Source organism: Danio rerio, chromosome 7, assembly GCF_052040795.2.
Source record: "Danio rerio strain M-AB ecotype USA chromosome 7, GRCz13ab, whole genome shotgun sequence".
NCBI lineage: Eukaryota > Metazoa > Chordata > Actinopteri > Cypriniformes > Danionidae > Danio > Danio rerio.
The window spans coordinates 42,139,311-42,283,489 of NC_141027.1; the positions used below are offsets into that span (position 1 = coordinate 42,139,311).

The 144,179-nt window shown below is 33.8% G+C and overlaps 4 protein-coding genes across 24 annotated transcripts in view; 1 reads left to right on the top strand and 3 right to left on the bottom strand.

The window, feature by feature from the left end:
• mylk3 (myosin light chain kinase 3) overlaps window positions 1–30,671 on the bottom strand; it is a 37,387-nt gene extending 6,716 nt beyond the window's left edge. For 2 of the 4 annotated variants that reach the window (XR_015494827.1, XM_087259638.1), the window contains exons 1-10: window positions 22,890–23,674; window positions 20,712–20,805; window positions 20,225–20,558; window positions 18,645–19,267; window positions 17,002–17,107; window positions 12,859–12,952; window positions 7,990–8,099; window positions 7,164–7,305; window positions 4,599–4,669; window positions 1,022–1,150 (exon numbers count right to left, since the gene is read on the bottom strand). Coding sequence is in view for 2 of the 4 variants with exons in the window: in XM_087259638.1 (XP_087115764.1) it covers window positions 1,022–1,150; window positions 4,599–4,669; window positions 7,164–7,305; window positions 7,990–8,099; window positions 12,859–12,952; window positions 17,002–17,107; window positions 18,645–19,267; window positions 20,225–20,558; window positions 20,712–20,805; window positions 22,890–23,444 (2,258 nt within the window). In the remaining 2 variants the exon portion in view is untranslated. 4 annotated transcript variants of the gene reach the window in all.
• A 14,582-nt stretch (window positions 30,672–45,253) lies between these two features.
• hdip1 (HDAC and MIER1 interacting protein 1) lies at window positions 45,254–53,553 on the bottom strand. Its single transcript, NM_001002512.2, is given in 4 exon segments — window positions 45,254–45,973; window positions 48,272–48,451; window positions 52,452–52,545; window positions 53,336–53,553. Coding segments are annotated over 4 exon segments (459 nt in total). The 5' UTR covers window positions 53,402–53,553; the 3' UTR covers window positions 45,254–45,854.
• A 5,720-nt stretch (window positions 53,554–59,273) lies between these two features.
• On the top strand, window positions 59,274–75,664 carry gpt2 (glutamic pyruvate transaminase (alanine aminotransferase) 2). Of its 18 annotated transcripts, XR_015495008.1 has the most exons (14): window positions 59,274–59,807; window positions 62,037–62,126; window positions 64,722–64,830; window positions 65,032–65,165; window positions 65,242–65,485; window positions 66,410–66,489; window positions 67,339–67,475; window positions 69,777–69,951; window positions 70,120–70,275; window positions 71,285–71,397; window positions 72,746–74,347; window positions 74,386–74,778; window positions 75,032–75,079; window positions 75,209–75,664. XR_015495008.1 is itself a non-coding variant. In NM_001098757.2 (11 exon segments), coding segments are annotated over 11 exon segments (1,455 nt in total). In that variant the 5' UTR covers window positions 59,680–59,690; the 3' UTR covers window positions 72,846–73,132.
• Window positions 75,665–77,260: 1,596 nt separating this feature from the next.
• Window positions 77,261–87,660, bottom strand: dnaja2a (DnaJ heat shock protein family (Hsp40) member A2a). Its single transcript, NM_213493.1, is given in 9 exon segments — window positions 77,261–78,260; window positions 79,856–79,983; window positions 80,065–80,209; window positions 81,954–82,150; window positions 82,640–82,773; window positions 83,443–83,523; window positions 83,715–83,941; window positions 86,408–86,467; window positions 87,302–87,660. Coding segments are annotated over 9 exon segments (1,239 nt in total). The 5' UTR covers window positions 87,380–87,660; the 3' UTR covers window positions 77,261–78,071.
• Window positions 87,661–144,179: the final 56,519 nt, after the last annotated feature.

Sequence of the window (144,179 nt, forward strand, 5' to 3'; positions counted from 1 at the left end):
ATAAAATATTTCAGATTCATTTAACACGTTTTTGTATGTGTTTTACAATAAGTTTGATTGATATTTTCTCATAAATCAACAATGCTGTGTGTGTGTCAGCCATTATTTAATACAAGCAGTCATTATTTAAAAAAAAAAACAATGGTCAACCATTTGGTAGAGCAGGCAGTTTTAGACAAATCCTACACTGCATTCTTTTTTTAAGTCATATTGTTACTCAACTTTTTTTGTTTGTCCATATTTTACCCAAATTGACCCAAGTTTTTTTTTTATAGTAAAGTGTTTTCAAAATGAGGACAACAACAGGTGCAGTGATATAACTGGACAATAACACAATTATGTGCTTGCGTGTACTTTAAATAAAAAGCTATAAATAAACTAATTCACTGCGTGCTTGAGTCCTGACTGGTGTTCGGTTCTCCGGGAAGTGTGAAGTGGGTGAAACTTATATTCTCTGGATGGGCAAGCCCTCGTAAATCTCCAGCAACAGCTGTCAGGTAATTAGCACAGATTCAATCATTGAGGCCTTTTCGCTATTGGCTAGAGCAGACGGTCATGTATAGCCAGCGGACAGCAGAGTGTTGAAGGCACAGGATCAGAGATGGGACATTCTGTTTGCTTGTGTGTATGTGTGCTGTTTTTTTTTTTTTTTTTTTTTTTTTTTTTTTTGGAGCAGCAGGCCAGGGTCGGTAAAATGCTTTCTGAGCTGTAAGGCACTGGTGCCCTTTTATCAGGGCTCTGTTGAATGCTCTTAGATGAGCCCTATAAAGCTTTCATGGGTGTCGCATTTGCATTTGGCTTTTGATCTCTTTGATATTTTACTCAGGAGTCTGTGCCACTAAGCAGTTCAGTGTAGAAATAAAGAAAACCTTTCCTACTATTAATAATTAATACATAAACACATTTCAGAATGTTTGATTTAGGCTCTTTAATGTTAATCTTTTAAATTCTGTTAAAGGTAGTCAGAATAACCGTTTACAAGAACCTGCATGAATAGGTCTGTGTGTAGTTGTGTACTCACAGCATGTAAGTGATGACACCAACACTCCACATGTCTGTAGGAAATGACACAAAGTCATAGTTGACAACTTCTGGTGCCAGAAACTCTGGGGTACCAAAGTTGACCTTCAGCTTTTCCCTGGGCCTGTACCTGGTGGGAGTGATAAACACAATTTGCAGATTTGTTTTTGCATTTTGTATCATAAATAGTGGAAATCAACACGATTAGCCCAAATGTTGTTATTATTAGACATTTAATTTCAGCTTTGTTATTTAATAGGTAGCTAAATTATTATTTTTTCAACACATAATTAAATAAGAGTTTTAGTAACTAATTTCTAATACAATGGTCCCTTGCTATAATGCGGTTCATCTTTTGCAGCCTTGCAGTTTTGCTCAGCTCTAAGCACAGCTAGATTTTCAGCCATTGATGAACTTCCGGGGAAAGTTTTATGCAACTATTTTCAGTTTCATAAGATTCCTTTTACAGCATCAATGTTGTCATGTAATTGAAATATAATCAGTTAAATAGACTTAAGCATTTATTTGGTTTTTAAAGCGTAAAATGAGACGAAAACCGGTTTAAACTTATGGAGCGTCATTAGCAACAGGCTAGCGCAAAAACTATTGAAAAAACTGAGGTAAAATTAATTTCCGTATTTTAAAGACATGGCATGGAAAATTTTATGCAGTGCTTTTTGTCTAAGATATCATGTCACATCTCAGGCAGGCAGTGATAATCACTGTTTTTAAAGGAATCAGATCTTCAACACAGCGATTTTTTTTTTTTTTTTTTATGTATTTATTTATTTTTTTTTTTTTGTATGGAATTACAATTCACCCGAAGCCCTGGGGCTGTCTGACTGAAGTTAAAAGTCTGTGTGCAAATACTGCAAGTGTTCTGCACATTGTGTTCTGTGTCCTGACTGACTGTAGACCATTGTCAATTAATCTCCTCTGTCCCGTGTCTCTTGTACAGTAGAGAATGCATTCAGCTTGCCAAATTTGCATAAATCTTTAATCTCTCGCACTGTGGCTCTAAAGTGCCGTACTATGTTTGATAGTTTACTCCTTAACAAACCCCACAATGTTGACAAAACATTCTGCACTGTCAAAGGCACCTACAGTAGAGGAAGATGCTAACCATTGCACAAAAGGTTGGACTTCTGGACAAAGAAAGCTAGAAGTTGCGTGGCTGTAGGGTGCAATTACGGAATAAACTAATCTTCGGTTTGTTATATAAGAAGGAGCAAATGTTTGGCCCTGGACTTAAAATACTACTTACTATAATACTGAACTTATTTTCTACAAAGGTTTGGTCTTTGAGAGTGTTTAAACAAGAGAGAAAAGTGTTAAGATATTAATGCCTGTCTGAGAAAAGTGTATGACCTATTGTGTAGTGTAGTGAGGCGTTTAATAACTTTAAAACATCTATAATAATTGTAATAAATAAAGCCTACAACTTTTTGGATTTCGCCTATTGCGGGTTATTTTTAGAATGTAACTCCTGCGATTTAACAAGGGACCACTGTAACTCATTTGTCTTTTGCTTTTATAGGAGAAAAGAGTTTACAAGTTATTTTGCAAGGTACTAGTCAGTTTAAAGTACAATTTAAAGACTTAACTAGGTTATTATATTGAGTATAAGCAAGTTAGGATTGTGTTATATTAAGTACGTCAGTTAGGTATTAGGTAAGTTATAGCACAACAATGGTTAATTCTGTAGCCGATCAAAAATTTCTTAAGGGGCTAATAATATTGACCTTAAAATGAAAAACAAATAAATAAATAAATAATGTTTTTATTCCAGCCAAGAAAAATATACTCCAAATAAAAAAATGATTATCGGAAGTACTGTGAAAATGTCCTTGCTACATTAAACATCACTTGAAAAATATTAATAAAAATAATTTCACAGAAGCGCCAAAATGTACTATTAAATTTATTTAACGTTTTTACATAATTTAAACTTTACACATGAAAAATAAATCAATAAAACTGACTCATATTTACTAACTGATCATTCTAGATTCATTTAACAAACTTTGATAACCTGGACAACCTATTGAAATGAGCAGAGCTTTATAGATTACATAAAAAGACACCCAAATCCACATTTTACCCTATACAATGGAAAATCCATCTGGCTTTCTATCCGAGCAATCCGCCTTTAATGATGCCAACCGAGGCACACATTAGCTCAGCGCAACATTGTTCATGAAAGAACAGATCTGTGCCATCTACCTCCACTCACTCATGCAGATTTGTGTTCCTTTCATAAATCTGACGTGTGTTTTTGAGTGGCATCCCATGGTGACTAAACAAAAAGGCTGAAAATCACTTTCCAGAGCCTTCACATTCACTGTGACTCAGCGGTAGAACTCCACCAAAATGAATCCCTCTCCACTTTCAGACAACACACAAGACTCCTCTGAACAACTGACTCATGCAATACTTGAAAAAGCTCTACTTCTTTCCTCCTTTCTTTCTGTTGTTCCACTGAGAGTCCTCTGCACTTTTCTTTAGTGCATCGCTGTGCAACACTGCCACTTCTCCTGTGTCTCGGTAGCATGCTTTGCTTTTGTTATAGCATTTCCTCATTCTTATTTGGATAAAAGTTTCTTCTAAATGGAAAAAAATGTACCCAGTACGGAGGTAATGCAAAATAAAACATATGCTGAAGTCCCAGTATAAGCTTATGCAAGTTACGGGTTGGTTACATTTTGACTTTAAAGTTTAAACTAAATGAAAATGTAAACAAAGAGAGCAGATGAACGCTGAAGGAATGTGACTGTAGTTGTGCACGGTGTCTGGAGAAATCAGAAGAGGCGATCTCAGCTAAGAGCGTAAGGAGTATGATCTTAAAAATAAAGCTTACAAACCAGAGTGATGCCATAGAAGAACCATTTTTGGAAGAACCATTCAGTTTCTTATTGTGGAGAACATTTTATTAATGTAAAAAACTTTTTTTACGGTAAAGAGTTTTATGGATGTAAATATGAAACTGTAGATGCTGCTGAAATAAAAAGGTGCCCCATTTGCACATACAGTTTAAGTCAGAATTAATACCCCCCCCCAATTATTAGACTCCCTGCTAATTTTTTCCCCAATTTCAGTTTAACAGAGAGAATATTTTTTCAACACATTTCTAATCATAATAGTTTTAATAACTCATTTCTAATAACTGATTTATTTTATCTTTGCCATGATGACAGTAAATAATATTGGACTAGATATTTTTCAAGACACTTCTATACATGACATTTAAAGGCTTACCTAGGCTAATTAGGGTAACTAGGCAGGTTAGGGTAACTAGGCAAGTTATTGTGTAATGATGGTTTGTTCTGTAGACTATTGGAAAAAATTTATTTTAAAGGAGCTAATCATTTTGTCCTAAAATTGTATTTAAAAAAAAAAATCAAAACAGAAGAAAAAATATTATCAGACATACTGTGAAGATTTCCTGAATCTGTTAAACATCTTTTAAGAAATATTTAAAAAAGAAAAAAAAATTCAAAGGGGGGCTAATAATTCTGACATCAACTTTATATGAAAAGTTATGTTAGTATTCATAAGCCTATATTTAAAGGTCTGCTTACTTTCTGGCGAGTCCAAAGTCAATGATCTTGATTTGATTGCCTGTGCTGTTCACACATAAGATATTTTCCGGCTATATTCAGAAAAAAAAAAATCACATTAGGAAGAAATAAACAATAAAAAAGTGACACAATACCACAAAACCAGTCTTGTGTTGTATATTTGCGGGAATAGAAAACAAAATACAGTATATAGTGTAAATATTATTTTTCTTTTTTTATACTAGAAATCATCAGTATTTTAAAGGTGCTGTAGGTGATTGTCTTCAGAAACATTTTGTGTTGTGCTGGTTGAAGGTCTCTTCACATTCCAATAGTAATGATCAAATGTGTTTATATGTATTTTTTAGATTCTGGGAAAGGCATAAGACTAAAAAATGTTCATCCAATTAAAATGTGAATAATAGGCCAAAAATTCCTCTAATTCTGATAAGTAGCCCAAACTGTTTGTCAGCAAAGATTTGAACAACTGTGCACCTCTGTTCATGCGATTTCAGACGGAGTGGCTTTAGACGACATGGGAGAGATTGTATTTGAAAGATATTATGCTAACCGGTTAGCATTTAGGCAGATCACTTATAAAGATTATGATGTACCATGAAGATATTTTGGAAATGTCTTTGTTTAAATTGATCTAAACTTAATTTACATCTTTACTGTTTTTTACAGTGTAGATTGTTTCAGAGCAGCTTAAGATAGATTAAGAAAATTCCAGCAATTCAGGCAGACAGAAAGACCAGTGTAGAATGCTGCTGTAGTTCCATTACATTAAAACGGCTTCAGTTCAGTTTAGTATAAATGTCACTGTTGAAGTTCTGTTCAGTTTATTTCAGAGCAGTGTAATGCAAAAGTCACTCCTGAAGGCACTGATCCATTGAACACTTTTTCGTCTCTGGATAAATGTCTTGTGCTTGATTAGACAATTACTGGTTTTGTGGTCCATGAGTAAAAATTTGTAAAAGCATTAGTATTTCAAACTGAATATAGGATTCAAATATAAAGGACTATACCTCCAAACTCACAATTTGCCTTTTCTGTAGCCAATCAAAGAATTGGCTAATAATAATGACCTTAAAATGGAAAGATTAAAAATGCTTTTATTCCAGTCGAGCTGAAAAAAAAAAAAACTTTCTCCAAATGAATAAAAAGGAAATAATTTGAACGTTTAATTTCCTTGCTCTGTTAAACCTCACTTGGGAATTAAAAATAAAGAATAATAATTTCACAGGAGCGCTAATAAATTTCAGGTAGGCAGAAAGAGTAGTGTAGTGTTGATGTAGTTTTATTAAATTAAAGCGGGTTCAATTTCATATAAATGTCACTGTTGAAGTTCCGTTCAGTTTATTTCAGATCCGTGTAAAGCAAAAGTCACTGCTGAAGGCACTGATCCACTGAACAATAGACTATTTCATCTCTGTGCAAACGTCTTGTGCTTGATTAGCAATTTTCATTGCTGAGCACTTGATTTGGACTTTAAAGTTGATTTCTCAGTATTTGATTTATTTTTTGAGCCCTCCGATACCTGATTTAGTTCCTAAATAGTTGTATTTCAGCCATATCTTGAATTTTAAAAAAGCTGCTTATGACTGGTTTTGTGGTCCATATGTAAAAGCATTAGCATTTCAATCTATAGGATTTAAATATAAAGGACAATGCCAACAAACGCAGATTTACTTTTTCTGTAGCCAATCAAAAAAATCTTAAAGGGGCTAATAGCATTGACCTTAAAATGGAAAAAGAAAAATTAATAAATGCTTTTATTCCAGTCAAGCTAAAAAATACTTTCTCCAAATGAAAAACTAGGAAATACTAAGAATATTTTCTTGCTCACTTGAAAAAAAAGAATAATTATTTTACAGGAGCGCAGACAGGCAGAAAGAGTCATGTAATGTTGGTGTAGTTCTAGTTCTAGGAAAATAAAGTAGGTTCTGTTCAGTTTATTTTAGATCAGTGTAAAAAGGTCACTGCTGAAGGCACTGATCAACTGAACACTGGACTATTTCTACTCTGGGCAAACGTCTTGTGCTTGATTAACAATTTTCATTGCTGAGCACTTGATTTGGACTTTAAAGTGGATTTTTTAGTGTTTCATTTATTTTTTAGAACCCTCCGATTTCTGATTTATTTCCTAAATAGTTGTATCTCAGCCAAAAAAAATTAACCATACCCTAATGAAAAGACCATGTTTAAATACTGAATTAAAAAAGACACTCATGACTGGTTTTGTGGTCCATGTGTAAAAGCATTAGTATTTCAAACTAAATACAGGATTCAATGTTATAAAGACAAAACCACCAAACTCACAATTTACATTTACATACATAATTGATGTGGATTGGTGCTGTTGCATATGGTAAACATTCCAGATTGCTGCATAACATGTTAACAGCAACACAAGGCACGAGTCCTTTAGTGCTATGCTAATTAAAATGTACGACATTCAGACGGCTGATGTTGACATACATGGCTGATTCATTGGTAGATTTTTCCATAGAGCTACTTGACACTATGCACTGCTAATCCCGTCAGTATCACGTTAAAGCATTCAGTTCGTTCTGTGAGGTTTACCTTAAGATCTAAATGGAGAATGTACTGCTGGTGAAGGTACTGAACCCCTTCGCAAATCTGCCTGGTAAACACGATGGCATCCAGCTCCGTCAGCTGGTAACTCTCATCAATGATTCGTTCAAACAATTCGCCGCCCTCCACGCTGCAATAACAAACCATGGACAGATATTTTGGAATGAAGCATCATGTTATCTCCTCTCTATTAGTTCACTGTGAACATGTGTATTGACGTATTCACTTGAGGATGCCAACTTAAGTAAAACAGAATTTTAAGACTCATAATAGAACCTATTCTTTTGAGAAGCTATTGTTATCTATGGTTGTGTCTTGCATTACAAATAATAACATTTGCTCAAAGATTTCTTCATACAATTAAATGCATTTGTCTGCGAATTCAAAGCCATCAAACAAATGTGAATGTAATCTGTGGACAAGGCAGGAAGATGACGCACCATCATGGCTGTGTAAAGTGGCATGTGTGGGAGCGCAGTGTTCTTGCGACAGAATGTGAAGATCAGTCCAGGAGAGAGAATTTGATTTGCAAATAAGGCCTAATGAATACGATCAGCAGCCACTAATCAGGCAGAAGAATTAATGTAGAACAATAAGTCACACTTTTTTTTTTTTTTTTTTTTTTTTTTACAATAACACATTGTATTGAGAAGTGTTTTAGAGTTGAAGTAAAATGTCTGGGAATGTAGTAGTGTAATTAATACACAGTGTAATCACAATGCACAATAGCTACTGATTATAGAGTGTTTTAGAGATATTTAAATGCATCTTTCTAGTATTTGGAAATAGTCACTTCAACGTGGTCTGTACTTACTATTCCATAATGAGTGTGAGGTTTGTTCGAGACTCAAAAGCATCATATAATTGAATCAAGTTCACGTGATTTAGCTGGTTCATGACTCCAATCTCATTCTTCACTTCATCCTGGAATGAAAGCACAAAATTGTAAATTAATACATGAAAAGGATAAAATTAGCAAATTAATACCAAATGTAACTAATACATAACGTCAAAATCAACAAAAAGAATGTTGGAAAAAAGCAACCATTGGCACCCATAGAAGAAACAAAAAAAAAATACTATCAAAGTCAACATCAGTTTCTTTTCCCCCAACATCAGTATATCTTCCTTTCTGTTCAATAGAAGAAAGACTTTCAAACAAGTGGAGGATGAGTAATGATGACAGAACAATAGGTGAACTATCTCTTTTAGGGTAAAAGGGTCATGCACTAAGGTTAGGGTTGTTCATTTTGTTAATATTATTATTGAATGACAACTGTTTCTCATTAAACAATAATTAATAGGGAAAATAGACTGTTTAATGACCATTAAAAAAAATAATACAACCATGCTGTTTTATCAAAATTATATATGTAAAGACTAAAGTAAATATGACTACATGAAAGGATTTACTGAAATAAGTGTCTTCTTAATGACCAAAAATAACCAGCAATATAATTTGATGATTATAATTTTTTAAATGTAGGTGACGCTGTTAACATTTTGAGTTGTGTGGTCAGTGTGAGATCACAATAATGCACAAACTTTGGTGTCAAAATTTCAAAGCTTTGCAGAGATATGCAGGATGGAGTTTGGCAAAATCTAACTCGGGGGTTCACAAACTTTTCTGGCCACGACCCCCAAGATAACAATGCCAGTGACTCATGACCCCTAATATCCTCTGAGGTGGTTATAAATTATATAAACCTTGCACACAACAGTGCACACACACCAATAGACCCAAGTCTATTCATCGTTCAAACAGGAGTGCCGTAAAGGTGCCAAAGTATAACTGGTTTCTATAAAATCAATCTGCTACATCTGATGCTATTGCTGTGTATTTAATTTAATGTAATCGTTGTAGGAGTTGCAAAAAAAGGAAACAGAAAGGCGGATGGCTTTTTACTTGTTTTTTATGTAACTATTACCTACATTTTATTTTCTTCTGTACATTATGGATAAAAATATCGTAATTCTAAAAGTTTAATAAAGTGAATTAGATTTTTGGAAATCACCAAAGCGACCCTCCCTCATTGTCTTGCGACCCTCTGGGTAGTCCCGACCCCCATTTTGGGAACCGCTAATCTAAAAATACGAAACACAAAAAACTTTTGTGATGAGCATTGTAATTTTTCATCTAAGAAATTTAAGAGGGGTCTGGCTGCAGACCTGGTGCAGAGCAATCTGAGCTGCATCCAATGCTTTTTAATGGGCTCACCTAACCCCAACCCTAAACCTGCCCCTCATGGTGACGTCACTTGCTCCATTTTAGTGCATTGTGTCTGAGATTGCATCGCTGAGTTATGCAATCTCAGCTTGCATCATAAAAGCTGCATCCAGATATTCTTGAGAAATTTTAATCAAACAATTTTTCATATTTCCTTACAAGTAGATGACACTGCTGTAACCACAAGTCATGTTTGACATAACTTTCAGTCATGTGACCTGTAGGGAGAACTGCTGGGAAAAAATAATGGGTTGTAATTGCAGCTACACTGTTATCTCCGTAGAATTGGAGAAGTGTCTGGCTGCAGACCGGTTGCACAATGCTTTGCATACAACTAACCTCACCCCTTACAGTGACATCAACAGCTTTATTGAGTGCATGTGTCTGAGATTGCAAGTCTGCAGCCAGATACTATTGTAGAAAAGCAGCATAAACTGGTCATATTTCCATCTGATTCAAGCTATGAATAATTGGATAACAAATTAACAGAATAAAACAAAGATATGATCACAAACTGTAATTTGTGGGCAATTGTGAATTATATTCTGCTGCCGTTTTTAAGCCATTTAAAAGCCCCATTGTCTGTTTTTTGGCCTAAAAAACTTTATTGCTCAGCTCATGATTGGGCAGTCAGCGGGAGATAGTAATTATTTGCTCACCAGAGGGGCGTTCCCACAACACGTGTGAAAACTATCAACATAACCTTGCAAATATATTGCCTCATGTCTATTTGCCAAGCTCTTAGTCTCTTTGTGTGTAAATGGAGAATAGCTTGACTAATCGACTCAAATACGGTCATTTTTGTTAGCATTGCGTTGAAATCACCTGGCTAGGTTTTAGAGAAAATCATTAGTCAATTTTTAATGACAGTGTTGTCCGAAGATTCTGAAAGTTATGCTATGGACACAGTGCTATCCCATGAGCCCATGGGAGTGAAGCCATAACTGACACATGTAAGGTATATGTTATTGACAATCTAGTGGGTGTAGATATTGATAAACTTCTGGTGAAAGCTTTATGTGACTATTTTCAATTTCATAAGGTTCCTTTGACAGCATCGATGTTGACATGTAATTAAAATATAATCAGTGAAATAAACCTAAGCATTCACTTAAGCAGGGGTGTCCAAACTCTGTTCTGGAGGGCCAGTGTCCTGTATATTTTAGTTCCAACCCCAATTAAACACATCTGAACCAGCTAATCAAGCTATTTCTTGGTATACAAAAAACATTCAGACAGGTGTGTGAAAGGAAGTTGGAGCTAAACTATGCAGGACACCGGTCCTCCAGGACCGAGTTTGGACACCCCTGGTTTAAAGCATAAAAAGACGAAAGACCATTTAAACGCTGGCGCCGTCATTAGCAGCAGAAACTACATTGCAAATACTGGAGTAAAATTAATTTCCATATTTTAAAGACATGGCTTGGAATATATATATATATATATATATATATATATATATATATATATATATATATATATATATATATATTAAAGGGTGTTTTTAATGTATAACTTCTATAAACTTGTAATGTATATGATTTGGTTATAACACCTCTCCAATCCAGTTCTATGAATCTGAGTCCTCCATAATACACACACTTATTAATGATTCCTACTTGTCTTCCTCGTGATGAAGAGTAGGCAAAATCTGATATGTAGTGGGGAAAAAAGAAGAACGTGTTTATCAGACGCTAGATTTGAACTGGGTTCATGATTGATTGCATCAAAACATGTTGCCATGCGGTTGCGAGCTACACCATTCACGCTGCTGTCATTTGCACTCTTTACTTATGTTGTCACTGTCAATCAAATGGTTGATGGGCGTGAATCACTCAGCTAGCTTATTCCAACGAGGTGTGCTATTTGCACTTAATCTAAACAGACACTCCAAAATCTGCATTTTCCCCCCATGCAGGGGCACCAAGTGTGCACAGGTCCCTGGGCCTGTGCCCATTGGTTAATCTGGCCCTGCCAGATACACAACATTACTGTGTGACTAAGGTGATACTTTCCAGGTTTCTTCCCACTACAGCCTCAATTTTGCTTTTTAAATGGCAGCCAGATGAAATCTGTCTATACAAAACGCAACTGAATCATTACTAGCCAAAGATTAAAAAAAATTAGCTTTTAACCCTTTACGTTTTAATCAATGGCCTACTGAGACTCAAGAGCACTAACAAATTAAACAGGCGCCCACGCACCGTCTGTGCCTGGCCCTTAATGAATGATCAGTTACAATGCGTTTCTTTTTCACACAGCTGTTTAAAACCTATATTTTAAGCTTTTGCATTAGTGTTGTTAGACTCTCCATGGCAGTAGTGTTAAAAAGTAGGTCATTAGTAAGAGAGAAGCTGTTTCAGAATTTAAATTGTGCTTTTAAATTGCTGCAAGGGGATTTACAATCATTGCACAGGGTATAACAAAAACAAGGATTTAAACAGTTTTCGAAATGGGGGCATGACAGCCTTTGCAACCATATAATTGCCTGCCCTCATTACTCTGGCTCTTCCTGACCACTCTTCTGCAGGCTGACCCAGGAAGAGCATTCAATTACCCCATGAAGCTCTCTCTCTCTCTCTCTCTCTCTCTCTCTCTCTCTCTCTCTCTCTCTCTCTCTCTCTCTCTCTCTCTCTCCCCCTATAAGAGATATATATATATATATATATATATATATATATATATATATATATATATATATATATATATATATATATATATATATATATATATATATATATATATATATATATCTTTCTCTCTCTGGTGTACTTTGGGGCAGAGATGGTGTTCATGCTGTCACCAGGAAATGCAAATGTTCAAGGAATGCCTCCATAGAGAGAACGAGCACTGGATGTGATTGCGAGTCGACTCCTTTTGCTCCATTGACATTTGTGTCAAACGGAAGGAATTAAAATGAGAGAGTGAAAACGATCTGCATTTGCTCATTCCTGTCTGATAGCTCTCTAATGGTGGCAACAGACAGATCAGAGGGCAGAGAATGGCACTGCACTGAGGGCAAGTGCTTCTGACAGAAGAGCTGTCATTAGATGTAATTAGCAGCACTTACTAAAGCACGGAGGATGTTTGGGAACTGATGAGAGGACATTCAATTCAGTGCAAAGATATTTAGATTTTGCATTATATAAAAACAGCTCAACATTTGGAGCGCTGTATAAATATTTCATGCCTTTATGTTCGAATGTTTTGTTCCATATATACTTGAGGGATTATGGGAAGTGTTAAGTGGAAGAGCACGTGTGAACGTGTGCGTATTTTTCATATGCTCAAATGCGCAGAACTGTCAGTGGTTGTCAAGGAAATGTTCTCAAAAAGCAACCTAACAGGAACAGAGTGATGGACAGATTGGAGTGGGAGAGGAGAGAAAGATATAGGGCAAGGGAGGGGGGAAAACATTTGTGAAGCACTAATGTGTTGTGTATGCTTTGTACTCACCCTTTCTTTCATTCCGCGGACTTTTATTATCTTAGCGGCCAGCGTAAGACCTGACGATAGCTCTGCGCACTTGTGTACCTGTCCAAATCGGCCTCTGCAACAACACACATGCCAAGAGAGATTTCATTTCATGGATTATGGAAATCACTCCAACCTTTGTGGAAGCTATCTGTCACTGTTTGTTATTTCTCCTCTTGCTGAGTTGCTGTGTGTTTACTGTGTCTCCATGAGGTGAACTGTGTGTGTGTGACAAGATGTCTGCTGCTGGCTCAAAATAATTCCCATGCAAACAGACCTGCTCGACACCTGCCCGAAATAAACTCGGCCAGTGATGAGTCAAACACAAGCCAGTGGTTATTTGTGGTGTTGTATGTGGAGCAGTGGTGGAGAGGAGGTGCAAATGAGCAGCGTGTGTACCAGTCATTCAGTGTGTGCTATATGTTCCTCATGGGTAGTGCCTTCGTGCTTATCTGCCTGTCCTGGGAAGAAAGGTACACTAAAACCCCCTTCAACTACTTGTGTGCTGCTCTAATGTTAACTAGGAAAATACAATGTTCCAAAAGAAATTTATTAGACAGCATCATATTTAGGGGCGACGCAGTGGCGCAGTAGGTATTGCTGTCGCCTCACAGCCAGAAGTTTGCTGGTTCGAACCCTGGCTCAGTTGGCATTTCTGTGTGGAGTTTGCATGTTCTCCCTGTGTTTGTGTGGATTTCCTACGGGTGCTTCGGTTTCCCCCACAGTCCAAAGATTTGCGATACAGGTGAATTGGGTAAGCTAAATTATCCATAGTGTATCTATGAGTGCGTATGGGCTCCCCAGTGATGGGATGCGGCTGGAAGGGCATCCGCTGCGTAAAAACATATGCTGGATAAGTTGGCGGTTCATTCTGCTGTGGCGACCCCAGATTAATAAAGGGACTAAGCTGAAAAGAAAATAAACGAATCACATTTACCTTGCTTTCCAACTAACTCATAATTACTTGATTAAAAGTATGATATAAATAGTTTTTTTTTCTATTGATTTCTTGTTTTGAAGGGGTGGTTCACTATGATAGCTACATTACACATCAACTAAAGTATAAAATATGATGTGTGAACATAACATCTTCAAATCTGATATGCTTAAAGTTGAATGCAAAGGGAAAGATGGGCTTTTACAGAGTTAAAGATCGTACACAACGTGACGCTTTTCGCTTGCAATATCGTCAGCGTTTTACAAGACGCTTTTCCGCATTCAAACCCAAGCAAATTTCACTGGTGTCAAGCAGAAGATTATGCAAAATCACTCCTTGATGTTAGATGGCGCTACATAACTTTAAGTTTCTTTGTAACACAGAAGAAGAAGGCAAGTTAACACGCTTGTTGTTATGGATAGTTCAAGTAGCAACTCCAGCTCTAGTGATGAAGAAATGATTAATGTATACCAGGCCAATAAGCAGCTCCTCTTTCATATCGCCTCTGGGCATCTTTTTCAATGTGCGCTCGCATTGACAGTTTTGCGCTTGTGCGCCTTCAAGTGCTATTTACTGTAACTTCAGCAGCTCTGTGCACGTGAACAAAAATGCTGATCTGATTGGAGGAGATCTGATTGGCTCGTTTTTTAAAACAAAACAAGCATGAGGCATTTTTTCTAAAAAAATTTTTGCGTCTGCCGATTTGCGCGTTAATGTGCACGATTACATTGACGCCCTTTATTTAGTCATGAGGCGTTGAACTTCGACGGAAAACGCGAACAAAAAACGTTGCAGTGTGCACGGGCCTTTAAGCTGTGGTCGAACTGGCTTGCTCATGCAACACGATTCACAGTTTGCTGCGTTGCAAAGTTCAAGCTTGGTAAACTCTGACCTTTGAAATAACGTAACTGTGACCAAATGAGGATCAAAACATGACCTCTATGGACAGAAATGTAACACATGGACCAATCGCTCGCTTTTTTAAATGTCTAATATTTTGTTTAATCCCACCCCTTTTCGCAGCACCATACTACAGAATGTTGTATACTTAACTCAAGTGTGACCGCAGCATTAGCCTAACAAAGCCTACAGTCTAACCCTTAAGTTTACATTGTTGCCAGATATAGCTGACTTTTTCCAGCCCAAAAGCTCTCCAAAACCCACCAAAGCATTATTAATCTAGGGCCGCCACAGCTGAATGAACCACCAACTTAAACAACATTAATTTTAATGCAGCAGATGCCTTTCCAGCTGCAAGCCATCACTGGGGAAATATTAGAGTAATATTTTATTTAATTTTAATTGGTTTAAGTCTAAATTAATCTAGATACTTTAACTGTTTAAGTTTTTAACCATAAGCTACAGCAACCAACACCAGCAGTCACAGAACCACAACATAACTGCATCACATTGAAACACTGCCCCTTCTCACCCCCACACACTCTGTGTAATTACACTACCTATTACAGTATGTTTTACTTTAGAAATGGGGTGTAAATTTGTCCTAAATGGCATTTTAAAATATTTTGCACATAATTAGGTGCTGCTTGTCAATCAGACAACACTTATATGTTTGTTCTTGCTGTCAATTGTAGAAAAAAATTACGATAAAAGTGTTATGATAAATCACTGTGGGTTTAACTGCAGGTGCTGCATGATGAGTGTGCACGCGAAGGGGAGTCAGACCTTCAATTGCGGGTGGCCTCATGCAAACCGTGTAAGGCCACCTGCAATTGGAGGTGATGGAAAGCCTATGTGCTATGCACTGGTCACTACTGACTGAATGGAGTAGGAGCACACAGTGATGTTTTGTTAAATATTTATGTTAAATTGCATATAGACCATTTCAATGTAGTCATGTCATTGGCGCATAAACATAAACTGCTTGTTATTAAACTATTTCATAACTGTAACAAGAGGCAACTCAATCATAACTTAATGTTAAAACAGCTATCATAACATTGTTTATCAATATTTGGTCCTTTTTAGATTCTCAGAAAAATGTAAAAGGCTGGGACCATTGTGTTTGTTTACATCCCTCAAAATGGTCTATAAAAGTTGTGTTTCAAAACCGCCCAAACTTTGTCAACTCGGCAGTACCATCTTTTAGCCACACAATGAAACTTAAAACCTCCCAATCTGGCAACACTGCACACGTTATAGTCGAGAAAGCTAAAATTACTTCCAAACCGTGCTATTTCCACAGAGCTTCTTTTGTTTCTGTATTTGGTCTTTTAAGGACACGAAACAAAGAGAGAAGTGCTTATAGCTTAATTTTAATTATGTTCCAGACAATTATTAAAAAATAAATAGCTAGCATTTGACAAAGGACAGCTTAAAGAATCTCTTTCAGTTCAGTGCTGGATTTGGCTAAAAACTCCTAAGAGAAGGAGCAGCTCCAACCATATAGATGAAGCTGTGGATTGTAAGCCACAACCTGTAAGTATTTTTATTTATTAAAATTGATCTATTACATAGTTCATAGCGTTAATGATATGTTGTAGCAAGGATGTAAACAAGAATGTAAATGATTGTAATTTCATATTTATCTGTCAAACCCCTGTAAACAGCCACAATCTTCTGCAGTGTCTCTCTATGTGGCTGCTTTTAGTGCATTCTACATCTCAAACAACAAACACACGATATGATTTATATTACTTAGGGATGCTTATAAACCATATATATATATATATATATATATATATATATATATATATATATATATATATATATATATATATATATATATATATGAAAGACACTTGTTTAGATTTTATTTTAACTAACAGTTGCACTGACTGACAGTCTTTACACAACAGATATCTGAAAAAAATAACATGATTTTTTACAAATGAAGCATTCATGCTATTATTTCCCTTTTATGGAACTTGATAAAATTGATGATACATCTATATATCAATGTTTTTTTGTATGGACACACACACAATCTGTAATATTAAACTGTCATTGTATCTCCAGTCTTTAGATTCATCAACTGCATACTGGTTGGTTATATTAAGCCAGCGGCATTAAATGGCTTTAAAGTGATTCACCAATTATATGAAAAACCTTCTGCAATCATTTATGCCATGGCCTTTTTTTCAGTGGACTGCAAGAAATTGTGTATATGATGACAGAATTTTCATTTTTTTTTTGGTGAATTAACTGCTTATAACACATGGACTTACCCGCCTAGAACCTCGACAGGGTTGACAGCATAATATGAGTTAATGGGAACCTGCTTGGCACTGACAATGCGATGGTCGAATGGGGCTGGCAGAGGTGGGCTGTCATCTAGAAAACGAAAATCAATATGCTTAGAGAATTGCCGACCTATCAACCAAATATAAGATGTAGCATGGTGACAAGCTGAATTTATTAACACTGACATCTCGGACCCAATTTGCACAATGGATAGTTCACCCAGAAATTTAAATTAATTCACCATTTACCATCCTAGTGTGATTTTAAACCTTTATGAGTTACATTTTTTAAACAGCAAAGAATATATTTCGAAGAAATCATGAAATCATTGACACCATAGTAGGGAATACAAATATTACGCAAATCAATGCTAACAGGTTTCCAGCTTTCTTCAAAATATCTTCTTCTGTGTTCAACAGAAGAAAGAAAAACAAATAGTTTTAAACATCAGAAGGGAGAGAAAAAGGTCACATAATGGAGGTTTTTGGGTGAAGTATCCCTTTAATGATTGTGATGAACAATAAGCTGTTTAGCTGTAAGTACAACTGGTGAGGTTATGTTTAAATTCATTAATTATAATAAATCCATCTCTGTGTTGTACGCCTAACTTTCTAGAGTCATTGTTAATTCAGCCTGCATTGCTCTTCATTTCCTAGTGTTAAATAATTTGGCTCAGATCGCATGTACTGCTCATATGACAGGTTGTCGCCTGTTCCAATTTACTGAGCTAAATTAAAGGGTTTGTAACTGAGAATTGGGTTTTTACACCTAAGCCAGTTATTATAACCTATTATTATCATCACAGGCTCCTTTTGAATGTATCAGAATGTGCAACTTGAGCATACAATAAAAGCAGTGTCTGACTCCACATGGGTAGTGCCTGCATGCAAAAAACAACCCATTAGTCAATCAAAATGTACACTGCTGTGAAATTTGACACCTAAAAATAATGATTAATGCAATTGTTAGTTTATTGAGTCAAATCATGCATGCACAGTTATAAAGCTAAAGTGAGTTTTTGTGTTGTTGTAAAATCCCTCAATAAAAAAATAATGGGAAAAGTCCTCTAAATAAAATACTAGTCCCAGATATGTATTCATTTTTGTATAATGTATTTTTTTGTAAATTATTTATCTTGTTTTTCACAGTTCCTATCCTATTAGTACAATGTAAAACTCAAAAGAGTTCAGATAACTCCTCAGATAATTTCCTCATTTGAGGAAACCGATTGCAACAAGCCATTTTATTTAAAACACAAATTCTAATGAGAACTGTGAACTTAATCCATTTGAGTAAACAAAACAATTTGAGCACAGTAAAACTCAATAAATGAAGAGAACTCAAACAAACTGAGTACTGTAAAACAAGTTAAGGAAACTCAAACCATTTGAGATAATCGATTGCAACAAACCATTTAAGTAAAAAACTATCTATATGAGTACTGTGAACTTACTTTGTTTAAGTTGAAGTAATGTGGTATTTTATTAAATCATTACCTTCAACACTGACTTCAAAACTCTTTCCAAATGAGTAGAATTAACTTTCAGTCAATTTTGAATGAACTACACTCATTTCATTTGATAAAGTTGGGTTTTACAGTGTAGTGAGAAATGATCTGGTAACTCACCAATGATCAGCAGTGTCGACTCAACTTTTCTTAGAGGTGCTGCTTTACTTTTCTCATCCTCATCAAGGCTTGTGTTTTGTGGACTAACAGCACAGATCATTATTTTATCAGACTCTAAAGTGACATCTGCATTTTTATTTTCAGTTTTCTCAACATATGTTTCAGTTGGACACTTGCTCTCATCATGTTTTGGCACTGTTGTTTCCATCCCCATTGTCTCTTCGTGTTGTGTTTTAATTCCTGCATGTCTAATAACAGGCTTTTCTATGCAGAGCTCATCTTTTCGAGGAACCTCCTCCATCTTTTTATGAGCTTCATCAATCTTCTTCTCAGCTTTTTCAGGAACATCCACCTTCTCTTCTAGTTGTCTTTGTCCAGGAGCTGACAGATTTAATGAGTCTTCATCTACAACCGGTAAATCCTTTGCCTGTTTTTGAAGAACCTCCATCTTCTTATCTAGGTGTTGTCCAGGAACTGATTTTTCTAACGAATCCTCATCAACAAACAGTGAAACCTCTGCCTGTTGTTGAGGATCCTCAATCTTCTCCAATTGTTGTCCCGGAATTATTGATTTGAGAAAAACCTTATTAGCAACATGTGAATCATCTGCCCGTTCAAGAGCTCTATGAATAATCAGAAAGAACAACCTTTGTTTAGAATTTCAAAGCCAACTATGTACGCGAGTTCTTGATATTTGTAATCAATTGAAAACATGTAATAGGAATCGGGAAACAGAGCACAGTGTGGCTTTATACTGGCTGCACATGAGCGGCTGCTGTAAACAACAGCAAACTCAATAACATCACAAGGCCCTTAATTGTAATGCTTTGAATAAAGCGAAATGGCCTAAAACTCATAATGCCTGGCAACATGCATTCAGTGCCTAGTTATAATACAGCGTAGTGTAATCTCAAGACCTTGGCCATTAGTCTAATGAATTATGTTTTCCTGCAGGCACTACACTGCCCATTATTACAGGCAGAGAGTCTTTTGTGCCCCTATACAAAACACGCCTCTGGCACATTACAAAAACAGAGCTCTTGCTTTATCAGCAGACTACCTTTTAAAACTCTTGTGATACACGAGAAATGCACGGCCTGGTCTTCAGTGTATTGCTGTTCTCGATGGCTGCGATATTTATATTCAGGACTGTATTTATGAGAACTTTTCACTGAAAATGACCAAATGTTACATTTTCAATAAGTGTTATTTTATATGGAAACTTCTATGATGATTACTCCAGCCACTTTAGCAAAGTTAATTACAGTCCTTTGTAAATTTGAAGACATTAATCTTCTGTATGGTGGAGAAAAAAAGTCCATTAGAGTATTAGTGCTCCTCACTGGCATCAACTTCTATATGATTATCTCTAAAGGTGTTCAATTACAATGTTCAATCTACCGTTACATAACCTGTGTCTATTTCAGCCCATAGTAATTTCTGACATTTTCTGCTACAGCCTAAGAAAAACCAACATCGACAGCATCTTTCTTAAAATTAAAGACCAGAGGAAAATTGGACACATTTTGCAGCATTTTGCTTTGAATCATAATCGGCAGCGATTTTCAACAATTTCTCACCTCTCTTGCTGAAGCGCTATATCTTTTTCCACCTTAGTCATTGTCTCAATGACACATTTAGCATCAGCCGGAGCTGCGACCAAGCTGTTCGTCTCTTGCTTAGGGACATTATGCACGTCGATCTGCTCAAGATGGACTGCAGGAGCAAATGTCTGGACATGTGTGGGCTCGCTGCTTTTCACAGAGATCTCTTTGGCCTTTTGTAAGGCTTTTGAGCTTTCCCCTGCACTAACAGGTTTCAGAGGTTCACTTGCCCCTGTATGGGCTTCAGGAGAATGTTGGCTGCTGGGGTCATTAGGAAGAGTGACCTCGGGCTGCTGGAGCTCAAGCTCAGCTGTGGAAAAGCACAGGCTAATATACATTTGGCAAATCTCTGCATTGAAATTCATGAAGAAAATGGCTCTGACATTTCATTTTTCACAAGCTGTCTCATTAATAATGCACATTTACATTTACATAATCTGCTGAAGATATATTTTATTCATACCTGAAATAACTTCTTTAACCTGCTGTGAAGTCTGTGTGCTCTGGTGGCAGAAACCGACGTTTGGTTGAATGTTGTTGACATCTGGCTTGTTTTTCTGTGGAACCAAATGGAGATATAAATATCTACTTTGTGCAGTGCTGAATAAATAAAATGAAACTTTAATTCACACAGCTGTCATCCCAAAAACAAATCCTAAAAAAGGGGTACATTTGTAATAAGACTGTGGTAGAATACTTTAAAACTGAATATTCAGTCATTGTTTAATCTCCCTCCAGTGTTACAAACCTGTTTTGGGTGACCTATCCCTTTAATGATACAAAGTGCAAATAACAGCGCCTTTTAGGCCTTGCATTTTATGTTTTTACCAATTTAATTCAAGCTTTCTGGTAAAATACTTCTGTGAATAATTATATCATAGCAATGACCAAGAAGTGGGTGCGTGTGAATTATAACAATTCATGACGCTTGTGCTGATTATATAAGCGCTATTATTCAACCTGTTTACAGAAATGGAACATGTGCGTCTTCATGCTCGAAAGGGGATTTGCGACAAAAACATTTCATTTTGTAGATTTTGTCATTTTAGTGCAGGAAAAGCTTGGTATAATTACAATGTTTGACAACAGATCTGCTTATTATACACAGCATGGAAGGCTACATTTTCTAGTCTAAGCCAACTATTGCTAAGCTTTACTCTGAAACCAAATGCGCTTGCAATTCGTAATTATGAAAGACATCAATTAACAAAAGCATCCGTCTGTGAGCCACCACTCCAGTGAAAAAGCAAGACAAAATGTGCTGTTCTGAATGAAGCTCTTCTGAGAGCGATATAAGAGAAAAACAAATGAAACACTCATCTACACTCTTTTCTTGATACATGTGAGTAGAAGATGTATTTGTACTAATTCTAAAACTGGGTTAACATATACACAGTCACCATCAGCTCAGGCGCACATCCAGTCTAGGAATTTGAAACACGAGGCCCGTCATAGGCTTCATCATAGATAAAATAGCAACCTTGGTAAAAGGTTAAATTGACCGTAAACTCAACATGCTCACTAACAAGAATAGATCAGCCAACAAATTAACCAGAGTAGAAAACAAACAGAGCAAATAAAAATTAAATAATCAGGTGATCAGATTTCTTAAATGAAAAAACAAATGACAGCAGTTTGAATGTCATGCTACAAGGATAGGTCATCTTTGAAATTCTAAGCAACTAAATAAAATCATAGCAATAAAGTAAAGAAAAAAGTTAGCTAAAATGTAGATGTGTTTAGAATGAAAAGGAGTTTTAAACATTAAAGCAATAAAAGTGTCATGGATTTCCTTTGGTTCTCTGTACTTATTAATGTGTTGTTTATTTGTTTTCTAAAAAATAAAATTAGGACTTTTCCCCTATGATTTACCCGCACTTAAAAAAATGTCTAAGTGCAATAATATTTTATATAACAAGAATCTTGTCAGGCATATTTACAACAAGAATATTTTTATGACACATGAAAATGCTCTTAATTAAAGATTACAGATCAGCCCCAAAACTCTGCTTAAATGTTGTTTTCAAATTTTAAACTCCTTTGCCAGCATGAAGTTTAGGTAAGACTTTATTTTGATGGTCCAGTTGAGAATTACTAGAATGTCTGCTTAATATCTGTTGATACTGCTGCTAAACAGACATTCAACTGACTATAAGAAACTTTGCAAGTACATGTCAACTTACACTAACCCTAACCCCAACCTAACAGTCTACTATTAATCTAATGTGAATTAGTTGGCATGTAGATGCAATGGCATTAAAATTCAAAAAACCGACCGTCAAAATAAAAGTGTGACCAGTTTTGAATCTTACTTGTTCACATTTTCATGGATAGCTGAGGCTAGAAAATAAACAGCTCAGATTTCACCCTATTTTGCAGTATCTGACCGGTTGTACTTAATAGCATACAACCTCTTAGTGATTTTCTGTGAAACTGTGATTTGCTCGTCAGTGTTTGGACTTTCAGCAGAGAAAATTAAACTACATTGAACTGAACTAAACTGAATTTAAACTCTGAACACTGCACTGACACAGTTTCAATTTACTATGATCTTCTATGTGAAGGTGCTTTGACACAATCTACATTGTAAAAGACCTATACAAATAAAGATGAATTGAACTGAATCTCTAATCCTACTGACCTTTTCCTCCACTGTGTCCAGAAGGCCTTGTCTCCTCCATGGCACCACACCATTGAGGATAAACTCTACTATCTTTGAGTTTCGAAATGCATCTCCCACATACCCTAATACTTTCTCCAGAGTGGACAAAGAACTTTCCATGCATTCAATCTTCGTCCTCTGTTGCTGGCTCTCATGCTTTAGATTATGAAGCAGATCCACTGTTTCCCCACAAAGCGATTTGACCTCGGTCAGCAAAGGGAGCTTGCTCTCCCGCTGGCCATTTTTGACAGTGTTTGATTCTTGAGTGCTAGGCTTGTGCTGCATAAATGTCCTTTCCAGAGCTTCCATGCCTTGACACAAGGAACCTAGCTTGTGAAGCACCTCCGTCTGGGTGCGTTCGATCTGCTCCACCTTCCCCTCCAATGCGATCAACTTGACCTCCACATTGCTCAGGCTTCCTATAAGAGTTTGACTTGGCTTTTTTATCGTCCCAGATGGAGTCCCAGAGTTTTCCAACCTGCCGCCCTCGTACATCTTGGCAATGCATGTTGCCAGAGTTGCCTGTTTACTCATGGCTGCCCTGGTCAACCTTAGGGCAATGACAAAATGTGGGGAAAAAAAGGTGGAAGCCCCACTGATCCCTCTGTCAGCCTGTTTTAATTCCTTCGTAGTCTCGGTATTGTGAGCTTCTCACAAAGCTGACCGCTCAAACAAACCCTGTTGTTGGTATGTGCCAGAGACATGACACCACTTAAATAAACACCTCCATTGGGTATCTTATCTCTCCACTTCTATTTTCCCTCTCTCTCTCTTCTGTGTACAAGCCTTTTATATGACATAGCGAGCCTCTGTGATTGCCAAAGTTCCAGTGGTCTCTTGACGTCACCAAAATATTCAAATTCTCTTCAGCAGATGCTGCTGACAGGTGGACATGCAAGGAATGGCCGTTGTAAATGGCCAGTCATTAGGTAGAGAAAAGAAAAATGGAGTCTCACTTGTTAATGTTCACATCACATTTTCTTGTTTAATTCATGGCTGCACTAGTATATGCGTTTTTTTTTTTTTTTTTTTTTTTTTTTTTGAGGTTAAACAACTGGATCCAGCTTGTGTTGATTATATATCAGCGATAACACCCTTCTCATTGGAACGTGACATGACATTGGCTGACATTTTCAGTAAAAATAAACCTCTGTGGACACTGGTATGGGGATGAATGATATGCTACAACTGCCTCTCTTTCACCTCAGGCTAAGCCCAGCCATAGTTAATACTGAGTCTTTCCAACACCTAAATCATTACAGCAATTAGAAAATCTAATTAAATCTTATCTTTAAAAAACACAAAAATAAATAACAAATGTCTTTAGGTAAAATCAGTCAGTGCACTGATTAACATCCATAGAGATTGTACAAACTTCAAAAGCATGTTTAAAGTGGAAAAAAACAAAGGTTCCTCACACTATAAAATGTATGGGTCTGTAACCATTGGCTTTGCTGTTTCACTGAATGTTTTTTAAATAAAATGTCTTAAAATGTAAACAACGTATAAAAAACATCCTATAATTTAAATAAGTTGTCATTTAATAAGAATATGTCAATAACTCAATTTTGACAAATGTCAGACAGAACCTTTTAATCCTAAGTTGACGATTTATTAACCTTCGCTAATGTTATTCAATCAAAATGTTCACGTTCATTTTTGTTAACATGCAGTGCATTAACTAATGTTACCACATACGACATTTGGACTTAAACTTCCTTAGTAAACGTTGATTGTTGTAAAAATGTTGTTTAATTCATGTTAACTAATGTACTGTAGTTAAGGAATCCACATTGTACTAATACAGACACCAATACAGACGTATAATAACGTTTCATGAACAGCATATATGTATTAAACGTTTATATATGTATTATGATTTAACCAAAATTAATTAAACTGAATGTAGCGTCCTCTTCTAATTATTTTTAGCTAAAAAAACCCACAGATGCTCACCATGCTAATCGATGTTGCAAAACTGAGATTACTTATACAAATATTTGAATGTTTTGTCATAATCAGTATTACTGCAAAGCAGTGAGTTCAAGACATTACAAACTGAACTGATCTTCAAAACACACAAACAAACTTTTTAGGGGGTTTGCTAGAATGTGATTGAAGTTGCTTGGGAAAAAGTCCAGCAAATATACCTCTAATAATACAAGCTTCTAGACAGATCTAGAAGTGAATCTTGAACTCTGTAATACCAATGCTCCATGGGTAAGCCAGGGACTTTTGTCTGAATACTTCTATAAGAGTATGGCTTTCTCCTGCATTCAAATGACAAAACAAAGCGCTCACAATATACTATAACCACATCAAGCAACAGAGATAGAGACCAGGTTCAGGATGACCACAGGAACGTGGCTCCATGCTGACTATTTGGTGCTGGTGGCGAGGAGGAGGTCCGATATTACAAGCTGGCACAACATGAGCAACTCAATTTCCAGTCCACAACAGGACTCAGGCCAGTAAGATAGCTAACATCACTGGAAAAGAATATCTGCCTGGCAGAGATAAGCATAACTTTATGACTGCTTAACGTATTACAACCTTTTTGATCTTTGATATTCATTGAAAATGTCACACAAACACATTGAGAGTACACGGTGTGCATTAAAAGAAAAAAGCCAGTCTGTTGATAAACTGCTGTGCTTCATGACAAGTCTGATAGAGATGAATTGGCTTTGTTAACCCATACAGTAGTTTTGTCTGGCTTGAATATATTTAACTACATTAAATAACTATAAGGATCATGTAAATATATTGTTGAATTTTTAACTTACATACACCAAAATGTAAATTTAAGGTAAAAAAAAACATTACGATAGAATGTTAAAAGAATGTTAAAGTAGTTATTATATCCACTGAGAAAAAACTGCATTGTATGTCACCTCAGCATTGTCTTGACATGGTCAAGACAATCTGCTGCAGTTCAAACCGAGCATCAGAACGGGGATGAAAGGGGATTTAAATGACTTTAAGCTTGGCATGGTTGTTCTGACAGATGGGTTGGTCTGAGAAGATCATCTCTGAACACAATATCAGTCCAACCTTGAGGTGGATGGGCTACAGCAGCAGAAGACCACAGCGAGTGCCACTCCAGTCAGCTAAGATCAGGAAACAATTCGCACAGGCTCACCAAAACTGGACAACAGAAGATTGGGAAAATGTTGCCTGGTCTAATGAGTCTTGATTTGGATGGTAGGGTCAGAATTTGGCATTAACAACATGAAAGCATTGATCCTTTATGCCTTGTATCAACGGTACAGGCTGCTGGTAGTGTAATGGTGTGGAGGATATTTTCTTGGCATACTTGGCCCATTAGTACTAATTGAGTATCGTGTCAATGCCACAGCCTGCCTGAATATTGCTGCTGACCATGACCATTCCTTTATGACCACAGTGTACACATCTTCTGATGGCTACTTCCAGCAGGATAACGCACTATGTAATAAAATGGGAATCATCTCAGACTGGTTTCTTGAACATGACTATGTGTTTACTGTACTCAAATGGCCTTCACAGTCACCAGATCTCAATCCTGTAGAGTGCCTGTGGAACATGATAGTCGCATCATATGTTTGCAGCGATGAAGGATTAAGGCAGTTCTGAAGGCAAAAGAGGGTCCAACATGTGTATGTATTTATGTATGTATGTATATATGTATATATGTATGTATATATGTATGTATGTATGTATGTATGTATGTATATATATATATATATATATATATATATATATATATATATATATATATATATATATATATATATATATATATATATATATATATATATATATATATATGTATATATATATATGTATATATATATATATATATGTACAAAAATATATTTTAAATATATTTAAACTGTTTATTCTGTTTGTGAAAGGATGTACTGCACTGTATGCTGCCTTTTTTGTACATTTAAAATATTTTTACTGTTTGCTAATGAATGTATGCTGTGGCATTTAGCCTTGCCCTCTGTCAAGGGAATGTTTTCTCTGTAGTCTCGTTTTACAATTCCTTCTATGCCCTCACATAAATGTTTGACATGGCAGAGACCCTTAGCTTTAAAGGGATGAAAGAGCAGAACGATCTGTTTGGCACTTGTCTTTTTGATAAGAGCACTAATGGTGACAGTGTGTAAATTTGAGGTAAATACTAATTAGCTTAAAACCATTCAATAGAAAAATCACTTTGAAGGTTTGTAATGAATTAAAAGTTAATCAGAAACTCTTTCACAGGCTGAGCTAAATGTGCTTACTCTAAATATAAATAGTTTTTTATTTCTTCACTCTCCCACACAGGCTAATTGCCTTTTTGTGATTCATCTTTGTTCTGAGAAAAGAGATGAGATTGTATTGTAAAACGTACAGCATCTTTAAAATGTTACAATGGGCAATTTTTCAAAAGGCCAAAAGAACAGCACTGTCTTAACAATTTGCAAAACAATGTGGAGATGATTTGCCAAAAGAAAAGAAAATGTAAAAAGGTCAAAGAGGATGCTGCTATAACAGCTCAAGAAAAAAGCTTAGAAGTGATGGAAATAAGCAGAAAAGGTAATTAAAATAATCATATTTTCTCAGAATGAGTGGTAATGGCAACCTGAAACATGTTGTTAGTTCTACTTCCTCAGAAGTTTAATATGTGGTAACACTTTACTTAAAGGTGGTGTTCATAAGACTGTTATGACACCTTTATAATCATGGTTTGACATATGAGATTTCATGCATGCTTATGACAACTGACATTAAGTGGCATTAGTTAAGGTATGCCATTTTAAATGCTGAGGGACATTGTGAAGTCTTTATGACAACTTGACATTAGACATAACTTGTCACAAGACTGTAATGATTTAAAAGTGTCAGTAATCTGTTATATAGTTTTATTACAGTGTCATTATTGATTAATGACATTTATTTACATTTTAATGACAAAGCACGTGTACCAATGGAGTATAGGAAAGATCTTAATGATGCTGTTATACAATTCATGACAGTTGTAATGACCTCATGAGACTCATGTTTATAACATTTATGTTATGTTGTCTTAATAATGTCAAGTTGTCATGGTTGTTAACTTACAAATGCACTGAACCCAATACATGCACACTCATGGACGGGACTTTAAGCAATACACATATAATTATATGCATCTTGTATATGTCTCTCGTTCCGCCTCACGACTTTGACGTTTTTGCTCCACTATTTATTTACCATTTTACATTTGCATATTACATGCTTTTCTACTCTCTTATATTCTGTTCTATTTTATTCTATGCTATTGTATTCTATTTTATTCTATGTTATTCTATGCTATTGTGTTCTATTCAATGCTATTTTATTCTGTTCTTTTCAATTCTATGCTATACTATTATATTCTGTGCTATTGTATATTCTATTCTAGCCTACTCTATTCCATTCTATTCTATTCTGTTATATGCTATTCTATTCTGTTCTTTTCTGTTCTATGCTATTCTGTTCTATTCTATTCTGTTCTGTTTATTCTATGCTATTCTACATTCTATTCTATTCTATTTTATGCTATTCTGTTATTCCAATCTGTTCTTTTCTGTGCTAGTCTATTCCTCTCTATTCTATTCTATTCTATTCTAGTCTGTGTTATTCTATATTCCGTTCTAATCTATTTTTTTCGATTCCATGCTATTCTATTCTGTTCTTTTCTATTCTGTGCTATTCTGTGATATTTTCTATTCTATTCTATTCTATTCTATTCTATTCTGTTGTTCTGTTCTGTTCTTTTCTTTTATATTCTGTGCTATTCTATTATGTTTTATTCTATGCCATTGTTCTGTTCTTCTCAATTCTATGCTATTCTATTCTGTGCTATTCTATCTTTTATTCTGTTCTATTCTATTCTTTTCTAAATGCTATTCTATTCTGTTCTATTCTATTGTATTCTGTTCTATGCTATATTACTCTGTTCTTTTCTATTATATGCTTTCTATTCTGTGTTATTTTCTATTCTATTCAATTCTATGCTATGCTATGCTATTCTATTGTGACAAGAACATCTCAAACAATGTTATCTTTGCATTTTAAATAACATAACTGAGCTAATGACCATGGCATATTGTCATGCCATGATTTTAAAGGTTTTATGACAGTGTTATGAACGTATTATATATATTTACCTAAATAAGGTAAATAACAAATGGTTAGTGGTTAATTACAATGCACAGGTAACCTTCTTGTTTTGTTTTTTTCAATCATCTCTATTCAGCATTATATTCCTTTATACAACTTTTTAAATTGATTATTATTCTGACATTGTTTGAGAATTTCACACCACATACAGACATACACAAATTGTTGAATGTTGTCCTTGTTTTCAACCTCCTAAGATGTTGTTCTTCTCTTAGATTATATCCCTCTTGACTTTTTTCAAAAATCTTTTTATGCATTTCAGAAGGAATTTATTCCTTGCTTTAACCATAAATTGTGCTGTTTTAAATTTAAAGAAATCATTGAGTTAAAGTACCTTCAATTAAAAAAAATAAAATAGTTGTATGCTCCAATTACCCCACATCTTCAATCAGTCCAATTACTTTTTTCTGTATTAAGAATCGTAAATTAGATTTGTATGTATTCCCCAAAATTTCAACACAATAACTTATATGGCAACATAAATGTGTTATATAATATATGCATTGATTTATTGTCCAGGATAAATCTTGCTTTATACACTATTGCTACAGTTTTTACTCATTTTGATATCACATTATTTATTTGCGGTTTCCAACTTCATTTTATGATCCAATACAACACAAAAAAAAAACTTAATTGCATGTACTCTTTCTATTACGTCATTATCAATCTTTAAAACTATATTAAGAATACTTTTTAATTTCCCAAATAACATAACCTTTGTAGTTTTGGAAAATTATCTCCAGAACCATACTTGTATCATCCGCAAGTGAAATAAACTTAAACAACTCTGATACCTTACACATATCATAACAACACAATATTGGACCTAAAACGATATTATATGATATATGACATGATATGATATGATATGATTTGATATGATTTTAATATTTATGGCTGCTAATAATTGTGGCGTGCTTTCTAAAATCTATAAGGGAACAAATGATCATAACAAATATTAAGATATTTTAAATCATTAGAAATATCATGCTGGTAATTCATTAAAGCCTGTTGGTATGAAGCATAGCAGCAAAATATGAAGATTTTTAAACTGACGATTATTTAGTATTTGGGGCTGCACTGTAATCCTTTAGTAGAGTGTTTGAACGTTATAAAATAATCTTCATTTGAAGTCATTTTATATGCTATATTCTGTAAATAATGATAAAAACGCACAATATACACTATGATTTCCACCGGAAAATTGTATTTATCATGCTTTTATTTAACAATGTATTTCTGTATATTCTATTTCTTCTTTTGCATGAAAAAGGCATCCTACCGTGAATTTGCGAATGTAGTCCGACACACTGAACCCTCCTGTGCTGAGAAGCGTTGATCTGTACAGCGAGGTCCCCATCATGCCCTGCTGTCCTAGGTTAATGGGACTCAGTGTGCTCTATTCCCAAAGTGGGCCATCAAAAGCAAATAATACTCCACAGAGCTGCGCTCTTAGGGATCTCTAACATTCTGTAGTGGACATATCCCCCCTCAAACACTACCTATCTTATCACTTTCAGCCCATTTACAGGGTTTGCGCCCCCCCATCCTCTCGGCAGAGGCCCAGAAAGCACTTCCTGCACACAGATAACAGCTGCCTGAGATTAGTGCGAGTATGCTGGAAATGTGAGTGTCCTGTTTTATTAATAGGTCTCAGATTGGTGTTTTTGTTTGGGACGGTCCCTGCGGGATGTCTTCTTCCCTACATGTGGATGGGGATATGACGAGGATGCTGGGGATCACAGCAGATTTCAGTTTCCATGATGCCAGTTGGAAAAGCATCCACTTGTTCCTACGTCCCATGTTCCGCTGTTATTATGGGAGTAACTTGCATTAAACTGTAAACAACTGTAAACTGGGCACAACAAGGTACGAAAAGGTTATTATTCTCACAGTTCATCCATCACATATTAAAAAGTACCTTATAAGAATTAACAAATTACTTGCAGCAACCTATGTATAATGTCAAAAACTTAATTATTTTAAACAATTGGTTGAATATTATTGTACACTGTATAATACAAATATAAAATAGTGTTGAGGAACAAAACGCTGTGAATTCAAAAGAGCTTTGGCCACATTTAAGCTTGTGTTATTAATGTGAGGTTAGAATACCAAGTGTACTACTTTCTTTTTGTTCATGAGGGATAAAAATAAATCACAAAGCCAAACGAAAGTCTTACTCAGTTTCACTATATGGGTTATTATCCCAACCCTATTATTCAAAGTCATTTGTTTCAGTTCTTTTGAATGGATGTTCTTCAAACTGCAAGTGCAACCCAATTTGAAAAGCTGCAGTCATGTGTGGGAAAAGGTGGATATGAAGAGAGATTGTGTTCTTAGACTTGTAAGTGATGTGATCCCATGCACTGACCCAGTTGGAGACAACTGCATCAGTCGTGCTCAGATGTGTAGGCATCCAGTATAGCTTCAAGCTTAAGTCCTTTCTGATGAGGAATTTTAAAAAGTTGGATCAAGGGGAAAGACTTCACACATCTGGGTTTGGAAAAGCCTGGAGTCATGCATACAGACGGGTAAAGCATAGACCATGCAGTCTGTTTTGTTGGCTTTGGTTTTAGAGGCAGAAATGTAAAAGCCCTGGAGACTGATGGAAGAAAATCCCTTTCTGATTGGTGGCATTGGTAAATAGTTCTCTTCATGGCTGGCGACTTTTGAGTCTAACACCAGTCAGATTGAACGTGTCAATGCATGTCAATGATGTTAATGTGTAACACAATTACAATGGTTGACATGATGCTAATAGAAGCAGGATGTAATAAAGGCTGCGTCTAAAAGCTCAGGCTGCTGACTTGTTGCCTCGCTTCCCAATCAGGCATAATTCTGTAGGCAGTGTTTGGCCACCTTGTAAAACTGATTTCAGACAGACTGAGTCAGTCTGAGTCTGCATTTCTGAGTATGTCTCATACAGGTGAGTGGGCTTAACTGCTGCAGGCTTAAATAACTTTTGCACAAAATTAAACCTTAAATCACTTTTTTGCACAATATTCACCTTTAATGCCTCTCTTGCACAATATCCTGCACAACATTGTTCAGTCTCACATAAAAAAAACTTGTATACCCGTCTATTATAGTCGTTATGCATAGGTTTTTAAAGGGGTGGTCCAAAGTGTAATTTTGAAGCTTGGTTGTGTTTTAAGATGCAAAGCAATGTGTGCTCATGCTTCATTTGTAAAAAAAAAAATAAAAAAAAATAAAATCATGATATTAGCGCATATATATATATATATATATATATATATATATATATATATATATATATATATATATATATATATATATATATATACTTTGATTATATACAGCTAATCAGCTGACATGGAAATGACCTGTCATATTTCTAGTTCCTCTAGATTTGCAAATTGGCTCCACGTCATATTGCGCAGTGTAAACAGTTCAGTCAAAGCAGTTGTTAGCAGCGTTAGCTCCATGAATCAGACAGAAAAATGAAGAGGACAAAGCTGAAACTCACGCCTGCTGGCTAAAATAAAATCTGACAAGTTTCTTTCACATATATTCAGAAAAAGCATGTGTGAGTAATATGAAACTTTCACATCCTTGGCAAGTACACTATTTGTGTTGTAGAACGCATGGAAAGCGTCCATATAGAGAAACACTGCAGCGCTGGTTATGATTGTGGATGTTCACAGCAGTTTGACAGATAAATATGAATTTGTAGCTAAATTGTTAGTGGTGCCAAACAGCGTTTTTTGTTGTTTACATCCTTGTTTACGTCCTCGCAACAACACACCATTGATGCTAAACAATCCACAGCTTTATCTGTTGGAGGAGTTTTAGCCGAATCCAGCACTGAACTGGGAGAGATTCTGGAAGCTGTCCTATGTCAAATGCTAGAGCTATATCTTTTTTATAGTTCTCTGGAACATATCTAAAATTAAACTGTAAGCACTTTTCTCTTTATGCCGTGTCCTTTGAAAGCTCAAATACAGAAACAGAAGAAGCTCTCTGGAAATAGAGCGTTTGGACGGCATTTTAGCTTTCTCTGCTATAACATTACAGCACCTCTGGCCACGGCCCTTTGCTGCGTGGTGAATGCGCGTAAACTGAAGCACTTGCCTGGATGTATTTTTTGTAGTCCCCAAAGTTCCTTCGCTAGGCTTTGCTAAGCTAACTCTGTAAAAGCCAGTGTCTACCTTTGCATTAAACTTTGAGCATCTTACATTCAGAGATGTTGTTTATGGTTACACTGCTACATTACACATCAACTAAAGTTTAAAATACATTATCATAGTGGAGCACCCCTTTAAAATAGCTCTTATGTCCAGTGTTGTGTGTATTTATGATTATTTTATGCAGCAACGTTGTCCTGCGAGACAATGACAATAAAGCTCGACTTGACTTCTGAGAGGATTTAATCTAGCACATAAAAATAGAAAGAGTTTTGGTGATAACTAAGAGGATATTTGCTTGCTTCAATATTATCTTCCTACTAGAAATGCCATAAAATTGGAAAACGTTGGGCCAAAACATGCATTGGCTCCCAAGTTGTGCTTTGAGACCCAAACTATCAAAAGTGAAATTAACAGGATTTTGGGATACTGAAATTCAATCAGAAAAGGGTACCTGCCGAGACATGAAGTAAAGTATCATTTAGATTTGGTTGTGCCTTGATGCCTTCCCACCCTTCAAAGGTATAATTTTAGAGCTTTTGGACGCCGCTGAAGTGTATCAGTGAGGTGGTTTAATTCACTGTATCGTCACTGTTGTAAGGACCTGTTAAATTGTGTAGGTGGTTCTCCAGATGGCACTCAAAACATTTTAATGTTAAAACAATAATGGGATTCTGTGACAGGGCTGTTGTTCCTGTTAGTAATGGGGCAGGTGGCATCAAGTATGGCGTCTAGCATGACTCACACGCACTTTTGTCATCGCCATGCTCTATTATATGACATGGACTTTAATGACTCAATATGAGGCACACCACTACTGCCTGTTCTGACCTTCACTGACATAACTTCTGAAATCACAACAAGTCTGTGAAGTAGTAGGATGAAGTTGTTGAAAATGTAAAAAGTTAGTCAATTGTCACTAGTGAATAATTGTAAAATGGAGTGAAAATTATTTGTTCAAAAACAAAAAAATGGTGATCAACAAAACAGCATAAGCAATTCCAAATGAATCCAGAAACTTTTTCACATCCTCAGTACTGAGGTACATGATGCCATAAAAGATGTGTCTCTGTGTGTATATATATATATATATATATATATATATATATATATATATATATATATATATATATATATATATTGTAATCCTGATGTAGATATAATAGGTCTTAACCTGCAGCACAGTTGATTAAAACAACAAATGTTATCTCTGACAAACAATAAAGGACATTTCCAGTCCCACATATGGACCACTGCCTGAATGTCTGATGAAGAAAAGTAAAAAAAAAGAGAAAACACTTCAGGGGTTTCAAAGGAGTTTCATCATCTGATTGAAAGAATTCTATAGGACTTTCATGAGAAGTGTGTGTTGTGTTCATTAACAGTCCGTCTGGAAAAAAGCTGTCATGATGGCAAACCTCCTCATGGAAGATAAAAGCTGCATGTTTTCACTTGAAATGGAACTTATAATGATCAGGTAAATACATGGTTTTTTTTTTTAAGTATGGCTCTTAAAAGCATCAATTCTTTATCCGTGGGGGAAAAGTATTATACATTGATCTTTTAGAGTGGTGTGGAAATAATATCAAAACCCAGTAAAATTAATTTTGTCAAGTTGTTTACCACAGACTTTACTCATTAACTGAAAACACCATACCTAAAACCCAACAAGTAAATCACAAGAGTATCCATGACTGATTACTCTTTTTTAGTTTAGAGATCACTTGTGCATCACTATATTGACGTCAATATTGCATTTTTTCAAACCCCTAAAAACAAATCGAAGTGAAACAACAGGGTTTTTTCTGAACAAATCACAACAGTGCTGATATACAGCCATATTACATATCACAAAATATTGATATGAAGAGTTTAGTTGCAAAAACCTCTCAAAAACCCTTTTGTGTGAGGAAGTTAGGAAACTACTTTCCTCCACCATGGTTGACCACATTTATTGCTTACCAAAAGCTATTGCTAATTCAAAAACATCTCTTTTAGAACATGTATTTTAATATTTCAATGCATCATGTATTGTAATTAAGATGATGATTGCTCTCAGATCAGGATTTTATGACATAAAACAAAATAAATAAATCAACAGACAGTTTACTATGTGGGGAACTCGCACAAACTAGCCACAGAAAGGCCAAAGCAAAGTACTAATTTAGTTTAAGTTCATACAGTTGAAGTCAGAATTATTAGCCCCCTTTTCATTTTTTCTCTTTTTAAAACATTTTCCAAAGGATGTTTAACAGAGCAAAGAAATTTTAACATTATGTCTGATAATATAGTTTCTTCTGGAGAAAGTCTTGTTTGTTTTATTTCGACTAGAATAAAATCAGTTTTTATTTTTTAAAAACCATTATAAGGTCAGAATGATTGGCCCCTTTAAGCTATTTTTTTCTGAGAAACGTCTAAAAAATGTACAAATGTTGCAGTAGAAAGGACTATTATAATAATCTTAAAAAGCCAAGCTAAAAATGTATGTTGTAAGAAGTGATTAAAAATAGATAATGATAAAGCCATTCTAATCTCAAGGGGCAAGGTGTTCCATAACCAAGGACCCGCCACAGAGAAAGCTCTGTCCCCTCTAACGTTTCAGTCTAGACTGAGGAACTAAATGAAGATTTTAATCACTTGACCTAAGAGATTTCATGGGAGTGTAAAAATGCAACCGCTCTGAGAGATAGGATGGGGCTAGATTATGAAGGGATTTATATACCAGTAAAAGCACTTTAAAATCAATTCTGAATTGGACAGGCAGCCAATGAAGGCCTTTAGAAGAAGGGTTCTAATGTGCTCATATTTTCTGCTATTACAAATAAATCTAGCAGCAGCATTTTTGACCAACTGAAGGTGAGAAATTTGAGATTTTGCCACAGTGAAGTGCATTGCAGTACGCTGCAAAAAATGTAAAAAAAAAAAAAAAAAATCTGACAAATGGGTTAAGCAAAATAATCTTATCACAAATCGAAAAACGAGATTGTTTTGCTTACTCCGTTGGCAGATTATTTTGCTTGATTTAAGGAAAATCTCACTTCATTTTGGCATATTATTTCTTAAAACAAGACAATATGTTTTGCTTGTCTAGAAAATGCTTCTTGATTTAAGAATGTGTAGATATTTGGACTAGAAACAAGACAAAAAAAATCTAAGTAAAAAAAGCATTTTTTGCAGTGTAGTCTAATCGTGACGTAATAAAAGCGTGGACAGCATCTCTAGCAGTGGTGGATTATTAGGCATAGGCAATATGAGCGAACACCCAGGGCGGCATCTTGCTGGGGACGGCACAGAGAGACAAAAAAAGCTTCAGTGCCACAGTAAAAGCTTCGAGATAAGATTTACTTCATGCAAGTGTATAGAGTGATTATCCAAGAATAAAGATGTTAGGGGCCATTCACATTTGCCGTCTTTTGCACACGAAGGTTTGTTATTTATTTTATCCATATACTGGATAAGTTCCGCTGTGGCAACCACTGATGAATAAAGGGACTAAGTGGAAGGAAAATGAATGTTGAGTTGTTGAGAAAATCAGTCTAAACAACTGCCAAGTTTCTAAACACCCTGGCTTTAACATTAATCTATAAAGCTGTAAAACTTAACAGTGCAGTCAATGCTGCTCTGGAATAAGTAACAGACGATTGAGGCCAGTTAAAATTGCTTTTTATACAGCCAAAACTTTTTTTAAATTTATGTTTTATTACACAGTATATTTAAACACCATACAGGCATACATCAGACTCCAGAATCAGTGTCCGTCAGAAGGTTGCTCTCAGCAGGGAATGAGTGGCTGAACGCCCACTGCCCACACCACACTGTACAGTAGGTGTCATCTCTAAAATCATCTGAAAAAATATATAATAGGTTTTATCTTTATAAATAAACAGCATAATATAAATCTAACAAATACATTCTTACTAGAGGGGTCAGAAAAACAAAACAAAATGTAGTACAACAGCAGCAGTGTATCTCAAACTAGTGAGCTCAGAGTCAGACCTTCGCTTGGCAGTCAGAGTGTGGAAAGATACACAGAGGCTGGAACAGTGCTGCTGTTTTTACTTGGAATATTTCACAGATTTCAGCCAATTAGATTTGCGGTCCAGAAATAACTGCTGTATGAATAACATTTATAACTATATTAAGGTTATTTATAACATAACTAAGGTCCTACATTTCACTGATGGTTTCTTATGGAATGTTGTAAACTATTTTTATTTAGCACCAAAAAGGGTTCTGTTACCAGAGAACTTTATGCTTTAAAGCACCTTGACTGCAGCTCTGCACAAGACGTTTGGCCAGAGGAGAAATGGTCGTGTCCAACTGAGCCTGGTTTCTTACAAGGTTTTTTAATGCTTCACTTTCGCCAATTGGTTTTTGCCAAAGTTTTTTCCTCTCCACTGTCGCCACTGGCTTGCATGGTTTGGGACGAGTACAGCTGCGCATCGATGGATTTGCTTCTCAGTGTATGGACTCTCAGTATTGAATTTTAAACCACACTGAACTGAGCTAATCTAAACTGAACTGAACTTAAACTCTGAAAACTGAACTACACTGTTTCAATGTACTATAATATTCAACGTGAAGCTGCTTTGACACAATCTACATTGAAAAAAAGCTTTGGAAATAAAGGTGAATTGAATTGAATTTAAAGTCATGATGGTTTTCAAATAGTTAAAAATTGTAAAACAAAAATAATAATAATAATAATAATAATAATATTGATAATAATAATAATAATAACAAATAGAAATACTGATAATAATAATAATAAATACTACTACTACTAATGATGATGATAATACTAGTATTATAAATAATAATAATAATGATAATAATAATAATAGGGCGAGTATTTTTCAGTTCATTTCAATTCAGCTTTATTTGTATAGCGCTTTTACAATGTAAATTGTGTCAAAGCAGCTTCACATAAAAGATCATAATAAATTAAAACAGAGTAGTTAAGTTTTCAGAGTGTAAGTTCAGTTCAGTTTAGCTCACTTCAGTGTGGTTTAATAATCACTACTGAGAGTCCAAACACTGAAGAGCAAATCCATCGATGCGCAGCTCTACAGATCCCGAACCATGCAAGCTAGTGGCGACAGTGGCGAGGTAAAAAACCTCACCAATTGTCGAAAGTGAAGAAAAAAACCTTGAGAGAAACCAGGCTCAGATGGGCACGACCATTTCTCCACTGGCCAAATGTCTTGTGCAGAGCTACAGTCAAGGTGCCAGAGGCAGGAAGCTGGACCTCAGTGAAGACTCGTCAGTCCCTGGAGCGTCACAGGAATCAGTCTCATGCTCTCCACTCCTCCATGACTATCACAGCAGCTGCTCAGGATACGGCCTGGTCCAGGAAAACCATCTCGTCGCTGGTCTTAGATCGAATCAGTGGCGCTGCGTGGTCTGAGGGTCTCGGGATGAGTATCCCCAGGTGGAAATAGAGAATAAAGAGAATAATTAGCATAGCTGCTGTTCATAGTGTATATAAACAAGATGCAGAAACCTGCATTCATGTATCATACCGCTAAGTGATGCGCTGAGTGTATGTTTCACTAAAAACATAGGTCTTTAATCTAGTTTTGAACTGTGAGAGTGTCTAAGCCTCGGACATTATCAGGAAGGCTATTCCAGAGTTTGGGAGCCACAAATGAGATGGCTCGACCTCATTTACTCGACTTTGCTATTCTAGGTACTACGAGAAGCCCTGAGTTTGAGATCTTAAAGAGTGAGTTGAATTGTAGCGAGAAAGAAGGTTGGTTAGATAAACAGGAGCTCAATTATTTAAAGCTTTATAGGTAAGAACCAATATTTTAAATTCAATAAGAAAATAAGCAGGCAGCCAGTGTAAGGAGGATAAAATTGGGGTGATGTGATCATATTTTCTAGACCTGGTAAGAATTCTGGCAGCTGCATCATCCAGTCTTAAACATCTTTAATACACTCAGTTAGCCTAGACAGTTCAGACATCTCATCAGTAGGTAGTGCTATCGCCTCACAGCAAGAAGGTCGCTGGTCGAGCCTCGGCTGGGTCAGTTGGCATTTCTGTGTAGAGTTTGCATCTTCTCCCTGCGTTCGCGTGGGTTTCCTCCAGGTGCTCCGGTTTCCTCCACAGTCCAATATTGATGAAAATAATAATAATAATAATAAATGATAAAAATTATAATGATAACTATAATAATAACAATAATAATAATAACAATAATAATAATACTAATAATAATAATAAATACTATTGTATTTCTGCAGATAGTGCTATCGTACATTTTTGGTTACATTGTTACTATCACTGTTGTCTGACATCCACCGTCTTGTGATTTTACTTCACCGTACAGGATAAACGTTAATAAATATTCAGCATGAAAACCTTGATAGAAGACATTTCTGCGTGTCTGGATGCACTAATTTCTTCCCCAGTCCCAAGAGCTGCAGGAATGAGTTTCTACACTGAAAAAATATTTAAAGAAAATTCCTTGAATTTACTTTATTTTGAAGTGGTTGTAAACAATTTATTTGGGTTGAGTTTAAATAAATAAATAAAGTTGATCGTTAATATAACCCATTTAAAATATTTGCAACAATTTTGCAGAAACGTTTTTTTTTCAGTGTACAGACACTGCATGAAAACTTTAGTTGTATGTAAAAAGTGGAGGATTATGGTTTGGCTGCCATCTAGTGGTTCAAAAAAGACTACTCTCTTTGTAGGCTAACTAAAAAGAGAAACAAACAAGCCACCTAAAATGCTCGGAAAAAGGCATTGAGCTAAAATAATTTAAAAGCAGGGCTTTGTTTTGTAACATGCTCCCAGGCACGAAAGCAGAGAGTGTTAATGACTTCAAGGTTCCATGAAAAACCAAAATGATTTTCTTGAACAAAACATCAGCACAAAGTGCTTTCAGAAAGTGTCTCGTATCAGTAACGTGATGAATTATGTGTGCATTAGCAAACAGCAGTTCATTCATTAATATCTTTTGTAGGCTTTAGTTTAGGCCCCTGCATGTTGTTTGTCATGATGCTAGCGCTCATCAAAAAGCATTGGCTCCACACATTAAACAAGAATATTATTAGCAGGTTTGAAAGGGGTTTTATAAGAGGAAATTCTTAGTCTTCAGAAGTGAGTCTCATGTACAAATTGTTTGTTACTTTCTGGTTCTCCTTTCATCATGCCTTGTGTGTTATGATCTAAGGCTTGAACCCTGCTCGATTACAGCAGTCACTGAAAAAATGGTGCAGAAACCATCTTCAATCAGAAATGGCATGAATTTCACAAATTAAAACTCACACATGTTATTAAATATTAAGTTTTAACATTAACATTTGCATGGACACAAATCAGCCCCTTAGCCAAGGGTGGGAGGGAGGGTCTTCAGGTGTCAGGTGATTCAAAAGAATTAATTTTATCTAAATCTATAAATTTTTAAATGTACTATTTTACAAGAGAGACTACAAAAATAGACTCTATTAATACAACTATCAATAGACTACAGTTTCTAATGTAAAACTTTAACAGATTAATTTTTACTAATGATTTATGATGGATTTGTATTTTACATTTTTTTTTTGTTTTTATATTTCTTTTTTTCTAAATAATTAGAAAATGGTTTTGGTATATTAAAAGTTGTGGTTATGACCACCCAATTAGGCATGGGAGAATAACCATTTTCAAGGAATATTGCGGTTTGAATAAGGGTCAAGGTTTGGAAATGTCAAGGTTTGAGAATAGCTAAAATTCTCTGCTGTATCGTTCCTTGGGTATGTGTAAGATTTTATATTTTTTTATTACTATGTTTTGTTTGTTTTTAGGAGAACAGTATTTCCAGGAGAAAAGATCTCCAGAGATTGTAAAGTTTTTATTTGTAAAGAAATCTTTATTTTAAAAACTAATGAAGACAATGATTGATTTGAATTCTTTAGCCAGACATGTTTACTGTTACAAAATATTATAAATGCTTCTCAAAATAAAATATATTGTGTTCAAGGAGGACAAAAGGTTTTGTTTTTTTACCCAGACATTTAAAAGCATATATTACAGCAATCACAATACTGTGAAACCGTGATATTTTTATCCAAGGACATTGCCAGAAGCTTATACACCCACAAGCTAATCCAGAAAGATATAGTGCTTAAAATGTCAATAACATCTAAACCTCAAATGAAAAGAAAAGTAGGTAGTGCTGTCGCCTCACAGCAAGAAGGTCACTGGGTCAAACCTCGGCTCAGTTGGCGTTTCTGTGTGGAGTTTGCATGTTCTCCCTGTGTTCGCGTGGGTTTCCTCCGGATGCTCCGGTTTCCCCCACAGTCCAAAGACGGTACAGGTGAATTGGGTAGGCTAAATGTTCCATAGTGTATGAGTGTGTGTGTAGGTGGTTGATTCCCAGAGATGGGTTGCGGCTGAAAGGGCATCCGCTGCGTAAAAACATGCTGGATAAGGTGGCGGTTCATTCTGCTGTGGAATTAATAAAGGATTAATAAAAGGCGAAGCAGATAAGAAAATGAATGAATGAATGAATGAATGAATTTAAAGAAAATGAAGAGAATACCTTCAAAAAAGTCAACTTTTTGAGAAAAAAAGAACCACTCCTTTCACCTACGGGCCTGCAAATACTCATCGAATACTCATACTTTTAGACTAGATGCTATTATTCAACTTCTCCATGTCTTGTAATCCAAGATACACTCTCAGAAATAAAAATACGGAGCTGTCACGTACCCAAATGTACCTAAAAAGTACCTTTGAGGTACCATTATGGACCTTTCAGGTTCAAATATGTGCCTTTTGAAAAGGTAGTGCCCCAGTGACAGCTCCAGTACCTTTATTTCTGAGAGTGTATAAAGGCAGGGATCTACTTTAATCCTACTCACCAGGCAAAGTGCCAGAGACTGTTTCACACTGAGAATGTTCACTGGCAGTGCCAAACAAGCCCACAGTCTCGTCACTTTCACAACAGACACACACGCCACCTGCTTTTGACATTTAAACTTCAGACCACAAACACCAACTCTTCAGTGACTCATCAGCTCAATGAAATCCACGAAAGCAGATATGATTGCTCTTTTAGCCTCCTAAAATACAGACAAGAAAACATTTCCACAAGCATTGTTGGTTTATAGGTGATGGTTCAAGAACAAAAGCTGTAACACTGATCTGTACTAAAGGTGGCGACCAAATGCAAATGCAGCTACTCAGAAAGTGGGAAAGCCCTGCTGCAACTCAACAACTCTTGTGTCATGTATATTAGCAAAACTGCAGCATTTATCTCTTGATCTGTATCACTTCATTGACCACATGGTTTGACTCTGCAGTTTAAATGTTTATTATGCCTCCATGGGTGGAAAGAGTCCTGTAAAAATCAGACGTATATGTAACAGTGCCATTACTTGTTTAAAAACGCAGCTTAAGTAGAGTAAAATGTCTTGTAAATATGGCTCAAAGTATAAGAAAAAAGTAGCCCATTGAATAGTACTCAGTGAGTATTATGCAGTGAAAGGCTTTTGTGTGTACATGCAATTTGTGTAGGGATGTGTAAATGTAACATTCTGTAATGCATTGATATAGTCTAAACAGACTCTAAGTCACTGCATGTAAAGATTTAAGACGTCTTCCTGGACACTTTTAATGATTCCAGATGGTTTGCTGAATTTATAAATCATCCATGTGTTGCGGTAGTTCACTATGATGCGCTTTATTTTCCATGTGTGATTTGATTGGACAGGAATCACAGGACTCATTTTTGGACTACTTGAGCAATCACCATAGACAATAAAAAATAAAGTAGTGGAGAAAAATACAGATACAGCGCTAAAAATGTACTCAGTAGGGAAAGTAAAAGTAGACATTTTTAAAACTACGTAGTAAATTACAATTCCTGAGAAAAACTACTCAATTACAGTCATTTGAGTATTTGAACTTTGTTACTTTACACCAATGTGGGCTTAACAGTCACACCTTCACAAATGGTTCTTTAAAATTCTTATAAATTAAACTGCTTTTCATCATCTTTCAGGAATTTTTGCTTAAAGATTTATGAGGAAAAACAAAAACAGCTGTATGGCACCACTGTTCAAACTTTTGTGTTTGTGTATATTGGTTGGTCAATTTTTATTGTACAGGTCATCATTTTAAATATAGGATACATTATTTTGGCCAACATTTTTTTTGACTCCAAAAAACACGGCCCTGCTTTTGTGGTGTCCTTATAAGGATAATTTGTCCAAAAATAAAACTTCTCACATTATTTACTCAGCCTTCACTTTTCACAAACCTAAGTTTCTTTCTTCTGTTGAACAAAAGAGGATATTTTGAAAACTGCTGGAAACTGGTAACCATTGAGTTCCATAGTATTTGTAATTCTATAGATGTCAATGTTTAATAGTTTCCAATATAATTCAAAATATCTTTTTTTTTTGTTTTCAAGAGGAAAAAAAAGAACCAATAAGGTTTCACTAATTGAGTGTATTTTTTTCTTTCGGGGTGAAGTATCCCTTTAACAGATTTGATTTTTATGGCGAAAGTTACCATGGCAGCACACACATTCGTGGCCTTGTTTTTCTTGTTGAACAGGGAAAGGTAAATCTAACCGTTAATCACAGTCTGAGACTCAACATTCATAATGTGAACATAAATAGCTTATAAAATACTGTGTGATTAACAGCGTTGTTTACAAAAAAGTTAATTTACTTTCCATCTGGCCATCTAAGATAGGACATTTTTTCTGAAGAACATCTCTGTGAAATATAAATATTATGTTCATCTGTGAAAATGTACAAGGACGCATGGCCATTATTACTTTTCTTTTATTCTTGATATATTGCTAACCTCAGACTTGCTTTTTGGCTCACCAAAAACCACACTTTTAACTAAAACTCTTCTTCAACATTTTACTTGACTAAAAATTTTAAATTAACACCCATAACAGGTACAGTGGGCTGCAGGGTGGCGCAGTGGGTAGCACGGGTCAGTTGCCATTTCAGTGCAAAGTTTGTAGGTTCTCCCCGTGTTCGAGTGGGTTTCCTCTATGCTCCGGTTTACTCCACAAGTACAAAGACATGCAGTACAGGTGAACTGGGTAGGCTAAATTTTCTGTAGTGAATAAGTGTGTATGGGTGTATCCCGGTGATGGGTTGCAGCTGGAAGGGCAACCACTACGTAAAACATGTACTGGACAAGTTTTTGGCTCTTTCCGCTGTGGCAACCCCAGATTAATAAAGGGACTAAGCTAAAAAGAAAATGAATGAATCTGTTACAGCCTAAGGCTGAATAATTTACCAGTGCTTTTTAATTTATGCCTAATTAACCCTTTGATTCAGACACATCTGTACAAGTTTTCATTTACAAAGGCTGCCTTCACCTCTTGCAACCTTTCAACACAAGAAAAGACTATTCACAAAGAAATATGTTTACTATGAAATATTGCTTGAACCGAGCTTAAGCAGCAAAAAATATTTGTAACTTTACTGCACATTATTGTCTGAAGCCAGGTAGAATATACAGACTACACTGCACTGTTAAGAAGGCTTGTTTTACATTGTAAATTATTCATTAATATGGCCTTTGAGAGACAGAAAGGTTTGTGGGGGTGAATCAGTGACGAATGTAAATGGGAATATAGAGCTAGTGATCCATCATCTCTGTGGAAACAGCACAGTGGATTTTCCGAGGTGAGCGTGTTGCTTGGCGATGAAGCTTTGGGGGAAGAAAACACTTTCTGCAGCAGATGCTCACTAGAAAAGCGAACACATTTTGAACTGATAGCGGAAATAGATAAACACAGGCATTTTAAGATGATCTGGACACTTTGTTAATAATAATGTTGTGTAAATAACAAGCTCACACTAAAAGTACAATTTTCACACATTTTACTTGTTCTTATTCCTGTTGAAATACTGAATGTGAAACACTGAAACAAAATGAGATTTGATGAGAGCTGTAGAACAGCTGAAATATGAGCTCTCTACGAGAGTTGCCAAAGGCGTTTTCCTTGCTCCAAATCCATCCTAAAAGAGAGGCACGTGACAAACGAGTTCAAATGCAATTAGTTTTTAATATATTTATTTACAGGGTAAATATTACACATTTATGTTGTTACCATTTGTCAAACAATAACAAAAGGGGAAAATATACACTTAAATTAAAGTGGTCGAGGCATAATAAATAACCATTATTCCTGCGTTTTCTTGGGTTCAGCATACACTTGGTTACTTGTGAAATAATATGGCTCACCGACAACTAAATAAACAAACGTTGGAATAGATCAGCTGAATAATGTCACCAGTCCTAATTTGCTCTTTTAGTGAACCTCCAATGAACAGCTTGAAATTTTAAGAAATGACCGGAAGGAACATTTAATACATTCTATAAAACTGTCATTAAAACTGAGAGAATCCTACACCACTAATGATTACTACAGTTCTCTCTCATGTCAAGTCTTTTTCCCCTCATACTCAGACCAGGTGTCTGAAATCCCACCAATCCGAAGCAGCGGCGCCACTGAGCTTCGGCCTCACAGGCAGTGGGGTTTAAGCTTTTCGGGTCAGAGTTTCCCCACTGGCTTTTACACAGACATATGGGACACCCACGGAAATAAGAGTCCTGAGATTCAGCAGCAAATGTTTCCAACGTCTGCTACAGGATGAGTCTCTGGCCCAGAATTTTGCGGTTAATCTCAGCCAAGGCCACCGAAAACACAAAAGCCTTCTCATCTGAAAGGTTGGCATAAATGTCAACCTCCCTTTCCTGTTTTTCTGTGAAAGAAACCAAAAAAAAAATGCTTAAAAAAAACAAAGATGGCCAGACTGTTATCAACATAGAACTGAACCAATTTTGTACACCAAGCATAAATCAACCACCAAAAGCTCAGAGCGTCATAATAATGTAATTTATTTCAAAGTCTTTATTGAATAAATAAATAAATGAAAGGTGCAGTTGATCAGCAGTGGAAGAGCTAATAATGCACAGACTCTTCCAACCCAGCAATGATTTATTCAGCAGAGAGTAAAGAAAGAAGCGTGTGTGTAAATCATTAATCCACAATATGAAAGCCGTACTCTTGGAAACAGTACAATGAACTGCATGCCTGCTCGATGACTGCTGAATATTTCCATTGTCCACATGGACATAGAGATCTGGCTTTATCTAAAGCAAACTGGGGTCGCTTGACAGTCACAGAGGGTTCCAGTTAGTATGAGAAACTGTTTGGTTTACAGCTAGGTGTGGCTGGGAGTGAAGAGAGATTCAGTGGGATCAGTGGAGACATGCCAAAAAAAGAGGCTTTTATTCTCAATGCAAATGCAAATAAACAGGAATCTCAAGGGGGAGCGTGAAATCAGAGAGGGGCACGATGGGAGTAAAGGTCAGATTGAGTAGTGGGATGTCAGGTAGATCTTGGTTACTCCAGGCCAAACAGGAGAACGTTCAAATCCATCAAAATATCTCACTTTCTAAATGTAGCCGAGTATTTCAACTATTTCTCTGAAATATTTCTTAACTTTTTAAATATTAAAATTGCTCTGATTATAGTTTTTGTTTGTTTTGCATTTTAACTAAGTGAGGTGAAGAAAGAGCAAGCAGAAAACCTCTTGACTGACTCAAATTATAACAAAATGGTGACAGTAACCGAACATAAGATTTCACACTGATGCAAATGCAGGACAGAAAACTGCAATCAAAGTATTTTCAAGAACACCTCACAGCACATCAATGAAAACTATTTCATTAACTGGACATAGGACAACACCCTGACAAAAACACTTTTGTCAGCCTTTTTAGAATGTGTTTATATTTACACACATTGAAGGGATAGTTCTACAAAACAGAATATTTTGTCGTAACTTGTCTCAAACCCTTTGGGTTTATTTATTCTGATGAACGCGAAGGAAGTGGTTGTAAAAACCTGTAGCCCTATATTTGTTTTTTCTACTATGGATGTCAAGAGTTACAGATTTCCAGCTTTCTATAAGTTATTTTCTTTTATGTTCAACAGAAGAAAGAAACTCAAAGATTCATTACCACTCGATAAGGAGTAAATGTTTATTTTTGGCTTTAGTTTATTTATTTAATGCCACATCAGCAACGTATGGCTATTTCATGGCAAAACGTATATACATACAAATATGACATAATAAAAACAAATTTGTATTACAATAAAAAGTTACTTTGTCAAAAATATAAAATATAGATAGTTAAAATTCACACAAAAATATATTTAAAGTTAAATATGATTTTTCAGTTCAATTTTTGATAAATAATTTAAAATTCTTCCTGGTGGTGCCTTTTTTAAAATATCCATCAAAGTACTCTCCTTATAAACACTTTGTCTAATGGCATTCAAACTTCCACATTCCAGCAAAATATGTTTGATGGTAAGAGCAGCTTGGCAGTGATTACATTTATTTATTTTTTATTTATCAGGATCCTCATTAGCCACTACCAAGGTAGTGGCTATTCTTCCTGGGGTCCATCAAACATAACACAAAATTACATTAATACACAACAACAAAGACTAATAAAAACATTAAAATACAAAATTCATACATAACATCCAAATCAACAATCCACTTAATATTGTTCCATTAAATTTTTTTTTTTTTTTTTTTTTTTAAGGTGATGCTTCGTTATTCAGTAAATACAAATGAGTCAACCTAGAATGTCCAATTTGACATCTAGTGTAGACAGTCTGATCATGCCTGGTCTCAAAATTATAATTTGCAAAGTGTCTTTTATTTATTTTCGGGTTTATTTCATGTAATTTATTATTTATGCAGTTGTCCCATTCCCTTTGCCATGTTTCGTTTATATTCAAATTAATTGTTTTACGTCCTCAGGAGGAATTAAACATTATGTCACTTTAAGGAGATTGACTCTCCCTTTAAAAAACGTAAAGAGATTTTCAAGATGTTGTTGGTTTAGATGACATTGTTTAGCACCACTGTAATAGAATAAACTGAAAAACGACCGGCATACAATATAAAAGAAACCACCCAGGAATTAGAACTGCTCATGTTTATAGGTACCATAATGACAGACAGATGTGAGTCAATTACCTTTTTCTTCTTCTTGTTTCTTTAACCCAACAGTTTTGGGTCTCCCTCGCCCTCTGCGGATTGGATCTGAATGACTGTTAGTTCGGGATCTTCTCCTATTTTCCATATCACTGGTGGATGTTAAGTTGATCTTCTCTTTTCGAATCCTTTCCGTCCGTCTTCTCTTGTCTTCTAATTTGTCTGAAATGTAATTAAAGGTTAGGTTATAAATAGAAATATTATTTTTAATATATAATATAATATAATAAATTATAATAAATATAAATATTATTTTTAATATTTCTGCAGAGAAAAAATTCTGCAGATTTATGTGGAATGACTTTGAAATAAAAACAAAAATAAAAAGTAATACCTTTTTAACTTATATTTAATGTTTACAATGCAAATCCAATTAGATCCAATTATTTGGTAAACAAAGCAAGTCTCTCATATAATATATCTACTGAAAGACAGAAAATACTACTTTACAAACTGTATTGTAGATAAATCAAATAATCATTTTCATATTAGTCAATAATATTACAAAAATTAATTTAAAAACTGAATAATTATAAATTTACACTTATTTACACAATTAAAATAATTAGACTCAATGGGCAAAAAGTCAGCGGATTTCTACATATACAGATTTCGTGTGGGCCTAGTTATAAGTAACTGGGGTCAGAGCAATCACATTCTACACACACAAAGTAGATTGTTTTAACAAACAGCAGCTCGCTTGTTTTTTTAAGCCCATCCCCCAACATTAATTGGCAGACTTTAAAGTCAAAAGTGAGTGTCAATCCACATGTGAATCATCAAATGCTGTAAAAAAACAAAACCATACGCAGTGCTGTAATCAGAGAATTAAGAGCTCGTTACTAAAGGAAGTAGGCCTGCGCCTCTCTGAGCGAGTTTATTTATAGGGCTCTACGGTCTCCAGTAAAAGTCATTAGTAACACACTCTAGCAAGCATGTGAAGAGAGGAGAGCTGAGCTGAGCGACGATTTCAAAATGACTGCACCAGAATAATAATAATAATACACTGAAAGCTTTTCAAGGATCAAAATGCATACATGGGGAATTTAGCATTTAATATGTGTTAATATCAAAGACAAATTTCCAGTGGCAGATTAAATGACATCTTAATTAAATAAACATATAAACTTGTATTTTTATATACAAGATCTTGTGAACTTTTTAAATGTTATATTCATGAAATGTTAAATTATGGATGAAAAAAATCTACTACTAATGTAACAGTTAATATATTTTTTTGTAAAAATAACATTTATTTTAACCTCTAATTTTTCAAATATATAAAATGATTAGCAATCAGAAAATGTATAACGTGATATTAAATGATTAAAACCTCTTGCTGACGTGGCAATTGGGTTTAAAACTCTACTAGTTAAGAGGTAAAACATTGATTTAAATAGCAATTTATAATTGGGGTATTTTGCACTGTGATCCTTCAAATGGAGCATTCTAATATGTGTTATTCACTTATTCCTGTTGTTAATATGCCTGACAACATTTTTATATGTATACCTTTGTTATGCTTAATGCCAATTCTCTTGTATATCATGGTCAAGTATGAAAATCAAAAATATAAATATTTTTTTTTGCTCACAACAAAAAAATCCAAACAGGGTGCATCGATGGAAAAACCCTAATCAAATGACATTTACTTGTTTTGTTTTTGAGCTTGAAGATCATTTTGACCTACATAATATATACATGTGGTATCGCAATTGATATTCATGAAAGCCGCATATTAAAATCAGACAATAATTATGCTACACTATAATAATACATTTTTACATGTCAAAAATAAAAACATGTCACTTGTATTTATTTATATCAAGCACTTGAATAATTTAACTTTCTTGGTGTAACTCAATTCTGTAAATTGCTGACGACAACCCATTCTGTCATCAACAGACATTTTATTTACACAGTCAAGTGTTTCTATGGAAGCCATTTAATTTGAAACAGAGATAAGATCTTTTTTTCTGCTCCCTCCCTTTACAGGCCTGCTGTATGACTGCACATTAACTCAGGAATCCAGGCCCCGTCAATAACCTGCACTAACAAGAAGAGCTCTGTTCTGCAGCTAATGAACACTGCGCAACTCCTTCACAATTATGACAAAATCACCAGTAAATCCAGGTGGCCTTACGTCTGAATTTCAGATAACATTAAAATATAAGAATTAAAGGGGAAAAAAAGTACATTTATTTTCAATATGTCACAATAATAGTTTCAAACAAATATGATTTTTTAGCAATTTAACCTATTATGCATTTTAAATAAATTTTACTCATTATTAATTGCTATTTTATTTCGAAACAATTAAATTAAGCAAACAGATTTTCATTAATGCTGTGAATTCAATCATTCAGTGTTTTTACTTTCTTCTTTCGGTCCCCACATTTTGTAACAAATGTATGAAACTATGAAAGGATTATGAAATCAATGACATCAAATGAGCATATTTTTAACCATTATGCATGTGGTAAAATTTTCTTTTATGTTCAATTTTCACTACAAAATTATCAAGTTTGGTTTGTTTCAAATAATTGCTATTGGATCAAATCTATAAGCATAAATAATTATTAAATGTCTACTCTTTATCACAGGCTTTTATTTCATACCGCTCGTAAATTACAGTTCCCTTACAAAAGAGAAAACAAAGCAAGGACAGGCAGGGCAGTCTAAAAAAAAGTCTGTCCCATTTCAGATTGAGCACATTATTCTTAGCAGAGTGAAGGATAAGCCTTGTATAAATATACCGCTGCTAAAACAGAAACCTGATGTTACAAATGAAAACAAAATTCTCTCAGAAAAACAACTATCAGCGTTAATTTAACATAGGAAGATTCTTACACCATCTGAACATTAACAAATTAATTTGTTAGATGACATGCAGAAAGCTCTCAATTATTTATAGATAAAAACTATTAGTGTGCAAATCAACGTAAACATCACACTGCTTAAACTCTCAAAGAACATTTGTGCAAAACATTCCAGTCATAACTCACTGTAACAATCACAGACTGACTCTGCGCTGCCAAAAATTGCAATGCACAAGACAGCTAAGCTTTAAACAATAAAAAAAAAAAAAAACTTCAGCATGTTTGAGAATTTCTGCTGGTTTGATTGAACAATGAGAGGCTGTTTTCTACATTATACAATACAATACTTATGACTGACCTAAAACCTGATGTTGAATAATAGGTTTAAATAGCAGAAAATCTAATTGAAGTGTTCTTTTATAACCCCGAGATTACGTTTATAAAAATAGAGTCAGGGAAGCTGTAAAATCGAAATGTGGCCACATTTCCAAAGTGTGTAATTACAATCCACACAGTCATCACATTTCAACAAGATTATAACAACCCAAGATGGACTCTTATCACATATAACATGCTTTTATTAAATATTTTTCACATTTGAGAAATCACAGCAAGTGTCTCTAGCATTAAAACACAAAGAAACCTTCGAACTTCCATCTAATATAATAATTTTTGCATTTAAAAAAAAAAGTCTAATAAATAAAACATAGAAATAAGTGGATTGAAATATTGTCACTAGCTATTAAATAACAGAACTGTGGCAGGAGGGAGTGAAGAAAGAAAGAAAGTGTGAGCGAGAGAGAGAGAGAGGCAGCAGGAACAAGCTTTTCAGACAGGAATTAGTTTGCCCTTCCCCCAATCCCTCTTAGCACTACTCATTCAAGCAAGCAAACAGCCGCCACTGCGCCACTCATTTCAGTATTCGCAACACATCTTGCTGACTGGAAACTTGCCTGCTATTTATTTCCATTCACCAGTCAAATGAGTCCAACACGTATCAATAGTAAAAAAGAAAATCTAAATAACATTTTATTATCAGCATGACTCAGAAGTGTAGCAAGAAAACACAGGCTGACTAATTTTAGGCCCTGTTCACACTTGATACTCAAAAGCATTTTTGTTTATCTGCATCAATGATCTCATTTTTAGTTGAAGAGAAAAGTTTACTTATAAATGTAAAATATTACATTACGCTGTAATAGTTTTGAACATCCCTTGCAGAGGAGTCCTTTTCCAGATCAATATTAAAATCAAGGCCATTCGAAAATAATTTAAAAGTACATCATTTGCATAGGAGTGGATGTGTGGGACTATGCCTGAAACATAAAAGCCATATAATTTACCCATTACTCCAGACCTCTCGTTTAATTTGGCATTGAGAAGCTTTCGACTGATGAAGACGTAGCCACAAGGACAGGATTTACAAGCCACAGGAATCTGTGAAAACAGAAAGAAAGAGCTTAGTATTCACTGCTAAAGTTTGTGTACAATAAATGACTAAATATTTCCCAACACTGGAAGAAGAGCACTCCATATTAAGTATTTAAAGAGGGGAAAATATGCTGTGCCTTATTAAGGCAACACTGATGTTTAATTTGGGGAAAACTGACATTGACTTTGAAGTAAACAGGAAACAATAGTTTTCTGCTTAGGTGCCAAAACACAAGAACAATGAGATTGAAAAATACAGGCTTATGAAATGATCTGCAGTGACCTGTTTGCTCAAGGACAGAATAAACATAACGTTAGGTATATTTATAAAACTCTAATATTTCATGTTATCATCATTAGAAGAGGCTGAAGTCTTCAAACGATATCAAACACACGAGTAACTTAAACAGTTTAATCGCAGAGTCAAGCCTCCGTGATATTTAACGAGACCAACAGAGAGAGCATAAAAGCTATCCAGTTTCATTGTTTCAATTCAGTAAGGTCAATTATTTTACACAAATACACAATATCATCGCTTAACCACATTGGAGAAAAAATTAGGTGGAATAATGCATGCAATACGATTAATAAAATCAACAATATCACTTCGATATAATGGACAAAATGGGAAAACGATATTTTACATCCCCTAGCAACGCTGTTTCTAGGTCACAAACGGCTAACAAATGACTAACCCTGACTGAATCACATAAGACACTAAAAAAACAATTTAGGGATTAAAAACTTTAGCAAAAACACAAATTTATGAATCATTCATTCTCAAAAAACACCTCACCTGTTGGTCACACTCCGGGCATGATTTGGTGGCCATTTTCACTTTTTTTACTTTGTTAGTAGACATGTTAATAACAACGATCTTCAGTAATATCCACAGACCTCGGCGACCGCACTGTAAAACTTCCAGCTGCACTAACGCACACAGAGAAGTGCAGCTGATCGGCTTCCCGGGAGCTCTGACCAGACACACAAACCGACCGACCATCAATCGCACAACACACACTGCGCATGCGCTCTTTGGAGCTCAGCTCAGTCCTCGGCTGGCAGTTCACGTGACTAGCAGTCAGTAATGAAACGGTTTTTATGATTTTTGCCTGCTCCCTCTCTATAGTTAGGTAATGTGCGTCATTAAGTTAAGGAAGTAAAACAGTTATGAGTGAGCGAAAGGTAATATTTTTCATGCCCAGATATTTTCTTTATGAATGCTGCACTCTCCGAGCATGCGCACTTCAGCACGACAGTCACATGGTGAAGAACAATAAGTGCTGATGTGGGAGAAACTGATATTATGCTGTTTGAGACAAACGGCCATCGCTTTCTAATGCTATGTCTGTGTAATAATTTATAACACTCTCAGATACATCTTTAAATAAACATTTCCTAGAATGTACTCTTTCTTATATAATATTCTAATAATATGTTGATATGTAACTGTATATGTGTGTGAAAGTCTGAGAGAGCATCAGATTGCATTTGTAATATCTACAAATCTGCCCTATACCACCCTTTAAACTCAGTGTTGTAATTGTTCCCTCACATCACAAACATTTCTGTATACAGTTGAACAGTCAGTGTCTCCTTTCTAAATAGCTTCAATTTAGCTTTTTCATTCATTCATTCATTCATTCATTCATTCATTCATTTTCTTGTCGGCTTAATCCCTTTATTAATCCGGGGTCACCACAGCGCAATGAACCGCCAACTTATCCAGCAAGTTTTTTTACGCAGTGGATGCCCTTCCAGCCGCAGACCATCTCTGGGAAAAGCTTTTTCATTATTTGCACAATATCCTGGAATAAATATGACAAATATTACTTAAGCTAATGCATAATCTGAAAGACTGGTTGTGTGGGATGATTTTGGTTTTCATGCTGCTTATCAGATCTCTTTAACTCAGAAACAACAAACATTTCAGTGAGCAATATTTCCAACAGCCTGACAAACATCCCTGTCATAAAACAATAGCTTTGTTCAATAGTAATATTAATAGTAATATTATATATAATATATTATTTAATATATAATAGTAATATTTGGCTCTTGCAGGAGAATCTTTGACACAAATCTACTGTATAACATAAAACATTACATTGATTTAAAAGAATTTGTCACCCAAAATTACATTTTTAAACTTTTTACTTACTCTTTGGTCTTAATTTACAGCCATGCCATCCTAATAGAAGGTGACTTTTATTTTTAGTCAATCCAGTAATGAAGATTTATAGCTGAAACTTTGGTCCTGGCTTTTTTTCAAGTCAGTTGTGCTTTGAAAACAGTTCTTAGCCTTCCACTACACTGTAAAAAATCAGTTGCCTTAAGTTTTTAAGCTGAATCAAATTAACCTTATGAGCCAATTTAATTCATATTATGTTAAACTGATTTAAAACAGCTTACACAACTTATACAATTAGGTTAAAACATGAACAACTAATAAGTTACAATGACCTGAGAACATATGCTTTCAGGACTAATCGATTATATAATTTTTTAGAGTGTAGCTGTTGATTTTTTTGGCATTTTATTAATCAAGGTTCACACTAAAATGTAAGCTAAAAAATGCTATGTTCCATTTATTAAAAAATTACTTACATCTCAGAGTAAATGTATAGCTTTTTATTATTATTTTAAGAGTTGACATGCTATTTTTTAACTATTTTTTTCACTTCACATATATGTTAACATTCGTATAGGTTCATATTTACTTACAATAAAGTCACATTTTTTCTTATGTTTTTATCCTCCTGTTAAGTTTTTTCCCAGTTATTCCTTCATAACAATGCCCTTCTGAAACCTATTCACTTTTAGACTTTTCTTTTATCTGACAAAATGGGCGACGAATCAAAATGTTCATTGTATAGGCAAACTTCTGTTGAACACAATGGAAAATATTTCTGAAAAAATGTTGGAAATTGGTAACCATTAACTATGATAGTATTTGTTGGGTACAGGTTTCCAACATTTTTTTAAACATCTTTTTTGTGTGTTTAACTCACACACAACTTAAAAAATGTCTTAAAAGTTTGAAACCTCTTGGGAGTGAGTAAAAAGAGAGAACATTTTATGTTGGTGTGAGTTAACCTGTTAAACTTAAGAAAAATGATGGCTAAAGGAGACATTCTACCATAATAATACATTTTCACTTGACAGGACCTGATAGGAACAAGCATAAAATCATACAATTTAATGATAGAACGCATTCTTTATCACCTTTTTTGAACTTTTATTATATAACATAAAGATAAATTTAATACACATCATTTACAATAATAATCATTAGATTATTTACAATGGTGAAAATAAAGAAAGACAAAACAAGAGGAAAAAACAACAGAAATCAAAACAAAGAAACATGAGCAGGTTATCTGATCTGAGGATAGAAATAAAGAAATTAAGCGTGAAGAGGGCAAAATAAGAAGATAACAGTAATTTAGAAATTAAAGGTCATGCAAAATGTATATGTTTTGAGTTTTTTTTTGTGAAGTGAATCTGGAATTGTAAGTAAGTAATTTTTAATCTCTTGTATAAATGCTATAATTATCGGCTTTCGATTTGAAAATGTACATTTATGAATATAAAATATGCATAAAAAAGAATAAGTTTTATTATTAAGCAGACATTACAATTTGTCCGTTTGTATAAATAAAAAGCTTTTGGAAGTGATATTTGAGATAAATAAATTACCATTTTGCCAAAATTGGGACACAGTTGGCATCTATGATCACTGTCAGCTTCTCTTTTGTCAAATGATGTCACTTCTGAGTCATAGCCTTAAAGGTGTATTGCACACATTTTATGTTAAATGTAATGCAAATGTGACAGGACTGACCGAAACATGGGCACAGTTGTAAAATAACATTTATTTGTAGAAATTATTTATAATTTCAAGTTTTAAATCATTTGATGTGAATGATAACAACTTAAACTTGCTATTTCAGAATCCCCCCCCCCCCCCCCCCCCTTAATAACAGTTTTTAGCATAACAAAACTATTAGTATAAGTTGCAGTTTGAAATGGGCTGAGGACAAGGAAAACGACAGGGTTTTATGGTTGTAAAGAGAACCAAATTAATAGCAACTCACAAAAAATCAGCCATCAGTCCATTTTTAGGATGAAATACTTTTTATTCGCTGTATTTATTATTTTTTTTTCAGGGACTGATATTGTACGTTTCTGGTAGAATGTCCCAAATTGTGGGCCTACTCCCATTCAACACAAATATGCAATTACAACATGCAGCTTTTACAGTTCTTCCAGTCACTCCTGTCATCTGTGTAAAACATTTCCTTCCTCACTCTTTTGCTGCTATCTCTGTTATAGCAACTCCCCGGACACCGCATGCCATACACTCTTTGAAGCACAAGCCTTAAACTGCAGACAATTTACAGCAGTAAAGCAGCATTTTTCTCCATGTCACTGAACAATGGCTAAAGCCTTGTGTTGAGTGCCTAATGAAGTAGAAAGTACCTAAAAGCCTTGTGCTGAGTGCCTATTGAAACAGAAAAGACAATCTTAAAAGAATATCATGTGTGGCTCTGCAGACTTCATGGTTATTGGTTGCACTGTGGGAAACTTATGTGCTCTTCTTATGTTAAACAGGTCATTGTTCAGCACAACACTGCTCTTTTAACCTCACACAAGATGACGTAAGCTGCTGGTACATAGGGTGTTAATTACATTTCCTTAGAAAATCTGAATTTCTGTGACTGAATGAGTATCTTGTTTGAGGCTTTTTTTTGTATCAAAAAACTTCACTGACAAGTCAACAGTTACGAGTTCAGTTTTACTTTGCCTCATAAAAAATACTTAAAAAATAATAAATGATAACACTAATAAAGGCAACCTGACAAACAATATTATAGTACAAATAAAAGTTTCTGAATGATCATATCATGATCATGATAAAAATAATTCACACCTCTCTTGTCAAGGACTGGATAATCCTGATTACAGAAACCATAATTACGGAACATTCATTAATTCATTTTCCTTCGGTTTAGTCTCTATTCATCAGGGGTCACCACTGTGGAATGAACCGCTAACTTATCCAGGAAATGTTTTACACAGCAGGTGCCCTTTCAACTGCAACCTAGTACTGGGAAACACCCATACACTTATTTACACACATACATATGGCCAATTTAGTTTATTCAATTCACCTATAGCGCATGTCTTTGGACTGTGGAGGAAACTGAGCACCCAGAGGAAACTCATGCCAACATGGTGAGAATATGCAAACTCCAAACAGAAACTGATCCCTCCTGGACTCGAACCAGCAACTTTCAAGCTTCTAACCACTGAGCCACCTTATCACCTTAACTTTAAAAAATAATAATTCACTTATTCATTCATTTTCTTTTCGGCTTAGTCCCTTTGTAATCTGGGGTCGCCACAGCGGAATAAGCCGCCAACTTATCCAGCCTATGTTACACACAGCAGATGCCCTTTCAGCTGCAACCCATCACTGGGAAACCTTAAAAAATAATAAATTATAATAATAATAGTAAAGGCAACCTGACAAACAGTGTTACAGCATAAATAAAAGGTATACTACAAATTTCTGAGTGATCATATCATGATAATAATAATAATTATTCCCACCTCCTCTTGTCAAGAAATGGATAACACAGATTAAAGAAACCATAATTATGGAAAAGATTGGACATATATTAAAAGGAAAATCCAAGTCAATTCAGAAGCTGTGGGAAATTCCTGTGACCTGTCTTAGTATTGATTATAAGTCTATTATTTATTCTTAATTGTGCACTTTACGTTATTGTAATATTGTTCTGAATTAGCCCACACTGCTGTTTTTTTTCTTCTTTACTTTTTTCTTTACTTCTTTCGTTTTTTCCCTTAAAAATACTGTATATTGTTTATGTTTTACTCATTGCTGTAAATACAACTCATCTTGAAAAATTCAATAAATAATAATTGACAATAATGCTGTTTTATAAATGAAGTTGTTGAGAAGAGACTGCTTGTAAAACAGCATTGTTTCCAGCAGATGGCGACATTTCATTCTAAATAAAAATATTTATAATAAAACCTAAAACTACTCAAATATGAACAAAAATTTTGCACTTTTTTCTCATTCTGAAAAATTTGTTGCAAACAATTTCTTTGTATTGAATTTAAAAAAACAAATTAAATTTAGTAATGTTCAATTTAACTAGTTTGTTTAAAATCAGCCCAAATAAATTGTTTACAACCCTCTAACTGAAACTTTTTAGTAAATCCAAGGAATTATCCTTGAATATTTTTTTCAGTGATAAAGGAGAATAAACTCTGATGTAATTTAATTTTTTTGCGGGGTGAACTATATCGATATATAGTGCAATTATTAATGTTAAAATATTCAGCATTTGAAAACAAAAAAGGTTCATAATTTCAGGAATATTTAATCTGTGTCACCTTTGATGGCAAAGTGTGCGCGCGCGAGCGTGAATGTTTTGATCTTTCTGTTTTGTTTAGGGTTTTTTGCATACTTTCTGATGAAATTTCAGCCGGCTGTGACAGTCGAAAAAGTCTCCTCCCCTCACACACCCACCGGCTGCGGCAGCTCATGTGACGCTGGGTATTGTAGTTTTACTGTGTTTGCAATTGACTGTCAACTGTAGCTAATTGGACTAGGAAAAAACTACAACACCCATGACGAACAGAAGCACAAGCGCGCTGAATGAGAGACCATAAAGGTTGGCGGGTGGATGATAGTAGGCGGGCGGTGTGGTCAATCGCTGATACGGTCTGAACGCTAGATTATGCAGACCGGACTAGTACAGAAGAAACATTGTCTGAAGTGATTTCGCTTTTTATTTGTTAGTTTTAACGTTTACTTGTTCTGACTGACGGTTAGACCGAGAGTTCCCGTTATCAGTTCAAACGCGTATCCTTCTCTCGGGCTTTTGACAGCTTGATTCTTCAAACGGACTTGACTTCCTCACTGTGCCGAAATGTTTCGCTTGCAGTCGCTGGCAGCTCGGTCGTTGGTCGCCGGGGCTCTGGATCAGTGCACCCCGCTGATATCTCTTAACGGGGTGAGACACAAGTCTCAAGCTCCGTCCGTCGAGAAGTACGGCCAGATGCGCTTCAGCACCGCCGAGGCTAAAGTGCCCGCCGGGGGTCTGCACGGTAAGATGCGAGAGAAGACCCTGACGATGGACACCCTGAACCCGCAGGTGAAGGCTGTGGAGTACGCCGTGAGAGGACCCATCGTTATCAAAGCTGGAGAGATTGAGAGATGCTTGGAGGAGGTGAGGACATGTTTCGGAGATTTGTTTTCTTTAAAGAGGCAGTTCCAGTCACATGCTCCTGACCACAGCATCACAGGCTGTGTGTTCTTTGTTTTGTAAAAATAAAGTTTTTGTTTATCCTTTAACTTATTTAATCCTAGTTTGTGGTTTAAGCATACCCAAATTAAACAAACTTTCGTGTATTTTCTGAGGGATAAACATTTTAAAGTGTATGGGTTTTGTTCATGTTCAGTGTTGTCTCCAGTGGTATAAAAAGTTACAAAAAATCTTTAACTTTTTTAATTATTATTAAATCATAGCATTATTATACTTGCTTATTCAGCCACTTTACAGAACATGTTTGTTACAGTTTGGCCTTCTATTATTATCCAAGAGTTGTCCATAGATCTGTAATAAACAGATCTAAAATGATTTGTTTTTGGCTAACATGTATTCAGTTAAGCATAATGAACATGTTAGGCGTTTAACTTCATGGTCCTAGTAATATCAACAGTTTTGATTGATTTGACAGAATGATTCAAATAACGGACGTCTTTAAGGCAAAGTTATTTAAAAAGTATGTATCGATACCATCAAACAATTGTGATTTCTGGAGATTTTAAAGAGATGCCACCCGTTGAGGAATATTATTTAGGGGAGTCTTAAAGTCTTAATGTCTTATATTTCAAAAACAAACATTTAGACCTTAACAAGTCTTGAATTCACTGAAATATTGTCTTGTAGATCTTAAATCATTTTCAAGGAGTCTTAATTTTTCTATGTGCTAGTAAAGCTACCCAATCAGGCTGACCCCAAATTACCAATAATACACCTCAAAAATGTTTTTAAGTATTTTATTGCAAAGAGATTACCAGCATTTTAACATTTTACAGCAAATTCCCCAAATTAAATTCCCTAATCAGGGAAAGAACTAAAGCAACGCATCCCTTTATAAGATCTTTTATTTTTAAAAAAAAAAGCTATTTACAGAAGTAACTAGGCCATCACAAAAATTCATTGTGTTTAACTCTGTAAATGTCTAAAATTTCTTTCCTAAAGGTCTTAAAGGTGTCTTAAAGTCTTTAATTTGGTATTAAGAACCCTGCATAAACCATGTATTTAGGTATTAAATCTGCAAACTGCTCTGATACACCAGCTAGTATATGTTTTTATTGCTGCTTTAATTTATTAAGCTAAAAAACACAATAACATACTTTTTAACTGCCAAAAAGTAAAAGCATTCACCAAAAAATTAATTGTAAATGTTCAGTTTAAGGTAGAAATGAATAACTAGCTGACTTAGACTAACTAAAATGATATAACAATTATTCAGTAACTATACTTAAATCCCTTCTGCACTAGTTTCAGAAGAGATTTTCTAACATCCCTTCAGGGGTATACTGCTTTTCATACCATGCTCAGTGGTTGTAAGTAATGTGCAAAGTGGTCCCTCCACCCAGTCTTGTCTCTTGTCGTTGCTTGTCTTATTTATTTATTTATTTATTCATTTATTTATTTATTTATTTATTCATTCATTTATTCATTCATTCATTCATTCATTCATTCATTCATTCATTCATTCATTCATTCTTTTTTAGTCCGTGTCCATGAAGCTTGTTTTGAACGGGGCAGTACGCTCAGTCCACTTTCTGCTCTCCTTGCAGTGCCATTATCAAAGCAGTGCAACAAAACAGCATTAGTAGTTGACCATTCAGCAGTAATGTTATCTAACGCTCTTTACCATGACGAAGAAGTTTGAGCTTGCATGCTCAGTGATGACAGATGAGCGCTTGGGCTTCATTTATAGCCCATGAACAGGTGCATTCTGGACCTTTGACAAGGGCATGATCCCCCTCAAACCCTGATGGTCTCTTCATCATCTCATAACGTGACCTTCATTTGCGGTTGAACTTTAAATTGCTGCTCCCTTTGCATGTGACTAGATGGTACAGATACAGAATGTCCACACAGAGTGGTTAAGTGTAATATCACTGAGGTCGTAAGTGATGTGTAGATAAATTATTAGATTTATGCCTGTAGAGGGTCTTATTTAGACTGATTGATGTGCAGGTCTAATTATGCATGTCCAGGCAAACATCCGCTTTAACTGCAGGTCTGGAAGACATAATAATTCTCCCACAGCTGTCTGGTGCATGCAGGGACGTGTGTGTGTGTGTGTGTGTGTTTTTCCAGGCAGGACATTTTATAGGCGTTGTTCACATAATGATCATCTGTGCTCTTCTCTTATAGGGTGGAACAAAACCCTTCTCTGAGGTCATCAAAGCCAATATTGGTGATGCTCATGCCATGGGACAGCAACCAATCACCTTCCTCAGACAGGTACCCAACATTGCATAACATTCTTGTATAAAAAAAACTTCTTTCTTGGATTTGAGAGTAGAGGCACCAGATGGTGGGATCAGAACTTGATTTGGTCCCACCAGGTGTAATAATAGTAATTTTTTTTCATACGTTGGTAGATCGGGATAACCAAAGGTATATTATAACATCTCACAGCCATTGTAAAATGAAAACTGCAAGTTCTATGATGAGCAATTCCAGCGTTATGGATGTGACATTTACAGTAAAAACTCAAACATATATCCACATAGAAAGTATATGTTAACATTATATTGAAACATCTGTTTATATCTTCCAAAACTACCAGAGTTATGGGAGCAGAAAAATATCAATCTGTAAACACATTTTATATTTTAAATGAGGGAAATAAACATGCGTTATGGATGTGACCAAAAACGTCTGCGAGTTTACAGTACACAACATACTTTGTAGAAATTCTGTAAATTAAACTGTACAACCCAAAATAAACAATTATAATCAAAATAAAAGATGGCTCTCTATTAAGCAAACATAATGTTTTTTTTTTAATTGACATTTTTGCATTTATGAGGGAAAAGCTTTGTTATGGATGTGACGTCTCTCCATTATGACTGTAACGGATGTGAAATTGCCTCTTGTGTGACTCAATGTTTTCAAACAATTATATTTGATTTAACAAAGATGTTTTTGAGTTTTTAAAGTACTGTAAAATACTTGCTTAAACAAAATGTAGAAACAGTTTCTCTATTTTGGTGAAACAATGGCAAGGTTGACATTTGCATGGAATTGCACTGATATATGAAAAACAACAAAAATGTGGCTTCCAGACATTTATTAGAAATCAAGGATTTGTTCTTAGTTTTTACTTGCAGTAAAGCTTTTACCAATGTGTATATTAAAAAGGAAACAAATTCAAACTATTAAAATTACTACATTTACAGATAATTAAACAGCAGTGGAATAATTTCAAATTGAGGTAGAGCTTTTGTTCTGCTTTTGGCCATTCATGTTTCTCTTGCACAGTTGAAATGACAATGCTTTTAAGTTTCTCATGCAAATCAGCAGTGGCAGAATATTAAAGTTGCACTAACAGGAAACAAGTCTACAAATTGCAGCCATTTAGTATAAATCTAGAACTCTATCTTGCAGTTGACACTCTCCTTTCAGAATGCTTCCCTTTTTATTAATTTTGTTAACCATTGGTTTGCCACTTTTAAAAAATGCAACACCCACACTTTAAAGTCCACCTATCCTTGCTGTGTATATATATACTCATATATAAATAAATAAATAAATAAATAAATAAATAAATAAATAAATAAATAAATAAATATATATATATATATATATATATATATATATATATATATATATATATATATATATATATATATATATATATATATATATATATATATTTATTTATTTATTTATTTATATGTTTATATGTTGACAATACATCCCTGAGATGTACACAATTATACAAAAAAAACATGTTAAATGAGAATCTGGTGACTTTGGTAAATATATAATTTGAAAACATTGACAGAGACATTTGACTATTTTTTTAAGTACTGTAAAATATAACCCTACACAAAAAATGTAAAATTTGGTAGTTTGGTGTATTTTGGCCACCTTTCCTTTTTTTCCATGGCAAGGTTGACTTGTGGCTTCAAGACATTTAATAGATTGGGACTCTGGTGACTTTGGTAAATTAAATGTAATAGTTTGAAAACACTGACGGAGATATTTGAGTATTAAAGTAATACTCGTTGGTTTACAAAAAAAATCAAGCGGACAATCCTGTTGCACTACTACAGATGATTTTGGTTTTATTGTAATAAATAAATAAAAAAACAATATTTAAAGAAATGCCATCCGAATAATGAAATTTCATCGCATGCTTCTAAAAATAAAGATGATTTAGTGTTCAAAAATGTTTTATTTAGATTATGTTCATAAATAAATTGGTCTTAAATATTTAGAAAAAAAAAAAATTAGAAACTATGGCATGTGTTGAAAAAAATACATTGAGTATGTTAACTAGTGACATTAGGAGTTGAGAAATGCAATCCATTCTACAGTTAAAGGGCTAACCTAGAAAGAAGATTAAATATTTTTCGACTCTTGAACCATGGAAGGGTTTGTTCAGGTTAATGAGGAGTCTGAGTCCTGTTTGTGCTCATTGTAGAGTGGCATGAAAGAAAGGCAGCTTTTGTTGACCACTCCACATAGTGGGTTTTGGAACACACTGCAAATTCCAGTGGGTGACAGTCTCTTATGATTGGCCTAGTTTAGTCTCAGTTGATCTGTGTTTTCATCATGAGCACAACAAAAGATGCTGTTGTGGCCTGAGACAGTGCAGTTTGTGAAGCACATTTTCTTAAGAGCCAACCAAACACAACGCTGCATACTTTATTTATAGTAATAGTTTCTGGTCAGTGTGTCCCACATTGGGGATTTAAACTAAACTGAAGTTTTTTTAAGCTTTTGGTTTTCATTTAAGAATGTGTTATGTTTTATCTTAGTTACCTGTATATCTGTTAGCACAATGAAAAAAGCTTTCAAACTCATTTTTAATCTGTGTTTGTGCAGGTGGTTGCTCTCTGCACATTCCCTGAGCTTATGGAAAGCCCTAGTTTCCCAGAGGATGCAAAATGGAGAGCACGGCGTATCCTGCAGGGCTGCGGAGGTCACAGTCTGGGTGTGTGAAGGCCACAATGTGGAATCAAAATATAAAACCGTTTACAGAGTAGTGACTGGAAAGCATCCATGATACCCTGTTATTGCAGATCATGCAGTTCTCAGGAAGCTGGAAAACAATAGCCCTGAATCACAACACTGCATTGAGTGTTTTGCTGCAGTAACAGTTTTATGAATGCTAACGCATGTGTTTTTGTCACAGGGTCATATAGTGCAAGTGCTGGTGTGGAGTACATTCGTAAAGACATCGCTGCATACATAGAGCAAAGAGATGAGGGAGTTCCTTCAAACTGGGAGGACATTTACCTCACCACTGGAGCTAGTGATGGCATAATGGTAAGAATCTGTGTATGTGCAATCGAGACTGATTACTTGGTTAATGATACCAACAATAACACATTCTGTTTTTAAGACTATTCTGCGGCTGCTGGTTTCTGGGAAAGACTCTTCTCGGACTGGTGTAATGATCCCCATTCCTCAGTACCCGCTTTACTCTGCCGCAATCTCAGAGATGGATGCTGTTCAGGTCAACTACTACTTGGATGAGGACAACTGCTGGGCCCTGGACATCAATGAACTTCACAGAGCCTATCAGGCTGCCAAACAGCACTGCCAGCCCCGAGTCATCTGCATCATTAACCCTGGCAATCCTACGGGTAGGTATTCTTGTGTGCTAGGAAACACAATGCCCTTCTGGTTGTTTGGATTCACTGGCATGTCCCCTGGAAAGAAAAGTGTGTCCTTTTCACCCCATGTTCTTTTCCAGTCATGATAACTCGTGAATGGGGACTAATGCTGGTGACATCTAAAGTTACAACCATATGAATTCTAGGCATTATATTCTTGAGCCCCAGCCCTTTTAACCCTAAATCTTGTGCACAACAAGATAACTTAACTTGCACATGTTCCCTTTTTTTGTAGATGTCTCTCAATTTATTTATTTGTTTTTTTCACTGGTGATTGGCAGTGTGCAAAATCACTCGTATTGAATGTTACTAAGCAAGTTGTTGCACAGAACTTGTCATCCTCAGTTTTTTCCTTTTGAATTATATCGCTTAAGCTTTTCCACTTCTGTTTAATCTTCTCCGCTACAGCACTAAACAACTAGTTAAATGTTTTGTGGGAAAAAGTTGCAACCTATAAAAGAAAAATAAGTGAAATGAAACTCGCTATTGGGTCCTATTTGATCTGCTTGACTATATTGTTTTATGTTTGAGCACCACTAAGTAGTTTTTTTTGTTTGTGACTTCAGCAGCTCATGACATGCGAGCAAAATCTGCGGCATGTCCAACTTACAAAAACAAAACACAGCGCATTTGTCTAATGTTTTGCGCCTTTGTGTACACGCACTCTTTGTTTTGTCATGAGGCATTAAATGTAGTAATTAGCATGAGCAAAATTTGTCCAGCTGTGTGCTTTTTAAGTTGCATCATAAGAAATGATTGCTGATTGCTTTAATTATATAATGCTTGCATTCTTTTTCTTATTTTTTTTAAAATTTGTTTTGTTTTTCATTTAGGTGAACTTTCATTTTAATTCTGTCATTCCCTTCCCCATTTGTCTTTCTTTTCTCTTTACAGGTCAGGTTCAGAGTAAAAAATGCATTGAAGAAGTCTTGCACTTTGCTTATGAGGAGAACCTCTTTGTGATGTCAGATGAGGTAATCACAACTCGTGCTTTTTTGCATTCATTATATAATATTTTATTTAACATAGATTTTTTTTTTTTAAATTGAGATATTAAGCAAATCAGATATCATTGATGATGATAACAATAATAATAATAATGATAATAATAATAATAATAAATGTTTTTGAGCACCCAATCTTCATTTTACAATGTAAGAATAATGTTAGGCCTAATGGTAGAGTATTGATGCTGAGTTTTCAGCCTTTTTCTATCACAGGAATAAATGAGGAAATAATCTTAAACAGTAATGCAATGCAATATAGTGTTAATAAACACTATACTTTTTCTGTACAAGTAAACACTGTCTTGATCCTCACAAAATGCTACTTTCAAAATCATTTGGTAACACTTTACAATAAGGTTTATTAGTTAATGGATTTACTAACATGAACTAATCATGAACAACACATGTACGGCATTTATTATTCATAATTGAACATTTACTAATGCATTATTAACATCCAAGTCCATGCTTGTTAACATTATTTAATGCACCATGAGTTAACATGAACTAACAATGAACAACTGTATTTTCATTAACTAACGTTAACTAACATGAACAAATACAGTAGTAGATGTATTGTTCATTGTTTGTTCATGTTAGTAAATGCATTAATTAACATTTAACTAATGAACCTTATTGTAAGTGTGACCAATCATTTTTGAAAAATCATATTATTCCCCGACAATATTGTATATTTAATTTGAATGTATTTGGATGTATTCTGACCTCAGTTCCCTAAACACCGTTTAAGTTTACTTAGTTTGACCTCCCCATGGTCACCATGTTCTCAGTGGTGTTTTGTGCCATTGCTGGCAGGTGTATCAGGACAATGTGTATGCTCCAGATTGTCAGTTCCACTCCTTTAAGAAGGTGCTATACGAGATGGGTCCTGAGTACTACAACAGTGTGGAGCTCGCTTCTTTCCATTCCACTTCCAAAGGCTACACAGGAGAGTGAGTGTCCCTGCACATCATGATTTTGCCAAGAACGATGCCATCCTAGATTAACACCTATGTTGAGGCTGTAATATCAATTTTGTTTAAAAGTGTAATCCATACCTAAACCCAACCATAACTGTATAATTATTCCCAAGATCAGAGGGGAATAATTGTTGGATAACACTCATGTAGAAGTGCATAAACCTAACTATAAGCCTAAACTTAACATAAACGGTAAGCATATCCCTTAATTCTGATTGGGATGTTGTTCCAAGATCAACACGTGGATGTTAATCCAGGAACATGTTCTACTTTGTGAAATCAGGTTGGCGGAGTGTCCCTGTTCTTGATCCTTCACTAGGGTTAGCATGTGCCGCCATTTGATATGGTCTGCTCTAGATCAGCTTTCACTGACCCTTCACACACTTTCACATGACATAACCACAGTATCCTGAGACATATTTAGATGTCGTCTGACTTTGTAATTTGCAATATTTAAATAGACCTGATGTTGAAATATCAACCACCTTCAGTCGGGTTATTGACATTTGCAAGGATGACTTGAACTGGTCAAAGTCAGTCTACTGACTAGGCCTCAGACGTTATTTCTTAAAAAAAAAAAAAAAGAAAAAAGAAGAAGAAAAAAAATATTAAATCTTATTTGACATGAATTGTTGTTTAAAACACTACCCTCTCAACAAATGGAATGTGGTTTGACTGGAATTAAAAATGTGTGTTTGTTTCAAAAGAAACTTAAAATATTTATGTTTCAAGTCGAGACAGTACAGGTGAATATGGTAAAAATTAAATAATATTTATAACCGTATTTCCCAGAATTGTATCTCTTGATTAAAAATCCATCGTAAAGTTGGAATGGTTTGGTCCTCGAAATATTTCAGAATCAAGTTGTCCATGGGGTCTTAAAGTCTCAAATGTCAGAAACAATATTTCACTGAAATATTGTGTTGTAGAACTTAATTTTAATCTGGTATTTTCCTTTGTCCAAGTAAAGCTACCCAATCCAGTCAATACTCATTTAATCACCTAGCAATCAATCTAAAAAAACATTTACATTTTAAATAAGTGGCAGGAGTGGGATGCATTGGAAAATAATAAATTACATGAAATCCAACCTGAAATCTCAGAGTTTTAAGACTAGATTTGATCAAGTGATTTTTACCTGATGTCGTATTAGACATACGAGAATAACCCACTTCTTTTTAACTTGCATTGTTTAAAAGTTCTCCATGTTGTTATAGCTACCCAGTGAGGACAATGACCTGGACAGACGTCTGTGCAAACTTTGTCTATTATAAGTGTAAAAAAATTGTAAAAGTTATATTGAAAAAAAAAACTAGAGTTAGCTTGTTTTGGCACCATATTACAAAATATGTATCTAAGAAATGCCTCATTAGAAGTAAATGAGTAAAAATCTTATTTTCAGTGGACTATCTTAAACTTGTCTTTACGAAACCTGCAGAAACCTTGTGAAATACTTTTAAAAATACTGCATGCCCCTCCCCTTATGAATAGGGAAATGAATAAAACTGTGAGGTTTGTAAGTACTGCTAAATTAAAGATTTATGGTTCAGTGCAGGAGAAAAGTAATGCCTTTAAAAATACGTAGACATAAATGAATTGATAGTAGTTGAAATTGAAAAGACGAAAATCTTTAAGTTTGTTTTGGATATTTACAAAAGAAGTGCAAAATGCTTTATGAATGGCTATCATCTCAGAATGGACATGTAAATAAAAAGTAGCGTCTGTAGTAGGGCTGTGCGATTTAATACAAACTGCAATTTGAAATGTAGTGATTAGTCAATCGCAAGAGGCTGCAATATAAAATATGTATTTAATTGCCTCCACCCAGAGCAAATGAGCAAACCAATCAGATTTGCATCCGAACAATGCAGTATGGCCACAATAATAATAATAAAAAAATTACAATAAAAAGAAGAAAATAGAGCAAACGGGAAAGTGTGGACAAGTAGGATGATGGTGTCTGCTGCTTCAAAAGCATTAATAAATGAATTAAAATCAAAGAAAAACAGGACATTGGTAATGTGAGGATATTTTTGTTTCTAAGTCAGACTCCAAAAACAGGGAATTATTAAGAGCTGTCACAGAATTGTTGGCACTGCATTCAGATTGAGCTGACGCAAGACTACAAAATTAAATAGCAAATCAAATCACAATATTGGTTAAAAAAAAAAAAAAAAACACAATATAATTTTTTTTTCCCCCAAATCGCACAGCCCTAGTCTGTAGTGTCTTGCTATAATGAATGTAGAACTCATGTCCTTGTTCATGCCTCAGGTGTGGCTTCAGAGGAGGTTATATGGAGGTGATCAACATGGATCCTGAGGTCAAGGCGCAGCTGGTGAAGCTCTTATCCGTTCGACTGTGTCCACCCTTGTCTGGCCAGGCTGCAATGGATGTCATTGTCAACCCTCCTCAACCAGACGAGCACTCATACCAACAGTTCCACCAGGTCAGTCTAGTGTGAAGTAACACTTGCTATTGACATTGGAACAGGTTGCTGATCTTTAACATTTGGATGTTTACATGATGAAGCTGTAAAATGTAAACAATCCTAAGTATTTCTCTGTTAGGTTTTGACTGGGTGACATGATGGGGTTTGTCGGATCTTTTTTTTCAGGAGAAGTCATCGGTGCTGGGTGCTTTAGCAGAAAAAGCTAAGCTAACTGAGGAGATCCTGAATGCAGTTCCCGGAATTAAGTGTAATCCCGTCCAGGGGGCCATGTATGCCTTCCCTCGCATCTTTATCCCCCCTAAAGCTGTGGAAGAGGCTAAGGCAAGTTCTTTTACTGCAGCATTGCTATTTGTGACCAGGTGTCTGAACAATTTACAGTGAACACTGAAAAACTAGCAAACCTGCTTTCATGAGCACTGGAATGGTAATGAATGTTATCTGATTAAACAAGGGTGGAACCTGCACCACTAGTTCAACACTTTTTGTTTAGAAATTTTACCTGGAAGGCCAGCTTAATTTAACTGCAAATGCTATGCTGCATGAATATTAGTTGTGGTGGTTTATATTCATGTAGCCACTAAGAATCAAATGAATGCTTACTTGCATAATTTAGTTAAGTTCATATTAATTTCTACAGCACTTCACAATGTAGATTGTGTCAAAGCAGCTTAACAGAAGTTTTAGTAAACTGAAATTGAAACTGTTAGTCTAGTTTTCAGAGGTGAAGTTCATAATGGAAGTTTGCTGCAGGTAAATGTAACTTTTGCAGAATTCATTAGTCATCGATGTGATGACACGAGTCGAGAGTTTTCTTAATGAGGTGGCATAGGGTAGTCAGGGGGACCCATGGCAAAGTATTTATTTATATTTTTATATTTATTGTATTTAAAAGTTATATTCTTATATGATTAAAGACAAAATCTTTTAAACGTGAAGCTGTTCTTGAACATTTACTTTGGAAGAAAATATTACAATGACACAAACAAGTGTTTACTCTTCAGAACACTTACATTATTACCACATTACTGCAGACGGTTTGGGAAAGGGATTGTAGCCTTCATTTTAAATTTTTTAAAATTTAAAACATAGTGATTACTTTAAGTGTTGCTCAATAACTATTAACGTTACAAACATTAAATCTTTTCGATACTTTTATTGATTCATATTTGTTTTATGTATATTTAATTTGGCATTTGCAATAAATGAAGAAGTGGTCTGCAGCCTGCTAAATCAGTTCATCAGTTTTTGAGCTGTGAAAATGATGGCACTCTAATGACACCCCTTTAGAACTTGCTTTGGTTCTGCTGTCTCACTATGATTCGTTTCACAGACTCTAGGAATGCAGCCTGACATGTTGTACTGTCTGAGGCTGTTGGAGGAGACGGGCATCTGTGTTGTTCCTGGTAGTGGTTTTGGCCAGAAAGATGGAACCTATCACTTCAGGTAACATTCTTCTTGTAGCTCAAAGTTATTTGTTTGGTCATTTAGTACACATTTTTAAGTCTGTCATCTTTGTTTTTTGTTTGTTTGTTTGTCAACTCTGATGAAAGCGTTATGAGAAATATTTTTGGCCTTGCCAAAAGGTCCATCATGATATTGATTCCTAAACACGACACTAGCAATTATCCTGAGCTATGACAGCACAGGCAGCAGAAAGAAACATGCAAACAGAACATTGAAAAGAGCAGAAATGAGGACTGTTAAATTGTGTACTCTTAAGCACACATGGAGTTTTACCACTTGATTCAGCATTCATACCAAAATGATTTTCATTGTTGAAGAAGAAATGTGTGTGTGTATATACAGAGATAATGGAGAAAAAGATGCAGAAATACTTTTGTAGCGCTGTGGACCTTTGTTTCTGATACTCACATGTTGCACAAATCAGCCTTGTGCTTTTTTTGAGAAAATTTGAATAAAATGAAACTTAACCAATTAAATCCTATTTATCCTGTAATTTGTGATCTGCTAGACCAGGGCTGTCAAGTTTGGTTCGTGGAGGGCCGCAGCCCTGCACAATTTTAGTTTTAACCTTGCTCCAACACACTTACCGGTATGTTTCAAACAAGCCCGAAAGACTCAATTAAGCTGCGGTCACATTAGAGTTTGAGCATGCGATATTCTGTCATGCGGCGCTGGCGCTGCAAAAAGGGGGGGATTAAACAAGATTATCAGACATTTAAAAAAGTGAGTGATTGCTCCATGTTTTAAATTTCTGTCCAGAGATCTTATGTTTTGATCCTCAATTGGTCTCATGCAGTCAAGTGATGCGATTTCGCAGGTCAGAGTTCACCAAGCTTGAACTTTGCACCGCAGCAACCTGCGAAACTTAGCGCATGAACCTGCGTTTCCGGTCTGACGCATTCGCGTGCGTATGAATGGAAGTCTGTGGGAGGAAAAGCCCAGTGTGACCGCAGCTTAAGTTTGATCAGGTGTGTTTAATCAGGGGTGGAAGTAAATTGTGCAGAGCTGCGGGCCTCCTGAGTTTGACACCTGTGAGCCAGACTGTTTTGTGTTTGAGCGCCATCAAGTATTCTTGTACTGTAACTTTTGCAGCTTAAGGCAGGTAAACAAAAACCGCACTCTCGTTGGTTGGCTAGATTTTAGTTTGTCAACCCCCCAAAATTGTCTGTTTCTGTGTCAATTGTTAATTGACCAACTGTTCTGTGTAACCTGTTAGCTGGTCAGGTTACTAGTCTGTCAAAATCCCTACAAACATGCATGTCTTCAAAACCTCAACATATGTATATTTACCCGTTTTAAGTTTTGGACCTCTTTGTGTTTGTTCCAGAATGACAATCCTGCCATCCAAGGAAAAGCTGAAGGTACTACTAGGCAAACTGCGAGACTTCCACGTCAGTTTCCTGAAGGAGTATTCTGCTCTGGAGTAGCTGCACACATGTAGAAAACCTGCTTAACACACTAATTGCTCAGTTAAACTGTAAACATAGCGTTGAGTATCATGCTTATTTTTATTTTTTTTAGATAATTGAAATTTTAAAGATAACTTAAGCCTAGAATTACAGCCTTGTTTACTACTATTTTGGGGGAATGCTTTCTAGGTGTGTTTTGGGGAAGAATTAATAGTTTATTCATAATTGATGAATGTTTACTTTTTACTTTTATTAAGAAAGAAATGGGTCATAGGAACATTTTTATTTATTTATTTCGTCTTAAAATGAAAGGGTTAGTTCACCCTCCCTGTCTTAAAAGTTTCTCATTTACTCTCATTCAGTAGTTCAAGTATTTCAGTGAACATTTGAAATCTATTTCTTTTTTGTTTTGAAGCAGCCATTAACGCCAGTAGTAATATTATGGAAGTAAATGGCTGTTTTTCACTATTATTCAGCTTCTCTTATTTTGTGTTCAACAGAAAAAAGTAACTAAAACTCATTTGAAACAATTGGAGGATTAATGTAAAGGAGTTACGATGACACAATTAAAAAATTTCTTTGGTGAACTATCCCTTTAATTTTGCTAGTTTTACATCAGGGTGCATTAAAAACACTCTCTCGTACGTGAAATTCAGTTACAAACATTATTAACAACTTTCCACACCAGGAACTGAACTGTAAAGCTTGACATCAGCAATGTTCCAGTTAAAAAAATCTTGTGTAGCACCTTATATAAACTCTGACGGGGATCTAGCCACTTCCTCTGCCGGTGAAGAGGAAGAGGTGGTGTGGTGTCGCTGAGGGTACATCTTTCATGTTATGGTTGTGGAAAGTTTACAAGGAGGGACTGTTTTAATGCTTGTTTTGTCCTCATCCTTAGTTGCGCTCATTGCCATGCAATGTACATAAATATTTTATCTCACAAAATTGCAAGCTCAGCCACAAGTTAAGCTTCTGTGGAAGATTGTGACTGAGCTGATGATTTATGGCGTTTCAGAAACCTGTGTGTTTCCCAGGCTGGCTAATAACTTTGACTAAAGAAAGTGCTGGCTTGTTTTTGTTTACTGATGTCTTTTCTTCCGTTTTTGAATTAAAAATCTTTTTGTTTTTGAATTGCAAATCTTTTTTTGTTTTGTTTACTCTATTAAACCTAATTCTGTTTGAATCAGAGCAGGGGCCTGTGCCTTCAATCTAACTAAACTATATCTACAGATAAACAAACAAACAAACCAATTCAGTCATGCTTTGTTGGAAGCAATTCACTTTTTTTTTTCTTTTTTGATTTGGAGTTCATTGGAGAACATGTTTCAGTTTTTCTATTTGCTGAAGATTGAGTATGTATTTATATTTCGTATACTTTTCTATTCAAATGAAACTGACTTGGATTAGTTTTGTGATTTATTAATTTAAAAGCATTTAGCAGCATTTCAGATGCTTTAAAACTCGCAAAATACAACTTAAGTTTTCCAAGTTGTTATCGGCCCGGTTTCTCAAACAGGGCTTAGTTTAATCCAGTACTAAACTTTAGTTAAATTAGAGTTTTAAGCATCTTATATAGAAAATACCATAGAAAGGCATCTTCAGATGGAAAAAAGGCACTGCTGTATTTTATTTCACTGCAAGTTTAAGGCAGCTCTGATGTGTGTAAACATTAACAGACTTCCCTCATTTCTTACACACTTTACATCAACACGTAAGCCTAGTGGAGAACCTTTGCAGTTTGAAAAATGATAGGTAATGCTATTTTATATTATTTAAAATATATACATAATTGCATTTAATTACTGAAACTATTGTAAATGTTTTTATAACATGTTAATGGTCAAAACCTTTGCAATTACTTCTCAATAAGTTGATTATGTGATTTTGTTTTGTTTTTAGAATGATTGCTCTGGTCCACATCAAATTAGTTTACTGTTAAGTCTATTTTGTAGGAAGAACTTACCGCATTTTGACATATGTTGGTTATTAAAGTTACAGTGGTGAACCCTGGAAAAACTTGATCTTTTCATGTCATAGGTCTCAAACTCAATTCCTGGAGGGCCGCAGCTCTGCACAGTTTTGCTTCAACCTTAATCAAACACAGCTGATCCCAATAATTGAGTCACGAGCACCTTGATTAGTTGGATTAGCTGTGTTTAATTAGGGTTGAAGAGAAACTGTGCAGAGCTGTGGCACTCCAGGAATTGAGTTTGAGGCCCATGCCTTACATTTAAGGGTGCACAAACTCGGTCCTGGAGGGCCGGTGTCCTGCATATTTTAGTTTAACCTCAATAAGCACACCGGAACCAGCTAATTAAGCTCTTTCCAGCTATACTAAGATCTGTGTGTTTGAAGGAAGTTGGAGCTAAACTATGCAGGACACCGGCCCTCCAGGACCAAGTTTGGGCACCCCTGCCTTACATGATCTCTTAAAGCAGGATTGGCACAAACCGATATAAAACCTCACTGGTACAGGCCCCTAGCTCATTTCAGATAGTAAGTTTTGTTTACGAATGAAATATCAGCCATTAAGAGATGTTAGTGCCAAAGTTGTAAATCTCTCTCTCTCTCTTTCTGACACATCTCTCATGTATCATATCTAAGCCATTAACAGTGAATGAATATTGTTAATGCATCCATTGAACTTGATTATCACTTTATATGAGGTGCCTTTACTCATGAGTATGAGATGAGCAAATGAGTTTTCCCTACATGCATTAGTTGCTTGTCATATAGATTGATTTCTTGTTTACAGAATTTTTGAAAACTTGCCCAATGTTAAGCTTGTATATAGTATTTTCAACTGAATATTAAAGATATGCAAGTCATTCAAATTTATGAGTTTTTTTTTTTTGTTAATGACTTTAATGTGTTTGCCTGATGTCAACACATTTTCGAACAAATCATTGTTAAACCTTCATGGGTTAATTTACTTTCAAACTAGAGTCTTTGAATATTGATTATTATTCAACCAGGATCCAGGAATGTCCCTTTAAGATATCGGTCATTATCATTAAGAGTCCCGGTCGACAAGCCGCTTCGAACAGTTACACAAACCAAATAAATAAATAATGTCATAACACAGACACAATTAATATAATCCATAATCCATTGTTAAAACATGTGCACTGTTCTAAATTGACAGTCTTTAAAATATTTTTAAATAGAGCAATAGAAGGCACGGATTTCATATGTAATATATCTTAAAGCTCATTCCATACATATGTAGCATACTTGGAGAATGCAGATGGAGTGGAAAAAATGCCATCTTGAGTAAGAGTAAGTCTGCTGATTTGGTATTGTAAGCATTTGAACAGTACTCCAACGAATTAGATATATAATATGAAGGTATGAGTAAAGTACTCAAGAGTAGTATTACGCTGTGAAAAGTTGATGCGTTTTGTGCTGGGATGAGTAAACGTTACATTCTGTAGTGCATTTAGTGATCTTCATATACTCGTTAGTTCCTTCCAACCTTCTGTACATTGTTTTTGTCCTTTATTCATTTGGTCCTTCCTTTAATCATTCTCTCATTCATTTTTATTTTTTTGTTCCTTCTTAGGTCTTTTGTCCACTCATTCGTTCCATCCTTAGTTGGGTCCTTCTTTCATTCGACCCTTCCATTCTTCATTCGTTCCATTTAGTGACAGTTTAAGGCTGTTAGGTAATTTCAGTCATCATACAGTCGACATCATTTTCTCATCAGTGATTTGCAGTCTACAAAAAGTCTGTGGGTCATTGTGTGTAAAAACTTTAGACATCTTCTTGAACATTGTTAAATGCTTCCAAAAGCATTGTTGCATTTATAAAGCGTCCATGTCTTGAGATTTACTTTCTTATGTGCAAGTTGACTGGCTAAAGTAGAAAAAATCTGTTCTGCGATTCCTGTCCAATCACGTAAAAGTACCAATACAGCACTAAAGTGTACTCAAGCTGTCGCCAGTCTATGGTATACGATCGAGATCTGCCGCCCTCTGGCGGTTTCCGCAGTAAACTCAACTGCTCAGTGACGCCAAATACAATTCCAGGAAGTTCGAGTTCACAGCACGTGACAATGAATATGTTTTCTACTAACTTCAGTTCTGGGTCACAGGTGTTTTTAAAACTGCTTCACTTTCCGCCGTCATTGAAGATACAGTTTATCGCCGAACGAACTATCAGAGCGGGAACAGAATGTCATGGTGAACTCTACATTACTATCGGGCAAGTGAACACATAATGAAACGTCTTTACACGTCCTTCGTCTCAGAACCACTAGATTTCACCGCTGACAAACCCGAACTGACCTTCGTATTGTTTAATTTTTGAAGTAATGAAACAAAAAACAATGAAAACGTGATATCTTCTAGGAAGAGCAATGTTCAAAATAAACTAGTGCTCGAAGAAACAAAGCAAACTGCTAGCAAAAAATAAAGCAAAGACTTGCATTATTTTGAGGAGATGTTGAAGGACATTTTATTCAACAACTCAAACTTTTCACAGAAGATAAGCCTAAAGGTGCTTTTTTCCTCCACTCGTTTTATTTCAGCATGACGTCTCTCTGATGGACGTGAAGGGGCCAGAATGTTCAACATGCACCTGGATTGCTGACAAATATAGGCAATTGATTTCATTTCAACGATTTCAAAACAAAACACGCAAATGTGACAGCAGCTGATACAAAGCTTAAATGACAATCAATTCTTTTATACATATTATAGTCTCTTGCTCCAATTCTTAAAATATCAAAGAAAGGAAAAAAAAAAGGTCTACAAATAAAATAAAGTGGTAAAAACTGCGCACAGATAAACAAACCTAAAAATGGATTGATGATCAAGTCCCATGGTTGCCTTTTTTTTTAATTATTTGTTTTTGTTGTATTAGGAGCTCTCAAAACTCCTCTTCCATTGGGTCACTGCTCTCCAACAATAGTCCAGGGCCAAAACTGCATTTATACTTCAATTTAAACTTGTAAATACCATGACAACAACAAAAAAATGCAAGTTACACACAGAGAACGTAGCATTTACCCTTTACTCTCTGAAGTGGGGTCATGTCTAGAGGGCCGCAGGGGCAAGAAAGGATTTTACTATATGCAGGATCATCTGTGCGTTTACTACAAGGGAATCAGGCGGTCAGGAATGGCTGTATGTAATTCTCATCATTTAAGGCAGCCCCGAATCAGATTATAAACACCTGTTTGTGCAACTAGAACATTTTCTTAATCCCCACTGCTGGAGACGTTATCTGCTGTAGTCATGTTTACTGATGGGCACACTGAACGCCGGGTCCGTGATGTCCTCCTTCCTCATCTGAGCTGTCATTGTAGGCCTCGCGGCGGTGACCACCAGAGGAGCTCTGGCTCATGTCGAACTCCTGCAGATCCACCTCCTCCACATCTCCAGAGATCACTGGAGCATCAGCCCGTGTAGGCAGCAGGTCTTCCAGCTCCTGCAAAGTACACCAAATTCATGAGCTCAGCAATACATTTTATAGAGATTTAATTTTCTGGAAAATAAAGCCTCATTTATACTTGTATCCCACGGTAAATACCTAATATATTCTATGCTTCGCTGCAATAACACTTCTAAAATACAACTAAGTGGGATTTCTGTTCCACCATGTCAAGATTTACTCGGCAGTGTTTTGAGCTTATGCCAGAAGTATGTGTGATGCTAGGGCTTCAACTCGCACTCAATCAGAGAAGAGGTGAGAACTTGACAACTTTGATTATAAACTAAAGCATCTGACACATACGCTATGAAGGCCCTACCCCTTGTACTTGACATAGAAGTAGAACTACCCAATGTCAAAATTGCAATGTTGATATAAAATACAAATGTTGATTTAAATAGTTGTGTTAAATATTAGTGAAATACCAGTGTCATTCCTAAGTGAATGTTCATAGTATTTATAGTTTTATTTTTGTTCCCCTTTACAACTACATTTCCTCATTCTTTACAGTAGTTCCAGGTCAATTTGATCCATTTCGTTTTAAATATTTATTTTGGCTCTTCTTTACCCAAAAATTCTATGCAAGTCACTTTTATTATATGTTCATACAGTTTATTTTATTTTCTAGCAAAACTACAGTATTTAAAAAACGGAAATAAAAAAAACCTCAAACACAAGTTAGAGGTTTAAGTCTTTGAAAATTTTAACAAGGCTGTACAAAAAACAAACAACATGTACCATAATTTTTAACATTTGTAACGAACCAGTTATTTTGGTTTTTACTATAAAATCTACATTTATTGTAAGTGTCAAGCCTATAATTTTAATTAAAATACACTATAGAAAAATAAATGATTATTATGTAGAGTTCAGACTGCGTGATTTTAGCCCCAATTTTGAAGCGCAGACAGGAGAAACCGTTAACAAATCAGTGCTCGTTCACGTGAGTAACAATTACACAATGCAAACAATGACGCAATCTGAGAGAATCGCAGGCGAGTCGCTGACACCTGTGAGATATTTTTCATGCTACTGTAAATATCTGGGCTTATCGGAAAGCCAAATCATACCTTGTGAAATGTCTTCTAACTGAAAACAACACCGGCGATTACCTACAGCCAATGAGAGAGCAGAATCCACTAGTATGGGAATCTCAAGGCCAGTGGGAGGTTGTGAGAGAAGTTAAGGGCTTCTTTTTGGTCTATTTGGACCCAAGAAAGAGGAAAAACTAGTGTAAAATTGGCAGTTAGAGAAAATGCCAATTCCCTTCAAAACCCAGAGTAGCAAAATAAGTAAATTTTCTGGCCCACCAAAGGCCTCTTTCTCATTATGTAGTAAAAAAAAAATAAATAAATACTACGTGACCTCACATTGTTTTTCATGTCACTTTTTGTTTGGTTGTGAGATGTAGTTTGCAAACAGAGACAAAGTTGTCAGTGATTTTCCAAGTGCAAATTTATGCGGTTCGAAACCTCCTGTCGTCGATCCATATTGCAGGGTAAACATAGCAGCGACTGAAAGAAAATTAAGCAGTCTGAACCCTGCATTAGATCAGTATTAAATGCATCACAGAAGAGCATGTTTTATACTACCTTCAGCTTCTCTGGGCTCAACCAGTTGTTGTCTGGGAACTGCACATCAAACTTGATAAACAGGTCGCCCTTCTCGAAGGGGTTGCGGTACTGGGGCATTCCTTCTCCCCGAACAACTCTGACTGAACCTGCAGAGGGACAAATCCACCATCAGAAAACGCAAACCACTTCCACCTCATACACCAAAAACTTACTTTCAGGGGACTCACCTGGCTCAATGATTTTGCCAGCTGGGTATTTCACCACAATCTGTCTGCCATCTAAGTGTTTCAATGTGAAATGGAACCCACAAAGTGCTTCAACAAGGCCAATCTTATGAGTCATGTGCAAGTCATTGCCCTCTCTTCTGTATGTCTGTAGAAAAAGGTTAAAAGCTTTAAATTTACTGCAAGAGAACAACATATAAAAATCAGCTGACTGATGCTTCAGCAATAAGCCCCATCAGTGATAGTCTGTGAGGAAAAGGACAGAAGCTGTAGAGCAGTATGTTCATGACACACGTCACTGCAATCTGCTTCATCTCAGCAGTACGACAGGCAGATTGTCTTAACTAAAGCACTGGACAATTAGCTCTCTGAAGCAGGCTGGTATTTAAACTGGTCATCCAGCTAAAGTAGCTTTATAGATCACAAACTTTTCTTTTTTACATTGTTTTAAATGCAGTGCCCTAATGTTAATTACAAACACAATATTCTAAGGCTGTAATGTGTGAGAACTGTGTGAGATGAATCGATGCATCTCATTTACTCTCGTTTTGAATCATGGCAGTTTGTGCTCAGATTAATGAAAACATATCACAAAAAAGACGACCACAAACATGAAGTGTTGGAATAGTTAAGTTTGTATTGTTTACAAATGTTTCTTAGTTATATTTTTAGATTGTGTGTAATTGTATTTATTTTAAATTTATATTTTACTTTTTGTATTAATACTATGTTAGGCACCTAGGGTCTGAAAGTAATGCAATTTCGATTCTTTGTGTCTTGTACATGTGGTCAAATTGACAAAGCTTACTTGGACTGGAGATGTATAAAATGGTGCTTTTTCACGGTGTTAAACGAAGATACCATAGAACAGTAACACTAATGCCATGCCTTAAAAGGAAAACCTCTAGTTAGTCTAGAACACATGGAATTCATTAAAAGTTGTTTAAAACAGAAGGGCTCAATGTTACTGTAAAATAATGTGACAAAAAATGAAGTGTCGTTTCAGCGAACTTCATTCCTGATGCACATAACTGTAACAGCAGTTAAAAAGTTGAGAAACTGGAAAAAATAACTGACGTACTTCGATTAAAAAGAGGTCTTTGAAAAGAAAGAGTAAATGGTGGACTTTATCCACAAATGACAATATAATTATCCAGAATCTAACAATTGTATAACTTAAGAGGTAATGCCTCAGGGAGAGAATAAGTTTGGCAATCTTTTATTTTATTTAATGACACTTTTATGTTAATGTGTGGAATACATGTATATATAAATGCAAATACAAAAAAAAAAAAGTATAAAAAAGTAAAATGTCAGAGTGATGACGACATTTTAAATGTGTCATTTTCAGTTTCAGACCGTTTAAAGATCTTAAAATTTGTTGAATTCAATGCTGGTAATATAATATACACACATACATATACATATACATATATCTATATATATATCTCAAATGTGGTTTCTGAAATATTGATAGTGCATTATTTTGTCATAATTCTGTTACAAAACTTAAATTTAGAATTTCGTTTTTTCCCCATTTTGTTTTTGACAATATGAATTGTTAAAATGACACCATAAACAAACTTAATTTCAAATTTAATTCAAGCATTTTCAAGAACCTATGTTTGTTTTTAAGTACTTTCCAGACCTTGAATACATACGTCTGAAAATTAAGTACTTTTAAAAAATTGTTGAAAAAGAATTTTCAAAAGGCAAAATATTAATACAAACTACATTAATTCACTATTGTTAAAAGTCGTAATATTTGCTTGACAGATAAAAACAGAAAAAAGGTTTTTTGGCTATTCAGTAAGTTTGTGTGCAGACAACATTGTCAAAACCATTCCTGGACAAGCTGTTGTGCATGCCAATCTAGCAGTTGTCACTGTTACCTCATGCTCTTTCTCCTGCAGGACCAGAACAATGTCTCCAGGTTCTACTCCAGGCGACTGGTCAGCCTCTCCTCCAAAAGTGATCTTCTGTCCATGCTTCATGCCTTTATCAACATGCACTTCCAGAATCTTCACCTCTTTAATCACCTTCTTCCCCTCACATTTTTTGCAGCGATCCTTTTCACTGATCACCTCACCTAAAGCATGAAATAACATTCAGTAAATCCTTCTATAAAACAGACATGCATTTGAAAAATCGCACACCGCTTGAGTACATACTTAAAAAAACTAGGGTTGTGTTCTCTTTATTGCATTGATGGAATAATAACATTGTGTCCCATCAGCATCAGAAACCTACACATTACTTTGGGATAATGCAGGGTCAATACCTCCACTACTGGAGAAAGTGTAACGACCAATTTGAACACAAGTGCCTTTCATAACCAATTGCATTAAAGACTTGATATCTAATGACTGTTAATAGGGTATATGCACAGCTAGCGTTTTTCAGCCAATAATAAACTTCTGGTGAAAGCTGTGAAACCATAAAAAAATGGCCTTGTTTTAACTGGCAGAGGAATAACTTAAACAGTTGCGCTAAGGGTTACAGGCTTGCCTTTCTTAAAGTTTAGATGCAATTTTTAGAGCTTAATAATAATGACTGTCAAAGTACTTGAGTCTCTTACCTTCACCATTACAGTCAGTGCACACTGACTGCATCTGTTGGACCATGCCAGGACCGAGTTGTCTGATCATAATACGCATACCACGCCCCCTGCAGGCTGTGCACTTCTGGACTGCACCAGACTTCCCACCTTGACTGGAGAGACAAGGGAAGAGGCTCAGATTGGGCAAAAAGGACTTTAATAGCAACAGTGCTTCATCTTTTCATGTACATTGGAATAATATTTTTTAAAGCAAAACTATAATAGATTTTGACCAATATTTACACAAGACCACCACCAAAACGTTAGATCTAGGTTACATCCAGACGGCACTCATAATTCGTTGGTCAGACAATCAAAAAGTATATTGTGGGGACAGCAGAAAAGTGGCAAGCATCTCCATTCTCACAAGGATATGGTTCGGAGGTCTCTCTTTCTTAAAAGTTCTCCAAGGTAACCTGACAATACTGGTCTCCACAAGAATACAAGTCCTGTCTCTGCAATCTAATTCTATGTGTGGTTGCTTTGACACAATCTATATAGTAAAAGTGCTGTAGAAATAAAGATGAGTTGAATTGAGAAACAGCCATACGCTGTAGTTTGTGTTGCAATTATCACAACAACATTGGAACAACCAAGAGAATGCCAAGTTCAGCTCAAGTGGATTTAACAACTTAGTAACTCGTGAGACTCATTAAACACAGGACTGCATCAAAATGATTGGGTGTGGTAAAAGAAAGAGAAACAGAGACGCTCATCATTACAAAGATAATTTTCCTTAATAGTCATGAAAACACCCATAAAGTCAAAGAAATCTTACTCACCCATTACAAGTGCTACACAGAACATTCTTGCTCAGCTGTAATTTGGTTGTTTTTCCATTGTACAAGTCTTCAAGAGACACCCTATGGAAAAAAAGAAAGCTCTTCTAGAATATTCCAAGACGTGTTTTATCTGATGCAACACCAAATATCAACCTGACATATTTATAAAAAAAACAAAAAAAAAAACAGGAACAGGCAAAGGTCAAGGCGACCACTCAAGAGCAGACTACGGTCATCTCTAATAAAAGTGGAAGCATTGTGGTTTCACTTACTTTAGTGGGTGAACCATATCTTCCCCTCTCCGTCGCCCTCCATTCCTGCTCCTGCCTTGTCCACCCATGAAACCAAACAGACCACCGCCAAAGATGTGGGAAAAGATGTCATCCATCCCACCTCCACCACAGCCACCTTCTCGCAGACCCTGTTCCCCATAGCGGTCATACATATCCCTCTTCTCTGGATTTGTAAGAACTTCATATGCAAAGCTAATCTCTTTGAACTGTAAAAGAATAGATGATATTTCATTCAGAGCATACATTTCCTGCCTTACAGTAATAAATACAGTACGTTTGATGATTAAGGCCTTCTTCAAAGTAGGGCTGAGCTTAAAAAAAAGCATAAGTATTTATTGACCTATATACCACCAGTCAATAATGATATAAAGAATAAAAAAAAAAAAAGTTCGGTATGATGTTTTGTTATGAGGCAACCACAATTTAATAAATAATCAATATATATATATATATATATATATATATATATATATATATATATATATATATATATATATATATATATATATGTATTTGTATCAACTTTCCAGAATGCCACGTGCACACCACGACTAATTCAAGTAGAACTAACCAATCTGCTTCACACTTTACATGCAATATACACATTTCGGTAATAATGGCAGACTCAAACACAGAGCACCCAAACACTGCAGTGCTTTTTTCCATTTTCTTCATAAATACAAACTTGTTTGAAACCGCAGCAATGGTTTGTTAATTTGCCATTCTCTGAAAAAAAAAAAAAAAAAGTTTTGTCGCCTAGTTGTAAGACGCCAGGGAAGCGCAAAGTGCATTGAAAATGTTGAAGAAAGCCAAATCGGTGCGCTCTTCACATGCTTTTAGACGCCACATGTGAACAGACTCTGGTTGGGTTTCACCCCCTCAGGTAAAATTACAAAAAACGTAAAAATGAGTGCCAAGACTAGCAGCAGTGAAACAATTGTAAATAAAATAGGATGCAAGGATGTCAACAGAGTGGCTTTTTGGTTTCTTCTCTTGTGCATCCAAGCCACTTGCTCCCCATCTGAAAGATTTTTTTTTTAGCATGGGGGTAATATAGTCATCCAACTTCACAATTTGTAATGTTGCAATGTGTATTTGAATAATGATGGTTTGTTTTTTTTACTTGAAAGTTCAGATTTGATTCCCATAATTTGTTTTGTTGACAGAGTTTGTTGTTTATTGTACGTTTATTACAGACACCTTACAGATGTTGATCTACCCTAAAGTTTCATTGATTTTCCAGCGTTTACACTATCATTGCACACACATTTTATTCATCAAGTCTGAGGGCTTACTTACATTATGTACAGTTGCCTTGAACCAGGCCAAAGCACGCTCGGCCCCCTCTCCAGTCTCCCCTAATGGCCCGCACTCACATTACATTCGGGCCTGAGCACGCTTACATCATCGATGATGCGCTGGTCAGGACTCTCACTCAACAAATGGAGATTTCTTTAGTTAAGTCCTTTGATATGCGGTGACCGCAGTCAAATATTTCGCTGAACAGATCAGTCGCTTTTGACGCACAAACAACTATAAAGTCCCTGTGCGCCAGTAATGAGGAGGTTTGGTGAAGGTGCGCAGCTGTCGTGCCTAGTGAGAGGTTTGAGTCTTTAAAAACCCACAACAGTTCGCGTTCATTTAACAGCAAGAATGATTAATAAATCCATATGAAACAGTCACGTCTGGCTTTCAGGTTTCGGGTTTAGGCGCGTTTTGCACTCACAAGCATACCATGCCAAAGCCCAAGTGAACAGCGCTTAGGCACACCTCTTCCAACCGGGCCAGGGCCGGCCCAGTAAACCGAGCCTGAGCCAGATTCAGCGCACTCACACCTCTAAAACGAAACAAGAAACGAGCCTGGGCATGGTTTGGATAGCTTAGTGAGAGCATGCCCTGAGTCTTTTTAGCATTTAACGATATTTTGTTATAAGACACAAGTTGTGTTATTTTATTTATTTTATTTTTTTGACCATTGAAAGTTTTTGCCTTAGTAATGTTAGTAAATTAAAATACAATGGCTAAATAAATAAAAAATCCTAATATTGCTAAATGGACTGCAATTATGGATTCCAAAATGATAATAAACATTATCTTGTGAATTTTTGTTTTCCTGTATCGCCCAGCCCTACTTCAAAATAATATTGACATTACCCTAAGAAGTTTCTGAGTCTACATTACAAGTTTAACCCCACAAAATGTATATTTAAAATAAGACATTTAAAACAAAATACAGTACACTTGAGCTACTTGAAAATACAGTTTGTACAATTATAATTTAATAAAAGAAATTCACATCATCATTTACACATTTCAATGTCAACCAAAGTGCGAAACATGTTTTACAGTGACAACTTAAAATTCTACACATTTACTCACCATTCACATGTCACAAACCTATTTTACTTTTTTTAATAAAACAAATGCTGAACACCTGTGGCAATTCATTTCTAGAGTATTTATCTTTGCTACAATGAAGGTCAATAGTAAGAGGTTTCCAACATTTTTAAAAATATCTTATATTCAAGAAGAAAAGATAAGCTCATTAGGTATGGAACCACTTCAGGGGGGTACTTTTTTTTCTTTGACTATCCCTTGAACACCAACTTCTTGTTTGTCATCTGAATATTGTGCTCTACAGTTGGCCAATGGAATTGATAAAATATCCTTACCTTGTCTCCAGCATTTGGGTTTTTGTCAGGATGATATTCCTTTGCTAATTTGCGATAAGCCTGAAATGTAGAAATGGTTTTAGAAGATTAGTTTCACTTCAGAAAGCACGTAGCACAACAATACAACATTCCACAACCATCTCAATATCTCTTTTCAAAAGGGCAAAGCAAAACGAGTTACACCTGCCGAAATATCCTGGCAAATACACGTTTGAACAACCGAAAGACTTTAATGTGGATAAGCAGCAGCGCAGCCTTGAACGGATCAACTGATCAAAATAAAAAACACTAGAAACTACGAAGTCATTGCTGCTACCGCTTGTTACTAATCTGATCATAACCGTAAGTTTAAGTTATCAGACGCAGACTGTATGTTTTACGCCGAAACGTTAGCTGAAACCTCTCTGTGTACTATGACTAAAAGTCATCAACAGACAACAAAACGCCATTATATGTCAGTTTAGATGTAATGTTAGCTTGAAGTTAGTTGTACGGGTTTTTCGTGGCGTCATGACTCGCATGTAAAGGGAAAAGCCCAGAAGCAAGGCCTACACACCGGCCACACTGTGAGCTGATGCTAACTGTGTTTTTATCTATCAAACATAACGACTGCCTTTAGTTGTAAGATTCACGACTTTAATTAAACGTTAAAGTTACATATAGACATGACTACATGAAGACACATCAAACTGTCTTGATTAAAATCCACAACATCACAGCATCTCATCGGTTTTGTCCGCGATCTGGTAACTATAGACACCGCTAGGCCAAACTCACGACGAGCTTTAGCTCAGTGCTAATCCTCCATTCGCTTCCTGTTTCGCATACAAAACCCGTCTAATTATCACCCTTAAACAAGCACCGAAGTGAAAGACGAGACTTAAAAAAACGTACCTTTTTTAATTCGTTCTCGGAGGCCGAAGGGGAGACCCCGAGAATGTCATATAGTTTGGTGTCGGCGACGTTGGACATGGCTGTGCGGAGTGAAGGACTGTCTGCGGGAAGCGGAGAGCTGAAGAGAGACACCGGCCGGAAGCGTCAACTTTAACCCCCGCACACGCGCCTCCTCTCGCGGCACAAACACATGTCAGTCACCACGGGGGAAATATCAACTCGCCAATTTTCTTTTAACGTACTTTTTAAACAATGCTGCTATATAAAGCAAAGCAGAGCATAATATATCTAAATAAAATCTGCGTATTCTGTATAATTCTGATCATGGGACATTTCCTTGTTGAGTGTCATAGATATATAACGTTACATGTATATCTAAGGTTGAGTGTTCGACATGTCAATGAACTCTGGCATGTTATTAACTGTGTGTGTGCGTTTTATTATTATGATATCTGCAGTTCAACTAATCGCAATAGCAAGGAATACATACTTTGAAGTCGGTAAGTTAAATTTAACACATTTAAAAATTAAGATATAAATAATACAACATATATGCAGTATCTAACGCGATTTAATATGTATATATTTTAAACTGTCGACATGTTCAAAAAAAAAAAAAAAAAAAATATATATATATATATATATATATATATATATATATATATATATATATATATATATATATATATATATTTTATTTTATTTTATTATTTTTTTTTTTCCCCACAAACTGAATACAGCTTCGAAATGTTATTTTTATTTAATCTTTTCATGGCTTTTGGGAATGGATGTCAATTCTTGGCTCCATCTGTTGGTGAACATAATCATTACACACATGAAATTTTCAGTTCTAGTAACAGAACTGTCCCCGGAAAACAATACCTCAGTACATTTAAAAATAAGACTGTGTCTAAAGGTAATTAAGAATGACAGTTTATTGTTAATTTCAAGAAATATATTACATTGTATTGGACATTAAAAAAGTACCATCATCATAATTTAAATACAGTGCAAATTCACCAATGTTGATCCTGGACCATCATCGTTATTTATATACAGTGCAAATTGTCAGTGCCAACACAAGACATTCTGATGTTTATTGTGACCCAAGTTCGATTCCCACCTCAAGGTCCTATGCCAAACCTTCCCCTCTCTGCTCACAACACTTGTTGTGACCAGTCCATATTCTCAAATGTCCTAAATATTAAAGGTAAAAACCATCCAAAAAAAAAAAAGTTAAATAATAATAATAATAATAATAATAATAATAATAATAATAATAATAAATAAATAAATAAAAAAATCAGTCTAAGTTCTCTATCGTTGATCCCGGACCATTATCATAGTTTAAAGACAGTGCAAATTCACTAATGTTGATCCTGGACCATAATCATCATTTAAGTACAGTATAATTTCACTAATGTTGATCCTGGACCATCATCATTTAAATACAGTGTAAATTCAATAATGTTGATCCTGGACCATCATCATCATTTAAATACAGTGTAAATTCACTATTGTTGATCCTGGACCATCATCATCATTTAAATACAGTGTAAATTCACTATTGTTGATTCTGGACCATCATCATGATTCAATTACAGTGTAAATTTACTAATGTTGATTCTGGACCATCGTCATCATTTAAATAGTGTAAATTCACTAATGTTGATCCTGGATGATCTTCATCATTTAATTACAGTGTAAATTCACTATTGTTGATCCTGGACCATCATCATCATTTAAATACAGTGTAAATTCACTATTGTTGATCCTGGACCATCATCATCATTTAAATACAGTGTAAATTCACTAATGTTGATCCTGGACCATCTTCATCATTTAAATACAGTGTAAATTCACTATTGTTGATCCTGGACCATCGTCATCATTTAAATAGTGTAAATTCACTTTTGTTGATCCTGGACCATCGTCATCATTTAAATAGTGTAAATTCACTAATGTTGATCCTGGATGATCTTCATCATTTAATTACAGTGTAAATTCACTATTGTTGATCCTGGACCATCATCATCATTTAAATACAGTGTAAATTCACTATTGTTGATCCTGGACCATCATCATCATTTAAATACAGTGTAAATTCACTAATGTTGATCCTGGACCATCTTCATCATTTAAATACAGTGTAAATTCACTATTGTTGATCCTGGACGATCTTCATCATTTAAATACAGTGTAAATTCACTATTGTTGATCCTGGACCATCATCATCATTTAAATACAGTGTAAACTCACTAGTGTTGATCCTAGACCATCTTCATCATTTGAATACAGTGTAAATTTACTAATGTTGATTCTGGACCATCGTCATCATTTAAATAGTGTAAATTCACTAATGTTGATCCTGGACCATCATCATCATTTAAATTCAGTGTAAATTCACTATTGTTGATCCTGGACCATCATCATCATTTAAATACAGTGTAAATTCACTAATGTTGATCCTGGACCATCTTCATCATTTGAATACAGTGAAAATTTACTAATGTTGATTCTGGACCATCGTCATCATTTAAATAGTGTAAATTCACTAATGTTGATCCTGGACCATCATCATCATTTAAATACAGTGTAAATTCAATAATGTTGATCCTGGACCATCTTCATCATTTAAATACAGTGTAAATTCAATAATGTTGATCCTGGACCATCTTCATCATTTAATTACAGTGTAAATTCACTAATGTTGATCCTGGACGATCTTCATCATTTAATTACAGTGTAAATTCAATAATGTTGATCCTGGACGATCTTCATCATTTAATTACAATGTAAATTCACTATTGTTGATCCTGGACCATCATCATCATTTAAATACAGTGTAAACTCACTAGTGTTGATCCTGGACCATCTTCATCATTTAAATACAGTGTAAATTCACTATTGTTGATCCTGGACCATCATCATCATTTAAATACAGTGTAAACTCACTATTGTTGATCCTGGACCATCTTCATCATTTAAATACAGTGTAAATTCACTATTGTTGATCCTGGACCATCTTCATCATTTAAATACAGTGTAAATTCACTATTGTTGATCCTGGACGATCTTCATCATTTAAATACAGTGTAAATTCACTATTGTTGATCCTGGACCATCATCATCATTTAAATACAGTGTAAACTCACTAGTGTTGATCCTAGACCATCTTCATCATTTGAATACAGTGTAAATTTACTAATGTTGATTCTGGACCATCGTCATCATTTAAATAGTGTAAATTCACTAATGTTGATCCTGGACCATCATCATCATTTAAATTCAGTGTAAATTCACTATTGTTGATCCTGGACCATCATCATCATTTAAATAAAGTGTAAATTCACTAATGTTGATCCTGGACCATCTTCATCATTTGAATACAGTGAAAATTTACTAATGTTGATTCTGGACCATCGTCATCATTTAAATAGTGTAAATTCACTAATGTTGATCCTGGACCATCATCATCATTTAAATACAGTGTAAATTCAATAATGTTGATCCTGGACCATCTTCATCATTTAAATACAGTGTAAATTTAATAATGTTGATCCTGGACCTTCTTCATCATTTAATTACAGTGTAAACTCACTAGTGTTGATCCTGGACCATCTTCATCATTTAAATACAGTGTAAATTCACTATTGTTGATCCTGGACCATCATAATTTAAATACAGTGTAAACTCACTAGTGTTGAACCTGGACCATCTTCATAATTTAAATACAGTGTAAATTAACTATTGTTGATCCTGGACCATCATCATCATTTAAATACAGTGTAAATTCACTAATATTGATCCTGGACGATCTTCATCATTTAATTACAGTGTAAATTCACTATTGTTGATCCTGGACCATCATCAGCATTTAAATACCGTGTAAATTCACTAATGTTGATCCTGGACCATCTTCATCATTTAAATACAGTGTAAATTCAGTATTGTTGATCCTGGACCATCATCATCATTTAAATACAGTGTAAATTCACTATTGTTGATCCTGGACCATCATCATCATTTAAATACAGTGTAAATTCACTAATGTTGATCCTGGACGATCTTCATCATTTAATTACAGTGTAAATTCACTATTGTTGATCCTGGACCATCATCATCATTTAAATACAGTGTAAATTCACTATTGTTGATCCTGGACGATCTTCATCATTTAATTACAGTGTAAATTCACTATTGTTGATCCTGGACCATCATCATCATTTAAATACAGTGTAAATTCACTATTGTTGATCCTGGACCATCATCATCATTTAAATACAGTGTAAACTCACTAGTGTTGATCCTGGACCATCTTCATCATTTGAATACAGTGTAAATTCACTAATGTTGATCCTGGACCATCTTCATCATTTAAATACAATGTAAATTCACTATTGTTAATCCTAGACCATCTTCATCATTTAAATACAGTGTAAATTCACTATTGTTGATCCTGGACCATCATCATCTTTTAAATTCAGTGTAAATGCACTATTGTTGATCCTGGACCATCATCAGCATTTAAATACAGTGTAAATTCACTATTGTTGATCCTGGACCATCTTTATCATTTAAATACAGTGTAAATTCACTATTGTTGATCCTGGACCATCTTCATCATTTAAATACAGTGTAAATTCACTAATGTTGATCCTGGACCATCTTTATCATTTAAATACAGTGTAAATTAAATAATGTTGATCCTGGACCATCTTCATCATTTAAATACAGTGTAAAATTAGAATTGTTGATCCTGGACCATCATCAGCATTTAAATAGTGTTAAGTAACTATTTTTGATCCTGGACCATCATCATCATTTAAATACAGTGTAAATTCACTATTGTTGATCCTGGACCATCATCATTTAAATACAGTGTAAATTCAGTATTGTTGATCCTGGACCATCATCATATTTTAAATTCAGTGTAAATTCACTAATGTTGATCCTGGACCATCATCAGAATTTAAATACAGTGTAAACTCAATAATGTTGATCCGGGACCATCATCATTTAAATACAGTGTAAATTCACTAATGTTGATCCTGGACCATCATCAGCATTTTAATAGTGTTAATTCACTATTGTTGATCCTGGACCATCATCATTTAAATACAGTGTAAATTCACTATTTTTGATCCTGGACCATCATCAGCATTTTAATAGTGTTAATTCACTATTGTTGATCCTGGACCATCTTCATCATTTAAATACAGTGTAAATTCACTATTGTTAATCCTGGACCATCATCATCATTTAAATACAGTGTAAATTCACTATTGTTGATCCTGGACCATCATCATTTAAATACAGTGTAAATTCAATAATGTTGATCCTGGACCATCATTTAAATACAGTGTAAATTCACTATTGTTGATCCTGGACCATCATAATTTAAATACAGTGTAAATTCACTATTGTTGATCCTGGACCATCATCATTTAAATACAGTGTAAATTCACTATTGTTGATCCTGGACCATCATCATTTAAATACAGTGTAAATTTAATAATGTTGATCCTGGACCATCATTTAAATACAGTGTAAATTCACTATTGTTGATCCTGGACCATCATCATTTAAATACAGTGTAAATTTACTAATGTTGATCCTGGACCATCTTCATCATTTAAATACAGTGTAAATTTACTAATGTTGATCCTGGACCATCTTCATCATTTAAATACAGAGTAAATTTAGTATTGTTGATCCTGGACCATCATCATTTAAATACAGTGTAAATGCACTATTGTTGATCCTGGACCATCATCAGCATTTAAATACAGTGTAAATTCACTAATGTTGATCCTGGACCATCTTCATCATTTAAATACAGTGTGAATTCACTAATGTTGATCCTGGACCATCTTCATCATTTAAATACAGTGTAAATTAACTATTGTTGATCCTGGACCATCATCATCATTTAAATACAGTGTAAATTCACTAATGTTGATCCTGGACCATCTTCATCATTTAAATACAGTGTAAATTCAATAATGTTGATCCTGGACCATCTTCATCATTTAAATACAGTGTAAATTCACTATTGTTGATCCTGGACCATCATCATTTAAATACAGTGTAAATTCACTATTGTTGATCCTGGACCATCATCATTTAAATACAGTGTAAATTCACTATTGTTGATCCTGGACCATCATCAGCATTTAAATAGTGTTAAGTCACTATTTTTGATCCTGGACCATCATCATCATTTAAATACAGTGTAAATTCACTATTGTTGATCCTGGACCATCATCATTTAAATACAGTGTAAATTCACTATTGTTGATCCTGGACCATCATCATTTAAATACAGTGTAAATTCAGTATTGTTGATCCTGGACCATCATCATCTTTTAAATACAGTGTAAATTAACTATTGTTGATCCTGGACCATCATCATTTAAATACAGTGTAAATTCAGTATTGTTGATCCTGGACCATCATCATCTTTTAAATACAGTGTAAATTAACTATTGTTGATCCTGGACCGTCTTCATCATTTAAATACAGTGTAAATTCACTGTTGTTGATCCTGGACCATCATCATCATTTAAATACAGTGTAAATTCACTATTGTTGATCCTGGACCATCATCATTTAAATACAGTGTAAATTCACTATTGTTGATCCTGGACCATCATCATTTAAATACAGTGTAAATTCAATAATGTTGATCCTGGACCATCATTTAAATACAGTGTAAATTCACTATTGTTGATCCTGGACCATCATAATTTAAATACAGTGTAAATTCACTATTGTTGATCCTGGACCATCATCATTTAAATACAGTGTAAATTCACTATTGTTGATCCTGGACCATCATCATCTTTTAAATTCAGTGTAAATGCACTATTGTTGATCCTGGACCTTCATCAGCATTTAAATACAGTGTAAATTCACTAATGTTGATCCTGGACCATCTTCATCATTTAAATACAGTGTAAATTCACTAATGTTGATCCTGGACCATCTTCATCATTTAAATACAGTGTAAATTCACTAATGTTGATCCTGGACCATCTTCATCATTTAAATACAGTGTAAATTCAGTATTGTTGATCCTGGACCATCTTCATCATTTAAATACAGTGTAAATTCAGTATTGTTGATCCTGGACCATCATCATCTTTTAAATACAGTGTAAATTAACTATTGATGATCCTGGACCATCATCATCATTTAAATACAGTGTAAATTCACTATTGTTGATCCTGGACCATCATCAGCCTTTAAATAGTGTTAATTCACTATTGTTGATCCTGGACCATCATCATTTAAATACAGTGTAAATTCACTATTGTTGATCCTGGACCATCATCATTTAAATACAGTGTAAATTCACTATTGTTGATCCTGGACCATCATCATCATATAAATACAGTGTAAATTCACTAATGTTGATCCTGGACCATCATCATTTAAATACAGTGTAAAATAATTAATGTTGATCCTGGACCATCATCATTTAAATACAGTGTAAATTCACTATTGTTGATCCTGGACCATCATCATTTAAATACAGTGTAAATTCAATAATGTTGATCCTGGACCATCATTTAAATACAGTGTAAATTCACTATTGTTGATCCTGGACCATCATAATTTAAATACAGTGTAAATTCACTATTGTTGATCCTGGACCATCATCATTTAAATACAGTGTAAATTCACTATTGTTGATCCTGGACCATCATCATCTTTTAAATTCAGTGTAAATGCACTATTGTTGATCCTGGACCTTCATCAGCATTTAAATACAGTGTAAATTCACTAATGTTGATCCTGGACCATCTTCATCATTTAAATACAGTGTAAATTCACTAATGTTGATCCTGGACCATCTTCATCATTTAAATACAGTGTAAATTCACTAATGTTGATCCTGGACCATCTTCATCATTTAAATACAGTGTAAATTCAGTATTGTTGATCCTGGACCATCTTCATCATTTAAATACAGTGTAAATTCAGTATTGTTGATCCTGGACCATCATCATCTTTTAAATACAGTGTAAATTAACTATTGATGATCCTGGACCATCATCATCATTTAAATACAGTGTAAATTCACTATTGTTGATCCTGGACCATCATCAGCCTTTAAATAGTGTTAATTCACTATTGTTGATCCTGGACCATCATCATTTAAATACAGTGTAAATTCACTATTGTTGATCCTGGACCATCATCATTTAAATACAGTGTAAATTCACTATTGTTGATCCTGGACCATCATCATCATATAAATACAGTGTAAATTCACTAATGTTGATCCTGGACCATCATCATTTAAATAAAGTGTAAATTCACTATTGTTGATTCTGGACCATCATCATTTAAATACAGTGTAAATTCACTAATGTTGATCCTGGACCATCATCATTTAAATACAGTGTAAATTCACTAATGTTGATCCTGGACCATCTTCTTCTATTAAATACAGTGTAAAATCAATAATGTTGATCCTGGACCATCTTCATCATTTAAATACAGTGTAAATTTAGTATTGTTGATCCTGGACCATCATCAGCATTTAAATAGTGTTAATTAACTTTTTTTTGATCCTGGACCATCATCATCATTTAAATACAGTGTAAATTCACAATTGTTGATCCTGGACCATCATCATTTAAATACAGTGTAAACTCAATAATGTTGATCCTGGACCATCATCATTTAAATACAGTGTAAATTCAATAATGTTGATCCTGGACCATCATTTAAATAAAGTGTAAATTCACTATTTTTGATCCTGGACCATCATCATTTAAATACAGTGTAAATTCAGTAATGTTGATCCTGGACCATCATCATCTTTTAAATTCAGTGTAAATGCACTATTGTTGATCCTGGACCATCATCAGCATTTAAATAGTGTTAATTCACTATTGTTGATCCTGGACCATCATCATCATTTAAATACAGTGTAAATTCACTAATGTTGATCCTGGACCATCTTCATCATTTAAATACAGTGTAAATTCAGTATTGTTGATCCTGGACCATCATCAGCATTTAAATAGTGTTAATTCACTATTTTTGATCCTGGACCATCATCATCATTTAAATACACTGAAAATTCACTAATGTTGATCCTGGACCATCTTCATCATTTAAATACAGTGTAACTTCACTAATGTTGATCCTGGACCATCATCATTTAAATACAGTGTAAATTCACTAATGTTGATCCTGGACCATCATCATCATTTAAATACAGTGTAAACTCAATAATGTTGATCCTGGACCATCATCATTTAAATACAGTGTAAATTCACTATTGTTGATCCTGGACCATCATTATCATTTAAATACAGTGTAAATTCAATAATGTTGATCCTGGACCATCATTTAAATACAGTGTAAATTCACTATTGTTGATCCTGGACCATCATCATTTAAATACAGTGTAAATTCACTATTGTTGATCCTGGACCATCATCATTTAAATACAGTGTAAATTCAATATTGTTGATCCTGGACCATCTTCATTTAAATACAGTGTAAATTCACTAATGTTGATCCTGGACCATCATCAGCATTTAAATAGTGTTAATTCACTATTATTGATCCTGGACCATCATCATCATTTAAATACAGTGTAAATTCACTATTGTTGATCCTGGACCATCATCATCATTTAAATACAGTGTAAATTCACTATTGTTGATCCTGGACCATCATCATTTAAATACAGTGTAAAATCAATAATGTTGATCCTAGACCATCATCATTTAAATACAGTGTAAATTCAATAATATTGATCCTGGACCATCTTCATCATTTAAATACAGTGTAAAATCAATAATGTTGATCCTAGACCATCATCATTTAAATACAGTGTAAATTCACTATTGTTGATCCTGGACAATCATAATTTAAATACAGTGTAAATTCACTATTGTTGATCCTGAACCATTATCATTTAAATACAGTGTAAATTCAATAATGTTGATCCTGGACCATAATCATTTAAATACAGTGTAAATTCACTATTGTTGATTCTGGACCATCATCATTTAAATACAGTGTAAATTCACTAATGTTGATCCTGGACCATCTTCATCATTTAAATACAGTGTAAAATAATTAATGTTGATCCTGGACCATCATCAGCGATTAAATAGTGTTAATTCACTATTGTTGATCCTGAACCATCTTCATCATATAAATACAGTGTAATTTCACTATTGTTGATCCTGGACCATCATCATCATCATTTAAATACAGTGTAAATTCACTAATGTTGATCCTGGACCATCTTCATCATTTAAATACAGTGTAAATTCACTATTGTTGATCCTGGACCATCATCATCATTTAAATACAGTGTAAATTCACTAATGTTGATCCTGGACCATCATATAAATACAGTATAAATTCACTAATGTTGATCCTAGACCATCTTCATCATTTAAATACAGTGTAAAATAATTAATGTTGATCCTGGACCATCATCATTTAAATACAGTGTAAATTCACTATTGTTGATTCTGGACCATCATCATTTAAATACAGTGTAAATTCATTAATGTTGATCCTGGACCATCATCATCATTTAAATACAGTGTAAATTCAATAATGTTGATCCTGGACCATCATCATTTAAATACAGTGTAAATTTACTAATGTTGATCCTGGACCATCTTCATCATTTAAATACAGTGTAAATTCACTATTGTTGATCCTGGACCATCATCATCATTTAAATACAGTGTAAATTCACTATTGTTGATCCTGGACCATCATCATCATTTAAATACAGTGTAAATTCACTATTGTTGATCCTGGACCATCATCATTTAAATACAGTGTAAACTCAATAACGTTGATCCTGGACCATCATCATTTAAATACATTGTGAATTCAATAATGTTGATCCTGGACCATCATTTAAATACAGTGTAAATTCACTATTGTTGATCCTGGACCATCATCATTTAAATACAGTGTAAAATCACTAATGTTGATCATGGACCATCATCATCATTTAAATACAGTGTAAAATAAATAATGTTGATCCTGGACCATCATCATTTAAAAACAGTGTAAATTCACTAATGTTGATCCTGGACCATCTTCATCATTTAAATAGTGTTAATTCAATAATGTTGATCCTGGACCATCATCATTTAAATACAGTGTAAATTCACTAATGTTGATCCTGAACCATCATCATCATTTAAATACAGTGTAAATTCACTATTGTTGATCCTGGACCATCATCATTTAAATACAGTGTAAATTTACTAATGTTGATCCTGGACCATCTTCATCATTTAATTACAGTGTAAATTCAATAATGTTGATCCTGGACCATCTTCATCATTTAAATACAGTGTAAATTCACTATTGTTGATTCTGGACCATCATCATTTAAATACAGTGTAAATTCACTATTGTTGATCCTGGACCATCATCATTTAAATACAGTGTAAATTCACTATTGTTGATCCTGGACCATCATCAGCATTTAAATAGTGTTAAGTCACTATTTTTGATCCTGGACCATCATCATCATTTAAATACAGTGTAAATTCACTATTGTTGATCCTGGACCATCATCATTTAAATACAGTGTAAATTCAGTATTGTTGATCCTGGACCATCATCATCTTTTAAATACAGTGTAAATTAACTATTGTTGATCCTGGACCATCATCATTTAAATACAGTGTAAATTCACTATTGTTGATCCTGGACCATCATCATTTAAATACAGTGTAAATTCACTATTGTTGATCCTGGACCATCTTCATCATTTAAATACAGTGTAAATTCACTGTTGTTGATCCTGGACCATCATCATCATTTAAATACAGTGTAAATTCACTATTGTTGATCCTGGACCATCATCATTTAAATACAGTGTAAATTCACTATTGTTGATCCTGGACCATCATCATTTAAATACAGTGTAAATTCACTATTGTTGATCCTGGACCATCATCATTTAAATACAGTGTAAATTCACTATTGTTGATCCTGGACCATCATCATTTAAATACAGTGTAAATTCAATAATGTTGATCCTGGACCATCATTTAAATACAGTGTAAATTCACTATTGTTGATCCTGGACCATCATAATTTAAATACAGTGTAAATTCACTATTGTTGATCCTGGACCATCATCATTTAAATACAGTGTAAATTCACTATTGTTGATCCTGGACCATCATCATCTTTTAAATTCAGTGTAAATGCACTATTGTTGATCCTGGACTTTCATCAGCATTTAAATACAGTGTAAATTCACTAATGTTGATCCTGGACCATCTTCATCATTTAAATACAGTGTAAATTCACTAATGTTGATCCTGGACCATCTTCATCATTTAAATACAGTGTAAAATCAATAATGTTGATCCTGGACCATCATCATTTAAATACAGTGTAAATTCAGTATTGTTGATCCTGGACCATCATCATTTAAATACAGTGTAAATTCACTAATGTTGAGCCTGGACCATCTTCATCATTTAAATACAGTGTAAATTCAATAATGTTGATCCTGGACCATCTTCATCATTTAAATACAGTGTAAATTCACTATTGTTCATCCTGGACCATCATCATTTAAATACAGTGTAAATTCAGTATTGTTGATCCTGGACCATCATCATCTTTTAAATACAGTGTAAATTAACTATTGATGATCCTGGACCATCATCATCATTTAAATACAGTGTAAATTCACTATTGTTGATCCTGGACCATCATCAGCCTTTAAATAGTGTTAATTCACTATTGTTGATCCTGGACCATCATCATTTAAATACAGTGTAAATTCACTATTGTTGATCCTGGACCATCATCATTTAAATACAGTGTAAATTCACTATTGTTGATCCTGGACCATCATCATCATATAAATACAGTGTAAATTCACTAATGTTGATCCTGGACCATCATCATTTAAATAAAGTGTAAATTCACTATTGTTGATTCTGGACCATCATCATTTAAATACAGTGTAAATTCACTAATGTTGATCCTGGACCATCATCATTTAAATACAGTGTAAATTCACTAATGTTGATCCTGGACCATCTTCTTCTATTAAATACAGTGTAAAATCAATAATGTTGATCCTGGACCATCTTCATCATTTAAATACAGTGTAAATTTAGTATTGTTGATCCTGGACCATCATCAGCATTTAAATAGTGTTAATTAACTTTTTTTTGATCCTGGACCATCATCATCATTTAAATACAGTGTAAATTCACAATTGTTGATCCTGGACCATCATCATTTAAATACAGTGTAAACTCAATAATGTTGATCCTGGACCATCATCATTTAAATACAGTGTAAATTCAATAATGTTGATCCTGGACCATCATTTAAATAAAGTGTAAATTCACTATTTTTGATCCTGGACCATCATTATTTAAATACAGTGTAAATTCAGTAATGTTGATCCTGGACCATCATCATCTTTTAAATTCAGTGTAAATGCACTATTGTTGATCCTGGACCATCATCAGCATTTAAATAGTGTTAATTCACTATTGTTGATCCTGGACCATCATCATCATTTAAATACAGTGTAAATTCACTAATGTTGATCCTGGACCATCTTCATCATTTAAATACAGTGTAAATTCAGTATTGTTGATCCTGGACCATCATCAGCATTTAAATAGTGTTAATTCACTATTTTTGATCCTGGACCATCATCATCATTTAAATACACTGAAAATTCACTAATGTTGATCCTGGACCATCTTCATCATTTAAATACAGTGTAACTTCACTAATGTTGATCCTGGACCATCATCATTTAAATACAGTGTAAATTCACTAATGTTGATCCTGGACCATCATCATCATTTAAATACAGTGTAAACTCAATAATGTTGATCCTGGACCATCATCATTTAAATACAGTGTAAATTCACTATTGTTGATCCTGGACCATCATCATTTAAATACAGTGTAAATTTACTAATGTTGATCCTGGACCATCTTCATCATTTAAATACAGAGTAAATTTAGTATTGTTGATCCTGGACCATCATCATTTAAATACAGTGTAAATGCACTATTGTTGATCCTGGACCATCATCAGCATTTAAATACAGTGTAAATTCACTAATGTTGATCCTGGACCATCTTCATCATTTAAATACAGTGTGAATTCACTAATGTTGATCCTGGACCATCTTCATCATTTAAATACAGTGTAAATTAACTATTGTTGATCCTGGACCATCATCATCATTTAAATACAGTGTAAATTCACTAATGTTGATCCTGGACCATCTTCATCATTTAAATACAGTGTAAATTCAATAATGTTGATCCTGGACCATCTTCATCATTTAAATACAGTGTAAATTCACTATTGTTGATCCTGGACCATCATCATTTAAATACAGTGTAAATTCACTATTGTTGATCCTGGACCATCATCATTTAAATACAGTGTAAATTCACTATTGTTGATCCTGGACCATCATCAGCATTTAAATAGTGTTAAGTCACTATTTTTGATCCTGGACCATCATCATCATTTAAATACAGTGTAAATTCACTATTGTTGATCCTGGACCATCATCATTTAAATACAGTGTAAATTCACTATTGTTGATCCTGGACCATCATCATTTAAATACAGTGTAAATTCAGTATTGTTGATCCTGGACCATCATCATCTTTTAAATACAGTGTAAATTAACTATTGTTGATCCTGGACCATCATCATTTAAATACAGTGTAAATTCAGTATTGTTGATCCTGGACCATCATCATCTTTTAAATACAGTGTAAATTAACTATTGTTGATCCTGGACCGTCTTCATCATTTAAATACAGTGTAAATTCACTGTTGTTGATCCTGGACCATCATCATCATTTAAATACAGTGTAAATTCACTATTGTTGATCCTGGACCATCATCATTTAAATACAGTGTAAATTCACTATTGTTGATCCTGGACCATCATCATTTAAATACAGTGTAAATTCACTATTGTTGATCCTGGACCATCATCATTTAAATACAGTGTAAATTCAATAATGTTGATCCTGGACCATCATTTAAATACAGTGTAAATTCACTATTGTTGATCCTGGACCATCATAATTTAAATACAGTGTAAATTCACTATTGTTGATCCTGGACCATCATCATTTAAATACAGTGTAAATTCACTATTGTTGATCCTGGACCATCATCATCTTTTAAATTCAGTGTAAATGCACTATTGTTGATCCTGGACCTTCATCAGCATTTAAATACAGTGTAAATTCACTAATGTTGATCCTGGACCATCTTCATCATTTAAATACAGTGTAAATTCACTAATGTTGATCCTGGACCATCTTCATCATTTAAATACAGTGTAAATTCACTAATGTTGATCCTGGACCATCTTCATCATTTAAATACAGTGTAAATTCAGTATTGTTGATCCTGGACCATCTTCATCATTTAAATACAGTGTAAATTCAGTATTGTTGATCCTGGACCATCATCATCTTTTAAATACAGTGTAAATTAACTATTGATGATCCTGGACCATCATCATCATTTAAATACAGTGTAAATTCACTATTGTTGATCCTGGACCATCATCAGCCTTTAAATAGTGTTAATTCACTATTGTTGATCCTGGACCATCATCATTTAAATACAGTGTAAATTCACTATTGTTGATCCTGGACCATCATCATTTAAATACAGTGTAAATTCACTATTGTTGATCCTGGACCATCATCATCATATAAATACAGTGTAAATTCACTAATGTTGATCCTGGACCATCATCATTTAAATAAAGTGTAAATTCACTATTGTTGATTCTGGACCATCATCATTTAAATACAGTGTAAATTCACTAATGTTGATCCTGGACCATCATCATTTAAATACAGTGTAAATTCACTAATGTTGATCCTGGACCATCTTCTTCTATTAAATACAGTGTAAAATCAATAATGTTGATCCTGGACCATCTTCATCATTTAAATACAGTGTAAATTTAGTATTGTTGATCCTGGACCATCATCAGCATTTAAATAGTGTTAATTAACTTTTTTTTGATCCTGGACCATCATCATCATTTAAATACAGTGTAAATTCACAATTGTTGATCCTGGACCATCATCATTTAAATACAGTGTAAACTCAATAATGTTGATCCTGGACCATCATCATTTAAATACAGTGTAAATTCAATAATGTTGATCCTGGACCATCATTTAAATAAAGTGTAAATTCACTATTTTTGATCCTGGACCATCATCATTTAAATACAGTGTAAATTCAGTAATGTTGATCCTGGACCATCATCATCTTTTAAATTCAGTGTAAATGCACTATTGTTGATCCTGGACCATCATCAGCATTTAAATAGTGTTAATTCACTATTGTTGATCCTGGACCATCATCATCATTTAAATACAGTGTAAATTCACTAATGTTGATCCTGGACCATCTTCATCATTTAAATACAGTGTAAATTCAGTATTGTTGATCCTGGACCATCATCAGCATTTAAATAGTGTTAATTCACTATTTTTGATCCTGGACCATCATCATCATTTAAATACACTGAAAATTCACTAATGTTGATCCTGGACCATCTTCATCATTTAAATACAGTGTAACTTCACTAATGTTGATCCTGGACCATCATCATTTAAATACAGTGTAAATTCACTAATGTTGATCCTGGACCATCATCATCATTTAAATACAGTGTAAACTCAATAATGTTGATCCTGGACCATCATCATTTAAATACAGTGTAAATTCACTATTGTTGATCCTGGACCATCATTATCATTTAAATACAGTGTAAATTCAATAATGTTGATCCTGGACCATCATTTAAATACAGTGTAAATTCACTATTGTTGATCCTGGACCATCATCATTTAAATACAGTGTAAATTCACTATTGTTGATCCTGGACCATCATCATTTAAATACAGTGTAAATTCAATATTGTTGATCCTGGACCATCTTCATTTAAATACAGTGTAAATTCACTAATGTTGATCCTGGACCATCATCAGCATTTAAATAGTGTTAATTCACTATTATTGATCCTGGACCATCATCATCATTTAAATACAGTGTAAATTCACTATTGTTGATCCTGGACCATCATCATCATTTAAATACAGTGTAAATTCACTATTGTTGATCCTGGACCATCATCATTTAAATACAGTGTAAAATCAATAATGTTGATCCTAGACCATCATCATTTAAATACAGTGTAAATTCAATAATATTGATCCTGGACCATCTTCATCATTTAAATACAGTGTAAAATCAATAATGTTGATCCTAGACCATCATCATTTAAATACAGTGTAAATTCACTATTGTTGATCCTGGACAATCATAATTTAAATACAGTGTAAATTCACTATTGTTGATCCTGAACCATTATCATTTAAATACAGTGTAAATTCAATAATGTTGATCCTGGACCATAATCATTTAAATACAGTGTAAATTCACTATTGTTGATTCTGGACCATCATCATTTAAATACAGTGTAAATTCACTAATGTTGATCCTGGACCATCTTCATCATTTAAATACAGTGTAAAATAATTAATGTTGATCCTGGACCATCATCAGCGATTAAATAGTGTTAATTCACTATTGTTGATCCTGAACCATCTTCATCATATAAATACAGTGTAATTTCACTATTGTTGATCCTGGACCATCATCATCATCATTTAAATACAGTGTAAATTCACTAATGTTGATCCTGGACCATCTTCATCATTTAAATACAGTGTAAATTCACTATTGTTGATCCTGGACCATCATCATCATTTAAATACAGTGTAAATTCACTAATGTTGATCCTGGACCATCATATAAATACAGTATAAATTCACTAATGTTGATCCTAGACCATCTTCATCATTTAAATACAGTGTAAAATAATTAATGTTGATCCTGGACCATCATCATTTAAATACAGTGTAAATTCACTATTGTTGATTCTGGACCATCATCATTTAAATACAGTGTAAATTCATTAATGTTGATCCTGGACCATCATCATCATTTAAATACAGTGTAAATTCAATAATGTTGATCCTGGACCATCATCATTTAAATACAGTGTAAATTTACTAATGTTGATCCTGGACCATCTTCATCATTTAAATACAGTGTAAATTCACTATTGTTGATCCTGGACCATCATCATCATTTAAATACAGTGTAAATTCACTATTGTTGATCCTGGACCATCATCATCATTTAAATACAGTGTAAATTCACTATTGTTGATCCTGGACCATCATCATTTAAATACAGTGTAAACTCAATAACGTTGATCCTGGACCATCATCATTTAAATACATTGTGAATTCAATAATGTTGATCCTGGACCATCATTTAAATACAGTGTAAATTCACTATTGTTGATCCTGGACCATCATCATTTAAATACAGTGTAAAATCACTAATGTTGATCATGGACCATCATCATCATTTAAATACAGTGTAAAATAAATAATGTTGATCCTGGACCATCATCATTTAAAAACAGTGTAAATTCACTAATGTTGATCCTGGACCATCTTCATCATTTAAATAGTGTTAATTCAATAATGTTGATCCTGGACCATCATCATTTAAATACAGTGTAAATTCACTAATGTTGATCCTGAACCATCATCATCATTTAAATACAGTGTAAATTCACTATTGTTGATCCTGGACCATCATCATTTAAATACAGTGTAAATTTACTAATGTTGATCCTGGACCATCTTCATCATTTAATTACAGTGTAAATTCAATAATGTTGATCCTGGACCATCTTCATCATTTAAATACAGTGTAAATTCACTATTGTTGATTCTGGACCATCATCATTTAAATACAGTGTAAATTCACTATTGTTGATCCTGGACCATCATCATTTAAATACAGTGTAAATTCACTATTGTTGATCCTGGACCATCATCAGCATTTAAATAGTGTTAAGTCACTATTTTTGATCCTGGACCATCATCATCATTTAAATACAGTGTAAATTCACTATTGTTGATCCTGGACCATCATCATTTAAATACAGTGTAAATTCAGTATTGTTGATCCTGGACCATCATCATCTTTTAAATACAGTGTAAATTAACTATTGTTGATCCTGGACCATCATCATTTAAATACAGTGTAAATTCACTATTGTTGATCCTGGACCATCATCATTTAAATACAGTGTAAATTCACTATTGTTGATCCTGGACCATCTTCATCATTTAAATACAGTGTAAATTCACTGTTGTTGATCCTGGACCATCATCATCATTTAAATACAGTGTAAATTCACTATTGTTGATCCTGGACCATCATCATTTAAATACAGTGTAAATTCACTATTGTTGATCCTGGACCATCATCATTTAAATACAGTGTAAATTCACTATTGTTGATCCTGGACCATCATCATTTAAATACAGTGTAAATTCACTATTGTTGATCCTGGACCATCATCATTTAAATACAGTGTAAATTCAATAATGTTGATCCTGGACCATCATTTAAATACAGTGTAAATTCACTATTGTTGATCCTGGACCATCATAATTTAAATACAGTGTAAATTCACTATTGTTGATCCTGGACCATCATCATTTAAATACAGTGTAAATTCACTATTGTTGATCCTGGACCATCATCATCTTTTAAATTCAGTGTAAATGCACTATTGTTGATCCTGGACTTTCATCAGCATTTAAATACAGTGTAAATTCACTAATGTTGATCCTGGACCATCTTCATCATTTAAATACAGTGTAAATTCACTAATGTTGATCCTGGACCATCTTCATCATTTAAATACAGTGTAAAATCAATAATGTTGATCCTGGACCATCATCATTTAAATACAGTGTAAATTCAGTATTGTTGATCCTGGACCATCATCATTTAAATACAGTGTAAATTCACTAATGTTGAGCCTGGACCATCTTCATCATTTAAATACAGTGTAAATTCAATAATGTTGATCCTGGACCATCTTCATCATTTAAATACAGTGTAAATTCACTATTGTTCATCCTGGACCATCATCATTTAAATACAGTGTAAATTCAGTATTGTTGATCCTGGACCATCATCATCTTTTAAATACAGTGTAAATTAACTATTGATGATCCTGGACCATCATCATCATTTAAATACAGTGTAAATTCACTATTGTTGATCCTGGACCATCATCAGCCTTTAAATAGTGTTAATTCACTATTGTTGATCCTGGACCATCATCATTTAAATACAGTGTAAATTCACTATTGTTGATCCTGGACCATCATCATTTAAATACAGTGTAAATTCACTATTGTTGATCCTGGACCATCATCATCATATAAATACAGTGTAAATTCACTAATGTTGATCCTGGACCATCATCATTTAAATAAAGTGTAAATTCACTATTGTTGATTCTGGACCATCATCATTTAAATACAGTGTAAATTCACTAATGTTGATCCTGGACCATCATCATTTAAATACAGTGTAAATTCACTAATGTTGATCCTGGACCATCTTCTTCTATTAAATACAGTGTAAAATCAATAATGTTGATCCTGGACCATCTTCATCATTTAAATACAGTGTAAATTTAGTATTGTTGATCCTGGACCATCATCAGCATTTAAATAGTGTTAATTAACTTTTTTTTGATCCTGGACCATCATCATCATTTAAATACAGTGTAAATTCACAATTGTTGATCCTGGACCATCATCATTTAAATACAGTGTAAACTCAATAATGTTGATCCTGGACCATCATCATTTAAATACAGTGTAAATTCAATAATGTTGATCCTGGACCATCATTTAAATAAAGTGTAAATTCACTATTTTTGATCCTGGACCATCATTATTTAAATACAGTGTAAATTCAGTAATGTTGATCCTGGACCATCATCATCTTTTAAATTCAGTGTAAATGCACTATTGTTGATCCTGGACCATCATCAGCATTTAAATAGTGTTAATTCACTATTGTTGATCCTGGACCATCATCATCATTTAAATACAGTGTAAATTCACTAATGTTGATCCTGGACCATCTTCATCATTTAAATACAGTGTAAATTCAGTATTGTTGATCCTGGACCATCATCAGCATTTAAATAGTGTTAATTCACTATTTTTGATCCTGGACCATCATCATCATTTAAATACACTGAAAATTCACTAATGTTGATCCTGGACCATCTTCATCATTTAAATACAGTGTAACTTCACTAATGTTGATCCTGGACCATCATCATTTAAATACAGTGTAAATTCACTAATGTTGATCCTGGACCATCATCATCATTTAAATACAGTGTAAACTCAATAATGTTGATCCTGGACCATCATCATTTAAATACAGTGTAAATTCACTATTGTTGATCCTGGACCATCATCATTTAAATACAGTGTAAACTCAATAATGTTGATCCTGGACCATCATTATCATTTAAATACAGTGTAAATTCAATAATGTTGATCCTGGACCATCATTTAAATACAGTGTAAATTCACTATTGTTGATCCTGGACCATCATCATTTAAATACAGTGTAAATTCACTATTGTTGATCCTGGACCATCATCATTTAAATACAGTGTAAATTCAATATTGTTGATCCTGGACCATCTTCATTTAAATACAGTGTAAATTCACTAATGTTGATCCTGGACCATCATCAGCATTTAAATAGTGTTAATTCACTATTATTGATCCTGGACCATCATCATCATTTAAATACAGTGTAAATTCACTATTGTTGATCCTGGACCATCATCATCATTTAAATACAGTGTAAATTCACTATTGTTGATCCTGGACCATCATCATTTAAATACAGTGTAAAATCAATAAAGTTGATCCTAGACCATCATCATTTAAATACAGTGTAAATTCAATAATGTTGATCCTGGACCATCTTCATCATTTAAATACAGTGTAAAATCAATAATGTTGATCCTAGACCATCATCATTTAAATACAGTGTAAATTCACTATTGTTGATCCTGAACCATCATCATTTAAATACAGTGTAAATTCACTATTGTTGATTCTGGACCATCATCATTTAAATACAGTGTAAATTCACTAATGTTGATCCTGGACCATCTTCATCATTTAAATACAGTGTAAAATAATTAATGTTGATCCTGGACCATCATCAGCGATTAAATAGTGTTAATTCACTATTGTTGATCCTGAACCATCATCATCATATAAATACAGTGTAATTTCACTATTGTTGATCCTGGACCATCATCATCATCATTTAAATACAGTGTAAATTCACTAATGTTGATCCTGGACCATCTTCATCATTTAAATACAGTGTAAATTCAATAATGTTGATCCTGGACCATCATAATTTAAATACATTGTAAATTCACTATTGTTGATCCTGGACCATCATCATTTAAATACAGTGTAAATTCACTAATGTTGATCCTGGACCATCTTCATCATTTAAATACAGTGTAAATTCACTAATGTTGATCCTGGACCATCTTCATCATTTAAATACAGAGTAAATTTAGTATTGTTGATCCTGGACCATCATCAGCATTTAAATACAGTGTAAATTCACTAATGTTGATCCTGGACCATCTTCATCATTTAAATGCAGTGTAAATTCACTAATGTTGATCCTGGACCATCTTCATCATTTAAATACAGTGTAAATTCACTATTGTTGATCCTGGACCATCATCATTTAAATACAGTGTAAATTCAGTATTGTTGATCCTGGACCATCATCATCTTTTAAATACAGTGTAAATTAACTATTGTTGATCCTGGACCATCATAATCATTTATATACAGTGTAAATTCACTATTGTTGATCCTGGACCATCATCATTTAAATACAGTGTAAATTCACTATTGTTGATCCTGGACCATCATCATCATTTAAATACAGTGTAAATTCACTAATGTTGATCCTGAACCATCATTTAAATACTGTGTAAATTCACTATTGTTGATCCTGGACCATCATCATTTAAATACAGTGTAAATTCACTATTGTTGATCCTGGACCATCATCATTTAAATACAGTGTAAATTCACTAATGTTGATCCTGGACCATCATCAGCATTTAAATAGTGTTAATTCACTATTTTTGATCCTGGACCATCATCATCTTTGAAATTCAGTGTAAATGCACTATTGTTGATCCTGGACATTCTTCATCATTTAAATACAGTGTAAATTCACTAATGTTGATCCTGGACCATCATCATTTAAATAAAGTGTAAATTCACTATTGTTGATTCTGGACCATCATCATTTAAATACAGTGTAAATTCACTAATGTTGATCCTGGACCATCTTCATCATTTAAATACAGTGTAAATTCAATAATGTTGATCCTGTACCATCATCATTTAAATACAGTGTAAATTCACTAATGTTGATCCTGGACCATCTTCTTCTATTAAATACAGTGTAAAATCAATAATGTTGATCCTGGACCATCTTCATCATTTAAATACAGTGTAAATTTAGTATTGTTAATCCTGGACCATCATCAGCATTTAAATAGTGTTAATTAACTATTTTTGATCCTGGACCATCATCATCATTTAAATACAGTGTAAATTCACAATTGTTGATCCTGGACCATCTTCATCATTTAAATACAGTGTAAAATCAATAATGTTGATCCTAGACCATCATCATTTAAATACAGTGTAAAATCAATAAAGTTGATCCTAGACCATCATCATTTAAATACAGTGTAAATTCAATAATGTTGATCCTGGACCATCTTCATCATTTAAATACAGTGTAAAATCAATAATGTTGATCCTAGACCATCATCATTTAAATACAGTGTAAATTCACTATTGTTGATCCTGAACCATTATCATTTAAATACAGTGTAAATTCAATAATGTTGATCCTGGACCATAATCATTTAAATACAGTGTAAATTCACTATTGTTGATTCTGGACCATCATCATTTAAATACAGTGTAAATTCACTAATGTTGATCCTGGACCATCTTCATCATTTAAATACAGTGTAAAATAATTAATGTTGATCCTGGACCATCATCAGCGATTAAATAGTGTTAATTCACTATTGTTGATCCTGAACCATCATCATCATATAAATACAGTGTAATTTCACTATTGTTGATCCTGGACCATCATCATCATCATTTAAATACAGTGTAAATTCACTAATGTTGATCCTGGACCATCTTCATCATTTAAATACAGTGTAAATTCAATAATGTTGATCCTGGACCATCATAATTTAAATACATTGTAAATTCACTATTGTTGATCCTGGACCATCATCATTTAAATACAGTGTAAATTCACTAATGTTGATCCTGGACCATCTTCATCATTTAAATACAGTGTAAATTCACTAATGTTGATCCTGGACCATCTTCATCATTTAAATACAGAGTAAATTTAGTATTGTTGATCCTGGACCATCATCAGCATTTAAATACAGTGTAAATTCACTAATGTTGATCCTGGACCATCTTCATCATTTAAATGCAGTGTAAATTCACTAATGTTGATCCTGGACCATCTTCATCATTTAAATACAGTGTAAATTCACTATTGTTGATCCTGGACCATCATCATTTAAATACAGTGTAAATTCAGTATTGTTGATCCTGGACCATCATCATCTTTTAAATACAGTGTAAATTAACTATTGTTGATCCTGGACCATCATAATCATTTATATACAGTGTAAATTCACTATTGTTGATCCTGGACCATCATCATTTAAATACAGTGTAAATTCACTATTGTTGATCCTGGACCATCATCATCATTTAAATACAGTGTAAATTCACTAATGTTGATCCTGAACCATCATTTAAATACTGTGTAAATTCACTATTGTTGATCCTGGACCATCATCATTTAAATACAGTGTAAATTCACTATTGTTGATCCTGGACCATCATCATTTAAATACAGTGTAAATTCACTAATGTTGATCCTGGACCATCATCAGCATTTAAATAGTGTTAATTCACTATTTTTGATCCTGGACCATCATCATCTTTGAAATTCAGTGTAAATGCACTATTGTTGATCCTGGACATTCTTCATCATTTAAATACAGTGTAAATTCACTAATGTTGATCCTGGACCATCATCATTTAAATAAAGTGTAAATTCACTATTGTTGATTCTGGACCATCATCATTTAAATACAGTGTAAATTCACTAATGTTGATCCTGGACCATCTTCATCATTTAAATACAGTGTAAATTCAATAATGTTGATCCTGTACCATCATCATTTAAATACAGTGTAAATTCACTAATGTTGATCCTGGACCATCTTCTTCTATTAAATACAGTGTAAAATCAATAATGTTGATCCTGGACCATCTTCATCATTTAAATACAGTGTAAATTTAGTATTGTTAATCCTGGACCATCATCAGCATTTAAATAGTGTTAATTAACTATTTTTGATCCTGGACCATCATCATCATTTAAATACAGTGTAAATTCACAATTGTTGATCCTGGACCATCATCATTTAAATACAGTGTAAATTCACTAATGTTGATCCTGGACCATCTTCATCATTTAAATACAGTGTAAATTCACTATTGTTGATCCTGGACCATCATTTAAATACAGTGTAAATTCAATAATGTTGATCCTGGACCATCTTCATCATTTAATTACAGTGTAAAATCAATAATGTTGATCCTGGACTATCATCATTTAAATACAGTGTAAATTCACTAATGTTGATCCTGGACCATCATCATCATTTAAATACAGTGTAAATTCACTATTGTTGATCCTGGACCATCATCATTTAAATATAGTGTAAATTCACTAATGTTGATCCTGGACCATCATCATCATTTAAATACAATGTAAATTCACTATTGTTGATCCTGGACCATCATCATTTAAATATAGTGTAAATTCAATAATGTTGATCCTGGACCATCATCATTTAAATACAGTGTAAATTCACTATTGTTGATTCTGGACCATCATCATTTAAATACAGTGTAAAATCACTAATGTTGATCCTGGACCATCTTCATCATTTAAATACAGTGTAAAATAAATAATGTTGATCCTGGACCATCTTCTTCATTTAAATACAGTGTAAAATCAATAATGTTGATCCTGGACCATCATCATTTAAAAACAGTGTAAATTCACTAATGTTGATCCTGGACCATCTTCATCATTTAAATACAGTGTAAAATCAATAATGTTGATCCTGGACCATCATCATTTAAATACAGTGTAAATTCATTAATGTTGATCCTGGACCATCATCATCATTTAAATACAGTGTAAATTCAATAATGTTGATCCTGGACCATCATCATTTAAATACAGTGTAAATTTACTAATGTTGATCCTGGACCATCTTCATCATTTAAATACAGTGTAAATTCACTATTGTTGATCCTGGACCATCATCATCATTTAAATACAGTGTAAATTCACTATTGTTGATCCTGGACCATCATCATCATTTAAATACAGTGTAAATTCACTAATGTTGATCGTGGACCATCATCATCATTTAAATACAGTGTAAATTCAATAATGTTGATCCTGGACCATCATCATTTAAATACAGTGTAAATTCACTATTGTTGATCCTGGACCATCATCATTTAAATACAGTGTAAACTCAATAACGTTGATCCTGGACCATCATCATTTAAATACATTGTAAATTCAATAATGTTGATCCTGGACCATCATTTAAATACAGTGTAAATTCACTATTGTTGATCCTGGACCATCATCATTTAAATACAGTGTAAATTCACTAATGTTGATCCTGGACCATCATCATCATTTAAATACAGTGTAAAATCAATAATGTTGATCCTGGACCATCATCATTTAAATACAGTGTAAATTCACTAATGTTGATCCTGGACCATCTTCATCATTTAAATAGTGTTAATTCAATAATGTTGATCCTGGACCATCATCATTTAAATACAGTGTAAATTCACTAATGTTGATCCTGGACCATCTTCTTCATTTAAATACAGTGTAAATTCAATAATGTTGATCCTGGACCATCATCATTTAAATACAGTGTAAATTCACTAATGTTGATCCTGAACCATCATCATTATTTAAATACAGTGTAAATTCACTATTGTTGATCCTGGACCATCATCATTTAAATACAGTGTAAATTCAATAACGTTGATCCTCGACCATCTTCATCATTTAAATACAGTGTAAATTCACTATTGTTGATCCTGGACCATCATCATTTAAATACAGTGTAAATTCACTATTGTTGATCCTGGACCATCATCATTTAAATACAGTGTAAATTCACTATTGTTGATCCTGGACCATCATCAGCATTTAAATAGTGTTAAGTCACTATTTTTGATCCTGGACCATCATCATCATTTAAATACAGTGTAAATTCACTATTGTTGATCCTGGACCATCATCATTTAAATACAGTGTAAATTCAGTATTGTTGATCCTGGACCATCATCATCTTTTAAATACAGTGTAAATTAACTATTGTTGATCCTGGACCATCATCATTTAAATACAGTGTAAATTCACTATTGTTGATCCTGGACCATCATCATTTAAATACAGTGTAAATTCACTATTGTTGATCCTGGACCATCTTCATCATTTAAATACAGTGTAAATTCACTGTTGTTGATCCTGGACCATCATCATCATTTAAATACAGTGTAAATTCACTATTGTTGATCCTGGACCATCATCATTTAAATACAGTGTAAATTCACTATTGTTGATCCTGGACCATCATCATTTAAATAAAGTGTAAATTCACTATTGTTGATTCTGGACCATCATCATTTAAATACAGTGTAAATTCACTAATGTTGATCCTGGACCATCTTCATCATTTAAATACAGTGTAAATTCAATAATGTTGATCCTGTACCATCATCATTTAAATACAGTGTAAATTCACTAATGTTGATCCTGGACCATCTTCTTCTATTAAATACAGTGTAAAATCAATAATGTTGATCCTGGACCATCTTCATCATTTAAATACAGTGTAAATTTAGTATTGTTAATCCTGGACCATCATCAGCATTTAAATAGTGTTAATTAACTATTTTTGATCCTGGACCATCATCATCATTTAAATACAGTGTAAATTCACAATTGTTGATCCTGGACCATCATCATTTAAATACAGTGTAAATTCACTAATGTTGATCCTGGACCATCTTCATCATTTAAATACAGTGTAAATTCACTATTGTTGATCCTGGACCATCATTTAAATACAGTGTAAATTCAATAATGTTGATCCTGGACCATCTTCATCATTTAATTACAGTGTAAAATCAATAATGTTGATCCTGGACTATCATCATTTAAATACAGTGTAAATTCACTAATGTTGATCCTGGACCATCATCATCATTTAAATACAGTGTAAATTCACTATTGTTGATCCTGGACCATCATCATTTAAATATAGTGTAAATTCACTAATGTTGATCCTGGACCATCATCATCATTTAAATACAATGTAAATTCACTATTGTTGATCCTGGACCATCATCATTTAAATATAGTGTAAATTCAATAATGTTGATCCTGGACCATCATCATTTAAATACAGTGTAAATTCACTATTGTTGATTCTGGACCATCATCATTTAAATACAGTGTAAAATCACTAATGTTGATCCTGGACCATCTTCATCATTTAAATACAGTGTAAAATAATTAATGTTGATCCTGGACCATCATCATTTAAATACAGTGTAAATTCACTATTGTTGATTCTGGACCATCATCATTTAAATACAGTGTAAATTCACTAATGTTGATCCTGGACCATCTTCTTCATTTAAATACAGTGTAAAATCAATAATGTTGATCCTGGACCATCATCATTTAAAAACAGTGTAAATTCACTAATGTTGATCCTGGACCATCTTCATCATTTAAATACAGTGTAAAATCAATAATGTTGATCCTGGACCATCATCATTTAAATACAGTGTAAATTCATTAATGTTGATCCTGGACCATCATCATCATTTAAATACAGTGTAAATTCACTAATGTTGATCCTGAACCATCATTTAAATACTGTGTAAATTCACTATTGTTGATCCTGGACCATCATCATTTAAATACAGTGTAAATTCACTATTGTTGATCCTGGACCATCATCATTTATATACAGTGTAAATTCACTAATGTTGATCCTGGACCATCATCAGCATTTAAATAGTGTTAATTCACTATTTTTGATCCTGGACCATCATCATCTTTGAAATTCAGTGTAAATGCACTATTGTTGATCCTGGACATTCTTCATCATTTAAATACAGTGTAAATTCACTAATGTTGATCCTGGACCATCATCATTTAAATAAAGTGTAAATTCACTATTGTTGATTCTGGACCATCATCATTTAAATACAGTGTAAATTCACTAATGTTGATCCTGGACCATCTTCATCATTTAAATACAGTGTAAATTCAATAATGTTGATCCTGTACCATCATCATTTAAATACAGTGTAAATTCACTAATGTTGATCCTGGACCATCTTCTTCTATTAAATACAGTGTAAAATCAATAATGTTGATCCTGGACCATCTTCATCATTTAAATACAGTGTAAATTTAGTATTGTTAATCCTGGACCATCATCAGCATTTAAATAGTGTTAATTAACTATTTTTGATCCTGGACCATCATCATCATTTAAATACAGTGTAAATTCACAATTGTTGATCCTGGACCATCATCATTTAAATACAGTGTAAATTCACTAATGTTGATCCTGGACCATCTTCATCATTTAAATACAGTGTAAATTCACTATTGTTGATCCTGGACCATCATTTAAATACAGTGTAAATTCAATAATGTTGATCCTGGACCATCTTCATCATTTAATTACAGTGTAAAATCAATAATGTTGATCCTGGACTATCATCATTTAAATACAGTGTAAATTCACTAATGTTGATCCTGGACCATCATCATCATTTAAATACAGTGTAAATTCACTATTGTTGATCCTGGACCATCATCATTTAAATATAGTGTAAATTCACTAATGTTGATCCTGGACCATCATCATCATTTAAATACAATGTAAATTCACTATTGTTGATCCTGGACCATCATCATTTAAATATAGTGTAAATTCAATAATGTTGATCCTGGACCATCATCATTTAAATACAGTGTAAATTCACTATTGTTGATTCTGGACCATCATCATTTAAATACAGTGTAAAATCACTAATGTTGATCCTGGACCATCTTCATCATTTAAATACAGTGTAAAATAATTAATGTTGATCCTGGACCATCTTCTTCATTTAAATACAGTGTAAAATCAATAATGTTGATCCTGGACCATCATCATTTAAAAACAGTGTAAATTCACTAATGTTGATCCTGGACCATCTTCATCATTTAAATACAGTGTAAAATCAATAATGTTGATCCTGGACCATCATCATTTAAATACAGTGTAAATTCATTAATGTTGATCCTGGACCATCATCATCATTTAAATACAGTGTAAATTCAATAATGTTGATCCTGGACCATCATCATTTAAATACAGTGTAAATTTACTAATGTTGATCCTGGACCATCTTCATCATTTAAATACAGTGTAAATTCACTATTGTTGATCCTGGACCATCATCATCATTTAAATACAGTGTAAATTCACTATTGTTGATCCTGGACCATCATCATCATTTAAATACAGTGTAAATTCACTAATGTTGATCCTGGACCATCATTTAAATACAGTGTAAATTCACTATTGTTGATCCTGGACCATCATCATTTAAATACAGTGTAAATTCACTAATGTTGATCCTGGACCATCATCATCATTTAAATACAGTGTAAAATCAATAATGTTGATCCTGGACCATCATCATTTAAATACAGTGTAAATTCACTAATGTTGATCCTGGACCATCTTCATCATTTAAATAGTGTTAATTCAATAATGTTGATCCTGGACCATCATCATTTAAATACAGTGTAAATTCACTAATGTTGATCCTGGACCATCTTCTTCATTTAAATACAGTGTAAATTCAATAATGTTGATCCTGGACCATCATCATTTAAATACAGTGTAAATTCACTAATGTTGATCCTGAACCATCATCATTATTTAAATACAGTGTAAATTCACTATTGTTGATCCTGGACCATCATCATTTAAATACAGTGTAAATTCAATAACGTTGATCCTCGACCATCTTCATCATTTAAATACAGTGTAAATTCACTATTGTTGATCCTGGACCATCATCATTTAAATACAGTGTAAATTCACTATTGTTGATCCTGGACCATCATCATTTAAATACAGTGTAAATTCACTATTGTTGATCCTGGACCATCATCAGCATTTAAATAGTGTTAAGTCACTATTTTTGATCCTGGACCATCATCATCATTTAAATACAGTGTAAATTCACTATTGTTGATCCTGGACCATCATCATTTAAATACAGTGTAAATTCAGTATTGTTGATCCTGGACCATCATCATCTTTTAAATACAGTGTAAATTAACTATTGTTGATCCTGGACCATCATCATTTAAATACAGTGTAAATTCACTATTGTTGATCCTGGACCATCATCATTTAAATACAGTGTAAATTCACTATTGTTGATCCTGGACCATCTTCATCATTTAAATACAGTGTAAATTCACTGTTGTTGATCCTGGACCATCATCATCATTTAAATACAGTGTAAATTCACTATTGTTGATCCTGGACCATCATCATTTAAATACAGTGTAAATTCACTATTGTTGATCCTGGACCATCATCATTTAAATAAAGTGTAAATTCACTATTGTTGATTCTGGACCATCATCATTTAAATACAGTGTAAATTCACTAATGTTGATCCTGGACCATCTTCATCATTTAAATACAGTGTAAATTCAATAATGTTGATCCTGTACCATCATCATTTAAATACAGTGTAAATTCACTAATGTTGATCCTGGACCATCTTCTTCTATTAAATACAGTGTAAAATCAATAATGTTGATCCTGGACCATCTTCATCATTTAAATACAGTGTAAATTTAGTATTGTTAATCCTGGACCATCATCAGCATTTAAATAGTGTTAATTAACTATTTTTGATCCTGGACCATCATCATCATTTAAATACAGTGTAAATTCACAATTGTTGATCCTGGACCATCATCATTTAAATACAGTGTAAATTCACTAATGTTGATCCTGGACCATCTTCATCATTTAAATACAGTGTAAATTCACTATTGTTGATCCTGGACCATCATTTAAATACAGTGTAAATTCACTAATGTTGATCCTGGACCATCTTCATCATTTAATTACAGTGTAAAATCAATAATGTTGATCCTGGACTATCATCATTTAAATACAGTGTAAATTCACTAATGTTGATCCTGGACCATCATCATCATTTAAATACAGTGTAAATTCACTATTGTTGATCCTGGACCATCATCATTTAAATATAGTGTAAATTCACTAATGTTGATCCTGGACCATCATCATCATTTAAATACAATGTAAATTCACTATTGTTGATCCTGGACCATCATCATTTAAATATAGTGTAAATTCAATAATGTTGATCCTGGACCATCATCATTTAAATACAGTGTAAATTCACTATTGTTGATTCTGGACCATCATCATTTAAATACAGTGTAAAATCACTAATGTTGATCCTGGACCATCTTCATCATTTAAATACAGTGTAAAATAATTAATGTTGATCCTGGACCATCATCATTTAAATACAGTGTAAATTCACTATTGTTGATTCTGGACCATCATCATTTAAATACAGTGTAAATTCACTAATGTTGATCCTGGACCATCTTCTTCATTTAAATACAGTGTAAAATCAATAATGTTGATCCTGGACCATCATCATTTAAAAACAGTGTAAATTCACTAATGTTGATCCTGGACCATCTTCATCATTTAAATACAGTGTAAAATCAATAATGTTGATCCTGGACCATCATCATTTAAATACAGTGTAAATTCATTAATGTTGATCCTGGACCATCATCATCATTTAAATACAGTGTAAATTCAATAATGTTGATCCTGGACCATCATCATTTAAATACAGTGTAAATTTACTAATGTTGATCCTGGACCATCTTCATCATTTAAATACAGTGTAAATTCACTATTGTTGATCCTGGACCATCATCATCATTTAAATACAGTGTAAATTCACTATTGTTGATCCTGGACCATCATCATCATTTAAATACAGTGTAAATTCACTAATGTTGATCGTGGACCATCATCATCATTTAAATACAGTGTAAATTCAATAATGTTGATCCTGGACCATCATCATTTAAATACAGTGTAAATTCACTATTGTTGATCCTGGACCATCATCATTTAAATACAGTGTAAACTCAATAACGTTGATCCTGGACCATCATCATTTAAATACATTGTAAATTCAATAATGTTGATCCTGGACCATCATTTAAATACAGTGTAAATTCACTATTGTTGATCCTGGACCATCATCATTTAAATACAGTGTAAATTCACTAATGTTGATCCTGGACCATCATCATCATTTAAATACAGTGTAAAATCAATAATGTTGATCCTGGACCATCATCATTTAAATACAGTGTAAATTCACTAATGTTGATCCTGGACCATCTTCATCATTTAAATAGTGTTAATTCAATAATGTTGATCCTGGACCATCATCATTTAAATACAGTGTAAATTCACTAATGTTGATCCTGGACCATCTTCTTCATTTAAATACAGTGTAAATTCAATAATGTTGATCCTGGACCATCATCATTTAAATACAGTGTAAATTCACTAATGTTGATCCTGAACCATCATCATTATTTAAATACAGTGTAAATTCACTATTGTTGATCCTGGACCATCATCATTTAAATACAGTGTAAATTTACTAATGTTGATCCTGGACCATCTTCATCATTTAATTACAGTGTAAATTCAATAACGTTGATCCTCGACCATCTTCATCATTTAAATACAGTGTAAATTCACTATTGTTGATCCTGGACCATCATCATTTAAATACAGTGTAAATTCACTATTGTTGATCCTGGACCATCATCATTTAAATACAGTGTAAATTCACTATTGTTGATCCTGGACCATCATCAGCATTTAAATAGTGTTAAGTCACTATTTTTGATCCTGGACCATCATCATCATTTAAATACAGTGTAAATTCACTATTGTTGATCCTGGACCATCATCATTTAAATACAGTGTAAATTCAGTATTGTTGATCCTGGACCATCATCATCTTTTAAATACAGTGTAAATTAACTATTGTTGATCCTGGACCATCATCATTTAAATACAGTGTAAATTCACTATTGTTGATCCTGGACCATCATCATTTAAATACAGTGTAAATTCACTATTGTTGATCCTGGACCATCTTCATCATTTAAATACAGTGTAAATTCACTGTTGTTGATCCTGGACCATCATCATCATTTAAATACAGTGTAAATTCACTATTGTTGATCCTGGACCATCATCATTTAAATACAGTGTAAATTCACTATTGTTGATCCTGGACCATCATCATTTAAATACAGTGTAAATTCACTATTGTTGATCCTGGACCATCATCATTTAAATACAGTGTAAATTCAATAATGTTGATCCTGGACCATCATTTAAATACAGTGTAAATTCACTATTGTTGATCCTGGACCATCATAATTTAAATACAGTGTAAATTCACTATTGTTGATCCTGGACCATCATCATTTAAATACAGTGTAAATTCACTATTGTTGATCCTGGACCATCATCATCTTTTAAATTCAGTGTAAATGCACTATTGTTGATCCTGGACCATCATCAGCATTTAAATACAGTGTAAATTCACTAATGTTGATCCTGGACCATCTTCATCATTTAAATACAGTGTAAATTCACTAATGTTGATCCTGGACCATCTTTATCATTTAAATACAGTGTAAATTCAGTATTGTTGATCCTGGACCATCATCATTTAAATACAGTGTAAATTCACTAATGTTGAGCCTGGACCATCTTTATTATTTAAATACAGTGTAAATTCAATAATGTTGATCCTGGACCATCTTCATTATTTAAATACAGTGTAAATTCACTATTGTTGATCCTGGACCATCATCATTTAAATACAGTGTAAATTCAGTATTGTTGATCCTGGACCATCATCATCTTTTAAATACAGTGTAAATTCAATAATGTTGATCCTGGACCATCATTTAAATACAGTGTAAATTCACTATTGTTGATCCTGGACCATCATCATTTAAATACAGTGTAAATTCACTAATGTTGATCCTGGACCATCATCATCATTTAAATACAGTGTAAAATCAATAATGTTGATCCTGGACCATCATCATTTAAATACAGTGTAAATTCACTAATGTTGATCCTGGACCATCTTCATCATTTAAATAGTGTTAATTCAATAATGTTGATCCTGGACCATCATCATTTAAATACAGTGTAAATTCACTAATGTTGATCCTGGACCATCTTCTTCATTTAAATACAGTGTAAATTCAATAATGTTGATCCTGGACCATCATCATTTAAATACAGTGTAAATTCACTAATGTTGATCCTGAACCATCATCATTATTTAAATACAGTGTAAATTCACTATTGTTGATCCTGGACCATCATCATTTAAATACAGTGTAAATTTACTAATGTTGATCCTGGACCATCTTCATCATTTAATTACAGTGTAAATTCAATAATGTTGATCCTCGACCATCTTCATCATTTAAATACAGTGTAAATTCACTATTGTTGATCCTGGACCATCATCATTTAAATACAGTGTAAATTCACTATTGTTGATCCTGGACCATCATCATTTAAATACAGTGTAAATTCACTATTGTTGATCCTGGACCATCATCAGCATTTAAATAGTGTTAAGTCACTATTTTTGATCCTGGACCATCATCATCATTTAAATACAGTGTAAATTCACTATTGTTGATCCTGGACCATCATCATTTAAATACAGTGTAAATTCACTATTGTTGATCCTGGACCATCATCATTTAAATACAGTGTAAATTCACTATTGTTGATCCTGGACCATCTTCATCATTTAAATACAGTGTAAATTCACTGTTGTTGATCCTGGACCATCATCATCATTTAAATACAGTGTAAATTCACTATTGTTGATCCTGGACCATCATCATTTAAATACAGTGTAAATTCACTATTGTTGATCCTGGACCATCATCATTTAAATACAGTGTAAATTCACTATTGTTGATCCTGGACCATCATCATTTAAATACAGTGTAAATTCAATAATGTTGATCCTGGACCATCATTTAAATACAGTGTAAATTCACTATTGTTGATCCTGGACCATCATAATTTAAATACAGTGTAAATTCACTATTGTTGATCCTGGACCATCATCATTTAAATACAGTGTAAATTCACTATTGTTGATCCTGGACCATCATTGTTACACCTGGCTCAAGGATGTAACATAATGAGGGAGACGACAAGGAGAAGTATGATCAAAAAGAATATTTATTTAGCTCAATTTAAATTATATAATCAAAATATCAGTATCAGTATGTTCAATCAGTGTGAAATGCAAATGAATGGATGCGGTAAATGTTGTCAGTGATAGTGTATGGATGCGAAAGAAAACATAAAGGCCAAATAGGAGCGCGGCTCTGGCCAACTGCCAAGTGAATGGACAGCGGCCCCGACAAACTCTCTGCCGGGGTTTAAATAAGGGCGCTGACCAGCATCAGGTGCGCTGAAGGCACGCCCCCAATCTGGAATCAAAATCAAACACAAAACAACGCAGTCCTAACAATCATCATCTTTTAAATTCAGTGTAAATGCACTATTGTTGATCCTGGACCATCATCAGCATTTAAATACAGTGTAAATTCACTAATGTTGATCCTGGACCATCTTCATCATTTAAATACAGTGTAAATTCACTAATGTTGATCCTGGACCATCATCATTTAAATACAGTGTAAATTCACTAATGTTGATCCTGGACCATCTTCATCATTTAAATACAGTGTAAATTCAGTATTGTTGATCCTGGACCATCATCATTTAAATACAGTGTAAATTCACTAATGTTGAGCCTGGACCATCTTTATTATTTAAATACAGTGTAAATTCAATAATGTTGATCCTGGACCATCTTCATTATTTAAATACAGTGTAAATTCACTATTGTTGATCCTGGACCATCATCATTTAAATACAGTGTAAATTCAGTATTGTTGATCCTGGACCATCATCATCTTTTAAATACAGTGTAAATTAACTATTGTTGATCCTGGACCATCATCATCATTTAAATACAGTGTAAATTCACTATTGTTGATCCTGGACCATCATCATTTAAATACAGTGTAAATTCACTATTGTTGATCCTGGACCATCATCATCATTTAAATACAGTGTAAATTCAATAATGTTGATCCTGGACCATCATAATTTAAATACAGTGTAAATTCACTATTGTTGATCCTGGACCATCATCATTAAAATACAGTGTAAATTCACTAATGTTGATCCTGGACCATCTTCATCATTTAAATACAGTGTAAATTCACTAATGTTGATCCTGGACCATCTTCATCATTTAAATACAGTGTAAATTCACTAATGTTGATCCTGGACCATCTTCATCATTTAAATACAGTGTAAATTCACTATTGTTGATCCTGGACCATCATCATTTAAATACAGTGTAAATTCAGTATTGTTGATCCTGGACCATCATCATCTTTTAAATACAGTGTAAATTAACTATTGTTGATCCTGGACCATCATCATCATTTAAATACAGTGTAAATTCACTATTGTTGATCCTGGACCATCATCATTTAAATACAGTGTAAATTCACTATTGTTGATCCTGGACCATCATCATCATTTAAATACAGTGTAAATTCAATAATGTTGATCCTGGACCATCATAATTTAAATACAGTGTAAATTCACTATTGTTGATCCTGGACCATCATCATTTAAATACAGTGTAAATTTACTAATGTTGATCCTTGACCATCTTCATCATTTAAATACAGTGTAAATTCACTAATGTTGATCCTGGACCATCTTCATCATTTAAATACAGAGTAAATTTAGTATTGTTGATCCTGGACCATCATCATTTAAATACAGTGTAAATGCACTATTGTTGATCCTGGACCATCATCAGCATTTAAATACAGTGTAAATTCACTAATGTTGATCCTGGACCATCTTCATCATTTAAATACAGTGTAAATTCACTAATGTTGATCCTGGACCATCTTTATCATTTAAATACAGTGTAAATTCAGTATTGTTGATCCTGGACCATCATCATTTAAATACAGTGTAAATTCACTAATGTTGAGCCTGGACCATCTTCATTATTTAAATACAATGTAAATTCAATAATGTTGATCCTGGACCATCTTCATTATTTAAATACAGTGTAAATTCACTATTGTTGATCCTGGACCATCATCATTTAAATACAGTGTAAATTCAGTATTGTTGATCCTGGACCATCATCATCTTTTAAATACAGTGTAAATTAACTATTGTTGATCCTGGACCATCATCATCATTTAAATACAGTGTAAATTCACTATTGTTGATCCTGGACCATCATCATTTAAATACAGTGTAAATTCACTATTGTTGATCCTGGACCATCATCATCATTTAAATACAGTGTAAATTCAATAATGTTGATCCTGGACCATCATAATTTAAATACAGTGTAAATTCACTATTGTTGATCCTGGACCATCATCATTTAAATACAGTGTAAATTCACTAATGTTGATCCTGGACCATCTTCATCATTTAAATACAGTGTAAATTCACTAATGTTGATCCTGGACCATCTTCATCCTTTAAATACAGAGTAAATTTAGTATTGTTGATCCTGGACCATCATCATCTTTTAAATACAGTGTAAATTAACTATTGTTGATCCTGGACCATCATCATCATTTAAATACAGTGTAAATTCACTATTGTTGATCCTGGACCATCATCATTTAAATACAGTGTAAATTCACTATTGTTGATCCTGGACCATCATCATCATTTAAATACAGTGTAAATTCAATAATGTTGATCCTGGACCATCATAATTTAAATACAGTGTAAATTCACTATTGTTGATCCTGGACCATCATCATTTAAATACAGTGTAAATTCACTAATGTTGATCCTGGACCATCTTCATAATTTAAATACAGAGTAAATTTAGTATTGTTGATCCTGGACCATCATCATTTAAATACAGTGTAAATGCACTATTGTTGATCCTGGACCATCATCAGCATTTAAATAGAGTGTAAATTCACTAATGTTGATCCTGGACCATCTTCATCATTTAAATACAGTGTAAATTCACTAATGTTGATCCTGGACCATCTTCATCATTTAAATACAGTGTAAATTAACTATTGTTGATCCTGGACCATCATCATCATTTAAATACAGTGTAAATTCACTAATGTTGATCCTGGACCATCTTCATCATTTAAATACAGTGTAAATTCAATAATGTTGATCCTGGACCATCTTCATCATTTAAATACAGTGTAAATTCACTATTGTTGATCCTGGACCATCATCATTTAAATACAGTGTAAATTCAGTATTGTTGATCCTGGACCATCATCATCTTTTAAATACAGTGTAAATTAACTATTGTTGATCCTGGACCATCATCATTTAAATACAGTGTAAATTAACTATTGTTGATCCTGGACCATCATCATTTAAATACAGTGTAAATTCACTATTGTTGATCCTGGACCATCTTCATCATTTAAATACAGTGTAAATTCACTGTTGTTGATCCTGGACCATCATCATTTAAATACAGTGTAAATTCACTATTGTTGATCCTGGACCATCATCATTTAAATACAGTGTAAATTCACTATTGTTGATCCTGGACCATCATCATTTAAATACAGTGTAAATTCACTATTGTTGATCCTGGACCATCATCATTTAAATACAGTGTAAATTCACTATTGTTGATCCTGGACCATCATCATTTAAATACAGTGTAAATTCACTATTGTTGATCCTGGACCATCATCATTTAAATACAGTGTAAATTCAATAATGTTGATCCTGGACCATCATTTAAATACAGTGTAAATTCACTATTGTTGATCCTGGACCATCATAATTTAAATACAGTGTAAATTCACTATTGTTGATCCTGGACCATCATCATTTAAATACAGTGTAAATTCACTATTGTTGATCCTGGACCATCATCATCTTTTAAATTCAGTGTAAATGCACTATTGTTGATCCTGGACCTTCATCAGCATTTAAATACAGTGTAAATTCACTAATGTTGATCCTGGACCATCTTCATCATTTAAATACAGTGTAAATTCACTAATGTTGATCCTGGACCATCTTCATCATTTAAATACAGTGTAAAATCAATAATGTTGATCCTGGACCATCATCATTTAAATACAGTGTAAATTCAGTATTGTTGATCCTGGACCATCATCATTTAAATACAGTGTAAATTCACTAATGTTGAGCCTGGACCATCTTCATCATTTAAATACAGTGTAAATTCAATAATGTTGATCCTGGACCATCTTCATCATTTAAATACAGTGTAAATTCACTATTGTTCATCCTGGACCATCATCATTTAAATACAGTGTAAATTCAGTATTGTTGATCCTGGACCATCATCATCTTTTAAATACAGTGTAAATTAACTATTGTTGATCCTGGACCATCATCATCATTTAAATACAGTGTAAATTCACTATTGTTGATCCTGGACCATCATCAGCCTTTAAATAGTGTTAATTCACTATTGTTGATCCTGGACCATCATCATTTAAATACAGTGTAAATTCACTATTGTTGATCCTGGACCATCATCATCATTTAAATACAGTGTAAATTCACTAATGTTGATCCTGAACCATCATTTAAATACTGTGTAAATTCACTATTGTTGATCCTGGACCATCATAATTTAAATACAGTGTAAATTCACTATTGTTGATCCTGGACCATCATCATTTAAATAAAGTGTAAATTCACTATTGTTGATTCTGGACCATCATCATTTAAATACAGTGTAAATTCACTAATGTTGATCCTGGACCATCTTCATCATTTAAATACAGTGTAAATTCAATAATGTTGATCCTGGACCATCATAATTTAAATACAGTGTAAATTCACTATTGTTGATCCTGGACCATCATCATTTAAATACAGTGTAAATTCACTAATGTTGATCCTGGACCATCTTCATCATTTAAATACAGTGTAAATTCACTAATGTTGATCCTGGACCATCTTCATCATTTAAATACAGAGTAAATTTAGTATTGTTGATCCTGGACCATCATCAGCATTTAAATACAGTGTAAATTCACTAATGTTGATCCTGGACCATCTTCATCATTTAAATACAGTGTAAATTCACTAATGTTGATCCTGGACCATCTTCATCATTTAAATACAGTGTAAATTCACTATTGTTGATCCTGGACCATCATCATTTAAATACAGTGTAAATTCACTAATGTTGATCCTGGACCATCATCAGCATTTAAATAGTGTTAATTCACTATTTTTGATCCTGGACCATCATCATCTTTTAAATTCAGTGTAAATGCACTATTGTTGATCCTGGACCATCTTCATCATTTAAATACAGTGTAAATTCACTAATGTTGATCCTGGACCATCATCATTTAAATAAAGTGTAAATTCACTATTGTTGATTCTGGACCATCATCATTTAAATACAGTGTAAATTCACTAATGTTGATCCTGGACCATCATCATCATTTAAATACAGTGTAAATTCAATAATGTTGATCCTGGACCATCATAATTTAAATACAGTGTAAATTCACTATTGTTGATCCTGGACCATCATCATTAAAATACAGTGTAAATTCACTAATGTTGATCCTGGACCATCTTCATCATTTAAATACAGTGTAAATTCACTAATGTTGATCCTGGACCATCTTCATCATTTAAATACAGTGTAAATTCACTAATGTTGATCCTGGACCATCTTCATCATTTAAATACAGTGTAAATTCACTATTGTTGATCCTGGACCATCATCATTTAAATACAGTGTAAATTCAGTATTGTTGATCCTGGACCATCATCATCTTTTAAATACAGTGTAAATTAACTATTGTTGATCCTGGACCATCATCATCATTTAAATACAGTGTAAATTCACTATTGTTGATCCTGGACCATCATCATTTAAATACAGTGTAAATTCACTATTGTTGATCCTGGACCATCATCATCATTTAAATACAGTGTAAATTCAATAATGTTGATCCTGGACCATCATAATTTAAATACAGTGTAAATTCACTATTGTTGATCCTGGACCATCATCATTTAAATACAGTGTAAATTTACTAATGTTGATCCTGGACCATCTTCATCATTTAAATACAGTGTAAATTCACTAATGTTGATCCTGGACCATCTTCATCATTTAAATACAGAGTAAATTTAGTATTGTTGATCCTGGACCATCATCATTTAAATACAGTGTAAATGCACTATTGTTGATCCTGGACCATCATCAGCATTTAAATACAGTGTAAATTCACTATTGTTGATCCTGGACCATCATCATTTAAATACAGTGTAAATTTACTAATGTTGATCCTGGACCATCTTCATCATTTAAATACAGTGTAAATTCACTAATGTTGATCCTGGACCATCTTCATCATTTAAATACAGAGTAAATTTAGTATTGTTGATCCTGGACCATCATCATTTAAATACAGTGTAAATGCACTATTGTTGATCCTGGACCATCATCAGCATTTAAATAGAGTGTAAATTCACTAATGTTGATCCTGGACCATCTTCATCATTTAAATACAGTGTAAATTCACTAATGTTGATCCTGGACCATCTTCATCATTTAAATACAGTGTAAATTAACTATTGTTGATCCTGGACCATCATCATCATTTAAATACAGTGTAAATTCACTAATGTTGATCCTGGACCATCTTCATCATTTAAATACAGTGTAAATTCAATAATGTTGATCCTGGACCATCTTCATCATTTAAATACAGTGTAAATTCACTATTGTTGATCCTGGACCATCATCATTTAAATACAGTGTAAATTCACTATTGTTGATCCTGGACCATCATCATTTAAATACAGTGTAAATTCACTATTGTTGATCCTGGACCATCATCAGCATTTAAATAGTGTTAAGTCACTATTTTTGATCCTGGACCATCATCATCATTTAAATACAGTGTAAATTCACTATTGTTGATCCTGGACCATCATCATTTAAATACAGTGTAAATTCACTATTGTTGATCCTGGACCATCATCATTTAAATACAGTGTAAATTCAATAATGTTGATCCTGGACCATCATTTAAATACAGAGTAAATTCAGTATTGTTGATCCTGGACCATCATCATCTTTTAAATACAGTGTAAATTAACTATTGTTGATCCTGGACCATCATCATTTAAATACAGTGTAAATTAACTATTGTTGATCCTGGACCATCATCATTTAAATACAGTGTAAATTCACTATTGTTGATCCTGGACCATCTTCATCATTTAAATACAGTGTAAATTCACTGTTGTTGATCCTGGACCATCATCATTTAAATACAGTGTAAATTCACTATTGTTGATCCTGGACCATCATCATTTAAATACAGTGTAAATTCACTATTGTTGATCCTGGACCATCATCATTTAAATACAGTGTAAATTCACTATTGTTGATCCTGGACCATCATCATTTAAATACAGTGTAAATTCACTATTGTTGATCCTGGACCATCATCATTTAAATACAGTGTAAATTCACTATTGTTGATCCTGGACCATCATCATTTAAATACAGTGTAAATTCAATAATGTTGATCCTGGACCATCATTTAAATACAGTGTAAATTCACTATTGTTGATCCTGGACCATCATAATTTAAATACAGTGTAAATTCACTATTGTTGATCCTGGACCATCATCATTTAAATACAGTGTAAATTCACTATTGTTGATCCTGGACCATCATCATCTTTTAAATTCAGTGTAAATGCACTATTGTTGATCCTGGACCTTCATCAGCATTTAAATACAGTGTAAATTCACTAATGTTGATCCTGGACCATCTTCATCATTTAAATACAGTGTAAATTCACTAATGTTGATCCTGGACCATCTTCATCATTTAAATACAGTGTAAAATCAATAATGTTGATCCTGGACCATCATCATTTAAATACAGTGTAAATTCAGTATTGTTGATCCTGGACCATCATCATTTAAATACAGTGTAAATTCACTAATGTTGAGCCTGGACCATCTTCATCATTTAAATACAGTGTAAATTCAATAATGTTGATCCTGGACCATCTTCATCATTTAAATACAGTGTAAATTCACTATTGTTCATCCTGGACCATCATCATTTAAATACAGTGTAAATTCAGTATTGTTGATCCTGGACCATCATCATCTTTTAAATACAGTGTAAATTAACTATTGTTGATCCTGGACCATCATCATCATTTAAATACAGTGTAAATTCACTATTGTTGATCCTGGACCATCATCAGCCTTTAAATAGTGTTAATTCACTATTGTTGATCCTGGACCATCATCATTTAAATACAGTGTAAATTCACTATTGTTGATCCTGGACCATCATCATCATTTAAATACAGTGTAAATTCACTAATGTTGATCCTGAACCATCATTTAAATACTGTGTAAATTCACTATTGTTGATCCTGGACCATCATAATTTAAATACAGTGTAAATTCACTATTGTTGATCCTGGACCATCATCATTTAAATAAAGTGTAAATTCACTATTGTTGATTCTGGACCATCATCATTTAAATACAGTGTAAATTCACTAATGTTGATCCTGGACCATCTTCATCATTTAAATACAGTGTAAATTCAATAATGTTGATCCTGGACCATCATAATTTAAATACAGTGTAAATTCACTATTGTTGATCCTGGACCATCATCATTTAAATACAGTGTAAATTCACTAATGTTGATCCTGGACCATCTTCATCATTTAAATACAGTGTAAATTCACTAATGTTGATCCTGGACCATCTTCATCATTTAAATACAGAGTAAATTTAGTATTGTTGATCCTGGACCATCATCAGCATTTAAATACAGTGTAAATTCACTAATGTTGATCCTGGACCATCTTCATCATTTAAATACAGTGTAAATTCACTAATGTTGATCCTGGACCATCTTCATCATTTAAATACAGTGTAAATTCACTATTGTTGATCCTGGACCATCATCATTTAAATACAGTGTAAATTCAGTATTGTTGATCCTGGACCATCATCATCTTTTAAATACAGTGTAAATTAACTATTGTTGATCCTGGACCACCATCATCATTTAAATACAGTGTAAATTCACTATTGTTGATCCTGGACCATCATCATTTAAATACAGTGTAAATTCACTATTGTTGATCCTGGACCATCATCATCATTTAAATACAGTGTAAATTCACTAATGTTGATCCTGAACCATCATTTAAATACTGTGTAAATTCACTATTGTTGATCCTGGACCATCATACTTTAAATACAGTGTAAATTCACTATTGTTGATCCTGGACCATCATCATTTAAATACAGTGTAAATTCACTAATGTTGATCCTGGACCATCATCAGCATTTAAATAGTGTTAATTCACTATTTTTGATCCTGGACCATCATCATCTTTGAAATTCAGTGTAAATGCACTATTGTTGATCCTGGACATTCTTCATCATTTAAACACAGTGTAAATTCACTAATGTTGATCCTGGACCATCATCATTTAAATAAAGTGTAAATTCACTATTGTTGATTCTGGACCATCATCATTTAAATACAGTGTAAATTCACTATTGTTGATCCTGGACCATCATCATCATTTAAATACAGTGTAAATTCAATAATGTTGATCCTGTACCATCATCATTTAAATACAGTGTAAATTCACTAATGTTGATCCTGGACCATCTTCTTCTATTAAATACAGTGTAAAATCAATAATGTTGATCCTGGACCATCTTCATCATTTAAATACAGTGTAAATTTAGTATTGTTAATCCTGGACCATCATCAGCATTTAAATAGTGTTAATTAACTATTTTTGATCCTGGACCATCATCATCATTTAAATACAGTGTAAATTCACTATTGTTGATCCTGGACCATCATTTAAATACAGTGTAAATTCAATAATGTTGATCCTGGACCATCTTCATCATTTAATTACAGTGTAAAATCAATAATGTTGATCCTGGACCATCATCATTTAAATACAGTGTAAATTCACTAATGTTGATCCTGGACCATCATCATCATTTAAATACAGTGTAAATTCACTATTGTTGATCCTGGACCATCATCATTTAAATATAGTGTAAATTCACTAATGTTGATCCTGGACCATCATCATCATTTAAATACAATGTAAATTCACTATTGTTGATCCTGGACCATCATCATTTAAATATAGTGTAAATTCAATAATGTTGATCCTGGACCATCATCATTTAAATACAGTGTAAATTCACTATTGTTGATTCTGGACCATCATCATTTAAATACAATGTAAATTCAATAATGTTGATCCTGGACCATCTTCATCATTTAAATACAGTGTAAAATAATTAATGTTGATCCTGGACCATCATCATTTAAATACAGTGTAAATTCACTATTGTTGATTCTGGACCATCATCATTTAAATACAGTGTAAATTCACTAATGTTGATCCTGGACCATCTTCTTCATTTAAATACAGTGTAAAATCAATAATGTTGATCCTGGACCATCATCATTTAAAAACAGTGTAAATTCACTAATGTTGATCCTGGACCATCTTCATCATTTAAATACAGTGTAAATTCAATAATGTTGATCCTGGACCATCATCATTTAAATACAGTGTAAATTCATTAATGTTGATCCTGGACCATCATCATCATTTAAATACAGTGTAAATTCAATAATGTTGATCCTGGACCATCATCATTTAAATACAGTGTAAATTTACTAATGTTGATCCTGGACCATCTTCATCATTTAAATACAGTGTAAATTCACTATTGTTGATCCTGGACCATCATCATCATTTAAATACAGTGTAAATTCACTATTGTTGATCCTGGACCATCATCATCATTTAAATACAGTGTAAATTCACTAATGTTGATCCTGGACCATCATCATCATTTAAATACAGTGTAAATTCAGTATTGTTGATCCTGGACCATCATCATTTAAATACAGTGTAAATTCACTATTGTTGATCCTGGACCATCTTCATCATTTAAATACAGTGTAAATTCAATAATGTTGATCCTGGACCATCATCATTTAAATACAGTGTAAATTCACTATTGTTGATCCTGGACCATCATCATTTAAATACAGTGTAAATTCACTATTGTTGATCCTGGACCATCATCATTTAAATACAGTGTAAATTCACTAATGTTGATCCTGGACCATCATCATCATTTAAATACAGTGTAAAATCAATAATGTTGATCCTGGACCATCATCATTTAAATACAGTGTAAATTCACTAATGTTGATCCTGGACCATCTTCATCATTTAAATAGTGTTAATTCAATAATGTTGATCCTGGACCATCATCATTTAAATACAGTGTAAATTCACTAATGTTGATCCTGGACCATCTTCTTCATTTAAATACAGTGTAAATTCAATAATGTTGATCCTGGACCATCATCATTTAAATACAGTGTAAATTCACTAATGTTGATCCTGAACCATCATCATTATTTAAATACAGTGTAAATTCACTATTGTTGATCCTGGACCATCATCATTTAAATACAGTGTAAATTTACTAATGTTGATCCTGGACCATCTTCATCATTTAATTACAGTGTAAATTCAATAATGTTGATCCTCGACCATCTTCATCATTTAAATACAGTGTAAATTCACTATTGTTGATCCTGGACCATCATCATTTAAATACAGTGTAAATTCACTATTGTTGATCCTGGACCATCATCATTTAAATACAGTGTAAATTCACTATTGTTGATCCTGGACCATCATCAGCATTTAAATAGTGTTACGTCACTATTTTTGATCCTGGACCATCATCATCATTTAAATACAGTGTAAATTCACTATTGTTGATCCTGGACCATCATCATTTAAATACAGTGTAAATTCAGTATTGTTGATCCTGGACCATCATCATCTTTTAAATACAGTGTAAATTAACTATTGTTGATCCTGGACCATCATCATTTAAATACAGTGTAAATTCACTATTGTTGATCCTGGACCATCATCATTTAAATACAGTGTAAATTCACTATTGTTGATCCTGGACCATCTTCATCATTTAAATACAGTGTAAATTCACTGTTGTTGATCCTGGACCATCATCATCATTTAAATACAGTGTAAATTCACTATTGTTGATCCTGGACCATCATCATTTAAATACAGTGTAAACTCAATAATGTTGATCCTGGACCATCATCATCATTTAAATACAGTGTAAATTCAGTATTGTTGATCCTGGACCATCATCATTTAAATACAGTGTAAATTCACTATTGTTGATCCTGGACCATCTTCATCATTTAAATACAGTGTAAATTCAATAATGTTGATCCTGGACCATCATCATTTAAATACAGTGTAAATTCACTATTGTTGATCCTGGACCATCATCATTTAAATACAGTGTAAATTCACTATTGTTGATCCTGGACCATCATCATTTAAATACAGTGTAAATTCACTAATGTTGATCCTGGACCATCATCATCATTTAAATACAGTGTAAAATCAATAATGTTGATCCTGGACCATCATCATTTAAATACAGTGTAAATTCACTAATGTTGATCCTGGACCATCTTCATCATTTAAATAGTGTTAATTCAATAATGTTGATCCTGGACCATCATCATTTAAATACAGTGTAAATTCACTAATGTTGATCCTGGACCATCTTCTTCATTTAAATACAGTGTAAATTCAATAATGTTGATCCTGGACCATCATCATTTAAATACAGTGTAAATTCACTAATGTTGATCCTGAACCATCATCATTATTTAAATACAGTGTAAATTCACTATTGTTGATCCTGGACCATCATCATTTAAATACAGTGTAAATTTACTAATGTTGATCCTGGACCATCTTCATCATTTAATTACAGTGTAAATTCAATAATGTTGATCCTCGACCATCTTCATCATTTAAATACAGTGTAAATTCACTATTGTTGATCCTGGACCATCATCATTTAAATACAGTGTAAATTCACTATTGTTGATCCTGGACCATCATCATTTAAATACAGTGTAAATTCACTATTGTTGATCCTGGACCATCATCATTTAAATACAGTGTAAATTCACTATTGTTGATCCTGGACCATCATCATTTAAATACAGTGTAAATTCAGTATTGTTGATCCTGGACCATCATCATCTTTTAAATACAGTGTAAATTCACTATTGTTGATCCTGGACCATCATCATTTAAATACAGTGTAAATTCACTATTGTTGATCCTGGACCATCTTCATAATTTAAATAATGTGTAAATTCACTGTTGTTGATCCTATACCATCATCATCATTTAAATACAGTGTAAATTCACTATTGTTGATCCTGGACCATCATCATTTAAATACAGTGTAAATTCACTATTGTTGATCCTGGACCATCATCATTTAAATACAGTGTAAATTCACTATTGTTGATCCTGGACCATCATCATTTAAATACAGTGTAAATTCAATAATGTTGATCCTGGACCATCATTTAAATACAGTGTAAATTCACTATTGTTGATCCTGGACCATCATAATTTAAATACAGTGTAAATTCACTATTGTTGATCCTGGGCCATCATCATTTAAATACAGTGTAAATTCACTATTGTTGATCCTGGACCATCATCATCTTTTAAATTCAGTGTAAATGCACTATTGTTGATCCTGGACCATCATCAGCATTTAAATACAGTGTAAATTCACTAATGTTGATCCTGGACCATCTTCATCATTTAAATACAGTGTAAATTCACTAATGTTGATCCTGGACCATCTTCATCATTTAAATACAGTGTAAATTCACTATTGTTGATCCTGGACCATCATCATTTAAATACAGTGTAAATTCACTAATGTTGAGCCTGGACCATCTTCATTATTTAAATACAGTGTAAATTCAATAATGTTGATCCTGGACCATCTTCATTATTTAAATACAGTGTAAATTCACTATTGTTGATCCTGGACCATCATCATTTAAATACAGTGTAAATTCAGTATTGTTGATCCTGGACCGTCATCATCTTTTAAATACAGTGTAAATTAACTATTGTTGATCCTGGACCATCATCATCATTTAAATACAGTGTAAATTCACTATTGTTGATCCTGGACCATCATCATTTAAATACAGTGTAAATTCACTATTGTTGATCCTGGACCATCATCATCATTTAAATACAGTGTAAATTCAATAATGTTGATCCTGTACCATCATCATTTAAATACAGTGTAAATTCACTAATGTTGATCCTGGACCATCTTCTTCTATTAAATACAGTGTAAAATCAATAATGTTGATCCTGGACCATCTTCTTCTATTAAATACAGTGTAAAATCAATAATGTTGATCCTGGACCATCTTCATCATTTAAATACAGTGTAAATTTAGTATTGTTGATCCTGGACCATCATCAGCATTTAAATAGTGTTAATTAACCTTTTTTTTTTGATCCTGGACCATCATTTAAATACAGTGTAAATTCACTATTGTTGATCCTGGACCATCATCATTTAAATACAGTGTAAACTCAATAATGTTGATCCTGGACCATCATCATTTAAATACAGTGTAAATTCAATATTGTTGATCCTGGACCATCTTCATTTAAATACAGTGTAAATTCACTAATGTTGATCCTGGAACATCATCAGCATTTAAATAGTGTTAATTCACTATTATTGATCCTGGACCATCATCATCATTTAAATACAGTGTAAATTCACTATTGTTGATCCTGGACCATCATCATCATTTAAATACAGTGTAAATTCACTATTGTTGATCCTGGACCATCATCATTTAAATACAGTGTAAATTCAATAATGTTGATCCTGGACCATCTTCATCATTTAAATACAGTGTAAAATCAATAATGTTGATCCTAGACCATCATCATTTAAATACAGTGTAAATTCACTATTGTTGATCCTGGACCATCATAATTTAAATACAGTGTAAATTCACTATTGTTGATTCTGGACCATCATCATTTAAATACAGTGTAAATTCACTAATGTTGATCCTGGACCATCTTCATCATTTAAATACAGTGTAAAGTAATTAATGTTGATCCTGGACCATCATCATTTAAATACAGTGTAAATTCACTATTGTTGATCCTGAACCATTATCATTTAAATACAGTGTAAATTCACTATTGTTGATTCTGGACCATCATCATTTAAATACAGTGTAAATTCACTAATGTTGATCCTGGACCATCTTCATCATTTAAATACAGTGTAAAATAATTAATGTTGATCCTGGACCATCATCATTTAAATACAGTGTAAATTCACTATTGTTGATTCTGGACCATCATCATTTAAATACAGTGTAAATTCAATAATGTTGATCCTGGACCATCATCATTTAAATACAGTGTAAATTCAATAATGTTGATCCTGGACCATCTTCATCATTTAAATACAGTGTAAAATCAATAATGTTGATCATGGACCATCATCATTTAAATACAGTGTAAATTCAATAATGTTGATCCTGGACCATCATTTAAATAAAGTGTAAATTCACTATTTTTGATCCTGGACCATCATCATTTAAATACAGTGTAAATTCACTAATGTTGATCCTGGACCATCATCATTTAAATACAGTGTAAATTCACTAATGTTGATCCTGGACCATCATCATCTTTTAAATTCAGTGTAAATGCACTATTGTTGATCCTGGACCATCATCAGCATTTAAATAGTGTTAATTCACTATTGTTGATCCTGGACCATCATCATCATTTAAATACAGTGTAAATTCACTAATGTTGATCCTGAACCATCTTCATCATTTAAATACAGTGTAAATTCAGTATTGTTGATCCTGGACCATCATCAGCATTTAAATAGTGTTAATTCACTATTTTTGATCCTGGACCATCATCATCATTTAAATACACTGAAAATTCACTAATGTTGATCCTGGACCATCTTCATCATTTAAATACAGTGTAAATTCACTAATGTTGATCCTGGACCATCATCATTTAAATACAGTGTAAATTCACTAATGTTGATCCTGGACCATCATCATCATTTAAATACAGTGTAAACTCAATAATGTTGATCCTGGACCATCATCATTTAAATACAGTGTAAATTCACTATTGTTGATCCTGGACCATCATCATTTAAATACAGTGTAAACTCAATAATGTTGATCCTGGACCATCATTATCATTTAAATACAGTGTAAATTCAATAATGTTGATCCTGGACCATCATTTAAATACAGTGTAAATTCACTATTGTTGATCCTGGACCATCATCATTTAAATACAGTGTAAATTCACTATTGTTGATCCTGGACCATCATCATTTAAATACAGTGTAAATTCAATATTGTTGATCCTGGACCATCTTCATTTAAATACAGTGTAAATTCACTAATGTTGATCCTGGACCATCATCAGCATTTAAATAGTGTTAATTCACTATTATTGATCCTGGACCATCATCATCATTTAAATACAGTGTAAATTCACTATTGTTGATCCTGGACCATCATCATCATTTAAATACAGTGTAAATTCACTATTGTTGATCCTGGACCATCATCATTTAAATACAGTGTAAATTCAATAATGTTGATCCTGGACCATCTTCATCATTTAAATACAGTGTAAAATCAATAATGTTGATCCTAGACCATCATCATTTAAATACAGTGTAAATTCACTATTGTTGATCCTGGACCATCATAATTTAAATACAGTGTAAATTCACTATTGTTGATTCTGGACCATCATCATTTAAATACAGTGTAAATTCACTAATGTTGATCCTGGACCATCTTCATCATTTAAATACAGTGTAAAGTAATTAATGTTGATCCTGGACCATCATCATTTAAATACAGTGTAAATTAACTATTGTTGATCCTGGACCATCATAATTTAAATACAGTGTAAATTCACTATTGTTGATTCTGGACCATCATCATTTAAATACAGTGTAAATTCACTAATGTTGATCCTGGACCATCTTCATCATTTAAATACAGTGTAAAATAATTAATGTTGATCCTGGACCATCATCATTTAAATACAGTGTAAATTCACTATTGTTGATTCTGGACCATCATCATTTAAATACAGTGTAAATTCAATAATGTTGATCCTGGACCATCATCATTTAAATACAGTGTAAATTCAATAATGTTGATCCTGGACCATCTTCATCATTTAAATACAGTGTAAAATCAATAATGTTGATCATGGACCATCATCATTTAAATACATTGTAAATTTAGTATTGTTGATCCTGGACCATCATCAGCGATTAAATAGTGTTAATTCACTATTGTTGATCCTGAACCATCATCATCATATAAATACAGTGTATTTCACTATTGTTAATCCTAGACCATCATCATCATCATTTAAATACAGTGTAAATTCACTAATGTTGATCCTGGACCATCTTCATCATTTAAATACAGTGTAAATTCACTATTGTTGATCCTGGACCATCATCATCATTTAAATACAGTGTAAATTCACTAATGTTGATCCTGGACCATCATCATCATTTAAATACAGTGTAAATTCACTAATGTTGATCCTGGACCATCATATAAATACAGTGTAAATTCACAATTGTTGATCCTGGACCATCATCATTTAAATACAGTGTAAATTCACTATTGTTGATCCTGGACCATCATCATTTAAATACAGTGTAAATTCACTAATGTTGATCCTGGACCATCTTCATCATTTAAATACAGTGTAAAATATTTAATGTTGATCCTGGACCATCATCATTTAAATACAGTGTAAATTCACTATTGTTGATTCTGGACCATCATCATTTAAATACAGTGTAAATTCACTAATGTTGATCCTGGACCATCTTCATCATTTAAATACAGTGTAAAATCAATAATGTTGATCCTGGACCATCATCATTTAAATACAGTGTAAATTCACTAATGTTGATCCTGGACCATCTTCATCATTTAAATACAGTGTAAAATCAATAATGTTGATCCTGGACCATCATCATTTAAATACAGTGTAAATTCATTAATGTTGATCCTGGACCATCATCATCATTTAAATACAGTGTAAATTCAATAATGTTGATCCTGGACCATCATCATTTAAATACAGTGTAAATTTACTAATGTTGATCCTGGACCATCTTCATCATTTAAATACAGTGTAAATTCACTATTGTTGATCCTGGACCATCATCATCATTTAAATACAGTGTAAATTCACTATTGTTGATCCTGGACCATCATCATTTAAATACAGTGTAAACTCAATAACGTTGATCCTGGACCATCATCATTTAAATACATTGTGAATTCAATAATGTTGATCCTGGACCATCATTTAAATACAGTGTAAATTCACTATTGTTGATCCTGGACCATCATCATTTAAATACAGTGTAAATTCACTAATGTTGATCATGGACCATCATCATCATTTAAATACAGTGTAAAATAAATAATGTTGATCCTGGACCATCATCATTTAAATACAGTGTAAATTCACTAATGTTGATCCTGGACCATCTTCATCATTTAAATAGTGTTAATTCAATAATGTTGATCCTGGACCATCATCATTTAAATACAGTGTAAATTCACTAATGTTGATCCTGGACCATCTTCTTCATTTAAATACAGTGTAAATTCAATAATGATGATCCTGGACCATCATCATTTAAATACAGTGTAAATTCACTAATGTTGATCCTGGACCATCATCATTTAAATACAGTGTAAATGCACTAATGTTGATCCTGAACCATCATCATCATTTAAATACAGTGTAAATTCACTATTGTTGATCCTGGACCATCATCATTTAAATACAGTGTAAATTCACTATTGTTGATCCTGGACCATCATCAGCATTTAAATAGTGTTAAGTCACTATTTTTGATCCTGGACCATCATCATCATTTAAATACAGTGTAAATTCACTATTGTTGATCCTGGACCATCATCAGCATTTAAATAGTGTTAAGTCACTATTTTTGATCCTGGACCATCATCATCATTTAAATACAGTGTAAATTCACTATTGTTGATCCTGGACCATCATCATTTAAATACAGTGTAAATTCAGTATTGTTGATCCTGGACCATCATCATCTTTTAAATACAGTGTAAATTAACTATTGTTGATCCTGGACCATCATCATTTAAATACAGTGTAAATTCACTATTGTTGATCCTGGACCATCATCATTTAAATACAGTGTAAATTCACTATTGTTGATCCTGGACCATCTTCATCATTTAAATACAGTGTAAATTCACTGTTGTTGATCCTGGACCATCATCATCATTTAAATACAGTGTAAATTCACTATTGTTGATCCTGGACCATCATCATTTAAATACAGTGTAAATTCACTATTGTTGATCCTGGACCATCATCATTTAAATACAGTGTAAATTCACTATTGTTGATCCTGGACCATCATCATTTAAATACAGTGTAAATTCACTATTGTTGATCCTGGACCATCATCATCTTTTAAATTCAGTGTAAATGCACTATTGTTGATCCTGGACCATCATCAGCATTTAAATACAGTGTAAATTCACTAATGTTGATCCTGGACCATCTTCATCATTTAAATACAGTGTAAATTCACTAATGTTGATCCTGGACCATCTTCATCATTTAAATACAGTGTAAATTCACTATTGTTGATCCTGGACCATCATCATTTAAATACAGTGTAAATTCAGTATTGTTGATCCTGGACCATCATCATCTTTTAAATACAGTGTAAATTAACTATTGTTGATCCTGGACCATCATCATCATTTAAATACAGTGTAAATTCACTATTGTTGATCCTGGACCATCATCATTTAAATACAGTGTAAATTCACTATTGTTGATCCTGGACCATCATCATCATTTAAATACAGTGTAAATTCACTAATGTTGATCCTGAACCATCATTTAAATACTGTGTAAATTCACTATTGTTGATCCTGGACCATCATAATTTAAATACAGTGTAAATTCACTATTGTTGATCCTGGACCATCATTATTTAAATACAGTGTAAATTCACTAATGTTGATCCTGGACCATCTTCATCATTTAAATACAGTGTAAATTCAATAATGTTGATCCTGGACCATCTTCATCATTTAAATACAGTGTAAATTCAGTATTGTTGATCCTGGACCATCATCATTTAAATACAGTGTAAATGCACTATTGTTGATCCTGGACCATCATCAGCATTTAAATACAGTGTAAATTCACTAATGTTGATCCTGGACCATCTTCATCATTTAAATACAGTGTAAATTCACTATTGTTGA